Raw genomic sequence first — 129,484 nt, forward strand, 5'->3', positions numbered from 1 at the left:
GCAGCCAATTTGTGCACAGCAAGGTCCCACAAACAGCAATATGATAATGACCAGATAATCTGTTTTTTAGTGATGTTGGTTGAGGGATAAACAATGGCCAGGACACCAGGGAGAACTCCCCTGCTCTTCTTCAAAATAGTGCTGTGGGATCTTTTACATTACGCCTGAGAGGGCAGACTCTGTCTTATGTCTCATCCGAAAGACGGCATCTCCGACAGTGCAACGCTCCCTCAATACTGCACTGGAGTGTCAGCCTAAATTATGTGCTCAAGTCTCTAGAGTGGGGCTTGAACCCACAACCTTCTGACTCAGAGATTAGAGTGCTGTCCTAACAACCTATCCCAGTTATTTTACTCAATGTAGTGCATTTATGTTAGATTGCTATTCAGGTATCTGAAACCAGTGTGGAGAGCTGGCGGTAAATTTTTTCTGTCCTGCCTCATAGAAATTTACAGCACAGGAGGCAGCCATTTGGCCCATTATGTATGTGCCGGCTGAAAAAGAGCTATCCAGCCTGAACCCACTTTCCATTTCTTGGTCCGTAGCCTTGTAGGTTACGGCACTTCAAGTGCACATCTAAGTACTTTATAAATGCAATGAGGGTTTCTGCCTCTATCACCCTTTCAGGTAGTGAGTTCCAAACCCCCACCACCCACTGGGTGAAAACATTTCTCAACTCCCCTCTAATCCTTCTACCAATTACTTTAAATTTATGCCCCCTGGATGTTGGCCTCTCTGCTAAAGGAAACAGGATCTTCTATCCACTCTATCTAGGCCCCTCATAATTTTATGCACCTCAATTAAATCACCCGTCAGCCTCCTCTGTTCCAAAGAAAACAACCCCAGCCTCTCCAATCTTTCCTCATTGCTAAAATTCTCCAGTCCTGGCAACATCCTCGTAAATCTCCTCTGTACCCTCTCTAGTGCAATCACATCTTTCCTGTAATATTGTGACCAGAACTGTACGCAGTACTCTAGCTGTGGCCTAACTAGTGTTTTATACAGTTCTAACATAACCTCTCTGCTCTTATATTCTATGCCTTGGCTAATAAAGGAAAGTATGTCTATGCCTTCTTTACCAACTAATCTATGTGTCCTGCTACCTTCAGGGATCTGTGGACATGCACTCCAAGGTCCCTCTGTTCCTCTACACCTCTCAGTATCCTCCCATTTATTGTGTATTCCCTTGCCTTGTTTGACCTCCCCAAATGCATTACCTCACACTTCTCCAGATTGAATTCCATTCACCACTTTTCTGCCCACCTGACCAGTCCATTGGTACCTTCCTGCAGTCTACAGCTTTCTTCCTCACTATTCACCGCACGGCCAATTTTTGTATAATCTGCAAACTTCTTAATCATGCCCCCTACATTTAAGTCTAAATCATTAGTATATGCCACAAAAAGCAAGAGACCTAGTACTGAGCCCTGCGGAACCCCACTGGAAACAGCCTTTCAGATACAAAACATCCGGTGACCATTGCCTTTTGCTTCCTGCCACTGAGCCAATTTTGGATCCAACTTGCCACCTTCCCTTGGATCCCATGGGCTTTTACTTTTCTGACCAATCTGCCATGTGGGACCTTGTCAAAAACCTTGCTAAAATCCATGTAGACTACATCAAACACATTACTCTTATCGACCCTCCTTGTTACCTCTTCAAAAAATTCAATCAAGTTAGTCAGACACGACCTTCCCTTAACAAATCCATGCTGACTGTCCTTGATTAATCCGTGCCTTTCTAAATGACAATTAATACTGTCCTTCAGAATTGTTTTCCCACCAGCGAGGTTAGGCTGACTGGCCTGTAATTACTCAGTCTATCCTTTTCTCCCTTTTTAAGCAATGTTACAATGTTAGCAGACCTCCAGTCCTCTGACACTGCGCCTGCAGCCAGAGAGGATTGGAAAATGATGGTCAGAGCCTCCGCTATTTCCTCCCTTGCTTCTCTTAACAACCTGGGATACATTTCATCCGGGCCTGGCGATTTATGTACTTTCAAAGATGCTAAACCCCTTAATATTTCCTCTTTCACTGTGTTTATCCCATCCAATATTTCACAGTCCTCCTCTTTAACTACAATGTTTGCATCGTCCCCCTCTTTTGTGAAGACAGACACAAAGTTTTCATTAAGAACCATCCCCATGTCTTCCATCTCCACACACAGGTTACCTTTTTGTTCTCTAATAGGCCCTACTCTTTCCTTAGTTATCCTCTTGCTCTTTATGTATTTATAAAACATCTTTGGATTTTCCTTGATTTTACTTGCCAATATTTTTTTTAATGCCCTCTCTCTGCTTTCCTAATTTCCTTTTTAATTTCACCCCTGCACTTTCTATACTCCTCTAGGTTTTCTGCAGTATTGAGCTCTTGGTATCTGACATAAGCCTCCTCCTGTCTCAAGGTGGAAATGAAACTGATCTGACTATCATCTGAGAAAACTGTTATTTAAAGACTTCAGCATATGAATGAACTTAATGGCTGCTTCTAAAGAGGCACGTGGGGGGTACCAATCCCGACATTACTGATGGGATTCTCCTGCTAGAGACTGTCAGCACTCACCTCACCAAAGTTTGTGGGGTCAGAGGGAGGTCCCTTGTTTTCCATCTGATTAGTGGGTGCTCATGCCACTAGGTGCCCATCTAGGGCACCTGCTTGCCCTAACATGCCAGAAAGTCTGGCACAAGTTGCAGGTCCCGCGGAGAGGAGTGACAGGTCCCCCCTCCAAAAAGAACGTGGATAGGCCGTCAGTGACCACCTCTGTAAAGGATCTGCTTCCAAATAATTTTTTCAAATCTCTATTTTTCTTCCGGTGTCCAAGCCATGATCCCAGCTTGAACCACCAGGTGAGGCCCACTTCTGTCGTTTGGTGAAAATGTTCCTTCATAAAAAAGTACTGAGCAGTTGGTGAGGTCTGGCTGGATATGAGCTGCTTCTCACTCAACATGCAGAAGAAGGTCACCTTCCTTTCCACTGATGCTAAGTCATTTTTTTTGAGCCCACTGTAGCTTCTTTGTATCTTGTATCTTGAACTTTTATTGCTGGTTTTCCTGCCTCTGGCCAATCATTCCAAGTCATTCAGATGCTTCTAGCAATCTTCAGGTTCCTTCACAGTTTGAAATGTCTCATTAACGTTTTGAGACATTCTCACGTATGTTTCTCTTCGCCAGTTAGTGCACACGTGACTTTAAAGACCATTGGCCTATTTTAGGTGAAGAAATTCTTGGACTAAAAGGTCAAGCTCGTGCTACTCAAAACTTTTTTAAGGGACATTTTGTCTACCATTTTAATTCCATGACCACTAGTAGAAGTAACTGACAAATGTCAAGCAGCTTATTTGCATTTGTTAAGCTGATAATTTTTTTTTACAGATTCAGTTTATAACTAATTGGATGAGTTAATTTACTGTCACGGTAATAACCCATTCAGAAAAACAGTAAATTATACATTGGTGCTGATACTACCTTTACCCTACAGGCCCAAAGAGCCTTAACATTCATATACTGAACCAAACCAGTGTTTCAATCACAGCAGCTACAGCAGCAAGTGGATGTTTCCCAATTTCATAGTGCTCATTAAATCTTCCAGTATATTTGTACTTTGAAAATGTTTTCTTCCCATGTGATATCCATTCAGTATTAATATGACTGGGTTTCTATTCTGCAACACTTGGCGAGCATTTAAGCATACTTTTTAATTAATACTATACCTAGATGTTAGATAAAAGACAGTTTGTTGAGCTTAACATTTTGAAACCCCAGGCATGCTAGCAAATGAACCATATTAACATATTATGGGTGTTACATATGAATGGAAACAATTAATTTTAAAAATTGCATAGTTTAGCAGAGAAAGGCTTTACTATAAGATTCAATGGAACAGCAGGGAATTAAACAAGTGTCTATGCAATTGAAAGAAAATCACCTTTCAACATTCTCCAGAAAGAACACCGCACAGCGCTCGATCAATAAACACTGTATTCCCAGTGTCAATCTCATGCCTGCTGGTGGGAGGAGGATGTGGTTCTATAGTCCTGGAGGTACATTGGCACAGTCACTGGATATTTAAACATCTCTTCTGTTGTTCATCGTCTTGTTTAACTTAAATACAGTGTGACTGCCACTGCATCAATAATGAGAGATCTTTCTGTGAAACTCATCTGTGAAATTGGAAAATGGGATGTAACTAAAGCCTTGTAACACTGGCTTATCTATATGTATTCATCTGAAAATACCCTCACACAACTAATTAAAAATGTCATTTATAAGTGAGAATTTTTAAAAAGAAGACACTACCATGTGGTGGCTGGCCAACCGACCTGCATTGTCAGCTTTGCCCTGTTTCCAAGGCTAGGCAATGAAACAGGATGTGACTAGCCTTAGCTTTCAGCGGTCACTGCTGCTCGTTGCTATGAATGGAGCAGTAGTGAGTGCTGGGTGCCAAGACTAGGTGAAGAAATATCATTTATCAGAGCATGACCTTGGAAATGCAGTGAAGATGGCAGTCCCGATCAGGAGGCCAGCTGGCACATGGTGAGTTATTAAAGGGACATTGTCACCATTTAACCCATTGTTGTCAGGCAGAACTTTGGAACTCGGATTATAAATGTGAAGAACGATCATCAGTGACACAATGGCAAATTAATGTGGCAAAATTGTAATCTGTATTATTTGTGTAGTAAAAACATTATTATCTAATTTTTATGTTATATCCACTTGGCGCACAATGATGAAACAATGCTTGCTTCTTCCACAACTGGAAAATTTCATTTCCCTTTGTAAAATAGGAACAATCCCCCTTTAAAAATCTTCTTACTCGGAATTTTTTTAAATTATAGATGTATGCTCAAAGACAAGTCTACCATAGCACCTTATTCTGAAGTATCCCTTTATAGAAAAAAATAAATAGCTGTTTAAAACATAAAATCAATACTGAGTATTTGAAAAGTGGATGACATTGCAAATTAGAAGTTGATCCTTTCACCTGTCTTTTTTTATATTAGATGATAATACAATCAAGTGCAGCCAGAGCTAAGTGTAACAAGTACAGTTAACTAAGTGTACCAAGGAATATGGAGCAAAGGCAGGAAAATGGAGTTGAGATGCAGATCCGCCATGATCTAATTGAATGGCGGAGCAGGCCCAAGCGGCTGAATGGCCTAAACCGGTTCCTATGTTCCTATACATGTTTTAGCAACTCTAGTACAACTATTGATGGTTAACTTTGCGTCTTAACTCCTTCCGACAAAGAGCAGGGTCCCAGGTAACAGCAGTATCTGACCTCTCCAGCCAGGAGAAACAGTGTAAAGATTTACTGTTGGTAATCTGTGCTAAAATTTTTGATAAATACAGAATATTGAGGTGCAGCTGCGGCAGATCCCGTCTACCTAGCATGAACATGGACGTTTGACTTAAGAACATAAAAACACAAGAAATAGGAACAGAAGTAAGCCCCTCGAGCCTGTTCCACCATTCAATAAGATCATGGCTGATCTTCTACCTCAACTGCACTTTCCCGCCCGATCCACATATCCCTTGATTCCCTTAATATCCAAAAATCTATCGATCTCAGTCTTGAATATATTCAATGAATGAGCATCCACAGTCCTCTGAGGTAGAGAATTCCAAAGATTCACAACACTCTGAGTGAAGAAATTCCTCCTCATCTCAGTTTTAAACGGCTGACCACTTATCCTGTGACTGTGCCCTCTAGTTCTGGACTCTCCAGCCAGGGCAAACATCCTTTCAGCATTTACCCTGTCAAGGCCCATCATAATTTTATTTTTATTTGTTCATGGGATGTGGGCGTCGCTGGCAAGGCCAGCATTTATTGCCCATCCCTAATTGCCCTTGAGAAGATGGTGGTGAGCCGCCTTCTTGAACCGCTGCAGTCCGTGTGGTGAAGGTTCTCCCACTGTGCTGTTAGGTAGGGAGTTCCAAGATTTTGACCCAGCGACGATGAAGGAACGGCGATATATTTCCAAGTCGGGATGGTGTGTGACTTGGAGGGGAACGTGCAAGTGGTGTTGTTCCCATGTGCCTGCTGCCATTGTCCTTCTAGGTGGTAGAGGGTTTGGGAGGTGCTGTTGAAGAAGTCTTGGCGAATTGCTGCAGTGCATCCTGTAGATGGTGCACACTGCAGCCACAGCAACCGGTGGCGAAGGGAGTGAATGTTAAGGGTGGTGGATGGGGTGCCAATCAAGCGGACTGCTTTGTCCTTCTTGTGAGGTGTCGAGCTTCTCGAGTGTTGTTGGAGCTGCACTCATCCAGGCAAGTGGAGAGTATTCCATCACACTCCTGACCTGTGCCCTGTAGATGGTGGAAAGACTTTGGGAAGTCAGGAGGTGAGTTACTCGCCACAGAATACCCAGCCTCTGACCTGCTCTTGTAGCCACAGTATTTATGTGGCTGGTCCAGATCCTTAACTATAAGATTACTAATTAACCCTGACTCAGTACACAATACTAGATCTAAAATAGCCTGCTCCCTAGTTGGCTCCTCAACATATTGTTCTAGAAAACTGTCTCAGATGCATTCTGGGGTAACCAAGAAAATAGATGAGGGCTGTGCAGTAGACGTGGTCTACATGGACTTTAGCAAAGCCTTTGACAAGGTACCGCATGGTAGGTTGTTACATAAGGTTAAATCTCACGGGATCCAAGGTGAGGTAGCCAATTGGATACAAAATTGGATTGACGACAGAAGACAGAGGATGGTTGTAGGGGGTTGTGTTTCAAACTGGAGGCCTGTGACCAGCGGTGTGCCTCAGGGATCGGTGCTGGGTCCGCTGTTATTTGTTATTTATATTAATGATTTGGATGAGAATTTAGGAGGCATGGTTAGTAAGTTTGCAGATGACACCAAGATTGGTGGCATTGTGGACAGTGAAGAAGGTTATCTAGGATTGCAATGGGATCTTGATAAATTGGGCCAGTGGGCCGATGAATGGCAAATGGAGTTTAATTTAGATAAATGTGAGGTGATGCATTTTGGTAGATCGAATCGGGCCAGGACCTACTCCGTTAATGGTAGGGCGTTGGGGAGAGTTATAGAACAAAGAGATCTAGGAGTACAGGTTCATAGCTCCTTGAAAGTGGAGTCACAGGTGGATAGGGTGGTGAAGAAGGCATTCAGCATGCTTTCATTGGTCAGAACATTGAATACAGGAGTTGGGATGTCTTGTTGAAGTTGTACAAGACATTAGTAAGGCCACACTTGGAATACTGTGTACAGTTCTGGTCACCCTATTATAGAAAGGATATTATTAAACTAGAAAGAGTGCAGAAAAGATTTACTAGGATGCTACCGGGACTTGATGGTTTGACTTATAGGGAGAGGTTGGATAGACTGAGACTTTTTTCCCTGGAGAGTAGGAGGTTTAGGGGTGATCTTATAGAAGTCTATAAAATAATGAGGGGCATAGATAAGGTAGATAGTCAAAATCTTTTCCCAAAGGTAGGGGAGTCTATAATGAGGGGGCATAGATTTAAGGTGAGAGGGGAGAGATACAAAAGGGTCCAGGGGGGCAATTTTTTCACTCAAAGGGTGGTGAGTGTCTGGAACGAGCTGCCAGAGGCAGTAGTAGAGGCGGGTACAATTTTGTCTTTTAAAAAGCATTTGGACAGTTACATGGGTAAGATGGGTATAGAGGGATATGGGCCAAGTGCAGGCAATTGGGACTAGCTTAGTGGTATAAACTGGGCGACATGGACATGTTGGGCCGAAGGGCCTGTTTCCATGTTGTAAACTTCTATGATTCGATGATTCCATGAACTCGTCCTCCAAACTACTTTTGCCAATTTAGTTTGCCCAGTCTATATGAAGATTAAAGTCCCCCACGATTATTGCATTACACTTGTTACATGCTTGCCTAATTTCCTGATTTATACTCTGTCCAACACTATAACTACTGCTAGAGGCCTATAAACTACTCCCATCAATGTTTTCTGCCCCTTGTTATTTCTTAGTTCCATCCATACTGATTCTACATCCTGATGTTCTGAGTTAAGATCCTTTCTCACTACTGTCTTTATCTCATCCTTCATTATCAGGACTACTCCACCCCCACCCCCTCCTTTTCCATTTTGCCTATCTTTTCTACAAGTCAAGTACCCTGCAATATTTAGTTCCCAACCTTGGTCACCCTGCAACCAGGTCTCAGTAATGGCTATTAGATCAAACCCATTTATCTCTATTTGTGTCATTAATTCACCCATCTTGTAATGAATGCTTTGTGCATTAAGATAAAGCGCCTTTATTTTTAACTTTTTACTATTTTTCCCTGATATGACCTTAGTCATTTTGTTAAACTCCCTGTCCCTTCCTGACACACTCTGCTTGTTTTTACCCAAATTGCTACTCTGCTTTACAGCCTTGACTTTTCTCTTTAGGCTTATAAATTTACCCTTACCTGCACTGTCCCCACCTCTTATTAGTTTAAAGCCTTATCTACTGCACTAGTTATTCGATTCCCCAGGACACTGGTGCCAGTCCGGTTTAAGTGAAGCCCATCCCAACGGGACAGTAACTCTTAGGCACCCTAGTAACTCTTGTGGTGCTGCCACAGTCTTAATCCTGTGGAGGAGTGACAGGTTGGCTACACATTTTCATTGTAGAAGATGAACTCTGGCATTGAATAGCCCATCCTTAGCTGATGTGTGGCTTTGGACTTTACTAAATCTAGGAGCAAGATATCAGCGGGATCAAAAGCAACCCAGAACGAAGGATGAAAGTGGGATTGCTCTGCCAGTTATAAATTTCATTAGCTAAATTAGTTTGGGCAGTTTCAACCTATTGCCTAGTGGATGTGGGTGTGCATGTGCACAACACAAAATTACACACAATTTAATTTCCATTGAAGTGACCCGTAACTGAAAATTTCACGTAGAACGTCTGATGTGGGAAACAGAAATGTTAGACCACTACTATAAGGTGTGCTTTCTGAACTTGAAGTTAAGGCATATTGGGCAGAATATAAGAACATAAGAAATAGGAGCAGGAGTAGGCCACATGGCTCCTTGAGCCTGCTCCGCCATTCAATCAGATCACGGCTGATCTTCTACCTCAACTCCACTTTTCAGCCCGATCCCCATATCCCTTGATCCCCCTAGAGTCCAGAAATCTGTCTATCTCAGCCTTGAATATATTCAACGACTCAGCATCCACAGCCCTCTGGGGTAGAGAATTCCAAAGATTCACAACCTTCTGAGTGAAGAAATTCCTCCTCATCTCAGTTTTAAATGGCTGACCCCTTATCCTGTGACTACGCCCTCTAGTTTGGACTCTCCAGCCAGGGGAAACAGCCTCTCAGCATTTACCCTGTCAAGCCCCCTCATAATCTTATATGTTTCAATGAGATCACCTCTCATTCTTCTAAACTCTAGAGAGTATAGGCCCATTCTACTCAATCTCGCCTCATAGGACAACCCTCTTATCCCAGGGACAACCCTCTCATCCCAGAGGACAACCCTCTCATCCCAGGGACAACCCTCTCATCCCAGAGAACAACCCTCTCATCCCAGGAGCAAAGCAAAGGGCGCTTCATTTTCTGTGTGACCATCCTATACCTGACCTGGAATACTTGATGCTGACACTGAGAACAAAAAATGGAAATTATTATATTCCGAAGCGCTGAAATTCCTTACCCATGCAAAAACAACAAAGCTTTTAATTTTATGGATATGTTTACATGTGCGAAGAACACAAAATATGCTGCAGATATTTATATAGTTAAAAGCTTTGCATCTAGCAAATGTCTGTCACACTCAAAGTATCACTCTGCATCACACTTGCAAAGTACTCACCACATATGCACTGTATCTGTGGACAAAAAAAAATCCTGAATGTCTCAAATAAATAAAGCAACTAATCACTATCAAGTGAGCAATGCTTATTGCCTCAAATATGATTACACAGGTAGCAAAACTACCAATGAACAACTACTAAGCAGCAAAAGAGGACCCAATGAGCAAACAGCAAGCAGCATAAAACCAACCAATGAAATTGTTCAAAACATTTTCTCAAAATGATGATTTTAGTAGTCATCTTGGTTTCGTACTGAGTTCAGGATAAATAAAGGTCTAAAAATAAAATTTGCAAGACAACCAAGACATTAAAAATTAAATAGTACTAAAAAAATTACTAAACATAATTATACACTTCCCTACTTTTTACTAACTCAGGTTTGTTTTTGCACTGTTCCTTGAGCTGGGATATTTTACCTCAAGCTTCTCTCAACTGCTCAGAGCTATCCTTCAGCCTCTTTCTCCCATTGCATTAACACATAAGTTCTTTGTCCCTCAGTACATGGTTTTCCAGCTTCCACACATGCCCCATGATGTCTTGTCGGTGGCCCAAGTTCTGTTTTTTTTTTATGCGCTTTTGATATCCCATTTCTGGCATCTGTGATATTTTGCTCTGAGTCTCTTAATGTTTCGCCAACTTGCTCAGATCCCCTCCAGCATTCCCCTATCCCACTGAATATGATGGCACAGAGGGCCATTTGGACACAGTAGTTTGCAAAGCTAATACGGTTCAATCAAAGGTCTCCTATCCATATTCTATCCCACACCAAGTCCCACTTTCCCATTACACCTGTCCTAGATGGCCACTTTGGCTCCCAATTCCCCAATGCTTCAAATTTAAAGTTCTTATCCTCGTGCTTAAATCCCTCCATTGCCTCACACGTCTCTATCTCTGTAACCGCCTCTAGCACTACACCCCCACAAACTCTCCTTTCCTCTGAATCTGGTCTCTTCTGCATCTCCCCTCTCTTTGCCTCAACATTGGCGGCCGTGCCTTCAGGACGTATGCTCTGGAATTGCCTCCCTGAACGTCATACCCCTTCGCCTCTCCACCTCCCACTTATTTGACCAAGCTCTTGGCCAACCCTCATACTATCTCCTTTGGCTTGGTATCCATTTTTTCCCTTATACCTCTGTAAAGTGCCTTGGAATATCTTACTTCTATATAAATGCAAGTTGTTGTGGTTGTGGTTGTTATATGTGACTCAAGACTATCAGGTGCCAAATGGTGCTCCACATGAATAATGCATGTCTGATCCTACACTCCCCTCACCCAACACAACTGGGTACTGCTCTGTCTAAGTGGCAAAAAGTACCAACAATGAAACAAAAACAACTGTGATTCCTGACGTTACAACAGTTTCATAGGGTACATTTGTGTAGTGGTTATGGTACTGGATCAGCAATTTAGAGATTGTAGGTGTAAAATTCTACTTCAGTGAGTTGCAAGATGGGCAGTAATGTGTTGGCTGCTCAATGGAAAGGAAAATCAGATTGAGTGCATAACGGGCAGCCAAACCGTTATCGTTTGCTTTGTGCCCCTGCTGAAGTTGAATTGAGTTTAAATTCTGCCACAGCCAATTGTGAAATTTAATGCAACAAATCCAGTAATTGGTGGGCTGTTTCCAGGAGAAAGAGAAATGACCATGAAAGCTGCCAGATTGTTGTAAAAGCACAACTGGTTCACTAATGTGCGTCAGGGAAGGGAACTTGCCACTACTACCAGGTCTGGCATACATATGACTCACACGCTCACAAGTTGAGTCATAATGCTCTCTGAAGTGGTCCAGCAGGCCACTCAATTGCAAACTAGGGATTGGGCAATAAAATGCAGCATTGCCCACATTCTGAGTACAAAAAGAAAAAACAAATCATAACATAAAGAGAATACATGGCACATGACCATGAAATATAAATAATATTCTATGATGATCAAAAGAGGTTATAATAGAATAGTGCCCATATTCCACAGTCACTCCGCAACTATTTCTGTTTATTCTATTACTCTTTGCAGTGTTGGACTTGATCAATAATCTCGGTTGGCACTGCAGCACAATACTGAGGGAGTGCTGAATTTTCTTAGGTGCTGCCCTTCAGGTCAAACATCTTACATTAAATATAATAAATATACAAATACATCACATGAGTTAATATTTGTCAAGCTCAAAATGTTTGCTACTTCAATGAATAGCAGGCAACCAAAGCCACTCAGCAACATTAGTCAAACAGTAGGTCCTCGTCCTTTTCTTCTTCAAGTAGGTTGTCTGGTGCATCCAAATGGCGTATCCTACGACCTTTCTGTTCTTTTTCCCTCTTTTCTTTCAACTGCCCAGAATTTGCATGGGCCTTTCCAGAGTACTCCCAATGGAAGACTGCCTGGTGTGTGACAGAAGTTTCCAGAATTAGGATTGGATTTAGTTATGCTGCGTGTCCATGGAGTCTTATTTTGGGCAGAACCTCCACTCACTTCAGGGAGGGCATGGCAAGGAGAGGGAACTTCCAGGCCAGGCCAGGCCAGGCCAGGAGTTTCCTCGTTGCTGGCCTGGGACCCACCTGGTGGCCAATACACCAAGTAATAAAAAGCACACCAGTTTCCTGGATTGCAGAAATGAGGCCCAGCCAGGGTCTTGGTCTGAGGAAAAGAAATTGGTTCCCTCTACAAAGGACCAATAGGCCCTAATCTGAAGGTTAGGGTTTCTCAGGCACTTTATTGTGGTAGGCCTCTGCCACTATTTCCTCCTCCCTTGCTATGGCAGAAGCCCAAAATGCATCACTCGTGTTCTGTGCTCTGGCCATCAATAGCTAAATTGGGAAAGCTCTCCCTAACCTTACACCCCCTGGAAGGATCATCAGCAGAGATTATCAGTGAGTGCATCCTGCTGCTTACTTTGAGATTGCAGAGCGGTAGGTTTTCTGTCCTCAGTTGGTGGCTAAGGTCCCAGTTGGTTCTTTAGGAGAACATTAATACACCATTTGAAGAAGTGCAGGGAGTTCTCCCAGTATTTGGGTCAACTTTCCTCTCTCAACTAACACCATCATGAGTAAACAGATTAACTTGTCATTCATCTCATAGCTGTTTGTGGATGTTGCTAGTGCAGCCTGGCTATGTTTGCCTACATAACAACAGTCACTACACTTTAAATTCATTGTATGCGAAGCGCTTTGAAACATTTTCACAACCTGATGAGATGCTATATAAAAGCAAGTTTTTCTTATCCTTTCAATTTGTCATTACAGCTAGTGTCAGCAGATGGCACACTTAACACAGAAAATGTTATTTTACACTCCTGAATTATCATTTCCTAGTTTCACTTATGTGTAATACAATTTTATGGCATAAAATTGTTAGTTGAGTCTATAAATAAAGCTCAATCTTTTCTTAATGATCTGTAAATCCTAATGCCTCCAATCCCTGATTTTCTTGACACCTCCTCACCAATGATTACATGCATGATTTCAGACTGAAAAATGTTCAATGATATTACCACAAGGGCAGGCAGGAGCAAGGACACCTCTTATATATGGTCTTCATTTAGTAGCAGAGGTGTGTTGCAGCACCTCATCTCCATTAGGTTCTGCTGATATTCTACAGCTTTGCATTATAGAACTGCATCTTATATTCACAAGCACCAACTCAGAGACATCAACCCCAAGGGATCTACATGGTCAGTTCGAGGACGTTTCACTGAGTGTTGGTTGCACTGAGCCTAGGTGAGCAGGAGCAGGTGGAAGTGGAACAAGAGGCCCTTCACCAGAAGACAAAGTCACTGTGACCACAGCTGGTGAGGCCAAGGATCCTGAACTGAGCACGAAAGATTGTTTGAGTCTTTGGGAGAAGTTCCTTCCAGCTTCCGAAACATGGAGGATAGGGTGGAGGAGTGCAGTTCCCACATTGCAAGGGGTCCAGAATATGCAATCCATTCTGGAGTAAGGACAGCTCAAGGGACATCTGCAGCACAGCCCCTAATGGAAGAGGCCATTATGCTCATCTTAGCATGCCTCTCGAATGCCGTAACTGAAGCTATTAAGACCGTGGAAAGCAATGTGACCTCCTTCTTCAAGAAATTAGCAAATCTGTTTGGGCGAATGGAAAGAGCTATAAATAAGGACTTCACATGGTTGTTGCCCCCACACAGATCACAAGACGCATGACTCGGAGGCTTCCAGCAGGGGCGGGACAGAACTACATAAGGATGAGGTTTCTGGTTGTCATGATGGAAATCCCACCATGATAGTACTCCCCCCACTTCTGATGACTTCACTGGATCTAATAGGCAGGGAAGCCAGGCTGAAGACTCATCATTAGAAGTGCCACAACCTGAAACAGGCCCTCAAGAGTCTCCTCGATCCCAAGCCAGCCACCGGACATGGTCCTGACAAGGGCCTAATGCTCGTTTCCGGCCCCTTTTCCATAGTCAGTCACGACTGTTCGCAGCAGGCGCCATTCAAGGTAGCGGTCAATTTTCTCGGGCCTAAATCAGCCAAACCGGCTGCCCCGAAAAGGACCGCAGGCGGCTGCCACAAAAAGATTATTTAAAAACATTTTAACTTTCCTGTAGGTGAAGCCAGGAGGAGCAGGAAACTGCTGGCCGCCATTTGTAACCTCCAGTTCTCCTCCCCCACTCAGATTCAACTGGCTGATTTTCCTCTTCTTTGTGACTTGTGCACCACCTCCTGGGGTGAAACTGGCTCCCCCAGCACACAGGTTGCGTCCCAATGAGGCAAGAGGACCAATTTCGCATGGTCCTCTTGTGCATCAGTTTAGGCAGTTGCCGAATTCGGGTGTGAGTCGATTTCTAGGCTCTCATGTCATTTTTGGCATCTGTCATCAGCTGTATGCACCTATATACCTGACAGATGTTTGAGATGTCACCTGTGCCAGTCTGGAATGACCCCAATGCAAAGAAATTCAAAACAATGGTAACTTTCATTGCTACAGGGAAGGCCATTTTTGCCACGTATTGGGACATAAGGTTGTCCTCCAGCACGGCGCAAAGCCCCCGTACCACTTCCCTGGTAAAACAAAGCCTTTGAAAGATTTAAGCTGTGGCGATATTAAAACATAACATCTGAAGCCCGGATCCCCAAAGAGGTAAGAAACTTTGAGAACTTTGTCTTCCTCATAAAGGAGGCCAATGGGGCTAATGCAGGGATCGTTCTGGAGAAGGGGCTAGCACTCTTCTGGGGCGAGCACACTTTGCCACAGTTTGTGGTCTCCTTGAGCAGTTCTCCTCGAGCCGGGAAGCACCTCTAGGGCACCCGTCCACTTTATTCAAATTAAGTTACCTTCCCTGACCCCGCAAACTTTACACAGTCTGTGTCAGAGGTCACAGGCAGGCGCGTTGTGGCATTTACGGCAGGATGTCGGACCATGGAGTTTCACCCACATAGTTCTTCTGGCGTCTAGATCACCCGCCACAGCAACTAGCGAAAAGGCAATAAAAAAGTCCAGGGTGTACATTTACATATGTTTACGGTCACCTTTAGTGGAAAATCTACTGTCATTAGCCAGCGTGACAATCCAGCCCAGTATTTGTCACTAACACTTCTGCATTTTAGAATTTCCACTTCCAGTAAGACTAACTTGATTCCGTTACATGGATTTTCCCTTAATTCCTTCCCCCCACCACAGATCCAACTGTCAATAGAAGGATGAATCTTCCTGAAAGCTTTTCTTAGATTTATGGCTAGCAGGCCCAGGACAGACAGACCAGTTAATCAGTGGTCAGCACTGAGCCAAAAATAAAGAAGCAGAAATGTTTTGTTTAACAGACGGAGAATCTACGTACGTCCTGTTCCGTAGCTGACAAAACATCCATGAAAAAATTTGTTTAAAGCATACAGAGCACAGCACTTAGACAGGCCACAATCACACGTGTATATGTATAGAGATATATATAATTTTTTTAATCCTCTGTATTACATAGAATCTACAGCACAGAAACAGGCCATTCAGCCCAACTAGTCTATACCAGTGTTCCTGTCCAAGATGAACCTCCTCTGACCTTAATTCATCTCACCCTAGTAATGTATATGAAAATACCTGCAGCGATACATCAAATTGGCAGGAGTAAAAATTAAGAGCTGAAAGCTGGGCTAAAGTTAAGTCAAACTTTTCTCACAGGCCACAGCACTCAGTCAGTGCTTCAAAGCCCGGTTTTGATTGCACTGGGGTTAAATTATATTATATTAAATTATATGGAGTGTTACTGAGCTATATTGGCCAGGCAGATCCCAGGTCCAGTCTCTGATCCATTCTGAGTTAGCTTATCTCAGCTGTAGTGCTACAGTTGGCATCAGCGTTCGGAGGCTAGGAAAAAAATAATCAGCCAGTGTTCCTGTTGTGTTTGTCTCTCTAAACACTAATTATTTATTTGCAGGAATAACCTTTGATTTTTGCAAGTTACACAATTGGATTCATTCATCACAGTCGCTACTTTACCAACAAAACTCTCAGTTCCTCTAGTGTCTAGAGGAACACTTCCCTCCCATCCTTTAAGATAGTCTGACAGCATAACACTTTTTTAAACAAACATATAACTAAGCCTTCTAAAACATATGGGGCCGAATTTTCAGGTCTCGCACCCTGCGGCTACAGGGCAGCAGCGCCTCAGAAATGGTGTGTAATGGCCTGCCGCCTTCTTGGCGCCGTCACTGTGGCAGCGGCAATGTTCCCCTGGGCCTACTGCCGAGCGTCCGGAGAGGCGCCCTGAGTCAGGCGGTAGGCCCATTTGAAATGCTAATCAGAGTCCTACAACTTACAAAGGACCCTGATTGCCATTCTTGATCTGAACTGGGGAGGGGGGTGGAGCTGATACAGTGCACGCTCTGAACAGCATCAGCTGGTGGCAAGGCCACGGAAGATCCCTAAGATAAGTGCCTCTTCAGTTTTGTGGGGCCGGAAAGAGCAGGAGTGCTCTTCTAGGTTCCACAAATACAGCTTGGGCTGCTGCCTCTCCGGCTTCCCCCACGCCCAGAGATCATGGCCTCCTTTTTTACCCACCTTCTCGCGATATTGCGCTGGCTCAGAGCCAGTCTGCTGACCTGGGGCGCCCGAACTCTGGTTGCAGCCCGCTGGTCTGATGCTAACGAGGCCGGGCTCTCAAAATGGACTGGACCTCATGCTGGGACTACCGGCCGGCCAGCCGGCACGTTGCACTGACCAGCCGCCTGAAGCCCGCTCGGGGGAGGGGGGGAGTACACCGCATGAAATTTTAAACAATATAGTCCTTCGGGCATGGCAGGGTTTGTGTTCTTGAGGAGAATATACAAGTGTGTGATTCTGGATATTAATGGTTGTATCAAATGGTTCGCAACCACTAAAATCAATATTGTTTGCTCTGCATATGCTGAGATTCAAAAATTGCTGTTACTTTCTTGAAGAAAGAGGCATTTCTAGTCATTTGATGGGAACATATTTCAGCAGAACCAATTCTGATTAACAGATTGTAGACAAGTAGTTACCTAAGTGAAAGCCTATTTTCTTTGATTAGGGGCTCATTGACAAGAGGCTAAGAGAGTGAGGAAAGAGGTTAGGAGAAATCGATGTAATCTCTTTACACAGAGGGTTGTTAAAGCAGGGATGGGTTGAGGCAGAGACTATTGCATTTTTTAAAGAGAAAATTGGATAAATAATTGAAGCTGCGGGACATATAAGGCTATGGGGAGACAGTGAGATAATGGGATTAGTTTTGGAATGCTCGAGCGAAGAGCCAGCACAAATACGAAGGGTCAAATAGCCTCGTTCAGCCATCAAAGCTGTAAACTCGATGGACCAATGGATTACTTTGTACAGGTCTGCATTTGGATGATTGACTGCTCCAGCAGACATGATTTCATTTCCTGCATGCACAACGCTCTTTACTGGACAATCACTTATAGTGATATCACTTATCACAATCAGTTATAAGGATAACTTCCACTGGTGTAACCCATAACACATACAATTGGAGGTGAACCATATTGACTGGTTTCGCCTTGGCATGATGCAATTTGTATTTAATATTTATCTGGTTGATAGAGACTTGTAGTTTTGTTTTCACATTTACTGAAACACTAGTGGGCGTAGTATATAGGCCTCCTAATTGTTGCAACTCTGCTGGAAGAAGTATTAATCAGGAAATAGTCCGGGCATGTAATAAGGGAACAGCTATAATTATGGGGGATTTTAACTATCATATTAACTGGACAAATCAAATAGGGCAGGGCAGCCTTGAGGAAGAGTTTATTGAGTGTATTAGGGATGGATTTCTTGAGCAGTATGTAACTGATCCTACAAGGGGACAAGCAACCTTGGACCTGGTCCTGTGTAATGAACCAGGATTAATTAATAATGTCCTAGTTAAGGATCCCCTTGGAATGAGTGACCATAACATGGTTACATTCCATATCCAATTAGAGGGTGAGAAGGTTGGTTCTCAAACAAGCGTACTGAGCTTGAATAAAGGAGACTATGATGGTATGAGAGTGGAATTAATTAAAGTGGACTGGGAAAATAGATTAAAGGGTAAGACGGTACATGAGCAGTGGTGTTCATTCAAGGAGTTATTTTAAAACTTTCAAAAAATATATATTCCACTGAGGAAAAAAGGGTGTAAAAGAAATGACAGCCATCCGTGGCTAAGTAAAGAAATTAAGGATAGTATCCGACTAAAAACAAGGACATATAAGGTAGCCGAACTTAGTGGGAGGATAGAAGATTCGGCAGTCTTCAAAAGACAGCAAAAAGTAACTAAAGGATTGATTAAGAAAGGGAAGATAGATTATGAAAATAAACTAGCAAAAAATATAAAAACAGATAGCAAGAGTTTCTACAGTTATATAAAAAGAAAAAGGGTGGCTAAGGCAAACGTAGGTCCCTTAGAGGATGAGACCGGGAAATTAATGGTGGGAAGCATGGAGATGGCAAAAATGCTGAACAAATATTTTGTTTCAGTCTTTACGGTAGAGGACACTAAGAATATCCCAACACTGGACAAACAGGGGGCTCTGGGGGGGAGGAGCTAAATACGATTAAAATCACTAAGGAATTGGTACTCAGTAAATTAATGGGCCTCAAGGCGGATAAATCCCCTGGACCTGATGGCTTACATCCTAGAGTCTTGAGGGAAGTGGCAGTCGGGATTGTGGATGTTTTGGTAATAATTTTCCAAAATTCTCTGGACTCGACAAAGGTCCCGGCAGATTGGAAAACTGCTAATGTAACACCCTTATTTAAAAAGGGTAGTAGGCAGAAGGCTGGAAATTATAGACCAGTTAGCCTAACATCTGTGGTGGGTAAAATTTTGGAGTCTATTATTAAGGAGACAGTAGCGGAACATTTGGATAAACATAATTTAATAGGACAAAGTTAGCATGGCTTTACGAAGGGGAAGTCATGTCTGACAAATTTGCTTGAGTTCTTTGAGGACATAACGTACAGGGTGGATAAAGGGGAACCAGTGGACGTAGTGTATTTAGACTTCCAGAAGGCATTCGACAAGGTGCAACATAAAAGGTTATTGCTCAAGATAAAGAATCACTGGATTGGGGGTAATATTCTGGCATGGGTGGAGGATTGGTTATCTAACAGGAAGCAGAGAGTTGGGATAAATGGTTCATTTTCGGACTGGCAACCAGTAGCCAGTGGTGTTCCGCAGGGGTCGGTGCTGGGTCCCCAACTCTTTACAATCTATATTAACGATTTGGAGGAGGGGACCGAGTGTAACATATCAAAGTTTGCAGATGATACAAAGATGGGAGAGAAAGTGGAGAGTGAGGAGGACATAAAAAACCTACAGGGGGATATAGACAGGCTGGGTGAGTGGGCAGAGATTTGGCAGATGCAATACAATATTGGAAAATGTGAGGTTATGCACTTTGGCAGGAAAAATCAGAGAGCAAGTTATTATCTTAATGGCGAGAAACTGGAAAGTACTGCAGTACAAAGGGATCTGGGGGTCCTAGTGCAAGAAAATCAAAAAGTTAGTATGCAGGTGCAGCAGGTGATCAAGAAGGCCAATGGAATGTTGGCTTTTATTGCTAGGGGGATAAAATATAAAAACAGGGAGGTATTGCTGCAGTTATATAAGGTATTGGTGAGACCGCACCTGGAATACTGCATACAGTTTTGGAGTCCATACTTAAGAAAAGACATACTTGCTCTCGAGGCAGTACAAAGAAGGTTCACTCAGTTAATCCCGGGGATGAGGGGGTGGACATATGAGGAGAGGTTGAGTAGATTGGGACTCTACTCATTGGAGTTCAGAAGAATGAGAGGCGATCTTATTGAAACATATAAGATTGTGAAGGGGCTTGATCGGGTGGATGCGGTAAGGATGTTCCCAAGGATGGGTGAAACTAGAACTAGGGGGCATAATCTTAGAATAAGGGGCTGCTCTTTCAAAACTGAGATGAGGAGAAACTTCTTCACTCAGAGGGTAGTAAGTCTGTGGAATTTGCTGCCCCAGGAAGCTGTGGAAGCGACATCATTAAATAAATTTAAAACAGAAATAGACAGTTTCCTAGAAGTAAAGGGAATTAGGGGTTACGGGGAGCGGGCAGGAAACCAGTTCTAACAGCTCATTCGAAGTCCACTCTTTCTCCAGGGCTAGGCGGCAGCACAACATTTTAGACAAACTTCCTTCTCTCCCATTATGCAAAAGAAAACCTCTCTTTCAGATAGTGGGAAATCAAAACCTGTCAAGGCACCCTCAACCGTTTCACCCATTTCTACCATTTTGAAGAACTGAATTAAAAGAAAGAAAGAAAGACTTGCATTTATATAGTGCCTTTCATGGCCTCAGGATGTACCAAAGCGCTTTACAGCCAATGAAGTACTTTTGAAGTGTAGTCAATGTTATAATGTAGGAAACGTGGCAACCAATTTGCGCACAGCAAGGGCCCACAAACAGAAATTAAATGAATGACCAGATAATCTGTTTTAGGTGTTGGTTGAGGGATAAATGTTGGCCAGGCCACCAAGAGAACTCCCCTGTTCCTCTTCGAATAGAGCCATGGGACCTTTTATGTCTACCTGACAGGGCAGATGTCTCATTGAAAGAGAGCACCTCCGACAGAGCCACACCCCCTCAGATTGATGTGCCAGCCTAGATTATGTGCTGAAGTCCCTGGAGCAGGACATGATCCCACAATCTTCTAACTCAGAGGCAAGATTGCTGCCACTAAGCCAAGGCTGACACTAAGTAAGGTCATTCAATAGGTTAATTGGTGGTATGTGAAGCAACCCTGAGTCCATTTTACTCGGGTAGACACAGATATGTAGGATACACTGGATCTATGGTTACTGACGCGCTCCAGAAATGCAGGGGCCTACACCTAAGCAACAACTGCGTGCCATACATGAGTTGATTAATCCTATTCAAATCTCTGGTACTCAACCTTAATTACTCCTAAATTAGCTACAACGCTCATATTAATTGAACTATCTTCATAGCTGTCTTTATAAAGACGGATTATTTATTTGTGTGTGGGCACCAGTACAGACGGCTACAGTTCAGCTGTGATGCATCCCTAACGGAGTAGCTTACCAACCCTATACACTGTCCAGGCTCACACATGACAAATGCCCACATGAAGAATGTACCAGAGGGCTGCTGACACCAGTAAAGTCATACCCTAGCATCAGGAAAAGTAGGAGAGAAAATCAAAGGGAACAAAAATCATTTATTCTTTTCTGAGAGCATCTGGGTTTTCAAGTTAAGTTTTTAAAAAATACAATGGGCTGGATTTTGCTGTAAAAATAACGGTGAGGCTAACATGCGCAGTTAAACTTGGAAATCCGGAAGTTGCTGAACGAGATACACTGCTCCTCCGTAAGCTCCGCAAAAACGAAATCTCGCCGGCTGGCTCCCCAATCAAATGAATGGAACAGCATGAAGTTCCTGCACTGAAGTCGTAGACACAGAATAATCTTGCTAAAAAAAGTTAGGGCTTGTCCATTCTGATGTAAGTACCCTCTTAACGATGTGGTAAGTCTTAGTTACTGCCAAACAACCTCTCTGGCACAGAAAATTAACTTTAAAAAGTGTGGAATCTCATTCCTTCAGATTTTAATTATTGTTGGAAATTTTTAAAAATTCAATAATTTTTTATTTTTTAACTCTTTCTTTCTATCTCTTTTATCTCTTAATTCAGTCTTTCTTTCCCTCTCTTTATTTTGCTTTCTGTACCTGATTTGATATTGAATTCACTATTCTAACTTACATTTCCTGGTCCATTCTCTGCGCTACAGTCTGATTACTTAAGGGGATAGACAGTTGCTTGCCCTGTTCACACGGGTCCCAGATGCCCTGTAGAGGGCGCCGTGCTTTTTGGTTCTCTAATTTACAGGACGTTGCTGTGGAAGAGCTCATAGAAAGTCTATGGGCAAGTGCAAGTCTAACAAATGTCGGGCGGCATTCATTCACTGCTCACAGCAAAATCCAGCCCTATTTGTGTATCGAGATCCCAGCTCTGTTGTTTGACAGTGCCTCTAATTTTTATTGTATGTTTTAGTGTTTTCAACCACACTTAATAATCCACAAAGTCATGGAGTTATTAAGAAAGCCGAGAAAGAGAACTGGTTTCAAGAATAGAAAAAAGAGACCTAACTTGAGGCTCTCTGTTCTGGTTAAAGCATGTTTGGGGTGTTGGGGTCTATCAGCAGTCTAGACAGGAATCTCTTATAGGACTGGAGTATGGCATTCAGGTGTGCAGGAAGACATACAGGAGAAGCAAAGCGAAGATGAATCCCTATAAAAAGAGCAAATTCGAAGAAGGTAGAAGAAGTTTGGTGTGATCAGCAAGCGAAAGGGAGCAAAATACAAGGGCTTGAGAGCTGACAGCCGTAGGCCTGAATGCAATGGTGAAAATTAGCCACGAGGAACCAAAGGAAAGAAAGAAAGCTCCAAAAGGATGGACAGAAAAAGACAGAGGCCTGAGGCTCATTATCTATATATCTGGAGACTTATTGGGTCCTCTGGTTACAGATAGAGGCCTTTAGGGCCCAACAGAAGCCTAACCACAGCAAATTCTAGAGGTCAGTGCAAAGAAAAAAAAACAAGGAGCTATTGAAAACAGAAACTGAAAACATAACTAAAATAAGAAACAGGCAATGTTGCAAGGAATGTTTATGTAACAATGACTGGCTGAAAAGTCAAAGAGAAAGATAGATTTGCGCACACATCTTTAATTTTAGAAAAAATGAACACAATAATAAGAATGTTTACTCGCAGTTTGTCTCCAGCAATATTTGTTACAATAAAAGAGTATTCTACATCTGTGCTACAGGAATGTGGCCTTATTCTTATGTGAGTTAAGAGAATTGCTTTGGATTAGAGTTACATTTGGATTATGAATAAGTATCTGTATTCCATAGTGTAAAGCACTAGCTGCTTTAAAAAGTGAAGCAAGTCGGAAATGATTGCCCGAAGCCAGAGTGTTAGGAGAAACCTAGGTGTTCTCTCTTTTGGTAGAGCACCGAACTCCAAAGGTCTCAGTTTGAACCCTATGACAATTGAGCTGAACTACCTTCACTGAGACACTTTTACCAGTTCTCAGCCCGGGGGCATTATACTGAACGTTGTGTGTTGGCAGAGCGTAGCCTCTTGCAGAGAAGGAGAGTGGTTTTTCAGGGGTCTTATCACCGGGAAAGTGCAATTTCTGTCAGCCAAGTGTCACAAGCCTTTGATAGCAATTGTGGAGAGGTCTGCAGCCTATTTGGTCCCACTCTCTTTGCCATAGGTGAATAGTACAGTGACGGAGTGTGAGCATTGAAGCAAGAACGTAATGGAGCAAAAAAAAGCAAATGAGTGTTAGATGTAAGTGAAAAACATAGCTTTTTCCAGCTTGGTAGGAATGTTCATATATTTGTGATCCACTGAGGGAACTGTTAAGCTGAAGAATAGTCCTCTAATGTATTGGAGCTGTGGAGCTGGCAGCAGGTTCAGTGGGAAGTGGATACAACAGTTTGATGCTAATGCTTGTTAATACATTAGGAACTGCCTTCAATACCAAAAGAATTGAATCTTTGAATGGTAGCAGGCCTACATGACTCTGATTTATATTGCTGCACACAAAAAAGTTATTAACACTTAATTGAGAAGTTTGGGGAGTTCCAGGAAAAAAAATCTTAAAATAAACTAAAGAAAGAGTTGAGTTGGCTGCTTCAGGTTTTTAGAAATGAGGATTTTCAAACTAACTCACTTCCTAGGATCATTTTGAACTGTAATCGAAGTGGATGCTATTATATATTTACTGGTGAAAAGGGACAATACAGCTGTAATACCGCAGAGTTTAACGCTAAATCACTTCACGGATTGAGTTGTTAAAACTTCATTAGACTTCGTTATACAATGAAACTGGTAAAACCTGTAACTGGTGTGATTTAACAGTTCGCGGAGCCACTTGGAAACACAGCAAAGCACCATAGCAACGGCGTACGCTGAAAGCATCACCGGGCTGTGTTTGGAAGCGTTCTGACTCGGTGGGAGACAGCTGACATTTTATTTTTGTAAAAATGGTTATATATGGTAGAGAGAAAAAATTGTTAAAAAGAACGGAAATGATGAAATTTCCCAGCATTTTCAGTGTGTAAATAGTGGAGCCTGGGTGCACCTGGATGTTTTTATCACGACCAGTGACTCCAGCATTGATTTGTCATTTGGTCAGTGCTCATTTGCGAGCTTTTTCTGCATCAGACTTTTACTAATGCCAAACTCCTTCAGATATCTAACTTGTAACACCAGACTGCCTAATACAATAAGAACTATTTTATATTGAGCAGAGAACAGAATCAAAAATGTTTAAATCGAAGCATTCCACCAGGGCATTTTGCTTTGGTCTGTCATTAATTTCAATCCTGATTTTGTTTATCACGGACCTGTCCAGCCTCATTCATTTGGGGTCAGAATTATTCATTTTGGCTTAATAATGTGAGCTACTTTGATGCATGTCAGTCTTGAAAATAAACACAGTGCCATGTGTTTAAAAGAGTTTGTAGTGTGTCTCACACTTTTTGACAATGGACATTACTCCTATCATTTCCCGAATATCAGAAGTCTGTTTTGGTCTCTTTTTCTACATTATCCATCCTTCTAACTTCCTCTCAGAACACACTCTGTTAAATGAATGAAATATTAATGTTGGAACAGATATTATAAATGTTACTATAATTCACTCTGTGTTTCAAAAGTGAACAATTTCTTCAATATCTTGGTTCTGTATTAGCAGAAAACCGGGGTGAACTGCTTGAAGTCTGTGGATAACACTTCCACGAAAAAAGCAGACAAAGTAAAAAATGCAATAAGTGTTCATATACTGACGTTACACACTATAATTTCTAGGCTTATGTTTCTGTTTCATGTTACTGCAGTGTAGAGTTAAAAGATTACTCAAAACCAAAACAGCAGCAACGGTGAGCGTTCCCAGTTTAAGCACATGTGCAGAAATCCCGACCCAAGGAAAGAAAATGCATTGAACAGTTAAACGGCCTTTATCAATGGAGCAGTGACACCTACAGACTTGGAGGCAAAACACAAACTCTTAAGTACCAACCAGCACAGGCAACTACAAGTGCACTCAAATCTCGGTCAAATAATCATCTGTGTGCTAGGAAACAACCAAGAGTTCTTTACATCAAGACTCTTGTTTCTATTTTTTTCCAATTTTCTTGCTTTCTCTCCTAAAGGCATTTGCTTATTTTAGGGTGTAATTCCATGAGCACTGCCAACACTCCTGAACTACAACCGCCAGCGACGCCCACATCCCATGAACGAATAAAAAAAACTGAATGCTCTTCGTGTGTGAACTTGGACTGTGATTGCTGGCAAGCTATTTGAACGTGGAGGCATCATAGCTGAACCCAATCCTCTCCTTATCCAACATCCACAAAGACACACACACACACTATCCATTTCCAGCAGGGTTTACTGGATATCAATCAGAAGCAGGAACTCTGGATGATATTTCAGATTCACATACACATGTACATAGACATGCACACACATTGAAACATTAACTAGAAGTTGTTGTCACTGTGAAGTGTTACACCAATGGTAATTCAGTAATACTGTCCAACAATATAGGATTGCATGATACCCCCAGTTTCTACCTGGACTGAAATTTGAATGTAAACATTGAGGGGAGGGTGGTTATGAGAATATATGCTCATTTATCCAGGGGAGAATGGTATGAGAATGCATGCTCATATATCCAGGGGAGGCCGTGTATGAGAACACATTCCCATATATACTGGGCAGGGCGGGTGTGAGAACACATTCTCATATATACTGGGCAGGGTGGTGTGAGAACACATTCTCATATATACTGAGCAGGGCGGGTGTGAGAACACATTCTCATATATACTGGGCAGGGTGGTGTGAGAACACATTCTCATATATAAAGGGGAGGGTGGGTGTGAGAACACATTCTCATATATACTGGGCAGGGTGGTGTGAGAACACATTCTCATATATACTGAGCAGGGCGGGTGTGAGAACACATTCTCATATATACTGGGCAGGGTGGTGTGAGAACACATTCTCATATATACTGGGCAGGGTGGTGTGAGAACACATTCTCATATATACTGAGCAGGGCGGGTGTGAGAACACATTCTCATATATACTGGGCAGGGTGGTGTGAGAACACATTCTCATATATACTGGGCAGGGTGGTGTGAGAACACATTCTCATATATAAAGGGGAGGGTGGGTGTGAGAACACAATCTCATATATACTGAGCAGGGCAGGTGTGAGAACACATTCTCATATATACTGGGCAGGGTGGTGTGAGAACACATTCTCATATATACTGGGCAGGGTGGTGTGAGAACACATTCTCATATATACTGGGCAGGGTGGTGTGAGAACACATTCTCATATATAAAGGGGAGGGTGGGTGTGAGAACACATTCTCATATATAAAGGGGAGGGTGGGTGTGAGAACACATTCTCATATATAAAGGGGAGGGTGGGTGTGAGAACACATTCTCATATATACTGAGCAGGGCGGGTGTGAGAACACATTCTCATATATACTGAGCAGGGCGGGTGTGAGAACACATTCTCATATATAAAGGGGAGGGTGGGTGTGAGAACACAATCTCATATATACTGAGCAGGGCGGGTGTGAGAACACATTCTCATATATACTGAGCAGGGCGGGTGTGAGAACACATTCTCATATATACTGGGCAGGGTGGTGTGAGAACACATTCTCATATATACTGGGCAGGGTGGTGTGAGAACACATTCTCATATATAAAGGGGAGGGTGGGTGTGAGAACACATTCTCATATATAAAGGGGAGGGTGGGTGTGAGAACACATTCTCATATATAAAGGGGAGGGTGGGTGTGAGAACACATTCTCATATATAAAGGGGAGGGTGGGTGTGAGAACACATTCTCATATATACTGGGCAGGGTGGTGTGAGAACACATTCTCATATATACTGGGCAGGGTGGTGTGAGAACACATTCTCATATATACTGAGCAGGGTGGTGTGAGAACACATTCTCATATATAAAGGGGAGGGTGGGTGTGAGAACACATTCTCATATATACTGGGCAGGGTGGTGTGAGAACACATTCTCATATATACTGGGCAGGGTGGTGTGAGAACACATTCTCATATATAAAGGGGAGGGTGGGTGTGAGAACACATTCTCATATATAAAGGGGAGGGTGGGTGTGAGAACACATTCTCATATATAAAGGGGAGGGTGGGTGTGAGAACACATTCTCATATATACTGGGCAGGGTGGTGTGAGAACACATTCTCATATATAAAGGGGAGGGTGGGTGTGAGAACACAATCTCATATATACTGAGCAGGGCGGGTGTGAGAACACATTCTCATATATACTGAGCAGGGCGGGTGTGAGAACACATTCTCATATATACTGAGCAGGGTGGTGTGAGAACACATTCTCATATATAAAGGGGAGGGTGGGTGTGAGAACACATTCTCATATATACTGGGCAGGGTGGTGTGAGAACACATTCTCATATATACTGGGCAGGGTGGTGTGAGAACACATTCTCATATATAAAGGGGAGGGTGGGTGTGAGAACACATTCTCATATATAAAGGGGAGGGTGGGTGTGAGAACACATTCTCATATATAAAGGGGAGGGCGGGTGTGAGAACACATTCTCATATATACTGGGCAGGGTGGTGTGAGAACACATTCTCATATATAAAGGGGAGGGTGGGTGTGAGAACACATTCTCATATATACTGAGCAGGGCGGGTGTGAGAACACATTCTCATATATACTGGGCAGGGTGGTGTGAGAACACATTCTCATATATAAAGGGGAGGGTGGGTGTGAGAACACATTCTCATATATACTGAGCAGGGCGGGTGTGAGAACACATTCTCATATATACTGGGCAGGGTGGTGTGAGAACACATTCTCATATATAAAGGGGAGGGTGGGTGTGAGAACACATTCTCATATATACTGGGCAGGGTGGTGTGAGAACACATTCTCATATATACTGAGCAGGGTGGTGTGAGAACACATTCTCATATATACTGGGCAGGGTGGTGTGAGAACACATTCTCATATATACTGGGCAGGGTGGTGTGAGAACACATTCTCATATATACTGAGCAGGGTGGTGTGAGAACACATTCTCATATATAAAGGGGAGGGTGGGTGTGAGAACACATTCTCATATATAAAGGGGAGGGCAGGTATGAAAACATGTGCTTATATATTCGCTACCATGATTTATTGGTGAGAAGCAAGTACCTGTTGCTGAAATAATGCACCTCCAATTGAGGGATCCATTATTCAAAGGGGCATAATGTATGTCCATGTTGTGGTCAGGAATATCGTGGTAATGCATATAAAATGTGTGAAATTTTCATAGTGAGTTGTGCTGCTCTCCATACCAATTGCGAGGAGCTCCTATTATCAGGAGTCCATCTAGGTAGGACTCAAACCCCTGCTTATTGATTCTCTAATGACCAACTGGTGACAATCCCTCTTGGGAGGGAGATAGACAGGGTCTCTTTGGGGTTGAGATGGATCCAAAATGACACATCTGGTGATTGAAGGTCAGAAGCAAGTCAATCCTCTATCACAGACTTGGTAACCCTATGAAGTGACGCAGATCTGCAGTACTCCAGGGTACTGTTGGCGATTGGCTAACAGCTAGTGAACAGGTACAAAAAGTAATCAGAAAGGCTAATATAATGTTGGTCTTTATCACAAGGAGGCTGGAACACTGAGGAGAGGAAGTGATGCTTCAGTTGTACAAAGCCTTTGTCAGATCCCATCTGGAGCACTGTGTTCAGTTTTGGGCACCACACCTCAGAAAGGATATAATGACCTTGGAGGGGTGCAGCGCTAGTTCACAAAAATGATATGGGGGCTTAAAGTTTTGAATTTTGAGGACAGCTTGCATAAACTTGGTTTGTATTCCCTTGAGTTTAGAAGGGATGATATAATTGAGGTGTTTAGAATGATAAAGGGATTCAACAGGGTGGATACAGAAAAAACATTTCCTCTGGTGGGGGAATCCAGAACAAGGAGGCACAATCTTAAAATTAGAGCTAGGCCATTTAGGACTGAAATCAGGAAGAACTTTTTCACACAAAGGGTAGTGGAAATCTGGAACTCTCTCTCTCCCAAAAGGCTGTGAATGCTGGGTCAATTGAAATTTTTAAGACTGAGATTAATAGATTTTTGTTATGTAAAAATATTAGCAGGTAAAATCAAAGAAAAACCAAAGATGTTTTATAAATACATTATGAGCAAGAGGATAACTAAGGAAAGAGTAGGGCCTATTAGAGACCAAAAAGGTAAACTATATGTGGAGGCAGAAGATGTGGGTATGGTTCTTAATGAATACTTTGCATCTGTCTTCATAAAAGAGGGGGATGTTGCAGGGATTGAAGTTAAGGAGGAGGAGTGTGAAATATTGGATGGGATAAACATAGTGAGAGAGGAAGTATTAAAGGGATTAGCATCTTTGAAAGTGGATAAATCACCAGGGCCAGATGAAATGTATCCCAGGCTGTTAAAAGAAGCAAGGGAGGAAATAGCAGAGGCTTTATTTTCCAAACTTCACTGGATATAGGCGTAGTGCCGGAGGATTGGAGGACTGCTAATGTTGTACCACTGTTTAAAAAGGGAGCGAAGGATAGACTGAGTAATTACAGGCCAGTCAGCCTAACCTCGGTGATGGGCAAATTATTAGAATCAATTCTGAGGGACAGGATAAACTGTCACTTAGAAAGGCACGGACTAATCAAGGACAGTCAGCACGGATTTGTTAAGGGGAGGTCATGTCTGACTAACTTGATTTAATTTTTCGAGGAGGTGACAAGGAGGATCGATGAGGGTAGCGTAATTGATATAGTTTACATGGATTTTAGCAAGGCTTTTGACAAGGTTCCACATGGAAGATTGGTCAAAGAAGTAAAGGCCCATGGGATCCAAGGGAATGTGGCAAATTGGATCCAAAATTGGCGCAGTGGCAGGAAGCAAAGGGTAATGGTCGACAGGTGTTTTTTGTGACTGGAAGGCTGTTTCCAGTGGGGTGCCGCAGGGCTCGGTGGCATACATTAACAATTTGGACTCAAACATAGGGAGCATGATTAAGAAATTTGCGGATGACACAAAGATAGGCCATGTGGTTGATAGTGAGGAGGAAAGCTGTAGACTGCAGGAAGATATCAATGGACTGGTCAGATGGGCAGAAAAGTGGCAAATGGAGTTCAATCCAGAGAAGTGTGAGGTAATGCATTTGGGGAGAGCAAACAAGACAAGGGAATACACAATAAATGGAAGGATACTGAGAGATGTAGAGGAAGTGAGGGACCTTGGAGTACATGTCCACAGATCCCTGAAGGTAGCAGGACAGGTAGATAAGGTGGTTAAGAAGGCATGTGGAGTGCTTTCCTTTACTAGCCGAGGCATAGAATATAAGAGCAGGGATGTAATGCTGGAACTGTATAAAACACTAGTTAAGCCACAGCTTGAGCACTACGCACAGTTCTGGTCACCACGTCACAGGAAGGATGTAATTGCACTAGAGGGGGTGCAGAGGAGATTTACGAGGATGTTGCCAGGACTGGAGAATTTTAGCTATGATGACAGATTGAATAGGCTGTTTTCCTTGTTTTCCAGGGGGCTGAGGGGTGATTTGATTGAGGCGTACAAAATGATGAGGGGCCTGGATAGAGTGGATAGGAAGGACCTAATTCCCTTAGCGAAGGGGTCAATAACCAGGGGGCATAGATTTAAAGTGATTAGTAGAAAGATTAGAGCGGAAATGAGGAAAACCTTTTTCACCCAGAGGGTGGTGGGGGTCTGGAACACACTGCCTGAGAGGGTGGTAGAGGCAGAAACCCTCAACTCATTTTTAAAAATTCCTGGATGTGCATCTGAAGAGCCATGACCTGCAAGGCTACGGACCAAATGCTGGAAAGTGGGATTAGGCTGGGTGGCTCATTTCTCAGAGGACACTGATGGGCCAAATGGCCTCCTTCTGTACCGTAAATTTTCTATGATTCTATGATTCTATGTACGGGTATCAAGGAATATTGAGCAAAGGCAGGTAAATGGAGTTCAGGTAGAAATCAAAATGAATGGTGGAGACTGAATGGTAGAACACGCTTGAGGAGGGGCTGAATGGCCGACTCATGTTCCTACGTGCCTGATTCTCATTCTTATTCTCTAGGTCACCCAGGGGCTATCCGTGCAGATGGTTATCATCCATAAAGATGAAGAAATCATGCAGTGATTCAGGAAATCTTGCAGTAATTAACCATAATAATATCTTATGAGGTAGATGTTTGACTTACCACCCATTGAAATCAATGGGAATGAAAATTGGGCAGTGTCAATCCGCAACCAACGTCTTATACCTGGGCGGCCAGCTGAAAATCTACTCCTATGTATAAAGGAGTGTCCACCTGCATGTCCCTGACAACTGTTGTACACCAATATAGTTTCATATGGTTCCTGTGTCTCAATACAGCTGGGCTGGGATTTTCCTCGGTACTGGTATGACCAGTCTTAAATTGTCGGGACAGTCTTTGTGCCCATCCGACTGTTCCACCGCTGACTGGCAAATTTCCTAGAGTAAGCCTGAGTTCAATTTTTTGTCAAGCACCCCAATGGTGCTCCAGGCTCAGTTGGCCATTGTGGGGGGGGGTGGTAAGGTGGTGGGGGGTGCTCAGGCACCTGCTGCAGCTTAAAACATCCAACTGCCACTTGGGCAGAAGGAAGAGTGGGGATTGTGATGAAACTGGCAATATCTGCTCGTAAAGGAGAATGTATTGATCGCCTTGGAAACAGTCACACTCACTGGGATGGGCCATTGAGTTTTCAAATGCCCTTATTCCAAGCCCCAGCCATGTTGGATGTTTGTAAAATACTGCCATTAACAGTTCCCAGTTTTGCTTAGGTGGCAATGACAGATAATCTGACTTCAGATGTCACTCCATCATTACCATCTTATTTGAAAATCCCAGAATCAGCAAGAAGCCAGTATAACAGTTCACCAGCAGACTTTATGCCTTGCCACACCACCAGAAGACCACCTGAAATCAGACATTGAGTCCTTGAAAAATCCCATCCCTGCAGTCAAGCACTCCCTGTACTTTTAGAAATCAAGCAATATCATGCAACTTTTTCTTTGACAACTGTTTTTCTTTTGAGAAATAAATAAAGTTTGAAGAATGTTGTCTGCTAGCGTTAGTCACCTTTTGAAATTAATTGGATATTGTACTCTGTGCAATGTAGTTATATCTCTGGCTGGAGCTTGGAAGGAGGAGGTCAAAAAAATTTAACACTGCTGCAATTTTCCCTTCCACGGATAGACTGGTGGGACAAAGCAGAACAGTATCCATAGCTGGAGCAAACAACTCACGGTTCTCTGTGAACTTTCTCCCCAGCCCATGCCCTGCTCTTTATGAACCTCCTCACATGCTGCTTTTCAAAGAGCACCAGGTAATTTTTCCTCGGCTCACAAACCTTTATAATTTTAAACGTAGTTCTTCAGTCTTATCTTCTCCTTTATTGTTTAACCTATGGAATCTCATGCTGCTCCTCAGAGAGAACGATAGTTTCATCTATCTCAATCAAGGGCATGTTGCAAAATGTTAAGAACATACATTGAAGAGTCTGTGGGGTAGATTTCGAGGGTAACTTTCAACTTCGGCAGGGGTGGGAAGCTGCCGATATTGGATCAGCCACCAGTTAAACACCGCACGTGATGTTCCTTTCCATTGACTTTAATCGGGCAGAGTGTATAATGAGCGGCCAATCCGCTCCCAGCAGTTTTTCACCCATCGGTGAAAGTTAAAATCTATCCCATGTGTTTTATAAACCAACATTGAACAGTTCTGTATTCCATATATGCAGAAAGCTTTAATCATAGCCAATTGTGGTTTTCATGGTAAAGTGGACATGATTATGAACACCATCCCCAAACACTGATAAAAGTTCTGGAAAATCTCATAGCCCCAGTGATAAAAATAGGACTGACTTATTGGGCCCGATGTTAGCAGGGCTGTGGGGTTGCGGCAGGGGGGGGGCTATCGGGCGCGTGGGTAACACGCCCGGTGAAATCAGTCTGCCCCCCGCGCGATCGCAGCCTAATTGGATTCACTTACCTGGTCTTCCGGGTTCCACGCTGCTGATCTGCGCGTCGGGCGGGCTGCTCATGCGCAGTACGATCTGTCAGCTGGAGGAGCTCTATTTAAAGGGGCAGTCCTCCACTGACAGATCCTGCAAGAAATAGCAAAAATTACAGCATGGAGCAGCCCAGGGGGAAGGCTGCTCCCAGTTTAATGATGCCTCACTCCAGGTATCAATACATGGGGTGAGGAGGAGGGGGAGGACAGAGATCTTCCCCCCGGCGGGCGGGAGGAAGCGGCCTGCCCCTGCCACCAGGAAGGCCTGGCTCGAGGTGGCAGAGGAGGTCACCAGCACCACCAGCATATCGCCCACCTGCATACAGTGCAGGAGGCGCTCCAATGACCTCAGTAGGTCAGCCAAAGTGAGTACCCTTACTCATTCCCCTACGCTCCGTCTGCCACATCACTGCCCCCAACCCACATCTCCTTCTGCACTGCCAACACTACTCTGTCACATCACCCCTCATACCCACTCAAACCTCATCCTCATCTTACCTGCACTTACTCACCTCGCCAGTACTCATCCCGCCACTACCACTCAACCCAATCCTCATACAATCTCATGGCTCTATCTCATACTCACCCTCTCACGCATCTCTTTCACGGCCAGCCTCACTCAACCTGCCACTACCTGTGCTGCAGCCACAGGGCATGCATCACATATGTGCAGTAGGCAGCGTAAGGCAAACGTGTCGTGAGCATGAAGGGGATGCACAAGGGTGTTTGAGGGTTTGTCATGGTTGTTACGTATATTGAATTTCTGACCAACTCACATCACATATTATATTGGCACCACTACTGCCATGTCTTCGCGAATCTTGTCTGGTCTGTGCAATAATGCCCCTTCCTGAGGATCACTATGAAGACCCACAACTGATGCCACCCATTGTGTCACTGCAGAGTGGGTGTAGGTGTATTTGCAGGGCTCTTTTGTGCAGATGGCTGAGAGATGTCGGCGATGTCCCCGGTTGCACCCTGGAAGGATGCGGAGGAGAGGTTGTTGAGGGCAGTGGTGACTTTGACAGCGACAGGTAAGAAGATGGTGCTCGGGCCAGCCGGGAGCAGCTTGGCATGAAGGAGGCTGCAGATGTCCACAACTACATGTCGAGTGACTCTGAGCCTCCATGTGCACTGCTGCTCAGAGAGGTCCAGGAAGCTGAGCCTCGGTCTGTGGACCTTGTGGCGAGGGTAGTGCCCTCTGCGACGCATCTCTCTCTGCGGTAGCCCTCCCTCCTGCTGTGCAGGTGGATGTGTCATAGCACTCTGTTGTGGAGCTCCATGTGTCAGAGGTGGACGGCGTGGATGGCGAGGCTGGTGATGCTGTTCGCCCTCTAAGGAGGTCATGACTGCAGCTACGGCGGCCCCCATCTGGAAGATATACATCTGAGGGGGTCCGCAAGGTAGGTACATGTGTCTGGACCCCGGGGTAAGTGTGCAAGTTGGTGACTTTGATTGTTAGGAGGAGGGTGGTGGAGGCCAAACTTTGTCCCAAGTGACAGAGTGGCCTCCTGCAATGAGTGAGGGTCTCCCCCCCTCCAACCTGTCAAATGGACCTTTGCAGCTGCCACAGGCTGATGGCTGCAACACGTCCATTTCAACTGTGAGTGTTTCCCCCAGTATGGGAAACAGTCCCAGTTTGCTCTAAAATCCCACCCCTCCTCACATAATCCCTTAATCAGGTCAGTTAATGACCTGAAATACCTAAATAAATACTTTCAATTGGCATCCCGCTGGCTTTAATTGCCTGCGGGATTCCCACCAGCGGGGGCTGCGCGCGCACGCCGGTGCGTCAGCGGGGAACCCAGAAGTGCACGGGTTCGTGGCGGGCTCCGGTTCCGCTCCGGGATTTCACGATTTTCGGAGCCCCCCCGCCAGGAACGCACCCGATAGTGGGTGCTAAAATGCTGCCCATTGAGTCACCATAAATTAACGGGCTGGATTCTACATGGATGAATTGTGGAATACAATCCCTAAAACACTGGTAAAAGTCTTGGAATCCCATGTAATAGAAATCGAATTTGACTTATGCAGTGACCAAAATACAATGGGCCTGATCACGGTAACTGACTCCAGCCTAAACTGGATCTACCTAATATCAGCTGGTTAAATGGGAGATTTAAGACTGAGCAGGCAGTTTTATTTAGGGTGTATGATTTTGAGTGGCAGAAATTCAGTAAGACTAGTTTTCACCAAATTTCCTGCCTGATCGAAAACAGCCAGAAATGTTACCAAGATCTGAAAGGTTTCCACCCTCTCTCCCCTCACTCCCTTAATTTATCACAAATAAATCCTGGTGAGGTAACAATAAAAAAATAATTAACCAGGAAAAACCTTGCACTATGTCTGGTTGGCAAGCATCCTATGAACTATAACCACACCTGATAGTAATCATATTCTTCTGTGTTGAAACACTGGTACTCTTTACATGAGCTGGCATCAATCATAATTAATGCTGTAAGAAGGCTGCTGGTTCATTTAGGGTTCATGTGGTAAATACATTCATCCAACAAGCTCACTACAGTGGTATCATTTCCAGTATCATGAAAAGTAATTAGTACAAGGTGGATTGTTTAGCGGCAACTTAATGATGAATGATAGCTAAGGACAGAGTTGGAAGAGACCTCAGGGTTTTAGGAGATTCGGTGCTCCTCATATCAATCACTGCAGAGCAGCAATCAACAAAGAAAATGGAATTTAATCTATACAGCCAAACAAACAACAACTTGCATTTATATAGCAGTTTTAACGTAGTAAAACATCCCAAGGCGCTTCACATGAGTGTTATTAAACAAAATTTGACACCGAGATTCATATGAGATATTAGCACAGGTGACTAAAAGTTTGGTCAAAGAGGTGGGGTTTTAAGGAGCGTCTTAAAGGAGGAGACAGAGGTAGAGAGGCGGAGAGGTTTAGGGAGGGAATTCCAGAGCTTAGGGCCTAGGCAGCTGAAGATACGACCGCCAATGGTGGAGTGGTTAAAATCGGAGATGCGCACAAGGCAAGAATTGGAGGAGCGCAGAGATCTCGGAAGGTCTTAGGGCTGAGGGAGGTTACAGAGATAGGGAGGGGCGAGGTCATGGAGGGATTTGAAAACAAAGATGAGAATTTTAAAACTGAGGCGTTCACAGACTGGGAGCCAATGTAGGTCAGCGAGCACAAGGGTGATGGGAGAACAGGACTTGGTGTAAGTTAGGATACGGGCAGCAGAGTTTTGCATGAGCTCAAGTCTATAGAGGGTGGAAGATGGGAGGCCAGCCCATCTTCCACCCTGTATAAACTTGGAATAATTGAGTCTAGAGGTAACAAAGGCATGGATGAGGGTTTCAGCAGCAGATTAGCTGAGGCAGAAGCGAAGACAGATGATGTTACGGAGGTGGAAGTCGGCAGTCTTGGTGATGGAGCAGATCTGTGGTCGGAAGCTCATCTCAGGGTCAAATAGGACGCCAAGGTTGTGAATGGTCTGGTTCAGCCTTAGACAGTGGCCAGGGAGAGGGATGGAGTCAGTGGCTAGGGAATGGAGTTTGCAGCAGGGACCAAAGACAATGGCTTCGGTCTTCCCAATATTTAGTTGGAGGAAATTTTTGCTCATCCAGTACTAGGTGTAACAAATGAGAGATAGCGAAGTGTTCGAGAGAGGTGGTGGTGATGTAAAACTGGGAGTCATCAGCGTACATGTGGAATCTGATGTTGTGTTTTGGGTTGGTGTTGCCGAGGGGCAGCATGTAGGTGAGAAATAGGAGGGGGCCAAGAATAGATCCTTGGAGGACTCCAGTAGTAACGGTGCGAGAGTGGGAATAGAAGCCTTTGCAGGTGATTCTCTGGCTACGACTGGAACAATAAGAATGGAACCATGCGAGTGCAGTCCCACCCAGCTGGACAACGGAGGAGAGACGTTGGAGGAGGATGATGTGGTCAACCGTGTCAAAGGTTGCAGACAAGTCGAGAAGGATGAGGAAGGATAGTTTACCATGGTCACAGTCACATAGGATGTCATTTGTGACTTTGATATGGGCCGTTTCAGTACTGTGGCAGGGGCAGAAACCTGATTGGAGGGATTCAAACATGGAGTTGCGAGAAAGATGGGCACAGATTTGGGAGACGACTACATGTTCAAGGACTTTGGAGAGGCAAAGGAAGTTGGAGATGGGGCGATAGTTTGCCAGGGCAGAGGGATCAAGGGTGGTTTTTGAACAGTAAAATACAAGTCAAGGGAAGTCATATTCAAACTGTAGTGTTCTTGTAGATCCGCAGCTTGAGTACTGTGTCCAATTCTGTTACAGAGACATTCAAGTTCTGGAGGCTGTTCAGAAAAAAGTCACGAGATTGATTCCTAATGTCAGAGTACTGAGGTATGAGAAAAGACTGGGGAAACTTGAGCTTTTGAGCCTTGAAAGGAGCTGATGATTGAGAGGTGATGTTATAGAGATATATAGGTCCTGATTCTCCTCATCCCACTTGCCAGTCTTAGTTCACCTGTCAAAGTGGACTCCACCTTATACGACCTGAACCCACCTGTACTTCTGGGTTCAGGTCATGAGCCTAGGCCTGACATTCCCAAGCAACCAGAAGGCCTTCAGCTATGGGAATCATCATGCTGGATTTGGAAAAGATCTATTTTCTGGCTTGCCTCCTGATGGCACACAGGCCCTGCTCAGATACTACAGGCTGGGAACTGGAATTTCCTGAAATGGTTCTGCAATATAAGTGCACCATTGCAGCACGAGACTGATGGCAATGGGAATGTGGGATTTACCAGCCAAGCTTTTACAATCGATGATGTGGCCATTTTTTATTCTTCCCCCTCACCACCCCCCCCACAAAAAAAATACACTGCTCTGTTTTCTTTGATTAAAACCAATTCAGAAGTAAGCCTGAAGATAAAGGCATTTATGAAGGATAACGTTATGTGCAAAGTTATTTAAAATCACTCCATGTGCGAGCAGCCTGACGGCATAACAGCTAGAACGCATGCTTTACAACCAGGTGACAACATGTTTGAATCTCAGAGCTGCCTGAGGCTCAAATCAGCCAAATATGAACACAAATGCATTAAAAACCTGTTTGAAATAATCACAGTAACAACTTGTCATGTTTCTAAATAAAGACACAATAGAAATGCTAAAATTCAGATACATGCAGAATGCAGAGCAGGATAGAGAGCAAGTGATCAGTGACCCCACGCAAATGATGCACTGTGGGGCAGGAATTGGTATACATATACCAACATCGCAAAGTTCTGCGCCCGATCTGTGTTGCCTGGCATGGCCGCCGCCATATTGGACCTTGCTAATTTTAGGCTTCCCTGGCGGCCAGCTTACAGTAGCGTTGGCCCAGTTTAAATATACATAGAAGTGTCCTGTGCCTGCTTAAGGACCTTGCTGCAAAACTCGCTGAAGATTAGGTGGAATTTGTGCCGTGCATGGTCCGACCAGCAGGGCAGCATTAGGACCGTGCAATCTGCTCAATTGCATGGGGACACGAGATGATCCAGTGATAAGTTTAAGCATCACTGTCTGGTAAAATGTAGGGACTCCCACAAGGCAAACACTGCCCCTGCCAATTAGCTTTTCCAGTTCTACAGTGGCTGACCAGCGGTCCTTAAAGGAACCGCTGGAGGCTGCAGAGAAAAAGGCAGTAATTTTTTTTTAAACTTACATTTATGTGGAGTCAGGGGGAGCAGGAATGCTCCTCACGGTTCCACGGCGCAACTGTGGGCCACTGCCAGCCCTCGATCGCTCCCCTCCTGATCTCCTCCCCCCTCCCAGGACTTATCTGATGGCCGCTGCCAGCGAAGCAGGTGGCATAAATTGGTCCAGTGGGGAGCGGCGATCTGCTTTCGGAGGTGCGACAGGCCCTGGCACCTTGCAGCAACTATTAGGATGAGGGCCGAAGACCAATTTTTGGAATATCTTTTTCAGGTGCGCACTACAGTCACGCCACCCATTTTGCACCCATAGTTGGCCGCTAACCAATTTCTACCCCTTTAAATAAGATGTCAAGGCCTTGGAGACGGTGCAGAGGAGATTTACCAGAATGATATCAGGGATGAGGGACTTCAGTTATGTGGATAGAGAAGCTGGGATTGTCCTCATTATAGCAGAAAAGGTTAAGGGGACACTTAATAGAGATGTTCAAAATTATGATGGGTTTTGATAGAGTAAATAAGGGGAAACCGTTTCCATGGGTAGGAGGGTCGGTAACCAGAGGACACAGATTTAATATAATTGGCAAAAGAATCAGGGGGAGATGAGGAGAACTTATTTTACGCAGCGAGTCATTATGCACTGCCTAAAAAGGTGATGGAGGCAGATTCAATAGTAACTGTCAAAAGGGAATTGGATAAATACTTGAAAAGGAAAAATTTGCAGGGCTATGGGGACAGAGCAGGGGAGTGGGACTAATTGGATAGTTCTTTCAAAAAGCTGGCACAGGCACGATAGGCTGAACGGCCTCCTTCTGTGCTCTATGATTCTTAGTCTCAACTTGAAGAAACAGATTCATGATCACTGTTCCCTCTAAGCTGTGCGTGTGCGCAGCTGCGCAGCAGTCTGTTGTGGGCCGCGCACTTAAACATTCCGTCCGCGCACCAAACCAGCGCTCTCGGCCCCTCTCTCACACTGACCAGTCCCCAGGCCCCTCTCTCACACTGTCCAGTGCCTGGACCCCAGGCCCTTCTCCAGCTCTGCCTCCCCGGTCCCCAGCGCTCCAGCCCCAGGCAGGCTGCTCTATCTCTGGTTCTCGGGAGTGTCCGAGTGTACGGAGGTCTGAGTGTCCGATCCCGCAGCTCCGGCCCCAGCTGCCGCATTGTTCACCGCGTTGCTAGGAAATGCAGTCAGCGAGCAGCTAATTGGCTACGTGGAAATCAGACCAGGAAGTAAAATGAAACCGATGCGTTTGTCAGTGGCCAATCACAGACTGGACCTATCCACCCAATCAGAGACCAGTCATCTCCACCCAATCAGAGACCAGTCATCTCCACCCAATCAGAGACCAGTCATCTCCCCTCAATCAGAGACCAGTCATCTCCACCCAATCAGAGACCAGTCATCTCCACCCAATCAAAGACCAGTCATCTCCACCCAATCAGAGACCAGGCATCTCCCCTCAGTCAGAGACCAGTCATCTCCACCCAATCAAAGACCAGTCATCTCCACCCAATCAGAGACCAGGCATCTCCCCTCAGTCAGAGACCAGGCATCTCCACCCAATCAGAGACCAGTCATCTCCACCCAATCAGAGACCAGGCATCTCCACCCAATCACAGATGAGGGGCCCATACATCGAGGCTGCCAAAACTAATAAGACCTGCAAGATGTACAATTGGAATGCAATAATTTTTTAAACCCTGCTGAGGAGTCAATGGAGGGGGGTGGGGAAGAGGAGAGCTTTAATTAAACTGTTCCCTATCCCCAAATTCACACTCACTGACTTAACAGCAGTTTTGTATTTCTGACTCAATTTAAAAATTCTGATTGCACACGATTCATTTCTGTTTGAATCAGAGTCAACAAACAGTTGATTGGAATCGCTCCCATCAGATAATTTTTAATAAAATATAATGAGACTGGTCTGCTCAATCCTTGTGCAACTTAAGAAACCCATTTCATAAACTATATAAATTTATCAGCTAATATAACATTAAATTGTTACAATTATTCATTATTTTGCATATTTGTTCTGTTTGTTAATTACCCTGAATAATGTTTTCTAAAAAGATTTTCTATTTAAAGTTGTGATTTTTTTTTATGGTGGGGCACACGGCCTTTATATCGGTGCACAAACCCAAATTCATTCCGCCTATGGCCGAAAAAAATTAGAGGGAACCTTGTTCATGACCATTGATCTGAATGAGGGCTACAGATGTTACAAATACCTGTACATACCTGTAAATGAGTTGAAAAATACAGATGTAGGTAATAGCTAAAATGAATCAATGGCACCCAGGTTTAAAGTTACCTGAGTGGTAGAGAGGTAGAATACAACAATCCATTCATTTCAGGAATTAACTAACTAGTGCTTTTGCTTTTTAATAAACCTGCTGTCCTTTATTTTTTGCCACTAACTGCAACACATCCCTGCAGTGTTAGGTTTTCAAGAAAGTTAATCTTTGCATCAAGAGGGAGCATAGATTTCCAGCTGACAATATTATAGTGACACCAAGTGGCTTTTTATGGTATAGCCCTTTAAGGCTATAATGAATGATCTTGTAGGATTAATGATAGAACACACCTAGGCCACAATTTGGGGGTGGAATTTCCTGTGTATTTGTGCCCAGAGACATAGGAACAGGTACAGGCCGTTCAGCTTTTCGAGCCTGTTCTGCCATTCAATCAGATCATGATTGATCTGAATCTCAACCCCATTTACCCGCCTTTGATCCAAATCCCTTGATACCCTTACCTAACAAAAATCTGTCGATCTCAGTCTTGAAAATTTCAATTGACCCATCATCCACAGCCTTTTGGGGAGTGAGTTCCAGATTTATTGAATACATTCAAGGCTGAGTTAGACAAATTTTTGATCAGCAAGGGAGTCAAAGGATGTGGGGAAAGGGCGGGAAAGTGGAGTTGAGGAAAAAATCAGTTCAGCCATGATCTCATTAAATGGCGGAGCAGGCTCGAGGTGCTGAATGGCCTACTCCTGCTCCTATCTCTTATGGTCTTATGGTCTTATTTTTACTACTCTTTGTGTGAAAATGTGTTTCCTGATTTTACTCCTAACTGGCCTGGCTCTAATGTAAGAATTAACCCAATAACAGATATAATTTAGTACAATTATAATCAATAGTACGAATAGTAGAATGAAATGTCTGTTATTGGGTTAATTCTTACACTAATTTTAAGATTATGTCCCTTTGTTCCAGATTCCCCCACTAGAGAAAATAATTTCTCTGTATCCACCCCAGAGAATCCCTTTATCGTTTTAAACACTTCAATTAGATCACCCCTCAACCTTCTAAACTCAAGGGACTGCAAACCAAGTTTATGCAACCCTTTAAGCCCTGGAGGCACGTGTAATCGGGAAGTAAAGCAAATATCCGGCGTAAAAGATTGAGGAAACTCGGACACGTGTGTTATGCATGTAATTTCGCGACGTCCAGATTTCCATGATCTTGTATGCCCATCTATCAATCTATATAAAATCATAGAATCTTACAACACGGAAAGAGGCCATTCGGCCCATCGTGTTTGTGCTGGCCCTGTGAAAGAGCTGTCCAATTTAGTCCCACACCCCAGCTTTTTCCCCATAACCCTGCAAATTACTCCTCTTCAAGTACATGTCCAATTGTCTTTTGAAAGTTCCTATAGAATCTGCTTCCACCACCTTTCAGGCAGTATATTCTAAATCTTAACAACCCTCTGTGTGAAAAAAATTCTTCTCATTTCCCCTCTAGTTCTTTTGCCAATTATTTTAAATCTATGACCTCTGGTTCCTGACCCACTTGCCAGAGGAAACACTTTCTCCCCACTTGCTCTATCAAAAACCCTCATAATTTTCAATACTTCTATTAGGCCTCCCTAATAACTTCTCTGCTTTAAGGAGAACAATTAAGCTTGTCCAATCTCTCCACATAACTGAAGTCCCTCATTCCTGGTATCATCCTGGTAAACCTCCTCTGTACCCTTTCCAAGGTCCTGACATCCTTCCTAAAGTGTGCTGCCCAGAATTGTACACAATGCTCCAGCTGAGGCCTAACCAGTGATTTGTAAAGGTTTAGCATAACTTCCTTGTTTTTGTATTCAATGCCCCTATTTACAAAGCCAAGTATCCCATACAATTTCTTAACCGCCTTGTCAATTTGCCCTGCCACTTTCAAACATTTGTGAATATGCATCCCCAGGTTCCCCTGCTCTTGCAATCCTCTCAAAATAGTACCATTTAGATTATACTGCCTCTCCATGTTGTTCCTCCCAAAGTGCATCACTTCAGACTTATCCGTATTAAATTGCATCTGCCACGTGTCTGCCCATTTTACCAGTCTGTCTATGTCCTCCTGTAGTCTTCTACTATCCACCTCACTATTTACTACTTTGCCAAGTTTTGTATCATTCGCAAACTTCGAAATTGAACTCCCTATACCCAAGTTCAGGTCATTTATATATAACAAGAAAAGCAATGGTCCAATGCCAATCCCTGGGGGACCCCACTGCCTACTTCTCTCCAGTCAGAAAAACATCCGTTCACTGCTACTCTCTGCCTCCTATCCCTTAGCCAATTATGTAACCCAAGTTACCACCATCCCTTTAAGCCCATGTGCATCTTTTTTCTGACTAAGTCTGTTATGTGGTACTTCATCAAATGCCTTTTGAAAGTCCATATATACAACATCTACTGCACTACCTTCATCAACCCTCTCTGATAATTCATCAAAGATGAAGATCCTTTAACTAACCTTTTACTTTTTATATTTTATTTTAAAAATTTGGGTTCCCTTTTATGTTACCCGCTAATCTTTTCTCATATTCTCTCTTTGCCCTTCTTATATCCTTTTTCAACTTCCCCCACTACTCTCTATATTCTGCCTGGTTTTCTATTGTATTCTGTACCTGTATGCCTGAATGCATCTTCGCTCAAAATGGCACCGCCCGCTTGTGAATTTCCTGCAATTAGTTCAAAATGGGTGTAACATTATGCCCATAATTTTAGGCCCAGCAGGAAACAGTAATCTTTCTGGTGTTATATCGCGATTTTTTTAATGATTTTTTTATCCTCACAGAGACCTGCCCTGTATTTTCCGTTTCTTTGAATACATTTTTACGGCATCAGTACAAGTCACCTTAAAAATTGATAAGCTTCCACGATTGCACGTTCTCAAACATGTTCATGCCTAATGTGCATGAATGATGTTTAGATGGCTTGAAACTTTAATTTTTATACTTAAAGAAAAAATATATAGTGTGAGTTCCGTTCTTTCCCCGGATTGTCGATACTTATTTCCACGTGTTACACTGATTTTTATGGTCTGGCATACACTAAGGAGATTGGCTGGAAATGTAGGTGTAACTTGACTTCAGCAAAATGGGTGCTCAAGTAGAAATAATTTTAGGCGATTACACCCCCATAGGAAATTCTGCCCCTTTAATTCCGGGTAAGTTTTAGGTGGGTGGGTGGCCAGGTGAGTTGGAAACTCACTCACTGCTCCAGAAATGAGGCCTGAGCTATTCTAACTCCCAGGCTTCATTTGAGTCCCACCAGACGACTCCCCACCTGTTACGGGCAGGGAGTGGCACAAAATTGCACGGCTTGGAGGCCGCTTGCTGACACAAGGTAGGTGGTAGAATTAGATTCCAGAGGCGTATCGCAGGGGTCTTGTGTACGAGAAGGGCGGTGGGGGGGGGGGGAGATCAGGACAGGGGAGCCCTAAGCTTCCCATGTGGGACCCAGAGAAGCACTCTGCTCCTTCTAGATACACAAAATAAAGGGAAAAACATAACTTTTTCAGCCTCTTATGGGGCTGATCCTCTTCCCCACTCAAGCTTGAGTTAAAATTGCAATCAGGTCCTGATGACATCATCAGGACCGGCATGAATACGTAAAGAAGGACCCCGCCTGCCTTGGGCGGGTGTCCTTGCACAGGAGACCAAGTTAAAATCAAGGACGATGGGATCCTAGCGGCTCTCCAGAAGTTAAGTAACCTGGGCAATTTTAACGCTAACCCGATTCCTAACCCACCCGGCTTCCACTGTGAGGGTAGGGTTTAAATTCCTCCCCCACCCCCCCCCACCCCGCCCCGCCCCGCTCCAGTTTTAAACCTGGGAGGGGAGCCAAATTCCTTAGTTAGCTCCAAGTCCTGTATTCCAGCTGGGGCATTTATTACATGGTTCAGGATTATCCATTTATTCCCACTTATTTTAGGCAAACATTTTCCGTTCTTCCTCTGGCAGGTGGAACACCCACATTAGGCTGAACAAAATAGACTGTCACATTCCAAAGGAGGATAATTACAGTATTCAGCTATGTCTGTACACTTATGTTATGTCATATATCGCATGAAAAAACTCAAATCACAAATATAATTACAGATGAAGCAATAAAATAGCAAATAGGATAACAAAACTCAGGAATATAATTAACTAGGATATTCATAGTGTGACCCAGAAACATCCCTAATATTTTCTAATTCTACCCAAATCATTTAAATCAATTCCAGAGCATTGTTTAACTGAAGTAAATACATTTTTATAACAGCAGTTATTAATATTTCTAACAAGTACAGAAAAACATTGCACTGAATCATAAATACAGAATAGCAAAAAATTATTGAACACGTTAGTCACAAATTAAATAGGTCTCTCTTGAACATTATGGGGTAGAGTTTCCACTCCTTTATGCCAGTAATATCAGTACAATCCAGGCGGAACTGGTCGAACTGTTCCAGTACAGCTACAACACTGGCATCTACCCGACAATGTGGAAAATTGCCCAGGTATGTCCTGTCCACAAAAAGCAGGACAAATCCAATCCGGCCAATTACCGCCCCATCAGTCTACTCTCAATCATCAGCGAAGTGATGGAAGGTGTCGTCGACAGTGCTATCAAGCGGCACTTACTCACCAATAACCGGCTCACTGATGCTCAGTTTGGGTTCCGCCAGGACCACTCGGCTCCAGACCTCATTACAGCCTTGGTCCAAACATGGACAAAAGAGCTGAATTCCAGAGGTGAGGTGAGAGTGACTGCCCTTGACATCAAGGCAGCATTTGACCGAGTGTGGCACCAAGCAGCCCTAGTAAAATTGAAGTCAATGGGAATCAGGGGGGAAACTCTCCAGTGGCTGGAGTCATACCTAGCACAAAGGAAGATGGTAGTGGTTGCTGCAGGAGTTCCTCAGGGCTGTGTCCTAGGCCCAACCATCTTCAGCTGCTTCATCAATGACCTTCCCTCCATCATAAGGTCAGAAATGGGGATGTTCGCTGATGACTGCACAGTGTTCAGTTCCATTTGCAACCCCTCAAATAATGAAGCAGTCCAAGCCCACATGCAGCAAGACCTGGACAACATCCAGGCTTGGGCTCATAAGTGGCAAGTAACATTCGTGCCAGATAAGTACCAGGAAATGACCATCTCCAACAAGAGAGAGTCTAACCACCTCCCCTTGACATTCAACGGCATTACCATCGCCGAATCCCCCACCATCAACATCCTGGGGGTCACCATTGACCAGAAACTTAACTGGACCAGCCATATAAATACTGTGGCTATGAGAGCAGGTCAGAGGCTGGGTATTCTGTGGCGAGTGACTCACCTCCTGACTCCCCAAAGCCTTTCCACCATCTACAAGGCACAAGTCAGGAGTGTGATGGAATACTCTCCACTTGCTTGGATGAGTGCAGCTCCAACAACACTCAAGAAGCTCGACACCATCCAAGATAAAGCAGCCCGCTTGATTGGCACCCCATCCACCATCCTAAACATTCACTCCCTTCACCACTGGCGCACTGTGGCTGCAGTGTGTACCATCCACAGGATGCACTGCAGCAACTCGCCAAGGCTTCTTCGACAGCACCTCCCAAACCCGCGACCTCTACCACCTAGAAGGACAAGAGCAGCAGGTACATGGGAACAACACCACCTGCACGTTCCCCTCCAAGTCACACACCATCCCGACTTGGAAATATATCACCGTTCCTTCATCGTCGCTGGGTCAAAATCCTGGAACTCCCTTCCTAACAGCACTGTGGGAGAACCGTCACCACACGGACTGCAGCGGTTCAAGAAGGCGGCTCACCACCACCTTCTCAAGGGCAATTAGGGATAGGCAATAAATGCTGGCCTCGCCAGCGACGCCCACGTCCCGTGAACGAATAAAAAAAAAAGAACCAGCGCAAAAGATCAGGGAATTTTAAATGTAACTGAGCTACGTCCAAAACCACTTACGATCGTGTTTTCCGCAATCTTTTATGCTGGTTTTAAGATTCAATTTGTCCAGATCAGAGCCCACCCACAAAACTGGCCACGCCCCCAGGTCAACATTGCGAGTTTCTGTTGATTGCGCTGGTTCGGGAAGGCTCTTCAAATTGTGCCCATTTTCTTAGGCGCACAGGCACTGGTAGGCACGGTTTAAAAGCTTTTTCATATCAAAAAATATTTAATTTACTAAGAAACTGACGAGTGCACACCAGTGAAACTAGTAAATGATTCAGTATAGTTTATTAAAGTCATTTTCAGTGAATTTAAATCAGGTCACTCACAGGTGGAAGACTGGACACTCTTATTAAAAATGCTTATTTTTGGTGATAAACCCATTTGCAGCCGTATTAATGAAACTGCACCAGGTTACTACTCTTAAAACATCAAGGAATACTTTTTAGTGGAAAGAAAAAAAGAAACGATTACGTTTTATTACACTGCCCAATTGCGCAGATTCATGGAAGATTTTACATTCGTGATTAAGCAAATGAATTTTATCGGAAACTTGAACTGTAACCCAACCAGCGCATTTCAAGCACATTTTGGGTTCAATTTCCCGATTGAGCCTAAAGCAGAAACTCTAGCCATATATTTGATATTATGAAAAGAAAACAAACACATTTTTATCATAGTATCATAGTAGGTACAGCAAAGGAGGAGGCCATTCAGCCCATCGTGCCTGGGTTAGCTCTTTGAAAGAGCTATCCAATTAGTCCCATTCCCCTGCTCTTTCTCCATAACCCTGTAATTTTTTTCCTTTCAAGTATTTATCCAATTCCCTTTTGAAAGTTACTATTGAATTTGCTTCCACCACCCTTTCAGGCAGTGCATTCCAGATCATAACAACTCACTGCGTAAAAAAATGCTTCCTCATGTTGCCTCTGGTTCTTTTGTCAATCACCTTAAAACTGTGTCTTCTGGTTACCGACCCTTCTGCCACTGGAAACAGTTTCTCCTTATTTACTCTGTCAAAACCGTTAATGATTTTGAACACCTCTATCAAATCTCCTCTTAATCTTCTCTGTTCTAAGGAGAACCATCCCAGCTTCTCAGTCTCTGTACATAACTGAAGTCCCTCATCCCTGGTACCATTCTAGTAAATCTCTTCTGCACCTTCTCGTAGGCCATGACATCCTTCCTAAAGTGTGGTGCCCAGATTTGAACACAATACTCCAGCTGAGGCCTGACCAGTGTTTTATAAAGGTTTAGCATTATTTCCTTACTTTTGTACTCTATGCCTCTATTAATAAAGCCAATGATCCCATATGCATTTTTAACAGCCTTCTCAACTTGTCCTGCAACATTCAAAGATTTGTGTACATACACCCCCAGGTCTCTCTGTTTCTGCACTCCCTTTAAAATTGTACCATTTAGTTTATATTGCCTCTCCTCATTCTTCCTACCAAAATGTATCACTTCACACTTCTCTGCATTAAATTTCATCTGCCATGTGTCTGCCCATTTCACCAATCTGTCTATGTCCTCCTGAAGTCTGTTACTATCCTCCACATTGTTTACTACATTTCCAAGTTTAATGTTATCTACAAACTTTGAAATTATACCCTCTATACCCAAGTCCAGGTCATTAATGTATATCAAAAAGAGCAGCGGTCCTAATACTGACGCCTAGGGAACACCACTGCATACTTCCCTCTAGTCTGAAAAACAACAGTTCACCACTTCTGTCTACTTCCTGTCCCTTAGCCAATTTTGTATCCACGCTGCCACTGTCCCTTTAATCCCATGGGCTTTAATTTTGCTAACAAGTCTATGTGCGCTACTTTATCAAATGCCTTTTGAAAGTCCATATACACAACATCAACCACACTACCCTTATCAACCCTCTCTGTTACTTCATCAAAAAACTCAATCAAGTTAGTCACAATCTTCCTTTAACAAATCCGTGCTGACTTTCATTTATTAGCCCATAATTTTCAAAGCGCCAATTAATTTTGTCCCGGATTATTGTCTCTAAAAGTTTCCCCACCACCGTCGTTAGGCTGACTGTACTTGCTGGGATTATATTTATGTTGGAAATATTTTCCTCCATCCAGAGGGCCAAGTGTTGTGGATCTTACAGTTTGCTATCAGTTAAAGCATGTCCTTCACTCATCCCATTTGCAATCTGATCACAAATTGTTTTAATGTGTGTTCATCTACGGTATGAGTACTCACACTATTAGTACCAGCAACAGAACTGTTTGCTTCTCTAGCTTTCTCCAATGTTCAGTTCCACCATCTGAAGTACTGTTGTTCTCCCGTTGCAGCCCAAGTATTAGTTAACCTGCAAAAAAAACACACTCGCCTTTACTACAATTCTTCCCCTCTGCAGGATTCCTCTATCACTGCAGATGCTGCTTAATAAGGAAATCTGGAGAACAGAAATCTCACATGTGCTGTCCAAAGCTTAGTTAAGTCTGACAATTCTTGTAGTCTTAGGAAGCAGTGTCAAAACTCATGTGGAATGCGCTCTTGACTTGAAACCAAAACAGATAAATGGCAGGATGTTAGGAAATCTGTGAAATCAGACACTCATACAGATTTTGGAAAGATGAACTGCAAATCTGTATGGGCTGGTACAAACATAATACATAAGAACATAAGAAATAGGAGCAGGAGTAGGCCAATCGGCCCCTCGAGCCTGCTCCGCCATTCAATAAGATCATGGCTGATCTGATCCTAACCTCAAATCTAAAGAACACAAGAAGTAGGAGCAGGACCCGGCCACTCAGCCCCTGGGCCCGCTCCGCCACCCACAGGGCCTTGACCGATCCGAACTCAGCTTCATGTCCAATTTCCTGCCCGCTCCCCGTAACCCCTAATTCCCTTTACTTCTAGGAAACTGTCTATTTCTGTTTTAAATTTATTTAATGATGTAGCTTCCACAGCTTCCTGGGGCAGCAAATTCCACAGACCTACTACCCTCTGAGTGAAGAAGTTTCTCCTCATCTCAGTTTTGAAAGAGCAGCCCCTTATTCTAAGATTATGCCCCCTAGTTCTAGTTTCACCCATCCTTGGGAACATCCTTACCACATCCACCCGATCAAGCCCCTTCACAATCTTATATGTTTCAATAAGATCACCTCTCATTCTTCTGAACTCCAATGAGTAGAGTCCCAATCTACTCAACCTCTCCTCATATGTCCACCCCCTCATCCCCGGGATTAACCGAGTGAACCTTCTTTGTACTGCCTCGAGAGCAAGTATGTCTTTTCTTAAGTATGGACTCCAAAACTGTATGCAGTATTCCAGGTGCGGTCTCACCAATACCTTATATAACTGCAGCAATACCTCCCTGTTTTTATATTCTATCCCCCTAGCAATAAAAGGCAACATTCTGTTGGCCTTCTTGATCACCTGCTGCACCTGCATACTAACTTTTTGATTTTCTCGCACTAGGACCCCCAGATCCCTTTGTACTGCAGTACTTTTCAGTTTCTCGCCATTAAGATAATAACTTGCTCTCTGATTTTTCCTGCCAAAGTGCATAACCTCACATTTTCCAATATTGTATTGCATCTGCCAAATCTCCGCCCACTCACCCAGCCTGTCTATATCCTCACTCTCTACTTTCCCTCCCATCTTTGTATCATCTGCAAACTTTGATATGTTACACTCGGTCCCCTCCTCCAAATCGTTAATATAGATTGTAAAGAGTTGGGGACCCAGCACCGACCCCTGCGGAACACCACTGGTTACTGGTTGCCAGTCCGAGAATGAACCATTTATCCCAACTCTCTGCTTCCTGTTAGATAACCAATCCTCCACCCATGCCAGAATATTACCCCCAATCCAGTCGTTCTTTATCTTGAGCAATAATCTTTTATGTGGCACCTTGTCGAATGCCTTCTGGAAGTCTAAATACACTACGTCCACTGGTTCCCCTTTATCCACCCTGTACGTTATGTCCTCTTGGGAAACTCAGACAAATCTACCGCTTTACACACTTCCTGTCACACTGGTGTTAACTGTGAATCTAAGTTCAACTGCTTCTTACTTTGGTGTTCAGAGCTGAAGTAACCTCTTTAAAATGGCACTATTCCAATGTCGCCAGATCAGAATCAATTAACTGGAGATATTTCTGTATTTGAATAGGTTTGCTGACTAGTAACTTGCTGATTTGTTAATTTAAAATATGATACAATATAGAAGATATTCCAAATGATAATGTAAATCCAACTTTAAAATTAACGATTTTTACTTGATACACAAATTACTCTTAGCTTCCTATGAGTGCACAGGTTAAAGAAACAATTAACACAGCCCAAGTCTAATTAGTCCACATTTAATTATAAAAATCTCCCCATGGGGGTTCTATAGACATTCACTTACAGAAGGTTCTTATTTTTGTGCCATCCAATTCAAAGTCCTCAAGCTGCCCGTGCTATAAAACTGTTGGTTAACATAATTATGAAAGAATCACACAAACATCTTACAAACATTGCTTTTGTACAATTTGATGCCCCAAGAAAAATCCAGTACATATTAAAAGCTGCTAAACAATTTGATAACCTTTCGCAGGTGACAGTTTCATTAATTAGTAATAGACAGTTCACCACAACAAATTGATTTATACAAATAATGTAAATATGATAAAAAGAAGTCACAAAGTGGGAAGTGAAGGCTAGTAACTGAGATTGCCCTCTTGATGAGTTACAGGTTCCAGGATGCTGTTTTGAGGAGTCAGCAAGTGGAGGCTTGCTTGTCAGAGGGAAAATCACCCAAGGTCATTCTCAGCATTGGTGAAGGCCCAGCAGTCGGCTTCCTTCCTGGCCTCTGGAGTGTACTACAGGAAGACATAGATGGGAATAGGAGAAAAATTAAACTCACTTTAATACAGAACACATGTTGGATTCAATGGTGTCATCCTTTCTACAGTGTTCTATAATGCTCACAGTCAGCTACAATGTTATAGGCTGGATTTCTCAACACTTGGTAGAGGCTTTTACTCATGACTAAAGCACTAACGCTTTTGACAAGGCACCACACAGGACACTACTGGAGAACATTAAAGGGCATGGAATTTGGGGGAGGGCGGGAAATCAGATAAAAAACTAGTTAAAACAGAGGAAACAAGAGAGTAGGAGTTGGTCAGTTTTGCAGAGTGGTTGAAAGTAGATAGCAGTGTCTCACAGAGTTCTGTTCTTGGACTGCTTCATTGTGCTATTTACACCAATGATTTAGATATTGGGCGAGAGGGAGTGGTGTCCAAATTTGCAGATGATATTAAGATAGGAGACAGATTAAATAATTCTGAGGACCAAAGGGATACTGATAAAGAAATAAAGAATGAACATGCATTTATATATTTTAAATTAAAACAAAACAGCCAAGCTATCCTTTAAATAGTTCTTTGTATGTAGTATCGGGCGGGGGAATATTTACTCTAAACACATTGTGGAACAAAATCGTAAATCAGTTCTTTATAAAGGGTCCTCTCAATCCTACCCTGGACTTTGTGGAATCCTGCAATATGGAAGAATTGTAATGTCGTCTCATTCTGTTGCTGGTTCTCCATGAGAAAAGTAATGAAGGTGTTTGACCTACTTAATGAATTTGTGCACTATCAAGTGACTGAATTTGCTGATGTTCCCTGAGGTAGCTTGGAATAAGCCTGAGGTTTAGAAATTCAGGGCTCATGATGCCTTGACTGCTGTTGGCAATGTTGTCCTGATAGTGCAGGTTGTCTGCAGGTCAGGTTCCAGTGCAATCCCGTGACTGCCTCCCTCGTGAAGGTGTGCCTGAAAAAGTAGTTTTTCCAAGGGTTGTTGCCAGGAAGGTGTTTTGAGATCTGCAGACACAGCTGCGTGAGTACGGGCATGTGTAGACAGTTTGCCTCTAGTGCAAGCAAACCTACCTTGCATGCTTCCTTTTATCCTCCTCTTCCTTCTCCAAAAAAACACAAGAAGAAATTAATCCTATAGGAATTGCCATATCTAGATTTTTAGTTGTAGAATCGAAAGTTTTGCTGCAGAAAATCCAACCAAACAAATGAAAAGAAGAAAAATGCAGCGACAAAAAAAATTGCTATTGCAGTTCTCCAGATTCCAAACTTGAAGTCCAAAATTAAAAATGTTCCTGTGAAAAATCCAGTAGGTCACCCTTAAGAACTGATATTAAAAGTCCACAATATGTCTGACTTCCTTTGCCCAATTTATATGGGCAAGCTGAACACAGCACATTCCCTTCAAAAAAATTGAGGAATCACACTATTTCTCATTAAAATACATTTTCCATTGATTTTAATATTTACATGAAATTCTTACCAGCCGGAAGATTGTGTAATATGTGAACTGGGTGAGAATCCTGTGAAAGGTTCTCCTCAACCAATTTCCCAAGCCCGCTAGCCAAAAAATATGCCCTCAAGTGCAGCATGCTGCATTCAAATTCATATCTAATACATGTTACTTTAAAGCTATTATGGATAGCTTTAGATAATGATGGATACCTGAAACTCGGTAATAAGCTCAGTAAGTAAGGGAGGGGGGTTATAAAAGGTGTATATTCCTTGGGGTATTGTTTTACTTCCATGAGATTTTTAATGAGAATTCTGTTTCTGTGTTGATGTATTGCATTTATGCAAAAATTGCAATGCAACTGTGGTTTCAAGTGGCTGATTTGAGGGTGCTTTGAAGTTTGGCAAATAGTGTGAGAATATCTCTGCGAGGTGTCTCTTTGGTTTCACACCCGCTGTCGTGTAACTGTAAGTAGCAGGAAACGAACTTTTCAACTTTTAAAAACAAGGCTGGACCACCTTTACACTTTGAATAGTTGATTTTCCTCTTCCTACTGCCCAATTTTCAGATGGCACTGGGGAGGGGATCTATTGAGCGGGATCCCTGCTCATTTTTGCGTCCAGTGAATTTTCTGGTGTCACTTCCGCTGAATGTCGGAAGCACCCATCCAAATAGAGGCAGGCACATTTAAATGAGGCATTGGTAATGTGGCGATGTCATACATCCCACTTCCCATCTATACTGCTGTATAAAATGGGTGCCCAATGTTGTTTGGTACTAAGGAAAAGCCGAAAATCCCTACAATGTGTGTGCCTACTGTTTCTTTCCACTGTGCTTTCCCTTGTGCAATTGTGTGATGGATGCCCTCTTAAACTTTGCCTCATGCTACTCCTTGATGCTACATAAATAGCAGGAGTTCATGAGCTGGCTGGCTACTGTTTTCCTCTAGGAGCTCCTTGGTACTGAGATGGCTCTCATCTCACGACAGCTAGGTCCTGAGATGGACCTGCTGTAAATTACATCTTCTATGCTGCTACAAGGGCAGCCTAGCCCTGCATCCTTTCTACCACATGTGTAGGCCTCTGAGGAGGTTGGCATGAGGGTACATATATGCTGCTATCCTGAGAGACAGCAGCACAATGTGACAATATTCCTGCCATGCCACGAGTATTGGGCACTGATTCTGCATGACCATTGATTGGTGGGAAAGCAGATCAAATGGTGCCAATCAGATCGGTGAAGCCGTTAGAGATGGTTGTCTGCAACCAGTCACCAAGCTCGTTGAAGCTGGAAGAGACAGCCCTGCCCACTCTGGTGCCCAAAGTCTCTGTGGTAGCCATCTGGCCATCCATGCCAGGAGCTAAGACTGTCCTTGGCTGCCTCTGTCATTGGAGGCCTCTACTTCTGATCAGCCTGGAGCTCTAGAACCGCCAAGAGGGATTGCAGGGCTGTTAGTGAGCTGAAAATTTTAGTGTGCTGTTCAAAGGAGCTGCCATCAATGCAAGGGTTAATCTGTTGTGCTTCTGAATTAGCAGCATTCTGCTAGTCATAGAATCATAGAAAGTTACTGCACAGAAGGAGGCCATTGGGCTCATCATGTCCATGCCAGCTGAAAAAGAGCTCTCCAGCTTAATCCCACATTCCAGCACTTGGTCCGTAGCCCTGTAGGTTACGGCACATCAAGTGCTCATCCAAGTACTTTTTAATTGAGTTGAGGGTTTCTTCCTCTACCACCCTTTCAGGCAGTGAGTTCCAGACATCCACCACCCTCTGAATGAAAAAAGTTTTCCTCAGCTCCCCTCTAATCCTTCTACCAATTGCTTTAAATCTATGCCCCCTGGTCACTGAAGCCTCTGCTAAGGGAAATTGGTCCTCCTTATCCACTCTATCTAGTGTCATAATTTTATATTCCTCAGTTAAATCTCCCCTCAGCCTCCTTTGTTCCAAAGAAAACAACCCCAGCCTATCCAATCTTTTCTCGTAGCTAAAATTCTCCATCCCTGGTAACATCCTCGTAAATCTCCTCTGTACCCTCTCTAGTGTAATCACATCTTTCCTGTAATGTGGTGACCAGAACTGTACACAGTACTCAAGCTGTGGCCTAACTAATGTTTTATACAGTTCTAGCATAACCTCCATGCTCTTATATTCTATGCCTTGGCTAATAAAGGAAAGTATCCCGTATGCCTTTTTAACCACCTTATCTACCTATCCTGCTACATTCAGGGATCTGTGGACATGCACTCCAAGGTCCCTTTGCTCCTCTATACGTCGTACTATCCTCCCATTTATTGTGTATTCCCTTGCCTTGTTTGCTCTCCCCAAATGCATTACCTCACACTTCTCCGGATTGAATTCCATTTGCCACTTTTCTGCCCACCTGACCAGTCCATTGATATCTTCCTGCAGACTACAGCTTTCCTCCTCACTATCAACCACACGGCCAATTGTTGTATCATTTGCAAACTTCATAGAATCATAGAATCATAGAAGTTACAACATGGAAACAGGCCCTTCGGCCCAACATGTCCATGTCGCCCAGTTTATACCACTAAGCTAGTCCCAATTTCCTGCTCTTGGCCCATATCCCTCTATACCCATCTTACCCATGTAACTGTCCAAATGCTTTTTAAAAGACAAAATTGTACCCGCCTCTACTACTGCCTCTGGCAACTCGTTCCAGACACTCACCACCCTTTGAGTGAAAAAATTGCCCCTCTGGACCCTTTTGTATCTCTCCCCTCTCACCTTAAATCCATGCCCCCTCGTTATAGACTCCTCTACCTTTGGGAAAAGATTTTGACTATCTACCTTATCTATGCCCCTCATTATTTTATAGACTTCTATAAGATCACCCCTTAACCTCCTACTCTCCAGGGAAAAAAGTCCCAGTCTGTCTAACCTCTCCCTGTAAGTCAAACCATCAAGTCCCGGTAGCATCCTAGTAAATCTTTTCTGCACTCTTTCTAGTTTAATAATATCCTTTCTATAATAGGGTGACCAGAACTGTACACAGTACTCCAAGTGTGGCCTCACCAATGCCCTGTACAACTTCAACAAAACATCCCACCTCCTGCATTCAATGTTCTGACCAATGAAACCAAGCATGCTGAATGCCTTCTTCACCACCCTATCCACCTGTGACTCCACTTTCAAGGAGCTATGAACCTGTACTCCTAGATCACTTTGTTCTATAACTCTCCCCAACCCCCTACCATTAACAGAGTAGGTCCTGGCCCGATTCGATCTCCCAAAATGCATCACCTCACATTTATCTAAATTAAACTCCATCTGCCATTCATCGGCCCACTGGCCCAATTTATCAAGATCCCGTTGCAATCCTAGATAACCTTCTTCACTGTCCACAATGCCACCAATCTTGGTGTCATCTGCAAACTTACTAACCATGCCTCCTAAATTCTCATCCAAATCATTAATATAAATAACAAATAACAGCGGACCCAGCACCGATCCCTGAGGCACACCGCTGGACACAGGCATCCAGTTTGAAAAACAACCCTCTACAACCACCCTCTGTCTTCTGTCATCAAGCCAATTTTGTATCCAATTGGCTACCTCACCTTGGATCCCATGAGATTTAACCTTATGTAACAACCTACCATGCGGTACCTTGTCAAAGGCTTTGCTGAAGTCCATGTAGACCACGTCCACTGCACAGCCCTCATCTATCTTCTTGATCAAGCCCCCCACATTCAAGTCCAAATGATTAATATATACCACCAAAAGCAAGGGACCTAGTACTGGACTTTGTGGGACCCCACTGGAAACAGCCTTCCAGTCACAAAAACACCTGTCAACCATTACCCTTTGCTACGTGGTAGGTGAAGGCATTTATTGTCACATGACTGTGTAAAGACCCTTAATACCCTTGAATTAGAATATATTACAAGCCATCCACAACAGACAAACTGGTGTATGGGGTTTCTCTCCATTATAAGGTGGAGTTGCGTCACTAATATGCCAGAAGTCCCAGGCAATGCCTGCCCCTCAGAGTTGGCCCTCACTCAGGAGTCATTTAATCACATGGCACCAGTTCAGTACTTTATCCCAAGAGGTTGGACAGCCCTGCGGTGGGGGAATGTCCATTTTAGTCAATCGTAAAAGAAAACGATTTACCAATGAAACATCTATGTTTGGGTTTGTGACGAAAGTCCCACTTCTCTTTATTCTGTTGCGGTGGGAAACCCCCAGACACATCAGAACAAAAAACCCGAGCTAAGCTGAACCGGGAAATCACTGTGTGGAAATTAGGAGGGCAGAAAACAAAACTTTCCTTCACATTGGCGCCTGTATTGCACCGAGAACTAATGTCTCTTTGAAGTCGACTGGACGGGATGTTTGTGAGTGGATTCCTGAGCCTGACCTTATGCCTGTGTTGTGTGTCCCGGGACAGTCTGGGGGTCTCGGCACTTCTCCAGAAGAGCAACTCAAGTAAGCGATCGAGTCAATGTCCTGAGTGGAAGTTAGTGAAATGCGTTTCTTGACTTGTTTGGGTTTCGGGTTTACTCTGTTCAGTTTTGGAGGGATTGGGCGGTTCACTGTCCTGTGCTTTTGAATGACAACTTCTGGGGTATTAATCAGCTAAAATGTAAAAAGAAAACCGACTTTTACACGGTGGATCAGAATATTAACATCGGTTTCGTTTTCAAAGTCAGTGTGACTTGTCCTGGGATAGTCGGTGGCTCCTCCCTTCTAACACGATCTCATGTTACAGTGACACACATGGTTTCGGTGCACTGCTCTCTGCAGACCTGGGATTTACTGTGACTGGCTGTACATTGCTGTTTGATCTCAATTTGACTGCTCATAGGTTCAATTACTTCAATTATCGTCCTGTTAAATGATGTGTAATTTATTCATGTATTAACCAATCAGAAAAGCGATTTTCGTGTAAATTGACTATATGGCAGAGTTTCATTGAAATTAAGGGAAAGGGATTTTTTTTAGAAGTCGGTTTGGCTGGTGATTGGACTTTCCTGGTAATTTTCACAGATTCCTACAGGTACTAGTAACTGTAAGAGAGCAAGTATTGCAGGTGCTAGTACTGGTATAGTAGCAGATATTACATATACCCCCACTGGCAGTATTTGTAATACCTGCCCCTATACTGGACTTATTACAAGTACTGGTGCTGGGCATATATTACTGGTGCTTTATTGGCATCAGAGCAGGTATTACATATACTGCCACAGTAGTGGACCACATAATACAGGAATTGGTGTGGGGCAGGTATATGTACTAAGATTGGATAAGAATGAGAACAGGTATTGCATTTGTACCAGGAATATCGGAGACGTTTACAGGTATTAATGGTAGCTATTCTAATCTAGGTGTCAGCCTTGGCTCAGCGGTAGCACTCTCACCTCTGAGTCAGAAGGTTGTGGGTTCATGGTCCCGTTCCAGAGACTTGAGCACATAATCCAGGCTGGCACTTCAGTGCAGTACTGAGAAAGTGCTATGCTGTCAAAGGTCCTGTCTTTTGACTGAGGTGTCTGTCCTCTCAGGTGGATCTAAAAGACCCCATAGCATTATTCAAAGATGAACGCGGCAATTCTCTTGGTGTCCTAGCTAATATTTATCCCTCAACCAACATTGCCACAAGAGATTATCTGGTCATTTATCTCATTGCTGTTTGTGGGACCTTGCTGTGAGTAAATTGGCTGCTGTGTTTCCTTACATTACCACAGGGACTACACTCGAAGTACTTAATTGGCTGTGAAGTGCTTTGGGATGTCCTGAGGTCATGAAAGGTGCTATAAAAATGCAAGTTGTTTCTTTCTCTATTAGTAGGCATTGAAAACAAATTGTATTGAATTAGACCTGATCAAAATGTTTTGGCTCCAATCTATTCTATTCAGTCAGGGGCAGCAGTGAGCAAGAGAAGAGGGACATAGTTAGGAAAATGGAGGTTGACAATGTTAAAGGTAGGTTTTGAGAAGATGGTGAGGGAGGTAGCAAGGCAAAGTGGTATAGGAAGAGAGTTAGAGAATGCAGGGGTATGGTGCAAGAAGATTCTGCCACTGATGTGCAGTGGGAGGAGGGGAGACACATCAGTAAGCCAGAGTTAGAAGGCAGAAGGTGCATTCTGGGGTCAGAAAGAAGGAAGTCATGGGATAATTGAGAATGTAGATTTTGAAATCAGTGTGATAGTGGATAGGGGCTAACATGGCTGTGAGGGTAATGGTGGTAGGACTGTGGGATAAAACAAATGCGGCAGAGTTCTGAATTGATTGGGATCTATATGGCAGAGCTTGGGATGCTAACAAGTGGAATCAAGACAGGAGTGTGGTAAGCATAGATAAGGGTTTTGGATGTGGTGAGGTTGAGGCAGGGATGCAGAAAAACAATGTTGTAAAAGTGGAAGTAGGCAGATTTTGTGATTGATTGGGTGTGGGATTTGAAGCTGAACGTAGGGTTGAGCTCCTTGTCAGTATGATGGGGCTATTCATCTTATGATGAACGTTATAAGGCCCTGTCGCACTTGTAATAATCAGATATTGTTCAAAATATTTTTGAAACATTTGGGACTAGCTTAGTGGTATAAACTGGGCGACATGGACATGTTGGGCCGAAGGGCCTGTTTCCTTGTTGTAAACCTCTATGATTCTATGATTTACATTTTTTCTCTAAAGCTCCCATCATGTACTGTACATGCTTTGTTTCTGAGCTTATCAGAACTGATTAGGGGAATAAATAAAATAGTTATTTAAAGAAAAGAATGAGGTGAAGGATATCTGCGATTTGTTTCACAAAATGGATAAAGGATGCTTGTTCCATGATTCATTCTGAATCCAGAAGTAAAGTTTAGTGTTCTTGCAAGAAACAACTTGAAATGGGGAGTGTAGAAGGGCGTGCAAGGAGCAGCATCAAGCATTCTTTAGAATGAGCCACCAACCTAGTGAAGCTACAGTACAGGGCCACCTGCACACTAAACACCAAAAATAGCAAGTTATAGACAGAACTAAGCGGTACCACAAGCAATGGATCAGAACAAAGCTCTGTAACCTTACCACATCTAGTCGAGAATGGCGGTGGACAGTCAGGTAACTAACAGGAGAAGGAAGTAGTGAGTTGAAAAATTAAAAAGTGTACTGCCCAAAGGAGCTGTCATCAGTGCAAGGGTTAATCTGTTGTGTTTCTGAATTTGCAGCATTCTGCTTATGTGGTGGGTGAAGGCATAAATATCTGTATCCTCAACTATGGCAGAGCCCAGCATTGAGTGCAAGAGATGAGGCTGAAGTGTTTTCAAGCAATGTTTAGTACAAATATGCATTTTTTTATATATTTATAACTTCATGAACTTAGAATTGCTCACTGGTCTATAAGCTTCTAACTGAAGAGCTGTGTGTTCCACTTGTGACAGACAGATGGATTGGATTACTTTATCAGTCCCATGAAGTGTTTCAGACCAGGCATTTGGCTGTACTTAATGATCATCCTCCAGAATAGATAAATATTAAAGACTGCTTGCATTGTATCATGGAATTGAGAATACACCGAAGAACCTGAAGGATAAGACTGCAGGTTGAATCCTTTTATTGCCTGTCTACCCTCCGTATCCCCTTACTGTATATATGCTGCTGTTTGAGTCGCTATTTTGTCATTTACTCGTCCTTAGCAGTTTTCAAGATTCATAGCATAAGGTCAAACAGTAGCTGTAAACTCTCCATCGCCTGCATGCTGAAGGGTGGATTGGTGAACACACTCACATATTTCATAGAATGACACCGCACAGGAGGTGGCTATTCGGCCCATCGTGCCTGTGCCGGCTCTTTGAAAGAGCTATCCAATTAGTCCCACTCCCCGATTTGTGTTTTCTGAACATATCTCTCAATCATACTTGATTATCATTCAAATTCTGACTGTCTCTTATACTGTATTTTCACTCACTGTGATTGGAGATAAAATAATGGCAGAGAGTTACAACACTGTAGCTTAACAGAGGCTGAGATGAAAAATTCAACAGGATTATGGTCTGGAACTTTCTAATGGTGTGAGTCAGGCTCTCCAGAAGAGACTAGTGTCTACTATGTAGAAATGGTGGTGGGACGGGTTAGAAAGCTGTTCTTTCATCTCTGGGAAAGGGGTCTGCTTGGAATAGTGCTTGCTCAAAAAATTCTGGTTGGTATAGTCACACAGCACAAACTGCCCTGAATTTGGCTTCCATTGGCAATCGCACTCTGAGCCTACATGGATGATTGATATGGAAATGGAAATGTCACACTGTTACAATTAGCAGAGTGATGATTTGGGTTTGGAACAATGTTGAGAGAACTTTAACCTGTAGCTGGCTTTACTACATCTGACCTGCCCGGTGCTTGATGCTGACACTGGGCACCTGCAATTGGAAAGTGATTCATTCCCCAAAGCTTTGATAAGTACAAAAAAAATGTTAAAGAATTTTTTATGCTTGTCAAGGCACTACCAGTGGAGGAAGAGCTCCTATTTAAACAATTTACTAAGGGCCTCTGTTACCGGATGAACCAACTCCAGTTACAGCATTTTACTAATTTCTGCTGTCTGCAGGAGTAGTATTGTACATGGATGTTTAAAATTGAAATTTGTACTTGTTGCAGAATTGTTTGCTATTTTCATGTGTGTTCCAAAGGTTTAGTGCAATCCTAAGTGAGGGTCACAGAATGCCTCTCCATGATGTAATTGCAACAAACTAATTGTGAATACATTATAGGAAAAATATCACATGTATTATATCAAAAGTATTAAGGTGCTTTGAAGTACTCTACAGGACTCTACACAATCAAACTATTTTGATAAAGTAAACTGGAACAAATTTTGATCCACTTATAGTTTCCAGAAGTCTGAAAAGCACTTGGGACATCTTGAAGATGTAATAAGTTATATAAATGCAATTTCTTCTTTACCAATCCTGGCCACTTCCTCTTTCAGTGAAATGATTGCTATGCAAACAAGGTACAAGTGAAGAAAGTCAGTGCTGGCTGGCCCCAGAGTACTAGAAATTCAGAAATTTGTGGTAAACCTAGTCAGTCTGCTCTCTTGCATGAGTAAGGAGCAGTTTCAGATGGATGTCACTGTGAAAGCAACAGCACAACTCGGGATGAGATTCTGATCTGATTCCCAAGACAACTGACACTTGGAGTTGTGAGACCAACTCTACCTCCAGTAGATTGTCTTTCAGTACTTGATCATCACGCTGGCTTCACAATAACTCCAGACCTATGAGAACCCATTTTAAGAGCACTTAGCAAGTCAATTAGGCCAATGAGAACTTATTAAAATTAGTGATCACGCATGTGCAACATTCCTTTGTCACTGAGCTTAGCGTGACTCACAGCAAGGTACAGCCAACAGCAAAACATTGTAGTTTCTGAGACTGGTATCTGTAGTAAAACGATTTGAATGAAGCATTTTTGGACATTTCCTATCTTGTGTGTGATTGTCTTGACTTTCTGTCAGGTTGTGGGCGAACTGATGACATTTTGAGTGAATAAAATGCGCCATAATTTGCTGTCAAAATAACAATGAGGCTAATGGCACTCCCTGTTATTTATGCGCAAATGGTACAGCAGCTTGAGGCGAGGGGCAGATGCTAAACAGAAATCCAAAAGTTGCTGTTCGCAATGCGTGAAGTTTTTTTTTAATTCGTTCATGGGATTTGGGCATCGCTGGCAAGGCCAGCATTTATTGCCCATCCCTAATTGCCCTCGAGAAGGTGGTGGTGAGCCGCCTTCTTGAGCCGCTGCAGACCATGTGGTGACGGTTCTCCCACAGTGCTGTTAGGAAGGGAGTTCCAGGATTTTGACCCAGCGATGATGAAGGAACGGCGATCGATATATTTCCAAGTCGGGATGGTGTGTGACTTGGAGGGGAACGTGCAGGTGGTGTTGTTCCCATGTGCCTGCTGCCCCTGTCCTTCTAGGTGGTAGAGGTCGCGGGTTTGGGAGGTGCTGTCGAAGAATCCTTGGTGAGTTGCTGCAGTGTATCCTGTACATGGAACATACTGCAGCCACGGTGCACCGGTGGTGGAGGGAGTGAATGTTTAGGGCGATGGATGGGGTGCCAATCAAGTGGGCTGCTTTGTCCTGGATGGTGTTGAGCTTCTTGAGTGTTGTTGGAGCTGCACTCATCCAGGCAAGTGGAGAGTATTCCATCACACTCCTGACTTGTGCCTTGTAGATGGTGGAACGGCTTTGGGGAGTCAGTGGGTGAGTCACTCGCTGCAGAATACCCAGCCTCTGACCTGCTCTTGTAGCCACAGTATTTATGTGGCTGGTCCAGTTAAGTTTCTGGTCAGTGGTGACCCCCAGGATGTTGATGGTGAGGGATTCGGCGATGATAATGCCATTGAATGTCAAGGGGAGGTGGTTAGACTCTCTCTTGTTGGAGATGGTCATTGCCTGGCACTTATCTGGCACAAATGTTACTTGCCACTTATCAGTCCAAGCCTGGATGTTGTTCAGGTCTTGCTGCATGCGGGCTCGGACTGCTTCATTATCTGAGGGGTTGCGAATGGAACTGAACACTGTGCAATTATCAACTGTATTTGCGCGGTAGATACAAACCAAACTAAACTAAACTCGCCACAGAAAGTTAAGTCTTTTCCATTTCAGTCTAAGTACCCTTTTAATGATGTGATAAGTGTTAATTACTGCCAGTTAACCTCTCTGGCACTGAAAATTAACTATTACAAGTGTGGAGTCTCATTCCTTCAGGTTTTAATTGTTGTTGGAGATTTTAAAAACGTAAAATTTAAAATTATTTTTTTTTTACTTTTCCTTTCTGTCTCTTTTTTTCTCTCTCTCTTAATCCAATCTTTCTTTCCCTCTCTTTATTTCTCTTTCTTTACCTGATTTGACATTGAATTCACCCACTCTAACTTACAAAACCTTCTTAGTCCTTGTGCTGTCAATTTCATAATCCTTCAATCTGATTGGTTAAGTAGATACACAGTTGTTTGTCCTGTTCACTCAGGTCCCAGATGCCCTGTTGTTGAAAAGATCGACTTGACTTGTGTTCTCCTGCTTGTTGCCTGAGGGTTTTCGTGTGGCTACTTGTATACACACTTAGAAGGAAATGCACTTTTGTCATGATTTTAGCTTGGACTGCACAGGATGGTGCAGTGACCAATATGACCTGCAGATGGCAGCATTACTGCACACATGTAATTATAGGCTGGCCATGACTGATGTTACCTGAAGAACATTTAATCCTCTGGTATCAAATTAATCTCTTTATTTTAATAGAGGCATAAATCAGTCTGATTTAAACAAGTTAATGCTTCCGTTGAGATAATAAAGAAGTTGTTGATGCATGAATATTAAGCATTTATGCCACATCACCAACAATAATTTTTAGTCTTATAGTTCTGGTTAAGGTGGAATCTCATCAAAGTATATAAATTATTGAATGAAATAGCTAAACTGAGCCCAGAATAGTAGTTCAAAGTGTGCCAAAAAAAAAACTAGAACTAGAGGAATGAGAATTAGTGAAAAATATATTTAGAACGGATATTAGGAAAAACTACACAGTGAGAAATGTTCAGAATAACCTACCAGGCAAAATAATAGAAGCAAAAACATTGGGGTTATTTAAAATACTGTTAAATGCCATGATGGGAGAGTTAATATACTGGAGGAATGAACTTTGATAGGCCAAATATTTTCTTCTCATCCCTGTCCATTTTTAAGTTATATATTAAAATTCTGTTAAAGTAAATAAAGGCCCTTAAAAAATCCAGTGCTTTTGCTATCTTCCCACGAGATTGAAAATATGCCAAGGGTGGCTGTGACATTTTGTTAAATAGTGAAAAAATAACAGTTGGACCCTGCTGTTCCTGAGTAACCCACTAGTGATACTTCTACAATGGGCCCATGTATTGCAATTAGCTTGCTTGGTGATGCCTGGTTACATAGGGGATGCACATATCTTAGCGGCTCAGTTTTACATTGTCCTAGTCTGCCTGATACCAGGTCACTGAACCTTCATAACAATCAAATATGGCACAGGCTTGCACATTACGACTAAATGCCACAAACCATCAACCATAAATAAAGCATTCTTATAGGATCATGGAAAAGTACTAGACTTAGAAAAGATTCAGTAATTCCTCTGGCCAATCCTAAACGTGAACATTCTCAATTGCCCACTCCCTCAAATATCTATCCAATGCTCCCTTATTTTTTCACACACTATATGCCTCCCTTCTCTACATTCATTACCCTCTGTGTAAAGTACTGCACCTGGAATTTCATCTCTACATTCGGCCACATTCAAAATTACACTTTACTTTCTCTGGTTTAGCCAAATGCTCTCTCGATTTCAAACATTTTATTGGGTTCAATTTATCCACTCACTTCAGAGTCTTGAACACTTCAATAATATCTCCTATGACCTCTCTGCAAAGCTCAGATGCCTTACACCAGCTTTCAGTTTGGTTGTAATTTTTCAGCAATGCCTTTTATGCCTGGATATTCTTACTGTAAAATAGCAACCAGAATTGCACAATATATTCCAGGCGGGGCCATACCCGTACAAACTCAGTCACCTCCTGCAATTTGTGCTCTAGCCCTCTGGCTATGCATCCCAAGATCCAGTTAACTTTCTTCACTTTGGCTGCACCTAGCGCATGGCTTCACTGAGGTATCCACCATAATCTCCAGATTCCTCTCCTGTGTTTGTCCTGTAGCCTAGAGACATTTATATTCCTACTCTGTATCTTGTTTCCCTAATCTCATTACCTTGCATTTGTCCACATTAAATATCATTTGCCACTCATCAACCCACCTTCCCAAACTATCCAAATCCCTTTGCACTTGGCTTGCCTCTTCCTTATTGTTTGAATCACAGTAAATTTGGTGTCATCTGCAAACTTCGACAGTTTTGTTTCTTTCTCCAGCATCAACAATGGCCCAAGCACTGATTCCCATGACAGTCTGCTGTGACCCCTTGTCATATTGACACAGCTACAACCACAATTACCCTTTACTTTCTCTGGTTCAGCCATATTTCAATCCACCTCAGAAACATGTCGACCGTTCCATGGCATCTTATGAGGCACGGAACCAAAAGCTGTGCTGAAATTTAAACAAATCACAATCACAGAATCTCTGTTGTCAACAAGTTGTCATTTCCTCAATGAACTCCAGTAAATTTGTTAGTCATGCTCACCGTGGACAGAAAACCTGATGGAATTCATTGGCTACCATGGGGGCGATTTTAACTTCCAAGAATGGGTGGGCTGGGGGCGGGTGAGTAGTCAAAATTGTAGATTTCATCAGCAGGACCGCAACCCGGCTCCAACGCGCCCACTTCCAGGTTTAACCCAGTCGCACAGCCGAAACCCAGGAGTCCAATCCCCACTTAATGCCGACGGGCAGATTGTTAAAGGGGCAATTTACCTCATTGAAATAGTTGAGGTATTTAATTTTTTGTGGATTCTAAATCTGAAACAACTTTAACCTCACCTGCATGGGTTTCCAATGGTTTCTCACTCACGCATACACCTATTGCACATTCCCCCAATGGGTATCGTCGGGTATTGCCATTCACGATGAAGCAAATGAAAGGGCAACTTGACACTTGGGAAGCAATAATGGGCAAGACGTGGAAGTGGTGATAATCAATAAATGTAATGTGCTAATATGATAAAATGGAGAATGAACAACATAACATTTCTTAAAACACCCTTCTATATTTGCTTGGTGAACTACAATTGCTTAAACTTACATTTTCTACCACTTCTATGTGGTGCATCCCCTGTGGCTTTAACAGAGGTCGAGACACGCTGCTCAGATCCCTGCCCGGACTGCTGAGATACTTTTGACCAATGACCTCTGGATTTTGGAGCCTGTGAGGGCCCCGCCAAAGACTGCTCCACCCTCACCTGTGCAGGGGCAGATTCGGCCATCAGGAGAGGAGGCAGCAATCCAGGTACTGGTTGAGGTGGGGGAAGGGGCAACGGGTGAGAAGTGGGAGCGCTTTGAGTGGACTTCCCACTTCCATGTCCCCTCTCGCCATCATCCCTCTCCTGGGCCAGCACCACATCACCCCTACCACTCTGCTGGACAGCAGCTTGGTGCAGAACAGTGATGCCTTGTAAGGCCATGGATAAGGTATCTGTCATCCTGTTTAAGGCGGTAGACATGTTGGCATCCAGAGTCTGCACGGCCGTGGTCATGGCCTGCAGAGACTCATTTGTGAACCGTGCTTGAAGTTCAATAGAGGCAGCTACTCTCTCCATTGCAGACATTCTCGAACATACCTGCAACAACAATCCATCAGTGTTGGAGTTGGACTCCTCTGTCCTCTCCGCTATTGTGGAGAGAGTGTGTGGCACTTTCTCCAGTATGTCGCAAAGGTGCAGCTGTTCCTCAATCATTCTCCTTCTCGACGATTGCCCCTGGTGTTCAGAATCTCTGTCCAGCTGAGCAGAGCTTGGAGAGGAGTGCGTCCCCCCCCGACATGGACTCTCCACAGCTCTCGCCACCAATGGCTGCTCGTGCTCACTTATGAGTTGTGAATCACCAGGTAACAACCCAACTATCTGGCTAACAGGACCCGCTGAAGTGGGAGTGTCTGCGCTGGTGCATGGCTGGATGTCCCAGGACAGTGCGCCCTCAGAAGGAATGAAGTCCTTTGAGGAATCGATCTCTCCGTCTCGCAACATTCTTCTTCAGCGTCTGAAGGCCCTGGAAGACGATAGAAAATGATATTAGTTATTCTTCATCAAAGTGACTATCTTGCCAATCACCATACTGAAGTCTGTCAGAATTCAGTGATTGATGAAATAAAGTCATCATGTGTGTGAAAGATATTAAAGTTCTGTCACCGGGCATATCTGCTGGTTCCCAGTCTTTCCATCTCCAATGGATAATGATGCTGCTGTCCCACTTATCTCCATTGCCTCCTCCTCCACATCTGTCAGCTGGACTATTTGTGGTGATCCACCTCCAGTCCTCAACCTCTCCCTTTCGTTTTGCGTTCTCTTTTACAAGGGGGGAAAGAACGAACCTGTGAGTGACTGAGGTGCCATATTCACCCGATGGATCCATTGCTTTGGGTGAGGCTGACTATGAAACTGATGCATCACATTGCATCAGGATTGGAATGAGTGACAGCAGTGGATGGATAAATGGGGAAGTGAAGAAGTGCATACAAAGTGAATAATGGTTGATGCTGAAACTTAAGTGGGTATGAGGTGTGATGTAATGGAGTAGACGTGCTAACACAGAGTGAGGGAGGAGGGGTGTGTTGTGCAACACAGGATGTGGGAGAATCCATAGGCGCATATGAACACCACCTGCACGTTCCCCTCCAATTCCCACACCATCCCGACTTGGAAATATATCGCCGTTCCTTCATTGTCGCTGGGTCAAAATCCTGGAACTCCCTTCCTAACAGCACTGTGGGAGAACCTTCACCACACGGACTGCAGCGGTTCAAGAAGGCGGCTCACCACCACCTTCTCAAGGGAAATTAGGGATGGCCAATAAATGCTGGCCTTGCCAGCAATGCTCACATCCTGTGAATGAATAATTTTTTTAAAAATCAGCAAATACACTGACCTAGTTAGGTCATTAAAACGCTTCCTGCGCTGCAGCCAAGACCTGGGCACCGTGCTTCTGCTGCTCACCTCTTCTGCCACCTCCAGCCATGCCTTCTTGGTGACAGAACCAGATTTCTTCCTCTGCTCACTTGGATAAATGATCTCCCTCCTGCTTCTCACAGCACCCAACTGTACTTCAAGTGACACATCCGGGAACCTGGGTGCTGCCTTTCCTCGATGTCCATCCATGGCTTTATTTCCTCCTTTCTCCTCCCAAATCCATTTTTGCACTGGCCCTTTAAATAGTGGACTTCAGATCGCATCATGTGGGTGCGCAGTTTGTCCACTGCGCAGCTTAGAGAAGCGAAACCCGGAAGTAAAATTAAGTGCCTTCAATAGAGTTGCGATCGCAGATTCCGACGCGCTCACTTGACTTCTGGGTTTCCCACGTGATAATCTATCCACCTGCTCAGTTCCTGGCTCCATGTTAAAATCATGCCCCATGGTTCTGGTTCTTTATATCGGCACGGCATAGTCAGAGGTTGTGTTTCCAAACAGAAATACTTTAGGTGACGCTTGCGCTGCCCCCAGCTCCCATAATGACAAATACTATGTACATAATGGGTACAGGTAATGGTCAGTCTGTCCCTTGGATGCTTGTTTTAGGAATGTATAAATCAGTTAATTATTATTTGCTTCAGCATAATAATTTATTATGTGACAAGTGAGGTGGCAGTGAGCCATAGGACAATGAATTTCAGTACCACAGAGTGCAAAGGACCAGAAGTTAAGCATTGCTCAATTTCTGATTAGGGCTGAATCAAGCAGGTAGCTGCCAAGTGATGAAGCAGGGAGAAGGGGCAAATCTTAGAGCATATGGGGGAAGAGTAAAGAATAAGTATATTGAAGGGGTAAAGAAGAGTATTTTAGTCCAGGGTATTTTTAAGACAGATGGGAGAGTGTTTAAGGAAAAGGATAGTGAAGGAAAGAATACACAAGTACAGAAGGAAAAGATTTACTGAGGAGTACAAAGGGCATGGATTGCAGAGTTTATAAGCAACACATTCATTAAAAGGGGGAGAGATAAGATTGTAGCCTTGACAGAGTCTGGGAAGTAAATACTCCTGGCTGTAAAATATTCAGGAGAAATAGAGAATTTAAAAAGGGAGGGTGAGTGGTTATTAATTAAGCACATGACCACATCCATACAACAGAAAGATTTTAATGACAGTGATGCTCAGATGGAGTCTGTTTGGGTTGAGTTAAGAAATAGCAAGGGCTCTGTTACCATATTGTGAATACATTGTGGACAACCAAATAATGGGAAAGGAATTAAGGATGAAATTTGTAGGCAATTTAGAGAGGCTTGTTGTAGTAACAGTTGTATCACTGCCATGTCGAGATGCTACTAACGGTACTAAACATTACCACAATCCCTATTTTGAGCTCAACTGGATGTATAAAGGAAAAACACAAGATCAACAAAATCAAAAGAATATACTCTTGTTTAAAAAAAAAATCTCACCGCAAGCAGCTTCACAGCTCAGGCAGACAACCAAATCATGTTCTGCCAAGACATGTTAAATAACAACCACCGCTAGATTCTCCCCTTACAAGAAATGTCATTTCCTTGCCAGTGTATCTTTTGTCGAATTTATATTGCAATGCTGCCTGTAATGGAGACTTCAGTAACAGTGCTGTGAGGTAAATGAGATTGCAAGATCGATCTAAGGCAACTCCTGCTGGGACCACTGGAGACAGCGACATTCCAGCAGTAATATATCGACTAACTGTGTAGACACAGGCTGCCGTCTTTTCTGATCACGAGCGGACTGAATGCTCAGCCTACCTGCCCTGGCAGCATTGTAATTTTATTGTCACTGGCCTGTATGGACCTTATCTGGCCAGAGAATGCACAATGACAAACTGTAACTTGCCAACAGCTAAGCCGATCCAAGGCCTTTTGCATTAATGGGCACATTCCACAATAGTGGCAGCCAAAAGTTGTACACAAGTATGGCATTAATTATCACACTTTACAGCCCCGATTATAACTAGAGGCACGTTCGTGTGGGTGGGTTACCAGGCCCTCCTACAACTTACCTTTAAACCTGTGTTTGTTGTTGCCTAGTCACGACTTCTTTATCTTGTTTCCCCTCCTACTCTTTGTCTCAGCCAACACTATGGACTTTGGTCCTTCACTTTCATTTTTCAGTTTGAAAAAATGCTAAGATCCAAAATCAAAGTGATTGGGATCTTAAGTTCAATAAAGATCTCACTCTTGCATGGGGCGGGAAGAAGGGGGTCCCAACCATGACTTATCTGGCGTTGCAATTCCAAATGTATTTATATTTTGCTTTTTTAAAAAAAAATTCACAGAATATTTTCATTTGGCATTTTAAAAAAAAGTTTGCACTTTTACAGATTCAGTTTTACTTTATTCTGGACAGAATGTGAGATTAGGTAGTTTTTTTTGAGATGTCATTGTGGTAAGTATTGCACAAACATTTTTTTTCCATTATGGATGATGTATATAATCTTTTTAATGACAGCAAATTTTAAAAATTTGCTAATTTGTAACAGTGTGTTGCTGTGACTGTTGAGGCCAGCAGGAAACCCATCATTACTTTACATTTCTAAGAAGTGGCAACCATATTTCTTAATTCACACTTTCTTTGTGGTGGAAGTGGTGCGAGCCTGAGCAGCATCAGCATAATCGATGCACTCGATGCGGCTCATATGTGTAAACCCACTTCTGTCAGTAAGATCGGTTAACACGGGCTGCACCACACAGACTGCAACTGTTCAAGAAGGCGGCTCACCACCACCTTCTCAAGGGCAATTAGGGATGGGCAATAAATGCTGGCCTTGCCAGCAACGTCCACATCCCATGAACGAATAAAAAAAAACAAATAGATAGCAGGCGGGTGGGAACTCACAGGTACTGAAAGTCTGCGGTTGAAGTTGCCTTGATGAATGTTTACTCTTGATTGTGGTTAAAAGAAGCAAACTGTGTAGCTGCATATTCTCCCAAGAACAAAATAGAGAAGTGAAATCCAAACAATAGTTTTTTTACAATGACATTGGCTGAGAAATCGGACGAGAGCTGGAAATGGGCATTACGAAGGGAACGTTTGCCAGAAGATGTCTGCCTGAGGCTCGCTGCTAATCGGGCCTTGGGTTCATCTGCAGAAAACCAGTGAACTACGCACGCTAATCGAGGGTCTCAGTGAAACTCTCTGGTTGAGGCCTCAGGAAAATGGCCAGGCTCCGACACCGAGCCAGCCCGCAGATAGGCCCATGGGGGTGGTGGTGTTGGGAGAGGGGGGCACTCCTGCTCCTCCACATTCCATTTAAATATAAAAAAAATAAGTTGCCTTTTCATCAGTGGCCGCCGGTTAGGCCACTGTCGACCCGGAAAAGCTGAACGAAGCATACGCGGTGCATGTTCTGGCCAGCTTATGCTGAATTTAGGAGCAGGGTCCTAATATGGGCATTGGGACCCTGATTTGCATACTCAAGGGCCCTAACGCCTGTTTCCGGCCGGCACCCTGGACACTTGGAAGTCATCGACTTTGAATTTGGCAGCTGGCAGACTTCTAGGGGCGATGGGGCGCAAGAGGTCACGCCCAGAAATTGGTCCCCAGCGCTAATTGTCATCCAAAAACAGGCATTGCGGAGACCAATTTCTTCCCCATTGTCTTCATACGATGTTTTTGTAACCAAACCAGAAAAGGTTGGAGAAGCACAAGGATGTGATGGCACAATTTGCATCAAATGTACCATAGCATCATTCATGAAAGATATCTTCACATTTGACTTTTCTCCCTCCACAAACAGGAAAGGTTTGTCACTTTTTTCAAGAAGACAGTGCTCCTTTCAAACTACATCGCCCCTGTCATTGTTATCATGAGTATAGGTTATATAAAGTGTTGTTAACTTATTTCAGCCAAGAAAACCTTTTTCCTGTATCATATTTACATATACATGATATTTTAAAAAGATCCCATGAAACCAGGCATGGCAGGCTTAGGATTTTGTTTTTCTCAGTGGGAAAAGTCAGACCTGTGCATAGGAATGGCAAGGTTCCAGCAGAGCGCTGACAGAAGTGAATAGTGCAGTGGAGCTTCCACCCCAGAGTATGGCTGCAGCGGTCATTGCTGCTTGTGACATATGCAGCGGGATCCTGATGGCAGGGTGGCCTCAGGAGCACAGAAGGCAAAGGAGATGCGCCACTCCCAGAACAAGTTACCTCAGGCAACTGATCTACCACAGTAGATGTAGCTACCTGGACGTCACGGGAGATCAGTGATTTGGACTTGGGTTGTGACTCATTGTCAATTTGTCAGAGTATAGATATTTTTAGACTTGAATTGTATTTTATGTTCACTTGCACAACAGTCGGTTCGTTTCAGAGGAGTCAGGAACATGTAACAACTGAGCTGTAAGTATTGCCTCACTTTAGCTCCTCCTTATCTTTACTTTATCTACTTCCTATATCAGTCTGCACGGCACTTCTCATAAACACACTTGGTATACTTCAGGGGGTAGTCTGAATTTTAGACTGAATTTGAGAATATCAGCTAGTTTTATAGATTTCTTAAAATATGCCTTTGAGATCCCATTCTCCAACGACTCTAGTGAATGTTTCACTGATTCTACAGGCCTATGCATCTGGCAAGATGGTCGCTGTTGCTACAGGCCCACAAGCACCGAGCTGTTCACAATTCAGCATTTTATCACAATGTCACTGTTAAATGTCCTTGACATGAAAATAAAGCTAACTTTTATGCTAATAGTTCGGTATCAATAAAATTTGAAAATGGCTTCTTAGGGGATGGAAGGTGTGGGAAATGTTTATTTTTAAAATCACCCTGATACACTAAGCATACTTTTGCTTTGCAAAAGATAAGTAGGTTAAGTTATGTTGTTGAGACAGACTGGAAGAAGCTGTGGACCTTGTTATACTTCACCTGAGAATGCTAGATGGTGACATTTAACACCCAATACAGTGTTCCATTCCGCAGAAGTGGCATTCCTCACCTCAAAAAGCACATTTTTAAAAAAAAAGTTATCTTCAGTTTTATTGATAGAAGTGGGGTAGGCTGACTTCCTTCCCTCACCCTCTCCCAAACCACTAACGTGGGGTTTTAGCTTTATTTTCTTGCCAAGGACATTTATCAAGCTTTGTGGGATACTTTGCCAGAAGCAACATCAGCACAAATATTCCATGGCTAGTTATATTCAGGGCCACTGTTTATAGTGACTGAGCAGGGTAGATTTTCTGATCAATTTTGCCCAATCTTGAATGTAAATCGAGTGAATTTGTTTGGAAGCTTGGGCAGAGACTGTCACAAACTGGATAGCCCGGTGGTGAAGGATAGAATACTAGAGCCTGGTCTTCAGTTGCTTCCAAGCCTTTATTCACAGAGATCAACACACACACGCACTGTGCACCCCCTAGATAAATTCTCATATAAATGGATACAAGAGAGTCCCCAATTGATACACACCACCTGAATACAATTAACACTAATTGATAGGGATACAATTAACAGAGACCTGTTATCCAGGTCCACTCTCTGCCCACTTTTTGACGTATCCAACTTTTCATGTGCACAGGAAGCGCCTTCCAGTTTTTGGGTAGATATTTGCAAATGAGGCCAGAAATATGTCATGATGTTATCCATGTGATTTTCACTATTTCAGACTGATAAGCACTGTTTGCAATACTCACCCATATAAACTGGATCTCCAGAACTGCTGGGCACTGAGCTGCAAAAGGAAGTAAGTTAAAAGGGATCAGTAGCAAGATTTTCTAATTATAAGATCACTTCCCAATTGTTTGACATTTTATTTTTCTGTTCATCGATTTTAAGGAGCCTTTCTGGCTAATGTCGGGCTTTTGCCTTTTTTTTCACACAATATAACCTCTTCTGCGAGAAGGAATGCACTTCAGAACTGTCCAGAATGGACATTCCAAGGCCACCCCTTACAATGTACTGATAAAAACACTGAATAGGATGGGTGGCGTCGACATCTTGCTTTTCTCCTCTTTTGAGAGAGACAGGTTCACTGAGTCTTCCATCTATCCTTATATGGATCTTGAAGCTGAAGTGCATATCCCGGATAAAATCCAAGATTTCTTCATGTACTTCCATAGCTTCCAGCTTCTCCATGAGGGCTGCATGACGCACTGGGTCAAACGCCTTATAAAAATCAATGAAGGCAGTGTAATTGGGGTTTCCTTGAACCTTACAACACTCTGTGATCTCTTATAAAGTCACAAAATGCTCTAAACATTTCTCATGAGAGTAAAATTAAGTCTGTTCCTTTCTGATTAATCTTGCAGTCTCCAAGACATCTGATACACATGCCATGGTGAGCCACTGAAACTCCTTGCATATGCACAGGCCAATTTTGTGGCATTCTGAGACGACTCTTAGCCCAAAGTGCTGGAGGTAGTAAAAACGCAGCCTTCGTTTTTTTAAGCATTTACATTACTGTATCTTTCGCTGCTCTATCCTTCCTTTTACTTACTGTGCCCCACACTGTTCGAAACTTCCTTGACTTTATTGTACCCTTCACTGTTTCTGTCCTCCCTTTACATTACCATAGCCTTCACTGTACTACACTCTTCTTGCATTATTGTGGCCTTCATCGTTCTATATGCTATTGCGACCTTCATTGTATTGTACGTCCTTCACAAAGGAAGATGGTAGTGGTTGTTGGAGGCCAATCATCTCAGCCCAAGGGCATTGCTGCAGGAGTTCCTCAGGGCAGTGTCCTAGGCCCAACCATCTTCAGCTGCTTCATCAATGACCTTCCCTCCATCATAAGGTCAGAAATGGGGATGTTCGCTGATGATTGCACAGTGTTCAGTTCCATTCGCAACCCCTCAAATAATGAAGCAGTCCGAGCCTGCATGCAGCAAGACCTGGACAACATCCAGGCTTGGGCTCATAAGTGGCAAGTAACATTCGCGCCAGATAAGTGCCAGGCAATGACCATCTCCAACAAGAGAGAGTCTAACCAACTCCCCTTGACATTCAACGGCATTACCATCGCCGAATCCCCCACCATCAACATCCTGGGGGTCACCATTAACCAGAAACTTAACTGGACCAGCCATATAAATACTGTGGCTACGAGAGCAGGTCAGAGGCTGGGTATTCTGCGACGAGTGACTCTCCTCCTAACTCCCCAAAGCCTTTCCACCATCTACAAGGCACAAGTCAGGAGTGTGATGGAATACTCTCCACTTGCTTGGATGAGTGCAGCTCCAACAACACTCAAGAAGCTTGACACCATCCAAGATAAAGCAGCCCGCTTGATTGGTACCCCATCCACCACCCTAAACATTCACTCCCTTCACCATCGGCGCACAGTGGCTGCAGTGTGTACCATCCAGAGGATGCACTGCAGCAACTCGCCATGGCTTCTTCGACAGCACTCCCAAACCCACGACCTCTACCACCTAGAAGGACAAGAGCAGCAGGCGCATGGGAAAAACACCACCTACACGTTCCCCTCCAAGTCACACACCATCCTGACTTGGAAATATATCGGCCGTTCCTTCATCGTCGCTGGGTCAAAATCCTGGAACTCCCTTCCTAACAGCACAGTGGGAGAACCGTCACCACACGGACTGCAGCGGTTCAAGAAGGCGGCTCACCACCACCTTCTCAAGGGCAATTAGGAATGGGCAATAAATGCCGGCCTCGCCAGCGACGCCCACATCCCATGAACGTATATTAAAAAAAATTACCACTTGGAGACGATATAATATTCAAAGTATCAGTTTCCTTTATTCTCCTTGGTTGTGCTGATAAACAAACAAAATGTCCGATGTTCACCTCCCGCAGCAGGTGAGAATGGAACGTCTTACCCTCCAGAAGGAAGCCGCAATAGCCTGTGCCATTTTTACAGGCGCGTTTGGGACAGCACATGAGGCCCTCATTGCAGGCAGGTGAAGGCATCATAAATATTCAAAAGTCAGAGTCCGAGGACATCATTTTCATCAAGCGTCTACATGTGGACAACACTGCAGGAGCACTACCTATCAGTGTGGAACATTGATGATTGGCATCAATGCTTCAATTTAAAATGAAACAAAACAAAATTTGCAACACCATCCCCCACTAAATTCAGTTTTACATTCTATGCTTTGCACTGAATTAATCCTTTTCCCATCTGTGTAAATTTCTACTGTTATAACCATGCATAGAGGAATACTGTCAATACCTGCAAAATTGCCAATTGCTCTGATCAATTTTGACCTCTTGGACCATGACCCCACGGCCGAACATCAAGCCATGGTTTTGCAGACCGTCACTGACCTCATCTCCTCTGGTGATCTTCCCCCCCCCACGGCCTCCAACCTCATAGTCCCCCAACCCCGCACAGCCTGCTTCTACCTCTATCCCAAGATCCACAAACAGGACTGCCGTGGTAAACCCATCATTTCATCCTGTTCTTGCCCCATGGAACTTATTTCCTCCTATCTCGACTCTTTTTTCTCCCCTTGTCCAGTCTCTTCAGAACTACATCCACGACTCTTCTGACACCCTCCACCACTTTAACAGTTTCCAGTTCCCTGGCCCTAACCGTCTCATTTTCACCGTGGACATCCAGTCCCTCTACATCTCGATCACCCCCCCCCTCCCCCCACAACCCAGGACGGCCTGTGGGCCCTCTGCTTCTTCCTTGAACAGAGGCCCAACCAGTCCCCATCCACCACCACCCTCCTCCGCTTGGCTGAACTTGTTCTTATGTTGAACAACTTCACCTTTCACTCCACTCACTTCCTCCAAATAAAAGGTTTATTGCTATGGGAACCCGTGCGGGTCCTAGCTATGCCTGCCTTTTTGTGGGATACGTGGAACAGTCTTTGTTCCAATCCTACTCAGGTCCCCTCCCTCACCTTTTTCCGGTACATTGATGACAGTATTGGTGCCGTTTCCTGCTCTCGACCCGAACTGGAAAATTTCATCAACTTTGCTCCTAATTTCCACCCTTCCCTCGCCTTCACGTGGTCCATCTCCGATTCTCCCCTTCATTTCCTCGACTTCCCTATCTCCATTTCTGGGGATAGGCTGTAAACCAATATCTACTATAAGCCCACCAACTCCCACCGCTACCTTGATTACACTTCCTCCCACCCCACTTCCTGTAAGTATTCTATTCCCTTCTCCCAGTTTCTCTGTCTCCGTCGAATCTGTTCTGACGATGCCACCTTCCGCACCAGTGCTTCCGATGTGTCTTTCTTTTTCATCAACCGAGGATTCCCCTCCATTGGAGTTGACATGGCCCTCGACCGTGTCCGTCCCATTTCCCACACTTCTGCCCTCACCCCTTCCCTTCCCACCCAGAACCATGATCGGGTCCCCCTTGTCCTCACCTTCCACTCCACCAGCCTCCACATTCAACGTATCATCCTCCACCATTTCCGCCGCCTTCAGCGCGATCCCACCACCAAACACATCTTCCCCTCCCCTCCCCTTTCTGCATTCCGAAGGGACTGCTCCCTCCGCGACACCCTGGTCACTCTTCCATCACCCCCAACACCCGCTCTCCTCCTCACGGCACCTTCCCGTGCGAGCGCAGGAGATGCAACACCTGCCCCTTCACCTCCCCATCATCCAGGGCCCCAAACACTACTTCCAGGTGAAACAACGGTTTACTTGTACTGCTTTTAATTTAGTATACTGAATTCTCTGCTCACAATGTGGTCTCCTCTACTTTGGGGAGACCAAACGCAGATTGGGTGATCGCTTTGCTGAACACCTCCGCTCAGTCCGCAAGTGTGACCCTGACCTGCCGGTCGCTTGCTATTTTAATTCCCCAAACCACTCCCACTCTGACCTCTCTGTCTCGGTCTCTTACACTGTTAGAATGAAGCTCGAGGAACAGCACCTTATCTTTCAATTTGGCACTTTACAACTTTCTGGACTCAACATTGATTTCAATAATTTCAGATCATAATCACTGCTCCCTGTTTTTTGGACAGTAGGTGCTGGTAATGGTTCTGATGTTGCCATTTACAGTTCCTCTAGACCCATCTTTTGTTTCTTAACTTGTCCCATTACCATCTTCCTTGCCTTGCACCATCATCCCTTTTGTCATTTAACTCCTGCCCTCTACCCTATCAGAGACCTTCCCTTTTGTTCTTTCCTCCTCCCCCCACCACCCCACTTTTGTCTGGTTTTGTACATACTTAAAAACTGTTTAATCTTCAACTTCTCCCAGTTCTGACAAAGGGTCTTCGACCTGAAATATTAACTCTGTTTCTTCCTCCACAGATGCTGCCTGAATTGCTGAGTATTTTCAGCATTTTCTGTTTTTATTTCAGATTTCCAGCATCCACAGTATTTTGCTTTTGATTTCATATGTAAACGTCTGACAAATTTCTGATCCATGAAAACTTTTTGCTCCTCAACCTTTACTTCCTTTTTCTGCAGTTTAATTTCTGCCTCTTACACATGTGGCTGATAACACCGCATGTCTGAAGATGATAAGAAATGTAATGATGTTATTACCAGTCTGGAAAGTTGGATTGCGGCCTGCCACAGTCCTGCAAACCCAACTTGGGTACGAGGTTAACTTTATGAAAAAGCCCATTGGGAAGGCAGTATAGTGCTGTAAGAAAAGTTATTGCCATTCAGTACTGGGGTCGAGGGAGTGTTGGGCACTTGCCATTCAGCACTCAATATCATCACATATCATTTTAGAACACTTTGGCTCTGTAACGGAATGTGGGAACCAGGAAATCTCTGCAGCTGGTTTACTAAAAATAATAATTGATCAAAGATTAACTTTGGGAACTGCCAGAAGCTATAGAAATGTTCATTTTGTCTTCCCTATGGTATGGTGCTGTAGATATCTGTTCATCTCTGATCACTTCCTTGTATCTCTCTCCACCCACATCCCCCTTTCCCCTCCCAACCCCACTTCCTTCTGTTTTTGCCCCTGGAAAAAACTCTTCCCCAAGTCACTTGCAACGGCACTTTCAAATTCCCAACTGTTTAGCCTTTGGCCCCCCATTCACCATGACATTTCTGCAGCTGCCCATCTGCTCAATCACACCCTCACCTCCACCTTTGATGCCCTTGTCCCCATTAAAATCATTACTCTCTCTCTCTCACCCTAGTCATTCCCCCTGGACGGCCCTCATCTCCCCTCCCTTAAGTCCAAGGGATGCAGACTTGAATGTTTATGGCAGACAACTGGTTTAGCCATTCATCGCCACATCTGGCTGGACCACATAAAGCACTATCGGGTCCTGCTCTCCTCTGCCAAAACTGCTTACTATTCCAGGATCATCCTGGAATGCAAAGATAACCCCCTGCCTCTCTTCACTACAAGTGTCTTCTTAAACCCCCCTCCCCTGCCTCCTCCACCCTCACCTTCAAGAACAAATGCTTGGAGCTCATGAACTACTTTGTCACTAAGATTGAGACCATCCGTTTAGCTGCCTCTGCTGCTTCCCTCCCTACCCCAGCCCACCAAGCCAAACTTCCCTTACGGTTCCCCCCTGTCCTAGCCCAGAACTCGCATCTTTCTCTAGTTTCTCTCTTATCTTCCCTCATGCCCTCTCTGAGCTCATCTTGACCATGAGACCGAATTCCTGCTCTCTCGACCCTATTACCAAATTGTTGACCCCCCCCCCCCCCAACTTCCTTTCCTGACCCCCATGTTAGCAGATATTATTAACTGCTCCCCCTCCCCTTAAAATCTGCCGTCATCACACCCCTCCTCAAAAAACTCACCCTTGACCCTCTGTCCTTGCATACTACCACCCCATCTCCAACCTCCCTTTCCTCTCCAAAGTCCTTGAACGTGTTGTTGCCTCCTGAATCCATACCCATCTTTCCCGCAGCTCCATGTTTGAATCCTTCCAATCAGGTTTCCGCCCCTGCCACTGTACTGAAACGGCCCTTATCAAAGTCACAAATGACATCCTATGTAACTGAGACGATGATAAACTATCCCTCCTCATCCTTCTCGACCTGTCTGCAGCCTTTGACATGATTGACCACACCATCCTCCTCCAACGCCTCTTCTCCGTCGTCCAGCTGGGTGGGACTGCGCTCGCCTGGTTCCATTCTTATCTATCCAGTTGTAGCCAAAGAATCACCTGCAATGGCTTCTGTTCCCTCTCCCACACCATTACCTCTGAAGTCCCCCAAGGATCTATCCTTGGCCCCTCGGTGACATCATCCAAAAATACGATGTCAGGTTTCACGTGTACGCTGACGACACCCAGCTCTACCTCATCACCACCTCTTTCAACCCCTCCACTGTCTCTGATTTGTCACACTGCTTGTCCGACATCCAGTACAAGATGATCAAAAATTTCCTCCAACTAAATATTGGGAAGATGGAACCCATTGTCTTCAGTTCCCGCCACATACGCTGTTCTCTCGCCATCGACTACATCCCTCTCCCTGGCCACTGTCTGAGGCTGAACCAGTCCATTCGCAACCTTGGCGTCCTATTTGAACCTGAGATGAGCTTCCGACCACATATCCACTCCATCACCAAGACCGCCGACTTCAACCTCCACAACATCGCCTGTCTCCGCCCCGTCTCAGCTCATCTGCTGGTGAAACCCTCATCCATGCCTTTGTTACCTCTAGACTCGACTATTCCAATGCTCTCCTGGGCAATCGCTCCTTCTCAAGGGCAATTAGGGATGGGCAATAAACGCTGGCCTTGCCAGCGACGCCCACGTCCCATGAACGAATTTTTAAAAATGCATTTTAGCAGAAATTTAAACTGTAACCGAACCAGCACAATTTCAAGCCCAATTTGCCAATTGCGCCCAAAGCGGAAACTCTACCCCCGGGTAACATCTGAAATTTTAGCATACCTTTCTCTTACAGACCTCGATGCATTTCCGGTATTTCTGTTTTTGTTTCATATTTTTAGCATTTGCAGTTTTTCTTTTTATCTGTCCTCGCACAGATGAACTTCCTGTGTTATTCCACTGCAGTGATCTTTTAACACAAGAGACTGCACAGAGAATGTAAATGTCAGATATGAAATCTGTATTGCAGCATTTAAGGTTTCATAATAAAATTAAGCCTCGTTATTATCAAGATAGCAGCCCCAAAGATAAGGGGAAATGACAGCAACTAAACTTCACCTTAATAAGATTACCACCTCTTCAAGTCAGTCTTGACTCAGTCATAGAACACCTGCGCCTGAGTCAGAAGGCTATGGGTTTAAATCCCACTCCAGAGACTTGAGTACATTATCTAGGGTGGCAGTCTGAGGGAGTACTGCGCTGCTTGAGGTGCTGTCCTTTGAATAAGATGGTAAACAGAAGACTTGTCTACTCTCTCACAGGCCTGTAAAAGATCTCAGGGCACTGTTTGAAGAAAAGCAGAGCAGTTCTCTCTGGTATACTGGCCAACATTTATCCCTCAACCAAATTCACTAAAACGGATTGGCACGGAATTATCTACTCTGAGTGGCGAATGAACGGCACCAGCCGCTCATTCGATTTAAACTTGCCCTCAAACGATCCACGGGCTTTAGTGCGGGAACTTCCTCTAACGATGAGATGCAAAAAGTGCAGGGTCTTTTCCTGGGCATCTGTCAGCTGTGTGGACAGGGATAGGATCACTCTGCCCCCTCAACCAATCAGATTGGAGCATCCTTGACCAGCCGCGCGGACTCAGAACCAGGAAGTGAAAGCTGCAACAGTGAATTCAATGTAAAATCAGTTAGAGAAAGCAAAATAAAGAGAGGGTAAGAAATATTGAATTAAAAGATAGAGATAAAAGAGATGGAAATAAAAAATAAAAAAAATTTAACTTTTTAAAAAAAATCTCCAACAACAATTAAAATTGGAAGGAATGAGACTCCACATTTTTAAAAGTTAATTTTCAGTGCCAGAGAGGTTGATTAGCAGTCATTAAGACTTACCATGCCATTAAAAGTTAGTTTAGACCTAAACAACTCAGCGTACCTTTTTCTGTGTAGATTAGTTTGTTTTCAGCTAGGCAGTGCAGCAACTTCACGCTGGTCCATTCATTTCACCGGCGAGCTGTCCTTCCCGCACAGCTTTCAAACCAGCTGGGGATCCTAGACAGTTTCCTAGAAGTAAAGGGAATTAGGGGTTACGGGGAGCGGGCAGGAAATTGGACATGAATTTAGATTTGAGGTTAGGACCAGATCAGCCATGATCTTATTGAATGGCGGAGCAGGCTCGAGGGGCCGATTGGCCTACTCCTGCTCCTATTTCTTATGTTCTTATGTTCTTATCCCTTAGAGCAACTTCTGGATTTGCCCATTTGGTTGCGCATGCACACATGCCAGAAGTTGCTCTTCCATTTGACCTTAAATAACGGTGAGCGCTTTTCAGCTCTCTGTTACTTTTGGAGCAAATTCCGGGCCAATATCTGGTCATTAATCTCATTGCTGTCTGTGGGACCTTGCTGTGTGAAAATTAGCCACTGTGTTTCCCTTTTACAACAGTGACTACACTTCAAAAGTACTTCATTGGGCTGTCCTGAGGTCTTGAAAGGTGCTATATAAATGCAGGTTCTTTCTTTCAACAAAATGGAGCTCCCATGAAAACCATGTACAGATACAATCATTCCCTTCAGTGGCTATTGTTACATTTTCATCACATTGCTCACATCTATTCCTCAGATGGTTGTGAATACTTCTCTTTGTGAAACAACAAAATCTCACTCTTGGTCATGGTCGGATGTTGGCAATTATGAGCTGCACTGGGCTGAGTGCTGAGACATCTGCAGAGCTGTATAATGTACTCTTCCCTTGAGACATTGTGAAGGAAATCCAACAACTACTTTCAGATCTAGTCTGTTGTGTTAGTTTATATACTGCACAGTACTACTTCTTCATTCTTTGACTGTTGACATGTTCAGAGAAACTGCTAAGTACCTAAGCTGACATGTTCTATTTGTTTTCAACTCACAATGACATTGTCTTGAAAAAACACTGACATAATATTGATAAAGCAACACAAACATCAGCAATAACTTTATAAACTGTAATATCTACCCTACTCAACCAAATTAAATAATGCAACCATGGTTAAATCAAAACAGCAAACTCCTTTATGGCAAAGGGATAATTCTCTTGCGTTGCTATTTAGCACCTTTGTTGCTGACGTAACACCCAGCTGCCATGCATTCTTTTTGACTGAATGAGATGGTAATGGGTGGAATTCCTAGAAGACCCCAGGAACTCCCCCTAGACATGTGCCCCAAAATGGTCTTTGGATGTGAAAGAGGGAGGGATGGTGGGTGGAAGACTTGAATTCAACTGGTATTTTGGGCTAGATGGATCTGGAATCCACCCCAAGTTCTAGCCCTCCAACATGCGATACAACTATGTTCCATCCCACCAGATTGTTGGGGCCTAAGGTTGCAGTTTAAGGGTGTGACCTATCTCCAGGGAGAAGTGGGGTGAGACTGCCTGTAAAGGATAATTTGACACAGCTTCGATTGTGCATCACATAGATTGTAACTCCAGTGCACTGTCAAACTCAGTTTGAAAATTTCCCAAGGGGGTACCTTGGACCTCCTGGACAATTAATTTAAATGCTGCCTGCACTGTCTAAACCTTTAAATTTTAATTCCTGGCTGAAGAGTTGGAATACTGGGGGGATAATTTTGACTTTGCGCAATAATGTAAACCGATGATAGCGCAAATAAAATTCCAACTTCAATGGAAATAAAAATCGGGAGAGATGTAAAACGGGCTGCCGATTCGCTATCACCTGTTTTACACTATCGCACAAAGTCAAAATCTACCCCTCGGTAGTGTAAATAGAGTAACTAAAAAGCAGAATACTGCTGATGCTGGAAATCTGAAACAAAAACTGCAGGAAACCCTGAGCAGGTCAGTCAGCATCTGTGGGGAGACAGAAAAGTTAACTCTTTGGGTGAAGACTCTTCCTCTGGCTGGAACTGATACTGCAGCCTGAGGCTGGTAGCTACAATATAAATGCAGCATAATGGAACCCACTTCCTAGAGCTTTATAACCCTTATGCAATTATCATAACACACTAACTGATGCAGTATTGCCAGCGTTTGATTATTAATGCAAATGGAGAATTGCAATTATACTTCCTGCTTGGACCTCTGGGGAGTGAGGTAGCAGAACTCATTGAGCTTCCTTTGTTGTGATCTTACTTAATTGAAAAAGCTTGCAGAGATAAGGGGGGTGATTTTAACCTCCAAGAACGGGTGGGTTGGGGGCGGATGGGAGTCGAAAATAATTGTTTTTTTGGGTCGCAACCGCAAAATTTTTGGACTTTGCATTCCCAGTGGGAAGCCTGTACTTTTATGCACCGACATTAAACCCGGAAATAAAGCCGGGTTGCGGTCGCGACCCAAATAACAACTATTTTCAACCCCACCCGTCCCCAACCCTCCCGTTCTTTGGGGTTAAAATCACCCCCAATAAAGCAAAATTTAGTGATAAAAAAATTAAGCTTTTATTATTTAGTTCATCCATGTTATAGGGTGATTTTCCATCATTTTCCTTCACATCAATGTCCTATCTTTTACTTTTCAAAAGAAAACTCAAAATGGCCTCCTATCACAACAATCTGTTTCTACCAATTGAAAAAAGTCTGTTAGCTTTTCAATGAGCAGTAGGCACACCACAGTATGGGTGGCTGATAAGTAACCATTTGAGAATGTAGTGTGTGAATGTCTGCCACTTTCCCCCTCCCCTGACCCACAACTAGCTCTCTAATTAAATGGCCCAAGATTTGATAGGTGCATCTTCCTGCTCATTTTCAGCTTAATAACATTGCAGCAATAGAGAAAAATATCTTGGGGCAGGGAGGGAATCAGAACGTATGCCAAAAGCACCCTGTAATATGCTCTTCCCTTACCAACCAACAGCAACTGCATGGGTTTTATTTAAAAGGACAATGCAATGGAGCTCCTTCTGTCTTTACCCCTCCCCTCCACTCCCCATGGTTTTGCTCTTGTTTCAGTCAAGCCTGAATGGAATTAACAGTCCCAGGAGAACCAGAGTATCATGCCCAGTCAGGAGCACCCAGCTGGACCATAGACAAACCAAGACCATAAAAAGAAAACCACCCAGTAATGAATGCAGAGCATGCTCATGTAGGACCACTCTCGGGTTAAAGTTGATCCTCCCTCCACTTCCAGTACAGCTGCATTAGATGAAAACAGGCTGCAGGACCCATATGACCTTTAAATCCACTGTCCAACTGCAGATAAATAGATAAATTTGTGCTTCTGTGTATAGCTATATAGGATTAATGTAAGGAATCTTACAGCACCAGGTTATAGTCCAACAGTTTTATTTGAAAATCACAAGCTTTCGGAGGCTTTCTCCTTCGTCAGGTGAAGTGTGGGATTCCTTGAAGGTTGCTGCATTTATAGTCAGAGAACAATGCCTGGTGATTACAGATAATCTTTCCAACTGCCCGTTGTCAAGGCAATCAAAGTGTTCAGACAGCAAGACATTACATACAGGACCACCGAATATACAAACGGCCAAAACAAAAGACAGAGAGAGAGAGAGAGAAACATCCGAAAAGAAGAGAAAGAGAGAGAATGACCCGTTGTATTAAAAACAGATAACATTTGTTCGCTGGTGGGGTAACGTGTAGCGTGACATGAACCCAAGATCCTGGTTGAGGCCGTCCTCATGGGTGTGGAACTTGGCTATTAATTTCTGCTCGACGATTTTGCGTTGTCGTGTGTCTCGAAGGCCGCCTTGGAGAACACTTACCCGAAGATCGGTGGCTGAATGTCCTTGACTGCTGAAGTGTTCCCCGACTGGGAGGGAACCCTCCTGTCTGGCGATTGTTGCGCGGTGTCCGTTCATCCGTTGTCGCAGAGTCTGCATGGTCTCGGCAATGTACCATGCTCCGGGGCATCCTTTCCTGCAACGTATGAGGTAGACAATGTTGGCCGAGTCACAGGAGTATGAACCATGTACCTGGTGGGTGGTGTCCTCTCATGTGATGGTGGTATCTGTGTCGATGATCTGGCATGTCTTGCAGAGGTTGCCTTGGCAGGGTTGTGTGGTGTCGTAGACGCTGTTCTCCTGAAAGCTGGGTAATTTGCTGCGAACGATGGTCTGTTTGAGGTTGGGTGGGTGTTTAAAGGCGAGTAGTGGAGGTGTGGGGGTAGCCTTAGCGAGGTGTTCGTCGTCATCAGTGACATGTTGAAGGCTGCGGAGAACATGGCGTAGTTTCTCCACTCCGGGGAAGTACTGGACGATGAAGGGTACTCTGTTGGTTGCGTCCCGTGTTAGTCTTCTGAGGAGGTCTATGCGATTCTTCGCTGTGGCCCGTCGGAACTGTCGATCGACGAGTCGAACGTCATATCCCATTCTTATGAGGGCGTTTTTCAGCATCTGTAGGTGTCCATCGCGTTCCTCCTCGTCTGAGCAGACCCTGTGTATTCGCAGGGCCTGTCCATAGGGGATGGCCTCATTGACGTGGTTAGGGTGGAAGCTGGAAAAGTGGAACATCGTGAGGTTGTCCGTGGGCTTGCGGTAGAGTGAGGTGCTGAGGTGCCCGTCTTTGATGGAGATTTGTGTGTCCAAGAAAGAAACCGATTCTGAGGAGTAGTCCATGGTGAGCTTGATGGTGGGATGGAACTTGTTGATGTTATCGTGTAGTCTCTTCAGTGATTCTTCGCCGTGGGTCCATAGGAAGAAAATGTCGTCGACGTATCTGGTGTATAGCGTTTGTTGGAGGTCCTGTGCAGTGAAGAAGTCGTGCTCGAACTTGTGCATGAAAATGTTGGCGTATTGGGGTGCGAATTTGGTCCCCATGGCTGTTCCGTGTGTTTGGGTAAAGAACTGGTTATTGAAGGTGAAGACATTGTGATCCAGGATGAAGCGGATGAATTGTAGGATGGCGTCTGGAGATTGGCTGTTGTTGGTGTTAAGTATTGATGCTGTTGCAGCGATGCCGTCATCGTGGGGGATACTGGTGTAGAGTGCCGAGACGTCCATCGTGGTGAGAAGTGTTCCTGGTTCAACTGGTCCGTGGGTACTGAGTTTTTGTAGGAAGTCTGTAGTGTCGCGACAGAAGCTGGGGGTTCCCTGTATGATGGGTTTCAGGATGCCCTCAACGTATCCAGAGAGGTTCTCACACAGGGTTCCGTTGCCTGATATGATAGGACGTCCGGGTGTGTTGACTTTGTGTATCTTTGGGAGGCAGTAGAAGTCACCCACGCGGGGAGTATGTGGGATGAGAGCGTGTAGGATGCTTTGAAGGTCTGGATCGAAGGTCTTGATCAGTTTGTTGAGCTGGTGGGTGTGTACTTTGGTCGGATCTGCGGGTAACCGTCTGTAGTGTTCCTGGTTGTCCAGTTGTCGGTATGCTTCTTTGCAATAGTCCGTTCTGTTCTGTATGACGATGGCTCCTCCTTTGTCCGCTGGTTTGATGACGATGTTGCGGTTGGTCTTGAGAGCGTCGATGGCGTTGCGTTGTGCTCGGGTGACATTCTGGACTGTCTTGTGAGTACGGTTGATGAATCTGGCGTTGACGCATCTCCTGACAGCTTGAGCATACATGTCAAGCATAGGGCAGCGACCCTCCGGAGGAGTCCAGTTTGACTCTTTCTTCTTCGGTTGATGTACCGCGGATCCCTCTGTCTGCTGTTCCGGATCGTTGATTGTCTCATTGGGTTCGCTGCTGAAATCTTGGGATTTGTGGAAGAATTCCCGGAGCCTCGTTCTCCTGATGAATTCCTCTGTGTCCGCCGCAAGACCAATGGGGTCCATTTTGGTGGTGGGGCAGAAATTGAGCCCTCGGCTGAGAACTTCGATTTCGTCTATATAGGATTAGCGTAGGTTTACATTTTATTAGGTTGCCGATCAGTTATGCTTTATGATACCCGGGGTGTGAATGGTACAATAGTTTCTCATAAAATAAACTATGCACTGCTAGTCCATTTCCAATTTAATTCTCAAACAAAATATGATTGCATCCTGTAAACTCTCTACATTGTTGAAACTTCATAAGTTTTATACAATACAGTATTAACCTAGAGTAAGATTCGCTTGAAAACATCTAGATGTTGCACTGTCTTCTGTTAATTAAACTCTTGATTAGCAAATTGACATCAAAGAAAGGATTTATTTGACTGCTATGGAGAGTTTATCCTTTTTTTATAACCACACAGACCAGTGCAGTATTATTGCAAGGCACTTAGCACAAAGATCGAATCTTCACCACACATACAATCCATTTTATATTAATTTTTGAAACGGGAATGGATATGTGCACTTTCCCTTTATAAAGATGTTTACAATGTTATCCTTTAAAGAACTGAAAGCTGTGTATGTTCATTACTTCTTCTATCAGCCCATAAACTCGAATATGTTTTGCACGTACAACTGTTGCACATTGTGATCTCAGTAGAACAGGTTGTTGCAGTCCTGGCTTAATCTCGCTTCCTTAACCCATGACGCAGAGTTCTCTGTTTCAGTTCCATGGAGGTGCTGATCATTTTTGTAATAAACATTGGCCATTTTCCACAGCAGGATTTGGGAACCACAAAAAAAATGTATTTGTTCTCAGGATGTGGGTGATGCTACCAAAGCCATGTTTATCATTCCTTCCTATCTGCCCTGAGAAAATGGGGGGCCTTCTCCTTGAACCACTGCAGTCCTTGTGCTCCCACAATGGTGTGGGGTAGGAAATTCCAGGATTTGGCTCAATGACAATGAAGGAATAGTGATATGAGTCCAAGCCATGATGATGTGTGACTTCAGAGGGAACTTGGAGATGATGGTGTTTGCATGATATTGCTGCTCTTGTTTTTCTCGGTGGCACAGGTTACATGTATGTCATACGACCCCAATTTGCAAGGGCCAATGAGGCACTCACCTATTTTTGGCTGGCACCTGGGCTTTCCATAAGAAGGAGCTCACAAAAATGGTGACATTCGTCAGCAGGATCAGGGTAATAAGTGCGGCCCTGTTCACGCCCAAATACAAGGGGGTGATTTTAAACCCCAAGAACGGGTGGGTTGGGGGCGGATGGGAGTTGAAAGTAGTTGTTTTTTGGGTCGTGACCGCAACCCGGCTTTATTTCCGGGTTTAACGTTGGCATGTAAAAGTACAGGCTTCCCACTGGGAATGCCAAGTCCAAAAATTTTGTGGTTGCAGCCCAAAAAAACAACTATTTTCAACTCCCATCTGCCCCCAACCCATCCGTTCTTGGGGTTTAAAATCACCCCCAAGGTTAAAATTTGGCCTCACTGAGTCATTGGAGGAGCCCTTTAAATTCTTTAAAAGTTTAAATTAATTTGTTTTACTTCGTTTCCTCTGCACTGAGATCCCACTGTTAATTTGGAGATGGGATCCACTTTCAAAAATCAGGCTAACTAATTGGAAACTACAAATGTTTTTTGTTAAGCCAGTCAAGAGCTAGTCATTTAATAGACTCCACCAGGTTAATCTTCAAAGCAATTATCTCCCATCAAACTAACATTGTAGACTTAAAAATTCACATTTTAAGCAGATTTGGGGCAAGTGTAGAGCAAACATTTGAGTGGGACTCTGTTATGCCAGTTATGCCGTTATGATGTCGTAGTGGGTTTTTTTTGTGGAGACAAAGGCAGGTGGTTGTTGTGTAAGCCTCTTGTAGCACTGTCAGAAACGGAGGCAGGTCTGCTGGGACGACATTACACACCAGAATTCGTACTAATCCCACCTCCACTGGTCCCAAAGTACTTTTTGCTTGCAAAAATCAAGTGTACAGTATTTCACAGGGCAGAAGTGGGGCCCATAAGACTGTTTCAGGCTTGTACACTCACTCCAAGGAATTTTTGGCAATTTTTAAAACTATAATTGGCTTTGCAACAATTATTACAACAACAACAGCAACTCGCATTTATACAGCACCTTTAACGTAGTAAAACGTAGTCCCAAGGCGCTTCACAAGAGCGTTATCAAACAAAATTTGACACCGAGCCACATAAGAAGATATTAGGACAGATGACCAAAAGCTTGGTCAAAGAGGTAAGTTCTAAGGAGCGTCATAAAGGAGGAGAGAAAGGTAGAGAGGCGGAGAGGTTTAAGGAAGGAATTCCAGAGTTTAGGGTCTAGGCAGCTGAAGGCACTGCCGTCGATGGTGGAGCGATTAAAATCGAGGATATTGCAGCCAGTGCAAAGCTGAAGAGCAATGATAGTAACACCTGGGTGTGCATTAACTCCCAATTTCAAATCCCATACTGCTGCTAGTTTGGTTGTAACTTATTGTACATTTGTGTTGCTGTAAAGCCAAAACCATGTTGCAACAGTGCAAAATGTGCAGTATAACCAGACTATTGGAAAGTAATATAAATTTCTCCCCTTTTTTGGGTTTCTCAAACTTTTAAGAAACTTACTTATCCCAGTGAATGAGGCCCTATCTCTCACCTCTTACTATTGCTTGAACATGAAAAAGAAAACATACAGTGATTCCACAACCTGATGACCCCAGTGGGGTGCCACATTTGTAAGGAGAGCAGGCTGAGAATCAGGGCTACAGTGTTGTAGCCCTATCTCCAACTTGAGCTCCCTGCTAGCACGGCTTCCCCACCAGGAGCTAGAGGTCGCAAAATCCTCCCAACAGCCTTGCCTTTAATTGTGGCGCCAAACATTATTCTGCTGTTCTGAAACAAACATTATTAAATTGGCAATTTAATGTTGCATTTATGTTACATCGCAACTGCCAGTATCAGCCCGGATTTCAGTAGCAACACTGTAGGTTAATTGAGGTGGCTTTGCTCACCTAGCCACCCAGAGAACCAAGTGGAGGTTTTACCATGCACCACTGTTGACAGTAGAGTCAATGCAGCGACATAAACTGCTGCTGTTTTTTACACAGTACACCTAATGCTCTGACCTGTGTTAGGAGCTGAATCGCACTATCATGGTATCATAGTAGGTACAGCACAGGAGGAGGCCATTTGGCCCATCGTGCCTGTGCCAGCTCATTGAAAGAGCTATCCAATTAGTCCCCTGTAATTTTTTTCCCCTCAAGAATCTTCTTTGTGCGTCTACAGCCTCTTGGGGAATCGCAGGTCATATTCTCACAACCCTTCTAGTTGAGGAATTTTTTTTCCCCCTTTTTGGAGCTGATTAAAAAGTGAATTGAGAAAAAAAAAAACATGGTTACACAAATGTGAGAATGTGGAATGCACTATCACAGAAGCCAAGGGTGTAGAATCAATTGACTTCAATGGAAAGGAAATCAGACAAGGAGTATAACGGCCGACTGATCCGCAAACAGCCAGTTTTCCACCCACGCCCAATGTCAACGTTATCCTCAAGGTACTTAAAAGGGAGCGAGTTTCCTACATGGGAAGTAAGGGGCAATGGAGAATTTTAATTGTTAGATTTTTTAATATATATATTAATTCCGGGAATATGGGCATCGCTAGCCAAGCCAGTATTTATTGCCCATCCCTAGTTGCCCTTGAGAAGGTGGTGGTGAGCCTTCTACTTGAACCACTGCAGTCCGTGTAGTGATGGTGCACAGTGCTGTTAGGAAGGGAGTTCCAGGATTTTGACCCAGCGACGATGAAGGAACGGCAATGTATGTCCAAGTCAGGATGTTGTGTGACTTGGAGGGGAAGTTGGTGGTGATGGTGTTGAAAAGCGTATGAAATGTGACGAACACACGATTCTTTGAGGTGAGGAGTGACAAGACTCGGTAATACTTCCTGCTCCTCATTCTGCTTCAGACTAGCTCTGTTTATTATAGGCTTATGTTACTTTCATTATTTTTGGCTCCAGTATCTTTCATTTACAATAAACATGAGTTGCTTTAATGGTTTTTAATATTTTTCATGCCCCGATAGCTCTTTTTTTTAAAAATTGAAATGTAATAAATAGAATGCAATAAGAAGTCACAGGAGAGTAGGGCCAATCATGACGCTCCTGAGTACTGCTACAATACCAGCTCTGCTATTCTGGCCTAAGTGCAGTGTCACTCTGACCCATACGTCATTATAGAGCCACCATCTACGATATGTTTTCAGATGAGATATCTCTTGTGCATTTGTCTGTGTCTACTGGTTCTAGAAAGCTCTTGACTTCTGTGATAGCAATTAATCAGCGTGCAAACATTCATCTCTGTTTGAGTGATATATCTTTCTTACATTGCTGGTGTACGTTTCACAGGATTTCCAAATGCCATGCGATTCAGACTTAACAATAGAATAATTAGCAGAATGATTTGAGTTTTTCTCCCACATTATGGATTTGAAGCTTTTCTTCATTCATTTTAGATACGGTGCATAATGCATGCAAATTTAGGGGCAGATTCCCCAATTGGGTTCTCTTGGCAAGGAGCAGCATTTGCTCATCAGGGAACTAACCCTTTAATTTCAGGTCAAAAGTGCAAACCTATCCCTTCCACTTCATTGCAATGTGCATTGCAATGCCTTTGCACCATGCTTTCAATGGTGCTTTTTAATCCACCATCAAGAGAAAATAGGAGCAAAAGTAGGCCATTCGGCCCTTCGGGCCTGTTCCACCATTCAAAATGATCATGGCTGATTGTCTAACTCAGTACCCTGTTACCGCTTTTTCCCCATATCCCTTGATCCCTTTAGCATTAAGAGATATATCTATCTCATTCTTGAATATATCTAATGACTTGGCCTCCACTGCCTTCTGTGGTAGAGAATTCCACAGGTTCACCACCCTCTCAGTGAAGAAATTTCGCCTCATCTCAGTTCTAAATGGCCTACCCTGTGTCCTGAGATTGTGACCCCTGGTTCTGGACTCCCCAGCCATCGGGAACGTCCTCCCTGCATCTAGTCTGTCTAGTCCTGTTAGAATTTTATATGTTTTGATGAGATCACCTCTCATTCTTCTAAACTCTAGTGAATATAGGCCTAGTCGACCCAATCTCTCCTCATACGTCAGTCCTGCCATCCCAGGAATCAGTCTGGTAAACCTTCGTTGCACTCCCTCCATGGCAAGGACATCCTTCCTCAGAGAAGGTGACCAAAACTGCACACAATACTCAAATTAAATCCAAGTTAAAGAAATATATCCTCAGACATATTTCTTTACATTTACGTCACCACTATACTGGCTGTCCCAGATGTTCCATGTTACAAAGGTGAATAGGAGTGGGTCCCATAAATTTTTTTTAGTTGCAAGGTCTGTGCAATCACTCTCAAAGCAATGGATTGTACAGGCCCAAAAGGCTGGTGCAAACATTTTTAACACTTTTAGAATTTGTGGTCTGCTGCAGCAAAATCTCACCCCCATTTTCACATCATTCCTTGGCAGAGACAGGGGAGCCCACTTCCAATGTTCAAATGAGCCTGAGGCAGAAAGATCAGCTGGGGATAGGAATGCATCTTTGCAGCCGGTGTATGTCCTGCCCCTCCCCCAGAGATGGCCCCAACAACAAAAAGGCAGAAATTCTAGGCCAGCGAGTCAACATGCACAGCAGTGCATTGATGAAGATTGTAAACAATTTTACAACACCAAGTTATAGTCCAGCAATTTTATTTTAAATTCACAAGCTTTCGGAGGCTTCCACCTTCCTCAGGTAAATGGTTCCTCAGGTTCCTCCTTACCTGAGGAAGGAGGAAGCCTCCGAAAGCTTGTGAATTTAAAATAAAATTACTGGACTATAACTTGGTGTTGTAAAATTGTTTACAATTGTCAACCCCAGTCCATCACCGGCATCTCCACATCATTGATGAAGAGCCAGAGTGAATGTTTCCATGGTAATCCCCTGGCCAGAAACCTGTCCAGTGTGTTGGAGATTGGGGATTTCCAAGCATAAGACTTGTTTTGAACAGTTTTTGGCAAAGTGTACAGGCACCATTTCTCTTTTAGCCCCTTGAGAAGTACATAATCCTTCAACTCATATGTCAACACACAAAACAGAAAGGGGACCACAATGTTCTTTTTCATTTTGCTTCCAAACCTGATACTGGGAACTTTCTTGCACATACATGTATTTTAAGAGCACTGTAATTTGATGTGCAATACGCAGTAAAATAAAATCATGAAAATGTATGTTTCTCCAAAATGTCCAGGGCTTTCGTTGTAAATGTAACTATTGGAACTCAGATGAGATCCAGGTTATTTTATTTTTGTTCTGTGTTTTTAAAGCACAAATGGAACTCCAGTAGCACCTTGTTTTATAAAGACAGGAGTGTCACACCCTGTCATACACAGTCACCGGGATTTTCCTCAGATTCACCTGATCAGCTGCCATAACTTCGTCAGAAGATTGGCGAAAACTCCAGATAGACGTGTAAATGGGATGTCTACCAATCATCCACTGAAGTCATGGCTGCCGATCGGAAGAACTCACAAGGAAATTCTTGGCGAGAGCTTTAAACAAATGTCGATCTCTTGCAGCATTGTTAATGATCAAAAACAACTGTGAGGGTGATTTCCTCGCCATTTTCAGCGCATTAGCGGTGTATAAATGGCGTGGGAAATTTCTTCTTAGCAATGAATTTACATACGTCAGAGTGAAAGCTAGAGGCATAGCAACTGTGAGTTTCCTGGTTACACTGTTAACGCACTATGGGTAACTTAGGCTGAGATTTATGAGGCCAGGATAGAAACATAGAATGGTTAGAATCATAGAATCATAGAAAGGTTACAGCACGGAAGGAGGCCATTCGGCCCATCGAGTCTGCGCCGGCTCTATGCAAGAGCAATCTAGCTAGTCCCACTTCCTTGCTCTTTTCCCGTAGCCCTGCAAATTTTTCTCCTTCAGGTACCTATCTAATTCCTGTTTGAAAGCCACAATTGATCCTGCTTCCACCACCCTTTCAGGCAGTGCATTCCAGATCCTAACCACTCACTGTGTAAAAAGCTTTTCCTCATGTCACCTTCAGTTCTTTTGCCAATCACCTTAAACCTGTGTCCTCTGGTCCACGACCCTCCCGCCAGTGGGAACAGTTTTTCTTTATTTGCTTTGTCTAGACCCTTCGTGATTTTGAACACCTCTATCAAATCTCCCCTTAACCTTCTCTGCTCTAAGGAGAACAATCCCAGCTTTTCCAGTCTATCCACGTAATTGAAGTCCCTCATCCCTGGAACCATTCTAGTAAATCTTTTCTGCACCCTCTCTAAGGCTTTCACATTTTTCCTAAAGTGTAGTGCCCAGAATTGGACACAATACTCCAATTGTAGCCGAACCAGTGTTTTATAAAGGTTCAACATAACATCCTTGCTTTTGTACTCTATGCCTCTATTTATAAAGCCCAGGATCCTGTATGCTTTCTTAACCGCTTTCTCAACCTGTCCTGCCACCTTCAACGACCTGTGCACATATACCCCCAGTCTCTCTGTTCCTGCGTTCCCTTTAGAATTGTACCATTTAGATTATATTGCCTCTCCTCGTTCTTCCTACCAAAATGTATCACTTTGCACTTCTCTGCGTTAAATCTCATCTGCCACGTGTCCGCCCATTCCACCAGCCTATCTATGTCCTCTTGAAGTCTATCACTACCCTTCTCACTGTTTACCACACTTACAAGTTTTGTGTCATCTGCAAATTGTGCCCTGTACACCCAAGTCTAAGTCATTAATACATATCAAGAAAAGTAGTGACCCCAGTACTGACCCCTGGGGAACACCACTGAATACTTTCCTCCAGTCTGAAAAACAGCCGTTATCACTACCTTCTGTTTCCTGTCACTTAGCCAATTTCGTATCCATGTTGCCCCTGCCCCTTTTATTCCATGCGCTTCAATTTTATTATGTGGCACTTTATCAAACGCCTTTTGAAAGTCCATATACACAACATCAACTGCATTGCCCTCATCAACCCTCTTGGTTACCTCATCAAAAAACTCAATCAAGTTAGTCAAACACAATTTGCCTTTAACAAATTCGTGCTGGCTTTCCCTTATTAATCCACACTTGTCCAAGGCACTATTAATTTTGTCCCGGATTATTGTTTCTAAAAGTTTCCCCACCACTGAGGTTAAACTGACTGGTCTGTAGTTGCTGGGTTTATCCTTGTATCCTTTTTTGAACAAGGGTGTAATATTTGCAATTCCCCAGGCTTCTGGTACCACCCCTGTGCCTAAGGAGGATTGGAAGATTATGGCCAGTACGTCCACAATTTCCACCCTTACTTCCCTCAGCAACCTAGGATGCATCCCATCCGGACCGGGTGACTTATCTATTTTAAGTACAGCTTGCCTTTCTAGCACCTCCTCTTTATCAATTTTAGCCCATCCAGTATCTCAACTACCTCCTCTTTTACTGTGGCTTTGGCAGCATCTTCTTCCTTGGTAAAGATGGATGCAAAGTACTCATTTAGTACCTCTGCCGTGCCCTCTGCCTCCATGCATAGATCTTCTTTTTGGCCCCTAATCGGCCCCGCCCCTCCTCTTACTACCTGTTTACTATTTATATGCTTATAGAAGATTTTTGGATTCCCTTTTATGTTAGTTGCCAGTCTATTCTCATACTCTGTCTTTGCCCCTCTTATTTCCTTTTTTACTTCCCCTCTGAACTTTCTATACTCAGCCTAGTTCTCACTTATATTAACAACCTGACATCTAACATACACCCCCTTTTTCTGCTTCATCTTGCTCTCTGTCTCTTTCGTCATGCAGCGAGGTCTGGCTTAGGTTGTCCTACCTTTCCCCTGTGTGGGAATGTATCTACACTGTACCTGAACCATCTCTTCTTTAAAGGCCACCCATTGTTCGATTACAGTTTTGCCTGCCAATCTTTGAATCCAATTTACTCGGGCCAGATCCGTTCTCAACCCACTGAAATTGGCCCTCCTCCAATTAAGTATTTTTAGTCTAGATTGCTCCTTGTCCTTTTCCATAGTTAATCTAAACCTTATGATACTATGATCACTGTTCCCTAAATGTTCCTCCACTGACACTTGCTCTACTTGACCCACCTCATTCCCCAGAACTGGATCCAACAATGCCTCCTTCCTCGTTGGACCGGAAACATACTGATCAAGAAAGTTCTCCTGAACACACTTCAGAAATTCCTCCCCATTTTGCCATTTACACTAATACTATCCCAGTCTATATTAGGATAGTTGAAGTCCCCCATTATCACTATTCTATGGTACTTGCACCTCTCTGTAATTTCCCTGCAAATTTTCTCCTCTATATCTTTCCCACTAGTTGGTGGCCTATAGAATACACCCAGTAGTGTAATGACACATTTATTGTTTCTTAACTCTAACCAAATAGATTCTGTCCTTGACCCCTCAAGGTCATCCTCTCTTTCAAGCACAGCAATATTCTCCTTAATCAATACTGCCACCCCCTTTCTTTCCTTCCCTATCTTTCCTGAACACCTTGTATCCAGGGATATTTAGTACCCAATCCTGCCCTTTTTTGAGGATCAGCTGATATAGGCAGACGTGAGGAGTTCCTGACACAGAAGAGTCTGGAGAGTTTGAATACAGACTCTCCAGAAGCTGGGAAATGCTTTCTAAATTGTTTTTTTTGACATTCTGCCGCCACACACCTGCACTTGCTTCTCATAGGGTCAGACCACCTGAATGTTTTTGGACCCCCTACTCACAGTCAGGGATTCCCAGGAGCAGGTATGGATTCCCCATGGGCATACTCTTGTTATGTCATTATCATATGTAAGGAGTCATACAACACCAGGTTATAGTCCAACAGCTTTATTTGAAATCACAAGCTTTCGGAGGCTTTGCTCCTTCTCACCTGACGAAGGAGCATAGCTCCAAAAGCTTGTGATTTCAAATAAAGCTGTTGGACTATAACCTGGTGTTGTATGACTCCTTACATTTGTCTGCCCCAGTCCATCACCGGCATCTCCACATCATGTCATTATCATGGAGGAGGAGGAGCATCAGCGGATGGAGCAAAGGAGACTCGGGCAGCATTTACTGCAAGAGGCACCACAGCACATGTCATCACTAAAGTCTTGTGTGCAACAAAGTCTATCTTTGACACCACATGATGTGGAGATGCCGGTGATGGACTGGGGTGGACAAATGTAAGGAATCTTACAAAACCAGGTTATAGTCCAACAGTTTTATTTGAAAATCACAAGCTTTCGGAGGTTTTCTCCTTCGTCAGGTGAGGAACGAAGGAGAAAGCCTCCGAAAGCTTGTGATTTTCAAATAAAACTGTTGGACTATAACCTGGTGTTGTAAGATTCCTTACATTTGACACCACAGACTTACCTCCTTCTCCCCACTTTCAAATAAAGGGACATTCCCTCAAACCAGTATCCATTCTACCACACCTGACCATGTCAAACATCATCACCTGAGCGAAAATGCCAACACCACATAATTGCACCCTTTCCTATATGACTCTAACCTCCATCAATAACAAAGTGCTATATGACTGCACATTATATTTTATTATAGTGAATTTTAAGTGCACCCAATCATCCTACTCTTTCTTAACACCGTACTTCCCCTGGGTGCGACACATGCCTTTTTTAAAAACTATTCTCATGCTTCTTCCAGGTGCCACCTGAGGGCCAGGATCGAGGGAGGGGGTTGGCTGCTCATGCTCTACAAATGCTCATGGGACTGACATGGCCGTCATCTCATGGCAGCTTGCTCCTAGCAGGGAGCCACTGCTGGTTATATCTCTGGAGCTTGCTTCTTGGCCGCCTGGTCTAGCCTCCCAAGTTCCATTGGCGTGGTGCTCTGAGAGACGGTAGTATCGGGCAGGTGGAATCCATCCATCACCATTCTTTCTGGGCCCTGGATCTGTGACCTCGCTGATCAGTGGGATGGCTGGTCTAATGGCAGCATATTTTATGCTGACAGCGCTGAGAGAAAGTGGTCACCAAATTGCCCTGATGAAGATGGAGTAAATGAGGGTAAGGCTAGCAGTTGAGGAGCGTATGCCAAGGGGCATGAGAGAGGTGAAGTATGAGATGTGGGGGTTATGTGGTTGTTAAAGTGGAGGAAGGGGTTTTAGGGTTGTGTGTGTAAGAGATGCCAAATCTCCACCCCAAAGACATCACTATGGGATTTCCTACAGGAGTCAGGGGTGGGTAGAAGTTCTATCTGCCACATTGATGTGTGACATCAGGATGGAGGTGGGGCTGGCAGGATTTTATTATCCATCGGAAATCCCCCTGCTCCGACCTCTTTTGGGCCGAATGACCTGGACACCGCCTAGATACCAATGTGGTGGAAATGGGGCCCACAGTGGTGTCCAGGCTTGCACTTTGGGCTGGAACACCCCAGAGGATCATGGGCAGCAACATTGAAACTAGTCCTTTTATAAAGCGGCTGATTTCTACTCTCTTTGGCATTTTCAGCCAGTCATGGTGATTTGTTCCCCAGTAGCTATCAAGCACCACATTTTGTGCCCTCCTTATAGCGAGAATCCGGGTCTGAGACTTCATGGAAGGGTCCAGGCCTGGGACAGAATGGCAGACTGCAGTCCCAGGAGAGCCCATGCTCATGAGTGGAAGGTGGAGAGAAGTGCGAAAGTGCGTCAACCTGAATCGCCCATGCGGAAACGGCAACAAGTGGGAAAGTTGAGGCCTGAGTTGGACATATACATCACTGAGGGGCACTCATGAATTACTCCTGCACAGAGCCTGCAAAATAGGCATTCAAAGACTGTACATGTGTATGGAGGACCAACAAATATTGAGAAGGGAGTCCTGTATGGCCAAACCATGCTTCAGGAATACAGCGAACCTTAGCCCCAGGCTCCTGAGAGAGCTAAGACCGAAAGGCCATCGACCTGAAACGTTAACACTACCCTCCTCTCTCCACACATGCTGCCTGACCAGCTGAGTGTTTCCAGCATTATCTGTTTTTATTTCGGATTTCCAGCATCTGCAGTATTTTGCTTTTTGCTTGAGATGCTGTAAGGTTTGGATGGATGGAAAAATTAAGAATGGGCTTCTTCATCTGCAATTAACTTGTATTCTTGATAGCCATTTTGTAGACAGCAATGCCTACAAGTTTACCCAAGTAACAGCAGTAACTACAATGAAATTCATTCTAGGTGAAGCACTTTTGGATGTTTCTGAAAGATGTCATAAAGCATTATATAAATGCAAGTTCTTGCTGTCTTATACATAAGTTTAGGATTTCACCACAGTCAACAGAGGAAATCCCTCCCCCTCCCAGTTTTCAGTTGTTAGCCAATTTGACCGTAATCCTCTAAGCCCACCACCTCAGAATTCTTGTGACTTCTGACTCTGTGACTCCCATGACCCTTGACCCTCTACTGTGACCCCTGATTGCGCAAAAGCGTAAAACCAGTCAGCTCACAAAATGTTTTTCGTTTGGGCTCTATAGCGATTTAACTGCGCTTGAAACAGTTGGTATGCAGTCTGTTTGAGAAGCATCGTGACTAGGAATTCATTTTTACAAGAAATCCCAAATTGGGTTATACTTAATCGTGTATTTTTCCTTTGAATGGAACCACAGAATGTGAGCACATTGGTAACTGATTCATAGTAATTGAGAAGGGGCAGTAATATTTCTTGTGAATGAATGCATCTGGATTCTTTCATTGTTCTTATGTTATTTATTTTGCAGGTTATCATGAACTTCCTCCTCCAGTGAACCTCTCTTTAACGTCTTACAACTTTAAGACCACATTAACATGGGCTTATGTAGATGAGACACCTGAAACAACAAACTTTACTGTCCAGTTCAAGGATTACCAGTGTGTATTTGTTTTAATTTTTAACATCATATAACTGTTTCAAACGGTTTGTAATTTGATAAACTGAACAGGAATTCCTTTGCTTTTTCTTTATCTTCATATATAGAACTGTACAATGGCAACTGTTTCCACCCTGCTCAAACATTGCGTCGCATCATTGTGATGTCACCAAAGCTTTTAACATGAACCTTACTGCATTAAATTCCTATTATGCCAAAGTCAAAGCGATTACACAGTTTCAAGAGTCGCAGTTTGCTTTCGCTGAAAGATTCCAGTTTAAAGAGAATGGTAAGTTGATTTTGTCATTTAACAGGACTTCGGAAATCTGTGTAAATCTGTGACATTCATAAATCTGTGTAAAGATGATATGCAACAAGGTGAAGCAGCTGTTGGTGTAATATCTCAACTAACAACCATTTTAGTAGGGTAGATTTTCCAAGTCCTCACCAGGACAAGGTACCTTGCCATGCACGGGGAATCAGAAAACCCATCCGTTGTGTCTCCCTGTCATTCAATGATTTACCAAATGGTAAATTTTTCAGTTGTCATGGCCAGTGGAGCCGAGTGGAAAGGGCAATTGGAGTGTCGAGAAATTGGGCACAGATTGTCCTTGCAGGTTCTCTTCCCATTCTGCACTGGGCCTGATATTCTGGCTGATCTAAAGTCATTTAAATATTAAAATACCTGTTAATACATCCTCCAGTGATAGAGTCAGTGAGATGGTTGGATTTCTCAGTGAGGAGGCTGGATGATGTGGGGTGGGCAGATGTGCCCTAAGAGGTAGCAGTTTCATCCATTTCTGACACTGGGCACCACATCCGGTGAGCTGCAAGGAGCGGACGGCGAGACAGCAACGAGGGTAGAAAAGCCCTGAAAAATGACTCTCTCCATCTAATCCTAAAGCATGTTGAAGACAGACACAATAGCCTCCTAGAAATTGAAGCCCAAGGCCGCAGAAAGCTGGGTAGCATTCATAAGAGAATCTCCTTCTGTGCGAAGGACCTCTGTCACTGGAGGCTCCAATGTAATTGGTGCTGGAGTTGTCACATAGCCCCTGGTCGAGTGCAGATAAGCGGTCAAATTAGCTGCCATGTTTCATAACAACAATCAATCCACTTCAAAAGAAGTAATTTGTTGTATGTAAAGCACTTTGAGAAGTTCCTGAAAGGTGCTAAATAAATGCAAATCTTTCTTTCTTCAAAATAAATTGAAAGAAACAAGAGCTGGGATTTCCCCCCCCCCCCCCCCGCCCCGCCCACCATGGAAGGAGTTAAAATTTGAAAATTCTATCTCCCAGCTCTAACCCACTGTGTTCCTGGCCGCAAAAATTTTTATGACGGCAAATCATTCCACCGATGAGGCTCCCGCTAAAGACAGCGGGGAGCCAACTTAACATACAGAAGTCATGGCTCGATTACGTCATCGGCGCTGCGAGGTAAAATAAACTTCAATCCATGGGGAGTCACACACTGTCTGCAACCTGACAAGAGAACCACGACTGGAAAAGCCGACTTGCCAAAAGAGGAAAGTAGAGTAACAAGAAGTCAGTTTAAGAGATTTGCTTCTCCTTGTGGGTGGGGAGGAGCAGGAGTACACCCCCCAGGGCTTCCCAAGCCCCAGCCTCCCCCCCCCCCCGTTCATATTAGAGCCTCCCCGCCCTCCGATCTCTGATCACCCACAACCTCTGCTCCCACTGACTGCCGGGGACTGTTCCCACAGGCTCCCAGCTGCAGCCTCCTCCTGCCAAATTCCCACTCCTGCTCGTTGGCCAGATAGTGAATCTGGGCAGATGTCGGGCAGGATTCCGGGAACTTTTATAAAACACTAGTCCGGGCCACAACTGGAGTATTGTGTCCAATTCTGGGCACCGCACTTTAGGAAGGATGTGAGGGTGCAGAAAAGATTTACTAGAATGGTACCAGGGATGAAGGACTCCAGTTACATGGATAGAATGGAGAAGCTGGGGTTGTTCTCCTTAGAGCAGAGAAGATTGAGAGGAGATTTGATAGAGGTGTTCAAACTCATGAAAGGTCTAGACAGAGTAGGTAGAGAGAAACTGTTCCCATTGGCAGAAAGGTCGAGAACCAGAGGACACAGATTTAAGGTGATTGGCAAAAGAACCAAAGGCGACATGAGGGAAAACCTCTTTATACAGCGAGTGGTTATGGTCTGGAATACACTGCCCGAGGGGGTGATGGAGGCAGATTCAATCATGGCCTTCAAAAGAAGATTGGATAAGTACTTGAAGGGAAAAAATTTGCATGGTTACAGGGAAAGGGCGGGGGAGTGGGACTAGCTGGATTGCTCTTGCAGAGAGTCGCACGGGCTCAACGGTCCGTATGGTCTCCTTCTGTGCTGTAACCATTCTATGATTCTAAGATTCTAAGATTGGCAGGGCCCTCCATGTCCTCAGACTCTCCGGGTGCGTCGCCCGCTTTGGGGCTCACTCTCACTATACCCACCCCCCTTTTTTAAATCGGAGCCAAGGTTTTATTGCACCATTGAATGGCATGAGAAGGTCAAGTTGAAATGATTTAATCATTACACTGGGAGAAAAATCAGGTTATATGTAATGAGGGTATTTGAAGGATGCAGTGGAATTTCAGTAAGAGAGTGAATCCAAAGAAATCAAAGCAGCATAGTTCACCATAAAATATATTTTTAATGATGGCTGGAGGTTCACTAGGGATTATAACACAATGTAGGGAAAGATTTTTATTTGGTTTTTATTTGTAGTGAAATTGGAAGTATTTTCTTGATAAATATATTTATGTTCTTGATACAAATAGCAGACCGAGGAGATCTTCGCCCTGTTTGATTTCTGTTAACTTTATACATAATTTCTACTTTACTTTTTCAATATATGGCCTCATCAGAGCCTTTTGATACACCCCCACTAACCTTTCAATCAATAATATACAGTGGTAGTTTGGGAAATAAGGTCCAGTAGGATATATTAGTACCTTCAACACAGTAGAAATGGCCATCAATACTAATATTGCAACTAAGACCACATTACTGACAGTTCTTCAAATTTTCATTGCTGAGCAACTTTTAAAATTGAGAAAAATTGTTCAGTCACAGAACTGAGAGAATTTTTAAAAATTCTCCGTACTTTCCACACATTATGCAGCACGCCACTGAGCAGCTGAGGTGAGGTGTGAAGATTCCCACACATGTTATTTGAATGTTAGCATTAACCTATTTAAAATAGTTGAATTATTGCCTCAGTTTAAGGTAATTGGCAAAAAAGCCGGAGGGGAGATGAGGAGAATTTTTTTTTACGCAACAAGTTGTTATGATCTGCAATGCACTACCTGAAAGGGAGGTGGAGCAGACTTAATAGTAACTTTTAAAAGGGAATTGGATATATACTTGAAAAGGAAAAATTTGCAGGGCTACGGGGAAAGAGCAGGGGAGTGGGACTAATTGGATAGCTCTTTTAAAGAGCCATCAAAGGCACGATGGGCTAAATGACCTCCTCCTGTGCTGTACGATTCTGTGTTTCTATGATCTGAGGCAATCAAATTTGAGTAATTATTTATAATTCCGTGGACTTTGTTCCTCATCTGCAAATATCTAAAGTTAAAGAAAAATCCTCCTGACACACTGGGGATAACAGCGTCCTAGTGAGGTCCTGTAGATATAAGGGTAGAAAGTACTCTTCACGATATTGGGCCAGATTTTGCTGTAGCAGGGCATCTAATGGCATCTGCCATTAGTTAAACTTCCTCTTGCACGTTTAGGTTTTTAAATTTTTTGTGTGGCAAGTTGTTGAAAGTGCGAGCTGATCACGATGCAGCGAGGGAAACAGGGCATCTGGGACCTGAGTGAACAGGGCAAGCAACTGTGTATCTCCTTAACCAATCAGATTGAAGGATTGTGAAATTAACAGCGCAAGGACTGAGGAGGATGTATAAATTAAAGTGGGTGAATTCAATCTCAAATCAGATACAGAAAGAGAAATAAAGAGAGGGAAAGAAACATTGGATTAAGAGAGAGAGAGAAAAAAAGACGGAAAGGAAAAGCAAAATTTTTTAAATCACCAACCACAATTAAAACCGGAAGAATTGAGACTCCACACTTGTAATAGTTAATTTTCAGTGCCAAAGAGGTTGTTTGGCAGTAATTAATACTTAGCACATTGTTAAAAGAATCTCTGACAGCTAACAAGCTCCCTTTGTCTGAATCCAGGCTTAATTATACATGCACGGAGCTTAAATGGCTCCAAGACAGGCTCCTTGCATCACTTCAGACCAGTCCTGACTTTCTGTGGCGAGTTTAGTTCATATCTACCGTGCAAATACAGCAGCTTTTTGCCATTCAATGGATTTCAATGCTGAGGCAGACAGCGGATGCCGTTTTCGCGAAGCTAATGGTGGAGTGTCGCAACTCGGACAGCAACTTTTGGATATCCCATGTTTAACCTCGCAACTGCCCCTCGCCTGAAGTTGCTGTACCATTTGCGCATAAATAAAAGCGAGCGCCATTAGCCTCACTGCTATTTTGACAAAAAAATCTGGCCCAACTGTTCATATGACGTAGAATCATAGAATCATATCAGCACAGAAGGACGCCATTTGACCGAACTGGTTCTTTGTAAGAGCAATCCAGTTAGTCCCATTCCCCCGCTCTTTCCCCGTAGCCCTGCAAATTTTTGCCCTTCAAGTATTTATCCAAATCCTTTTTGAAATTGAATCTGCTTCCACCAACCTTTCAGGCAGCACATTCCAGATCACAACTACTCACTGCGTAAAAAAGATCTTCCTCATGTCGCTTTTGGTTCTTTTGCCAATCACCTTAAATCTGTGTCCTCTGGTTCTCGACCCTTCCACCAATGGAAACAGTTCCTCTTTATTTACTTTATCTAAACCCTTCATGATTTTGAACACTTCCATTAAATCTGCTCTTAACCTTCTCTGTTCTAAGGAGAACAACCCCAGCTTTTCCAGTCTCTCCTCGTAACTGAAGTCCTTCATTCCTGGAACCATTCTAGTAAATCTTTTCTGCACCCTCTCTAAAGCCTTCACAACTTTCCTAAGTGCTGTGCCCAGAATTGTACACAATACTCCAGTTGTGTCCAAACCATTGTTTTATAAAGGTTCAACATAACTTCCTTGCTTTTGTACTCTGTCTCTATTTATAAAGCCCAGAAACCCATATGCTTTTTTAACTGCTTTCTCAACGGTGTCCTGCCACCTTCAAAGTTTTGTGCATGTATACTTCCAGATCTCTCTGTTCCTGCATCTCCTTTAGAATTGTACCATTTAGTTTATATTGCCTCTCCTTCTTCCTGACAAAATATAACACTTCACATTTCTCTGCATTAAATTTCATCTGCCATGTGTCCGCCCATTCCACCAGCCTGTCTGTGTCCTCTTGAAGTCTATCACTATCCTCCTCACTGTTTACTACGCTTGCAACTAGCCAGTTTTCAGCCAATTCGATTCACTCCACGTGATATCAAGAAACGGCTGAGTGCACTGGATACAGCAAAGGCTATGGGCCCCGACAACATCCCAGCTGTAGTGCTGAAGACCTGTGCTCCAGAACTAGCTGCGCCTCTAGCCAAACTGTTCCAGTACAGCTACAAATCTGGCATCTACCCGACAATGTGGAAAATTGCCCAGGTATGACCTGTCCACAAAAAGCAGGACAAATCCAATCCAGCCAATTACCGCCCCATCAGTCTACTCTCAATCATCAGCAAAGTGATGGAAGGTGTCGTCGACAGTGCTATCAAGCGGCACTTACTCACCAATAACCTGCTCACCGATGCTCAGTTTGGGTTCCGCCAGGACCACTCGGCTCCAGACCTCATTACAGCCTTGGTCCAAACATGGACAAAAGAGCTGAATTCCAGAGGTGAGGTGAGAGTGACTGCCCTTGACATCAAGGCAGCATTTGACCGAGTGTGGCACCAAGGAGCCCGAGTAAAATTGAAGTCAATGGGAATCAGGGGGAAAACTCTCCAGTGGCTGGACTCATACCTAGCACAAAGGAAGATGGTAGTGGTTGTTGGAGGCCAATCATCTCAGCCCCAGGACATTGCTGCAGGAGTTCCTCAAGGCAGTGTCCTAGGCCGAACCATCTTCAGCTGCTTCATCAATTACCTTCCCTCCATCATAAGGTCAGAAATGGGGATGTTCGCTGATAATTGCACAGTGTGCAGCTCCATTCGCAACCCCTCAAATAATGAAGCAGTCCGAGCCCGCATGCAGCAAGACCTGGACAACATCCAGGCATGGACTGATAATTGCAAGTAACATTCACGCCAGACAAGTGCCAGGCAATGACCATCTCCAACAAGAGAGAGTCTAACCACCTCCCCTTGACATTCAACGGCATTACCATCGCCAAATCCCCCACCATCAACATCCTGGGGGTCACCATTGACCAGAAACTTAACTGGACCAGCCATATATATATTGTGGCTACAAGAGCAGGTTAGAGGCTGGGTATTCTGCGGCGAGTGACTCACCTCCTGACTCCCCAAAGCCTTTCCACCATCTACAAGACGCAAGTCAGGAGTGTGATGGAATACTCTCCACTTGCCTGGATGAGTGCAGCTCCAACAACAACACTCAAGAAGCTCGACACCATCCAGAACAAAGCAGCCTGCTTGATTGGCACCCCATCCACAACCCTAAACATTCACTCCCTTCACCACCGGCGCACAGTGGCTGCAGTGTGTACCATCCACAGGATGCACTGCAGCAACTCGCCAAGGCTTCTTTGACAGCACCTCCCAAACCCACGACCTCTACCACCTAGAAGGACAAGAGCAGCAGGTACATGGGAACAACACCACCTGCACGTTCCCCTCCAAGTCACACACCATCCCGACTTGGAAATATATCACCATTCCTTCATCATTGCTGGGTCAAAATCTTGGAACTCCCTTCCTAACAGCACTGTGGGAGAACCTTCACCACATGGACTGCAGCGGTTCAAGAAGGCAGCTCACCACCACCTTCTCAAGGGCAATTAGGATGGGCAATAAAAATGCTGGCTTCGCCAGCGATGCCCACATCCCATGAACGAATAAAAAAAAATAGCATGTTGCTTCTGCTGTTTAGCATGCATGTAGTCCTGAGTTGTTGCTTCACCAGTTTGTCACCTCCTTTTTAAGTACACCTGGTGTTGCGCCTGGCATGCTCTTCTACACTCCTCATTGAACCTAGACTGTACCCGAATCATCTCCTCTTTAAAGGCCGCCCATTTTTCGATTACAGTTTTGCCTGCCAATCTTTGATTCCAATTTACCCGGGCCAGATCTGTTCTCAACCCACTGAAATTGGCCCTCCTCCATTTAAGTATTTTTACCCTAGATTACTCCTTGTCCTTTTCCATAACTAATCTAAACCTTATGATACTATGATCACTGTTCCCTAAATGTTCCCCCACTGACACTTGCTCCACTTGACTCACTTCATTCCCCGGAACTCGATCCATTAATTTAACTGAGGCAATAATCCCATTATTTTAAAAAGATTAATGCCACCATTAAAATAAAAGGCAGAAAAATGTCATACCGACACAATGAGAATTCAACTGCTAATTATTATGAACAGTAATTTCTAGCCTATACTTGTATCAACTGGAACAGGATTCTGAATGTTGTTCAATGATATTGTTTCCATGCTTTACACAGCCACAATACGTTCTCCCACTGTAGAAGTTATGGTCCATGGACAACAAGTAATTCTGAGATGTATTTATCCTGCTGTTGCAAACCTGACTACAGAGAACGGCCTGAAAGTAAACCATGACTTTCGATGTAATATATGCATTTGGCTGGAGGGAACAAATGAATTGGTATGTACGATTAAATGATCAAATGTCATTAGCAAATGTTGATGTGTATAGTTCAAGTGAATGTAACATCACTGCTCTTGTTAAACAATGCTGTTATTTGTCATTGTTTAATTACATTTTTTAATGTTTTCCAGAGAATTATAGAACTTTACAGTACAGAATGAGACCTGTGCCAGATTTCTGAAAGAGCTATCCTCTACCCTTTCCCCATACTCTTTAAAATCTTTATTCAAATATTTATGCACATCCTTTTTAAAAGCTATTATGGATTCTGATTCCATGCCCTAACAACCATCTGCATTAAAAATGTTTTTCCTAACCTCTCCCTTAGTTCTTTTGGTGATGCACTTAAATTTATGCCCACTAGTTAGCAACTCACCAACCAGTGGGATTATTTTTCCCTACTTATCAAAACCCTTCAGAATTTGGAACATCTCCATCAAATCTCTTAACTTTCTTTAGGAATTATGTCACAGCCATGGGAAGGGTGCAGAAGATAGTCACTAAAACGACAGCAGGGATGAGAGGCTTTAATTACGAGAATAGACTAATGAAAAGGGCCCCAGTTTCTTTTGTCTCTCCTCATAATTAAAGCCTCTCATCCATGCTACCATCTTAGTGCGCCCTTTCTATGGCCTTGATATCATTCCAAAAATAGCCAAAACTGGATATAGTATTCTAGCGAATGATTTGTATAGGTTTAGCATTAAAGTTACCCAGTATTTTGGCCCTGTTGTTCCTGCATTTCTCTTCTAATTTGTCTGCATATGCCTTCCTCTATCTCCTTTCCACTGTTCAGTGATCTATAATACACTTCCAATAAAAATAACGGTTCCCTTTTTATTCTTTAACTCCAATAAAATAGACACCATTCCCGATATACTAGTGCTATAAAGCAAACTTTGATTAACACTCCTCCCTATTTTTCCTTGTCTATCCCTCTAGAATATTTTGTAACTAGGAATGCTTAGCTTCCAGTCCTGCCCTAATCTATGTCATGTCTTTGTTAATCCTATTATATCATTACTGCCCCAAAGCATTTGTGCCTCTAGTTCACCAGTTTTATTCACAATATTTTGCATACATACAACTCATATCTGCCTCTGTTTATTTGACAGTCTTACTCAATTTAAACCTTTCTCCTTCTGATCTGTTCTTTATCATTTTCCTGTTTTTCTCTTTTATCTTTCCTACACTCTTTATCCCTTTTTCTTTCTTTTCCACTTCCTCATTTTGTTTTTCTCTCCCCCACAGCACCAGTTAATCTCCCAGTGAGGACATTGGTCCCAGCCTTGTTCAGGTGAAGGTCATTCATTCTGTACAGGCCACTGCTGAAATGTCCCAGGAATCGACACCATCTCTCCAGCCACACATTTAACTCCCTTATCTTACTATTCTTATACTGACTGACGCATGGTACTGGGAGTAATCCTGAGTTTACTCCCCGTTTGAGGGTGTCAACCATGGTAGCACTCTCGCCGCTGAGTCAGAAGTTGTGGGTTCAACTCCGACTCCAAAGACTTGAGCACAATTGCAGTACTGAAAGAGTGCTGCACTGTTGGAGGTGCCATCTTTCGGATGAGATGTTAAACCGAGACGCATCTGCCATCTAAAGGGGGACGTAAAAGATCCCATGGCACTATTTCCAAGAAGAGCAGAGGAGTTCTCCCCACCAATATCACGAAAAACAGATTATCTGGTCATTATCACCTTGCTGTGCGCAAATTGGCTGCTGCATTTCCTTCATTACAACAGTGACTACACTCCAAAAGTACTTCATTGGCTGTAAAGTACTTTGGGAAGTCCTGAGGTTGTGAAAGACGTAATAGAAATTCGAGTTCTTTCAAAATCAAAATACTGCTGATACTGGAAATCTGAAATAAAAACAGAAAATGCTGGAAATACCCAGCAAGTCAGGCAGCATCTGTGGAGAAAGAAACAGAGTTAACTGGAAGAAATAGAAGATGAAACAGTTTTTAAACAAGTACAGAGCCAGGGAAAGCGGGGAAGGAAGGGGTGGGGAGGAAAGAACAAAAGGAAAGGTCTGTGATAGGATGGAGGGCAGGAGTGATTAAATGACAAAAGGGATGAAGGTTGCAAGGCAAGGAGAGTGGTAATGGGACAAGTAAAGAAACAAAAGATGGATCTAGAGGAGCTGTAAATGAACAGCAGAACCATTACCAATACTTGCTGTCTGAAAAAATGGGAGCAGTGGTTATGATCTGAAGTTAGTGAAATCTTTCTTTCTTTCTTTACTACCCGTGATGCCCTGTTCTTTAATCTCTCCTAATTGCCGAAACTTCTTTTGCAGGGCATCAATTTTATTTCTTCGTGTGCCTGGGGTTCCAGCGTGAAACAAGCGTAGAGCTTGTATTTAAATAGCATCCTTCACATCTTCAGGACGTCCCAACGCCCTTCACAATCAATTAATTATTTTTGAAGTGCAGTCACCGTTATTACATAGGCAAACATTGCAGCCAATTTGCACACAGCAAGGCCCCACAAACAGCAAATGAGATGAATGGCCAGTTAATTTCTTTTGGTGGTAGTAGCTGTGGAGTAAATGAGACACTGGGATAACTCACCTGCAATTGTTCAAATCGTAATATGGAATCTTTTAGATTCACTACAACAGGAAGTGAGGGCCTCAGTTTAACATCTCATTTGAAAGACAACACATCTGACCATGCAGCACTCCCTCAGTACTGCACTGAAGTGTCAGGCTAGATTATGTGCTCATACCTTGCAGTGGGGCTTGAACCCACAAGGTTCTGACTCAGGCAAAATTGCTACCACTGAGCCAAGGTGAATTATAAAATCTGGCTGTTGCCCTCCCCTCTCCAAAATCTTTTACATCCCCTCTATGCTATCCCTTACACTGACACCTGGGAGGAAACACATCATTCTGACCTTTGGTTGCGGCTACAAAAGGACTACTCTATTCCCCTAACTATGGAATCTCTTATTACTAACAGATTAACTGGAAGAAACTAGTACCAGACATTTTGTAAATTATATATATTGATGTGAATTACTTTGCAATCTTATTCTTTTATTATACAATTCTCTAGCCAAAGAAAAATTGTGCAATTAGAAAATCAAGATGGAAATTTAATATAACACAACCAAGAGTTACTGTCTGTGTGTCTGCTCGGGTGAATTCAAAGCAATGGAAAATGAAAGGAGAATGGTCAATACAAAAGTGCTTCAAAGTTCAGTCCTTAAATCTACAAGGTAATGCACCTATATACACAACAGTTAGAATTAAATTAAATTTAAACTTTAAAGGATTCGGTGGGGAAATCAAAAAAAAATCAAGGAGTGACATGACAGGACAACAGGTAGGTGATTGGCTGGTAAGTATTACAGCTTTTTTTCCCTCTCTGTTAGGGCTGTGGGTTAAATTAAATTAAGAGCTCAGAGAATAAAACTGCTATTACTTTATTAAATTAATTACTTAAACTAGATTATTAACGAGATTAATAAAACTATCGATAACCAATTGAATAAAAACATTTTAAAAACTAATTAAATAAAACAAGGTTAGATAGGGATGGCAGGGGAGGTGGTGTGTCGTAACTGCAGCATGTGGGAGTTGGTGGAGACCAGCGAGATCTCGAGCAACCACATCTGTGGTAAGTGTCTGCAACTCGAAGAACCTCGGCTCAGAGTTGATGAGCTGGAGTCCAAGCTGCAGACGTTGCGATGCATCAGGGAGGCGGAAGAGTTATCTGGACACTTTGATCCAGGAGGCAGTCACACCCTTAGATTAGGTAGTAGTTTCGATTCGTTCAGTGGTCAGGGACAGGAGGTAATGACTGCAAGTCAGGCAAGTATGGAGACCCAGGTTGTAGTGATGGAGGAGTCTCAGCCCTTGATCTTGTCGAACAGGTACGAGGTACTTGCTACCTGTATGGATGAGAGCAAGGATTGCAGGGAGGATGGGCAAACTGACCACTGCACCGTGATACAGGAGGCCATTCAAGTGGGGGGAGTAAAAAGGAATGTGATAGTGGTAGGGGATAGTATAGTCAGGGGGATAGACATTGTTCTCTGCAGCTGTGACTGATAGTCCCGAAGGCTGTGTTGCCTAACCGTGCCAGGGTTTCAGGATATGTCCTCACAGCTGGAAAAGAACTTGGAACATGAGGGGGAGGATCCAGTTGTTGTGATCCACACAACATAGGTAGAACTAAGAATGAGGTTCTGCTGAGGGAGTTTGAGGTGCTAGGGTCTAAATTAATAAGCAGAACCTCAAAGGTAATAATGTCTGGATTACTACCTGAGCCACACGCAAATTGGCATAGGGTCAAACAGATCAGAGAGTTAAATGCATGGCTCAAAGAGTGGTGTGGGAGACAGGGGTTTCGATTCATGGGGCACTGGCAGCAGTACTGGGGAAAGAGGAAGCTGTTCCGTTGGGACGGGCTCCACTTAACCAGGTTGGGACCTGTCTCCTGGCGAATTGAATAAATAGGCCTGTAGATAAGGCTTTAAACTAAAAAGGAAGGGGGAGGGGTCAGGTGAGGGGAAATTTAGAAATCTAATGAGAAAAGTCAAGGCAAGTTAAATGAGTGGACAAGAAGGTGGCAGATGGAGTATAATGTAAGGAAATGTGAGGTTATTCACTTTGGTAGGAAGAATAGAAAAACAGAATATTTTTTAAATGATGAGAAATTATTAAATGTTGGTGTTCAGAGAGATTTGGGTGTCCTCATTCAAGAAGTACAAAAAGTTAGCATGCATGTACAGCAAGCAATTAGGAAGGCAAATGGCATGTTTGCCTTTATTGCAAGAGGGTTGGAGTACAAGAGTAAGGAAGTCTTGCTACAATTGTTCAGGGCTTTGGTGAGACCTCACCTGGAGTACTGCGTATAGTTTTGGTCTCTTTATCTAAGGAAGGATATATTTGCCTTGGAGGTGGTGCGACGAAGGTTCACTAGATTGATTCCTGGGATGAATGGGTTGTCCTATGAGATGAGGTTGAGTGGAATGGGCCTATACTGTCTGGAGTTTAGAAGAATGAGAGTTGATCTCATTGATAAATAAGATTCTGAGGGGGCTTGACAGGCTAGATGCTGAGAGGTTGTTTCCCCTGGCTAGAGAGTCTAGAACTAGGGGGCATAGTTGCAGGATAAGGGGTCGGCCATTTAAGACTGAGATGAGGCGGAATTTCTTCACTCAGAGGGTTTTGAATCTTTGGAATTCTCGACCCCAGAGGGCTGCGGATGCTGAGTCGTTGAGTATATTCAAGGCTGAGATCGATAGATTTTGGGACTCTAGGGGAATCAAGGGACGTGGGGATCGGTGAGAAAATGGAGTTGAGGTCGAAGACCAGCCATGATCTTATTGTGGAGATGCCGGTGATGGACTGGGGTTGACAAATGTAAGGAGTCTTACAACACCAGATTATAGTCCAACTGTTTTATTTGAAAATCACATGCTTTCGGAGGCTTTCTCCACTCGCTCGCTCACCTGACGAAGGAGAAAGCCTCCGAAAGCTTGTGATTTTCAAATAAAACAGTTGGACTATAACCTGGTGTTGTAAGATTCCTTACAATGATCTTATTGAATGGTGGAGCAGGCTCGAGGAGTGTATGGCCCACTCCTGCTCCTATTTCTTATGTTCTTATGTTCTTAAAAGACTGGTTTCCTGAAAGCGGCCTCCAAAACTGCTGTACTATTTTTCGCTTTGTTGATTTTCTTGGGCCTTGCTGCTAAGTCTCTTCTCCCCACCTGAGGCAATTACCCTATTGATCCTGTAAAGTTGTAGGCATCTGCCAACATTTGCTCACATCACAGTTTATATTGGTTTCTCAATGCATTTCATTATGTTTTATTTTTTCATATGATTAGATATACCTGATATACACACATATTTTATGCCTTTATATTTTATTTTAATTTAATATTTTATATATACAAATGCTCCAGACCCTGCGATTTGAAATAAGGCCAGGGGTGCATTCATGAATTTCTGGGCTCATTTGATCGATAAGAGAAGCTATATTGTATTTGGTCTAAGGAGAAGGTAGTATGCTGTATTTTGCATCACATTTTGTATAGAACAATATTCCAGTTCCAATGTTATTTTCAGGAGATTTCTTACACCTGCATGAATGAGTAACAATGTTTTGGTTTTGTTTTTTTTTTGCTTTCTAGAGTCTCTAATTGTTTTTCTAGCTGTGATTGCATTGTTCTTGGGGCTTGTAACTGTCAGCATTCTCTGCAAACTTTTAAAGAAGGAATTAGTCTTACCAAAATCCTTGGTAAGTAATTCAGTAACTTAAAAATAAAATTTACAGAGGGACTGTTGGTGCATATGTTATTTACACTGACCTTTCATCTTTGGAACCTGAACTTGAAACCAACCCGCTGGCTCTAAAACACTGAAGTAAAATGACCTTGAGCAGTCCCAATACAAATCCTAGTTGGTGTCAGTGCAAAGCAGAAAACTACTGATAATTTGACTTTAACCAATAGTCGTACGGAAAGTGTCACACAGATGCAGATGGGAGGGATGCTGCCATGAATCTGGTGTTATGGTACTGGATGAATACCTCACGTCTAATTTGTGTTGCATCTCTTCCAAGTGCTTGACACAAACGCTGGGTGTCCAAAGTAGAAAACTGTTTTCATTCTCCAGTAATATTCCTCATCTTAATTAGCACAAAATATCTTCTGGAAAATACTAATTTTTACCACATGTACGCAGTATATTGTACAATAGCTCATATATAATTTTAATATTATGAGAACTTATCCCGAACCTTCAAGGAGAGTAGCTCTTCTCTGGGTGGCAATTGTTTCAAAAATATTCATTTCATATGTATCTGCAAAGAAGATAGAAGTAAAAAAAAGGCCTAAGGTTCCAGGGTCTATGTTGCACCGGCAGAATTACATAAAAATTACAACACGGAACTCGGCCGTTAATCCTCCACATGAGCAGTAGTCCTAATCCCATGTGTCTATCCTATTCCCATATCCTTTTATACCCCTTTCCTTCAACCACCAATCTAACCTAGTCTTAAAATCTGACATAGTCTCTGCTTCAATCACCAGTGGTAGTAGTGCATTCCATAGCCTCATAACCTTCTGAGTTAAAACGTTTCTCCAGCTCTCTGTTCTAAATCTCTTACATTCTAGACCGCTCAAGCACTTGATAGAGTCTGTATCTATCTACCTTGCTCTATCCAATCATAATTTTAAACACCTCTATCAAATCACCCCTTAATCTCCTCCATTCCAACAAAAACAGTCCCAATTTTTCAAGTCTTTCTTTGTATTTGTATTTCCTCATACCAGGCACCATCCGAGTGAATCTACGCTGTACCCTCTCAATTGCTTCAACATCATTCCCATAGTGTGGAGCCCAAAACTACACAGTACTCCAACTGTGGTCTTACTAAGCTTTTATATAGATTTACCTTAACATCATGACTTTTAAATTCTATACTTCTTGCAATAAAACCCAGCATTCCATTAACTTTTTTTATGGCCTTATCCACTTGAGGTACAGTGTCTTGTGAAATTGAACCCCCAAATCCTACTGTTCTTCCACGTCACCCAGCTTTCCCCCATTCAGAGTATAATTATTGGGCCAGAATTTGCTGTCAAAATAACAGTGAGGCTAATGGCGTCACCATTATTTATCCGCAAATCACACAGCAATTTCAGGCAAGGGACAGATGCACAGTTAAACATGAAAATCCAAAATTTGCTGTCCAAGCTGCGCCGCTCTGCCATTAGCTTCACGGAAACGGCATCTTGCTGTCTGACTCACTAATAAATGCATTGAACGGCCTGAAGTTCCTGTATTTGTGCGGTCGATACAAACTAAACTCGCCACAGAAAGTTAGGGCTTGTCCATTTCAGTCTAAGTACCCTTTTAATGACGTGATAAATGTTAATTACTGCCAGTCAACCTCTCTAGCACTGAAAATTAACTATTACAAGTGTGGTGTCTCATTCCTTCAGGTTTTAATTGTTGTTGGAGACAAAAGAAAATTACCTTTTATTGTCTCTTTTTTTCACTCTCTCTTAATCAAATCTTTCTTCCCCTCTCTTTATTTCTCTTTCTGTACCTGCTTTGACATTGAATCCATCATTCTAATTTACACTTCCTTGTTCAGCCTCTGCGCTGTTCATGTCACAATCCTTCAATCTGATTGGTTAAGGAGATACACAGTTGCTTGCCCTGTTCACACAGATCCCAGATGCCCTGCAGAGGGCATCGCGCTGTTTCCCCTCGCAATTCCATCAACTTCCAGTGCAAAATATCATGGAAATTAAATGGGCAAGGGCAAGTCTAACTAACCATTCGGTGACCGGTTACAGCAAATTCTGTGCCATTATTGTATTTTTTTTTTAACCAACATGTACCACCTCACATTTACTGACATTGAATTCCATCTGCCACTTTTTTGCCCATTCCACCATCTTATCAATATCCCCTTGCAGCTTCCTTTGATCCTCAGAATGATTTACTATGCTTCCTAATTTAGTATCATGAAAATATGGACACCACTCCCTCTAACCTTGCATGCAAACAGAAGTGATCCCAGAACAGAACCCTGTGGGCACCATTACCCACTGCCAATCACTCTGAGAAACTTCCTTTAACTCCTACTCTATATCCTCCTTTCCAACCAGTTTTTAATCTAATTTGCTACCAATCCTCAAATTTCATACCCCATAATCTTCTCCAATAGTCTCCAGTGTGGTACTTTGTCAAAGGCTTTCTGAGAATCCATGTACACCACATCCACTGTATCTGGCACCTTCTCAAAGGACTCTATCAAGTTTGTAAAGCACAATCTTCCTTTTAAAATCTGTGTTGGCTGTTTGAAGTTATTTTCTCTTCATCTAGATATTTCATTTCATCTTCAGTTAAAGATTCCAAAATATTCCCTACCACAGGTATTAAACTAACTGGCATATAATTACTCGAGTTAGTTCTGTCACCCTTTTTGAAAGTGTATATTACTTTGGCTACTTTCCAGTCCTCCACTTTTAAAGAACCCTGAAATAATAGCCCCAATTTTAAGCTAACTTACCCAGCGGGAACTGGGCAGGTTCGGGTTGGACATCAGTTTTACATCCTGTCCAAGTCTACTCTCCATTCAAGTCTAGGAGCGTAAAATCAGGCAGGTTGTAAAACAGGTGCCCATGTTGTTCCACTGGGGGTGGGGGGGGGGGGGGAGCGCAGGGGACGGAGTAGGTTAAAATTGGGGATATAATTTCTAGGGTCTCCGCTATTTCTTCCCACATTTCAGGATCTTTGGAAGTATCCCATCACATTCCAGTATTTTGTCCTTTTTTAACTTAACTACCTTCCCTAATACTTTCCTTTCATTTATTATAATAACTCTCATCTCACTTTTAACCAGTTCAGGATTTACCCGCTCCCCAATATCTTTCCCTTTTGCAAACTACTTGTTAAGTATTCCCACCAATTTCCAATTATGCTCTACTAACTCACTATCCCCTCCTCTCCGGGGTCCCACCTCACATTTAACAATTCTCTTTTTACTAATATATTTTCAGAATACTGTTATTTTTAACATTGTTTAAGATTCTCTCCTCATACTCCTCCTTGATTTCCTTAACCCTTTTATAACCTCTTTCCTTACTTTCTCGTCTTTTCTTTTTTTTAGTCATTTTTATCATACGTATTAGCCTTTTATGGCCTCTTCTTCAGCTATGGTTTGTTTCTGATCTCATTATTTATCCACAGTATTCTGAAACTAGAAAGTAGCCTTTTTAATGGTATATATCTATTCTTCAACTTTGCAATCTCCTTTTTAAAATTAGCCCATTGTTGATCTACTGTCCTACGTGCCAATTTAACTTTCCACCTCACTCCTCATTTTTCTAAAATCTGCCCTATTCCAGTCTGTTTTGGACTAACTTTTTCCCTTTCTGTTTAGAGCTTAAGCCTTATACTATGGTCACTATTCCCAAGATGCTCACCCACATTTAACTCATCTACCTGATCTAAGAAGAGTGGCCATTGATGTTGACCATGCCCAAATCGCAGGAATGGGGTTATTTAAATAGATGATTGGTCGGTCTGCACCTGTACAGGTGCAACGTAGGTGCCCACTCTGACTGCCGGGCGGAATATTGGAGTGGCACTCTGCTGCTTCTGTAGAAGAAGCAAGAGGTCCTTGACGGGCCAAAGTTTTAAGTGCATTGATTTTTAGGGCTTTTACTGGGCTGACAGTGGAACCTACACCTGCTCTCAGCTTGCTTGGCTTCCATTGAGCTGAGAACATAATGGGTGGAATTTCGAGACAGCTCAGGGCAGAAACCCAACAGATCTGGGTTCCACCCCAAATTGTGAGATCCCCCCTCTCATGGGTGATTTACCCAACTTCCACCTCCCAACACACTGGAATTCCCAGAGCAAAGAGATTAAAGTGTATTTCTGTAGTTATTAAATGACTCTCTATTGAGAGTGTTAATCAGCAGTGTTAACAATTATTGGGCCAGATTTTGCTGGAGCAGGGCATCTCGTGGTGTGCCCTGTTGGACTTGTTTATGCAAGTTTAGGTTTCAATATTTTTTGCCCACAAAGTTGCTGGAAGTGCGGGCTGATAACGGTGCAGTGAGGAAAACAGGGTATCTGGGACCCTGGTGAATAACGGGACAAATAGTGTATCTCCTTAACCAATGAGATTAAAGGATTAAGAAATAAACAGAGGAAGGACTGAGAAGAAGGGTGAATTGGAGTGGGTGAATTCAATGTCAAATCAGGTACAGAAAGAGAAATAAAGAGAGGGAAAGAAAGATTGAATTAAGCGAGAGAGAGAAAAAAAAGTGACAGAAAGGAAAAGTAGGAAAAAAAATGTAAAAATTTAAAATTTGACATTTTTAAAATCTCCCAAAACAATTCACAACCTGAAGGAATGAGACTCCACATTTATAATTGTTCACTTTCTGGCGACAGATTGATTGGCAGTCATTAACAATTATCATGTTGTCAAAAGGGTATTTACGCTGTTAATTTCTAGACTTAACTTTCTGTGGCAAGTTTAATGGGTAATTAACGTGTAAATGCAGCAACTTCATGGACCTCCCGGGGAGGTTAAGGGTGAGATGCCATTTTTGTGAAGCTACGGCAGAGTGGCGCAAATTGGCCACCAACTTGTGGCGATTCGCAATTCACGGGGTATCTCTTCCTCACCACAAGTTGTTGGCCGATTTGTACATTAATAACAGCATGCGTCGTATATTGTTTTTTCAGCAAAATCTGGCCCATTTATTTTATCAATCTTAATAAATTTGTATATTGGCATTGAGTTTATTCGTGTTTTGGTTTTGAATAAAAATTGCAATTTCTATTTCCTAGGTGCTCATTGTAAAAGCCATCAACCCATATGTAGACATGAAGATTGAGGAGGATGCTGTGTCTGTTGTGATTAAATGTGAAGAAGTGATTCCTGTTGAATGTGATATTTTTTTTGAGGAAGTGGGAAAGCAAATTACAAATCCAGAGATCACTGAACCACTTACTGTTGATCTGAAATATGCTGGGAAGGACTGGGCATATGATAGACCTCAAACACTGTTGAATGTTCATTAATTCTTTGATTCCCAAGGATGCCATTTGCTGTCATTGCAGATCCTGGTCCCAAGAAACTGGTAGATGGTATGCATCATTATTGCGGCTCTATATGGGCTGAAAATAAAATTACAAGATTACATTATGTACACAGTGTAATAAATGAGTTAAAGAACTTCACAAAGGATTTCTTGATCAGGGACAGAACTACATGAAGTTCAACATTTGAGTAATATTACATTTCAGAATCTGGTTGGTAGTGAGAACCCTCCTAGCATTAAGTAGAGATTTATCTGTCCTCAGCTTAGTGTGTTTGCTGAACATGTAGAAGTAGGCCTGAGAAAAAAAATAAAGAACATACATTTATATAGTGCCTTTCGTGTCACAAATCATTTGACAACCAGTGAATTACTTTTGAAGTGTGGTCATTGTTGTTAAGTAGGCAAACACCAATTTACTCGCAGCAAGGTCTCACAAACAGCAGTGAAATCAATGGCCAGACAATCTGTTTTGGCGGGGTTGACTGAAGGATAAATGTTGGCCAGGAAACAGGGAGAATTCCCGTACACTTCAAAATACTACCACGGGTTCTTTCACATCCACCCGAACAGACCGATGGGGATTGATTTTCGTTTCCAGCATACATTGTGCAGGTGGTGGGTAGAGTGACCGCACTGCCTGCCCAATGAAGCTCACCAGATACCTGATCCATTTTTGTGGTCAGGCCTCATTAGAATAATATCGGTGAGCTGTACCATAGAACAAGCGCTGATAGGCAGCTCGCCGATCAGGGAGACAAGATATCTGGTGTCTCTTCCACAGAGCCGAGCCATAAGTGCGTCCTTAAAGGGTGGGGCAAGTAATTCCAGGAGGGGGAAGGGGGCCTAGGGAGGACCAGCAGCAGGTGGGAAGATTTTTGTGGGCCCAGGAGGAGCAACCTCTCAGAGCCACTGGTTTGGCTGCTCAGCACTCAGTTCCACTGGGCAGAGCATGCCCTCTACCCAGTGGTACCCCAAAATTGTATTGGGATCCTAAATACGCTGTAGGACTCCAATTTAAATATTTTAATAAAGCTCCTGCCAGTTTCGGGCAGGATTTTGAGGCCTGCTCACAAATAGAGTCAGGCAGGTATCACGTGACAAATGAGCAGTAGGTGTTTTTTAAAATTTTCTTCTGCCTACATTGAATAATGGGGCACCAGGCTGATGAAAATCATGCCCCATGGTGCATTATTTTAACAACTCATTTGAAAAAAGGCACCTCCAACAACACAGAATTGCCTCAGTATAGTACTGAAATGTCAGCCCAGATTGTTTGCTGAAATCCTGAAACAGGGCTTGAACCAATGACCTTTTGACTCAAAGGCAAGAGCACTACCAGTGAGCCAAGCTGACATTAAATGGACAGAAAATCGGGTGAACACAATCTTCCCCTATCATCTCCGCCTAAGCAAGTATTTAGTGCTCCCTTGCAAAAGAAGAAAATCTGCTCTGTAATTTCATTTCTGATGAATTGATAGACTCAGGATAATTAGAATAAGATAGAAATAATAGATTTACAATAAAACCTTCCACCAATTTTGTTTCATTCTCCCCTATAATAGAAATGTTTAAACTGGAGGCGTTCGCCGGGAGTCTTCGAGGTGATCAGATTTCTGTCTGTTTGGGGCTAGGCATACCATGTGCGGCAAGCACTGTGTCTGTATTCAATATTGTGTCTCTTTTTCTGTACCTGTTGACTTATTATCACATTATCTTTTTACCGCATACTTATAACACAATTCTACAATAATCACTTTGTTAGCTGATACTGTCCTTTGGGACTTAGAACAGTGAGTTGCCACATTAGTCAGGTAGCAGCTCATTAAGAAGGTCACTGGTGCTCTCTTCAGGTGGGCTGCACACTTCATATCCTTCCCAAATGGAATCACAGAAACAAGGAGAGAGAGAGCTTTTCAGTTCTATGGACTGGCAGGATTCCCACAGGTGTAAGGAGCAATTGACAGAATGCATGTGGCACTCAAAGCCCGATATGACAACTCCCTCCATTTCATGAGCAGGAAGGGCTTTCATTCGATTGATGCGTAGCTAGTGTGCAATGCCAATCACCTCGACCTGTACTTGAACGTCCTCTATCCAGAAAGCTATCATGATGCTTTCATCATGCAACAATCTACTATACCAGCCCTGTATCCAGATAGTTGATTGGTGGTCATGGTTATCCCCTATAATCATGGCTTATGACTCCAGTAAGACGGCAGGACGACAGGTACAATGAGGCACATGAGACTTTACGAAGTGTCACAGAGCAGACTATAGGCATTCTGAAGTTTGTTTTAGGTCCCTGGCTTCATCATCCCCTATGGCCTTTGGAAGCAGCAAGCGTTTCTTTATTGCAATGTTATGTAAAATGCAACAATGATCCTGGAGACTGGCTCCTGTGATGGTGGGGATATCGGGAGGCGGCCGAGATGGATCATCCACTCGGCACTTCTGGCTGAAGATGGTTGCAAACGCTTCAGCCTTGTCTTTTGCACTCACGTGCTGGACTCCACCATCGTTGAGGATGGGGATGTTTACAGAGCCTCCTCTTCCCGTTAGTTGTTTAATTGTCCACCACCATTCACGACTGGATGTGGCAGGACTGCAGAGCTTTGATCTGATCCTTTGGTTGTGGAATCGCTTAGCTCTGTCTATAGCATGTTGCTTCCGCTGCTTAGCATGCATGTAGTCCTGAGTTGTAGCTTCACCAGGTTGGCACCTCATTTTTAGGTACGCCTGGTGCTGCTCGTATGGGCGTTGCTCTTTCCAGGTGGTGTGAGGACTGGACTCTGCACACTTTCCGATGTTAGGAGAACTGGTCACGTATCAGTGACTCCCTGGCCTCACGAGCAGCCAGGTGAGCTGCTGCTCTGCCGATGGGTTCCTCCTCCTCCTCCGCCTCCTCCATGTGTGTGGCAGATGTGGATGGGGCTTCCTCAAGCGGCACCCCTCTCTGTTGTTGCCCTCTGTGCTCTTGTCCAGGTGCCTGTGGTGCAGCACTGTGTTGTGGAGCTCCACGTGGCGGAGGTGGACGCCATGCCTGGCGAGGCTAGTGATGTTGCTCGTCCTCAGATGTAGTGGTGAATGCAGCCTTGGCGCCCCCCCGTCCAGACGGTGTGTGTTTGAGGGGGTACACAAAGTAGTTAAATATGTTTGAACAGCAGAATTTTGAGTGGAAAGTAAGAATTTTCAGTGAAAGCACAAAGATCTTGCAGCCACATCCTTGTCTGAAAGAACAGAGTGCCCTGCTGCAATAAGTGACCTTTTCTCCCCATCTGTCAAATAAGCATTTGAATCTCCCACTGGCTGCTGGCTGAAACACATCTGTTGCAACATGGAGTGTTTCCCACAGCACGGGAAACAAGCTGAGGATGCTTCAAAATCGCACCCCAGCCAAAATGTGGAGAAAATTAAGTACTTCAAGTATTTAAACTAGCTGAACATTTGTGTAAATGATCATCCCGCCGGCTTTAATTGCCGGTGGGACTTCCGCATTTGGGAGGCGCGCGCACCCAGACGTGTCAATGGGAAACCCGGAAGTCGGCAGGTTGGAGCCGGGCTCCAAACCCGAACGGGATTTTCCCGATTTTCGGAGATGCCCCCCCCGCCCATAACGCAACCACAATTTCCCAGGAAAATCGAGCCCATTGTGTCTGTGCCAGCTCTTTGGCTCTTTGGAACAGCTATTCAAATAGTCCCACTCCCTGCTCTTTCCCCATAGACCTGCAAAATTTTCCCCTTCAAGTAGATATCCAATTCCCTTTTGAAAGTTGCTATTGAATCTTCTTCCACTGCTCTTTCAGGCAGTACATTCCAGATCATAACAACTCACTGCGTAAAAATATTTTTCCTCATCTCCCCTCCGGTTCTTTTGCCAATTATCTTAAATCTGTGTCCTCTGGTTACCGACCTTTCTGCCACTGGAAACAATTTCTCCTTATTTACTCTATCAAAACCCTTTTGAACATCTCTATCAAATCTCCTCTTAATCTTCTCTGTTCCAAGGAGAACAACCCCACTTTCTCCAGTCTATCGATGTAACTGAAGTCCCTCATCCCTGGTACCGTTCTAGTAAATCTCTTCTGCACCCTCTCTAAGGCCTTCACATCCTTCCTAAAGTGTGGTGCCCAGAATTGGACACAATACTCCAGCAGGGGCCTAACCTGTGATTTATAAAGGTTTAGCATAACTTCCTTGCTTTTGCACTCAATGGGGTAAATTTTAACATACCGATGGGATCTCAGCGGGTGGTTCAATACCCACATGGGAAACCCGGAAAAAAATTTCATGTGTTTTCACAAGCGATCGTGACTCAATTGAAGGCCCTCAATGTGACTTCCATGTTTCGCGTCTCCAAGCTGCACAGCAGGCCTACTGCGCACCCAAATGACGTGCTAGGACCTGGTTTATTTAAAAGGCCATTGCAAGCATGGGTTTTGAGGGAGAAAGGAGAAATCAGCAAATATGGAGCAGCAGAGGACGAGGCCAGCACCCCGGTTCAGTGACTCTTCACTGGAGTTGCTATTAGCCAGTGTGAGGAGCAGGAGGGAAACATTGTACCCGGCTGACAAGAGGAAGTGCCCTGCCTCTGCCCCCTAGAAGGCCTGGCTCAAGGTGGCAGGGGAGGTGACCAGCAGGACCACCGTCTCGAGGACTTGGGTGCAGTGTGGGAAGCGCTTCAATCACCTAACCAGGTCAGGAAAAGTGAGCGCAGTTACTGATTCACCTCCATCCTGTGGTGCACATCACCCCCCGACACTCTGACCTGCGAATCCTACTTCATCACACCACTCCACCACCCACTTAAGGCTCAGTGTCAAGTTACCTTCACTTTCTGTGTAATTCCTCACCTCCCCACGTGAGCACCCACCGCTCCCACTCACCCCCTATCCTGATGCAATGTGATGAATCTGTCTGATATTCACCCTCTGATGCATTTGTTTCATTGTCAGCCTGACCCGAAGCAATGCATCCATCGGGTGACCCCGTCACCCTCACTCACTCACACCTTTGTACTTTCTCCGATTGTAGGAGAAGAGAGCTCAAAATGCAGGGGAGAGGAGTCGGACTGGAGGGGGGCCACCACAAATAGCGGTCCTAACAGAGGCGGAGGAGGAGGCCTTGGAACTCAGCCGGACGCAGGAATGCCTGGCCGTCGGAGGTGGCGAGACTGGCACCCCTGCAAACGTCTGGTAACAGAACTTTAACATCCCTCACACACAACATGAATTGATGTTATCAATGATTGACCTGTTGCACACCTCAGGATGCTCATCGCAACATCACTTCTGCGATGATTCTTTTTAATTTTGCTGTATGTTCTGTTCCAGGGCCTTCAAGGAGTGCTGAAGAAGCACATGACGTGGACTAAGGCGATTCCTCAGAGGAGCTCCCTGCCTCTGAGGGCGCACCGTCACATTATAGTGAACCATGTACCAGCACATATACTCACACCTCGGTGGGTCCTATTAGAGAGTTAGCTGGGTTGTCACCTGGTGAGTCACCACACACAAGTAAGCATGAGCAGACACTGGTGGTGGGGGTAGCTATGGAAAGTCCGCGTCGGGGGGCACACTCCTCTCCAATCTCTGCTCGGCTGGACATAGATACTGAACCATGGGGGCCATCCTTGAGAAGGAGAATGATCGAGGGACAGCAGTATCTTTGCGACGTACTGGAAGATGTGCCACGCACACTCTCCACAATAGTAGAGAGGATGGAGGAATCCACCTCCAGCATTAGTGGAATGGTGGCACAGGTAAGTCCAGGAATGTCTGCGATGGAGAGAATTGCAGCCTCCGTTGAGCTTCTAGCACGGCTCACAAATAAGTCCATTCAGGCCATGACAATGGCCGTACGGACTCAGGGTGAACAACATTCTGCCGCCTTAAACAGGCAGACAGATACTTTAGCAATGTCCTTACAAGGTATTGCAAATGTCCTCCAAGCTGTTGTCCAGCAGAATGGTAGGAGTGATGTGTCCATAGCCCTGGAGAGGGATGATGGCAAAAGGGGACATGGAAGTGGGAACTCCATTCAATGCTGCCGACACTCCCGATGGCCGAGTCTGCCCCTGCACAGGTGCAGGTGGAACAGTCTTTGGCAGGGCCCGCATGGGATCCATAACCCAAAGGGCATAGGCAGTCAGGGCAGGGACTTGAGCAACCTGCCACTATCTCTGCTGAAGCCACAGGGGATGCACCCTGTAGAAATAGTAGAAAGAGGAAGGCAAAAGTTTTGTGATGACCAAGGGTATGCACAAGGGTGTCTGACAAATCTCATGTTTTTCATTTCTCTTTGATTTTTGTTACGTTCACAATAAATGTCATACTTGTCACCACCACTGCCACATCTTATCCATTCTTGAGTTTCTTTCGTGAAAGCGCCCTTGCGTGTCCTTCATCATGAACGGCGAGACTTGATGCCACCCATTGGGTGCATTTACAATGGGTGTTTGTGTGGTTGTAGGACTGTTTGTGCAAACGGACTGGAGGGTTGCGGAGGGGGTGCTGGTGTTGGTGATGGTGTTGGTGGTCCTTCCAGGTGGTCTGAGTACTTCACTATCGTCACTTTGCCGATCTCCTTATGAGAATCTATCAGATATGAATGACTCCCTGGCATCACGAGCAGCCAGATGTGCCGCTGCTCTGCCAATGGGTTGCCCATCGTCCTCCTCCTCCTCCGCCTCCTCGTCTTCTTCAATGTTGCCGGCAGATAAGGATGCTTCATAAGCGCATGGGACCTCATCCACCTATAACCCTCTCTGTTGAGCAATGTTGTGCAGGACACAACACACAACTATTATTCTGCACACCCTCGCTGGTGAGTACTGAGGGGCTCCCCCAGATTGGTCCAAGCACCTGAAGCGCATCTTGAGCATTCCTATGGCTTGTTCAATGATAGACCTGGTGGTGATGTGACTGTCGTTGTACCGCTGCTGTGCCTCGTTGGTGGGGTTTCTCACAGGTGTCATGAGCCATGTCTGCAGGGGATATCCCTTGTTTCCAAGGTGCCAGCCCTTATGCCAGTTTTGTGCTTGGAAGAGGGCCAGGATGTTGGACTCGTGCAAAATGAAGGTATCATGGCAGCTGCCAGGGAATTTGGTGCACACCTGCAGAAATCACTTCCGGTGGCCGCAAACCAGCAGCGCACTGATGGAGTGATATCCCTTTCGGTTGATGAACAGTCCTGGCTCATGTGCAGGTCCTCAGATTGCTACGTGTGTGCAATCAATTGTGCCCGGCACCCATGGGAAGCCAGCCAGAGAATGGAAACCCACTGCCCTCTCAGTCTGGCTGATGTCGTCGCTGGGGAAGTTGACGTAGCCGGATGCCCTGGCAAACAAACCATCCGTGATAACCTGTCGTATACACTTTTGTGCAGAAGACTGAGAGATCCTAGTGATGTCACCGATGGTGCCCTGGAAAGTTCCAGAGGCGAAGAAATTGAGGGCAGTGGTGACTTTAAATGCGACGGGCAATGCGTGGCCACCAGGCCCAGCCAGGAGCAGCTCTGCACGAAGGAACCTACAGATGTCTGCAACCACCTGGCAACTCAATCTGAGCCTTCATAGGCACTGCTTCTCAGCAAAGCCCAGGAAGCTCAGCCTCTGTCTGTAGACTCTCTCATGTGGGTAGTGCCTCCTGCAAGCTCGGCCCCGCCGCTGTTCCCCTCTCTGCTCCTCTGCAGGTCTTTATGGCGCACCTCTGTCTTGTGGACTTGCAACTCCCAGAACTGTAAGCCTTACCTGCCACGGATGGTGATGTGCCTCCTCCTCAGATGTACTGTAGACTAAATCCATTGTGGCCCCCTTATCCTGATGTTGTCAGTTTGAGGGAGTCCAAAATGTAGATAAATATGTCTGAACACAAGAATTCTGAGTGTGAACCAAGAAATCTCAGACTAAACACAAAGAACTCCCAGCCAAAGGTTTGTTTTAGAGAACTGATTGCCCCGCATCAAAAACGTACCTTTTATTCACGTGTCAATCACTGGGCGCCGGCTGTAACTTGCCTCTGTTTCCATGGCGTCGTTCAGAGGCCATGGGTGACATGTTCAGAAGCAGTTAAAATGGCTTGTGTAGGTCAAACCACAAAAGTTTAACATCTTTAAGTACTTTAAGTACCTCAATTGGCCCTTTAAATATCGTCCTGCCGGCTTTAAGTGCCAGCGGGACTTCCGGGTTTCAGAAGCACGCGCGCACCTAGAAGCGTCTGGATCAAACCCGGAAGTCAACACTTTGGAGTCGGGATGCGGTCCCGTTCCCAAAATTGAGAATTTTCATTGCCCA

General features: G+C 43.8%; 1 protein-coding gene across 1 annotated transcript; it reads left to right on the forward strand.

The window, feature by feature from the left end:
- Positions 1 to 57,684: 57,684 nt before the first annotated feature.
- Positions 57,685 to 121,519, forward strand: LOC137321458 (interferon gamma receptor 1-like). The gene is made up of 7 exons (XM_067983853.1): positions 57,685 to 58,043; positions 101,640 to 101,769; positions 101,876 to 102,057; positions 109,424 to 109,587; positions 112,659 to 112,821; positions 115,750 to 115,856; positions 120,941 to 121,519. The coding sequence occupies exons 1-7, from the start codon at positions 57,947 to 57,949 to the stop codon at positions 121,172 to 121,174; spliced, it is 1,077 nt and encodes a 358-aa protein (XP_067839954.1). The 5' UTR covers positions 57,685 to 57,946; the 3' UTR covers positions 121,175 to 121,519.
- The last annotated feature ends 7,965 nt before the right edge of the window (positions 121,520 to 129,484 follow it).

The sequence above is a fragment of the Heptranchias perlo genome, chromosome 5 (genome assembly GCF_035084215.1).
Source record: "Heptranchias perlo isolate sHepPer1 chromosome 5, sHepPer1.hap1, whole genome shotgun sequence".
Taxonomy (NCBI): Eukaryota; Metazoa; Chordata; class Chondrichthyes; order Hexanchiformes; family Hexanchidae; genus Heptranchias; species Heptranchias perlo.

Bases quoted from the DNA above. Each gene is read 5' to 3' on its own strand.
- LOC137321458 (XM_067983853.1), top strand. From the start codon at position 57,947: ATGTTTGTGAGTGGATTCCTGAGCCTGACCTTATGCCTGTGTTGTGTG. The intron at 109,588-112,658 runs GTATGTACGATT...ACAATTCTCTAG, and splicing joins TGGAGGGAACAAATGAATTG to CCAAAGAAAAATTGTGCAAT. The intron at 112,822-115,749 runs GTAATGCACCTA...TTTGCTTTCTAG, and splicing joins TCAGTCCTTAAATCTACAAG to AGTCTCTAATTGTTTTTCTA.